Raw genomic sequence first — 144,179 nt, 5'->3', positions numbered from 1 at the left:
ATGGTAATTATGAGTGAATGTGTGTGTATGAAAAGGCCATGGTAGCTCTCAGGTATCTTATTTATTACTCCACCTTGTTTCTGAGATGGGCTTTCTCACTATAGCTGGGGCTCACCTATTGGCATGATCAGCCAGCCAGCCAGTCCCAGGGATCCCCCATCTCTGCTCTCTCAACTCTGGGACACTGATGCATGCTGCTCTATGGGAGCTCATGCTTGTACAGCAAGCAATTACCAAATAAGCCATCTTCTCTTCCCCTTAAAGGTGTCTCTTAAGGCCAGGCAGTGGTGGCGCATGCCTTAAGTCACAGCACTCAGGAGGCAAAGACAGTAGGATCTCTGTGAGTTTGAGGCCAGCCTGGTCTACAGAGTGAGTTCAAGGCAGGCTCCAAAGCTGCAGCAAAACCCTATCTCCAAAAAACAAAACCAAAAGATGTCTCTTAAGGAGTTCATTCTTTAGATATGTTCTAAACCATGGTGCTTTTTAGTAGTTTGTGCTAAGACACAGCCCACATTCTAGAAACATATTTTACCTACTTAGCTAAGGAAAACAGGACAGACACTCCCCTGCATCCCTGGGGGCTATGGTATGGGTCTGGAGGGAAGACGATGAGGATGAAAGTAGAAACAAAGAACAGTCAAAGACAGCCTGTCAATTAAATGAGCTTATACATGTAGAGATAAAACAGCAAATACTGTTCCCTGGGTATGTACATGGATGACATCTGGCAACTTAAATGGAATTAAGAAAGAGTCTAAATGAAGCCTTCTGAGAAAGTTAGACTCTATCCAACTCCATGCTGCTTTGAATTCTAGAAATCTAGTCCAATTAGTTAAGCAAAATGACCACAATTGCTCGGATGCATTCATCAGACACATACTTGGGTGAGCTTTCTGGTTGGTTCTTGTCCCCAAGTATGCAGAACGTCATCTTTATTCCTTTCCCCACCTCAACTACCATAAGCTCCAGTAGGAACAATCTGGGATTTTCAGCTTAAAGTATGTTTTTCTCTAAAAACACAGTCCAGCTTCTATAGGAGCATTTGCCAGCCCCTTATAAGGCCAGGGAGCTGGCACGGCAGCGCACGAGGAATACCCACACACTTACTTCATATCCTGCGGGAGAAGAAAAAAAAAAAAAGATGGCATGAGAAATTCTGTTTCCATTAGTTGTGGTGGTTTATTGCTTTGTCTAAAAGGCCTAATGTCAAAACTTCAGGGACGGGAGAATATCGCAACCTGGGCTTGAGCTTGGGGTTTGGATGTCTACAATGAATCCCAGAGGATGTAGATTTACATGTTAGTACCTGAGAGCGGATGCAGCCTCCACCCTGGAATGAATATGTGCTTCCAAAAGACTTGCTTCCAGAGCGTGGCGGGAGGAACAACAGAGACAGCTATGTGCCCACACACTCAGCCATCTGCTGTTCCAACCACACTCCTTCCTCCCCCCTCATTTCCTGCAAATGATTCATCTATGCCTTTTTGCCTTCTTCAAAGATAACTGTGTAGGCATTTAAGGAGGGGAAAGTCATTAAGAAAAGTGGAATCTGGAGTTATTAGGATGAGGTCGAGCAGATTAAACAGTCTGGAATTTCACAAAGCAAACAGTGTGGGGTGCAGACAGGATTCTTGTCTCGCTTTGTGGGTACATCCTTTCAACAGGTTCGCATCCGTTGCAAACAGGTCGCACAAGATGGCACACAAGTTGCTAAAGAAGCAAAGAGGAGATAACAACAAAAGACAGGGATTGCGAAGACTAACTGGAACCACCAGTGCACTTCAGCCACCACAGTGACAGAGTCTGACAGAGTGCCACTTACCAATCGCATCTTCACAGCTTTTTCTGGCAGGTCAAAAAAGTTGCCAGGAAAATCATGCTTTTAAAGAAAATGCTGAACAAAAGCCAGAAAAGGTGGTTATGACTATATTCCTGACACCAGAGACTAGTGAGGGCGATATGCTACCAGGTGCTTGGAAAGTATTGAACTACCCTCAATTGGAGCCAGGTGGGCCTTGGTTCAAACCCCAATTGCTTCTGGCCTCTAGGATGTCAAATTGCTAAATCTCTGGGGACCTCAGGAGTCTCTCAAGGAAACTATGGGATAAGGAAATGTACTCTTTTAGTGGAGTGAGGACAAAATAATAATAATAATAATAATAATAATAATAATAATAATAATAATAATAATGTAACATACTTATGTGGTCCCGAGACAAGGTAGAGAGGTAATGAGTGGGTGAACATGAAATCTCTCTGTTTGAAGTGCTGGGGATATTTGCCCCCTCTGTCTCTGTCTTTTTCCTTCTCTCTCTCATTTCTTGTCATTTCATTACATTTCTACTATATTCCACATCCTAAGCCTTCCAGGGTAAATGACTTAATGGAGAATGAGAGCCTCTAATGCAGTGGTTTCTCAACCTTCCTAAGGTTGAAGCCCTTTAATACAGTTCCTCATGTTGTGGTGACCCCAACTATAAAATTATTTTCGTTGCTACTTTATAACTGTAATTTTGCTGCTGTTATGAATCCTGATATAAATATCTGACATGCACCCCCTGCCACCCCAAAGGTCTAGACCCGCAAGTTGAGAAATACTGTTCTAGTGCCCTCTGAGGCAACAAGGAGAAGGTAAATGTGGGGGACTTTTCACTAGGACCACACAGGTCATGCTGACCTTATTAAGTCAGGATAGGGAAGAGAGGAGGAGACAGGAAAGTCTTGTAACCCCTCTCTCCCTGCCACAGACAGCAGCCCTGTCCTGTGTGGAAAGTGAAATGCCCAAGTAAGAGGGGCTCCTCTCAGCCTATTCCCCAAGGCCTACCTCAGCCTTGATGCAACGGGTGGAGCCTGATCCTGCCACAACTTGATGTGCCATGCTTTGTTGACTCCCATGGGAGGCCTTCCCATTCTTAACAGAGGAGTGGAGGGGTGTAGACAGGAGGTGTGTGTGGGAGAACAAGAAGAGAGGAGAGGGGAGCTGTAGTTGGTAAAATAAATGAAAAAAATTAATTACAAAAGAGAATGGCTCCTCTCACTCAGTAGAAGATATAGATACCATATCAGAATAAATTCTTCAAGTTTCTAGTGTAGTACCTCCATTTTCTCTTCTGTAAGATGGATGTTAGAACACCACCTTCATCTTGGGGTGCTGTGAAGTGAAATTTATGTATTCAGGAGGCTTAGGATAGTCACTGTTAAATTTTTTTTTTTCATTTCTTGTCAATATCTGCTACTGATGACTATTAACTGATTACAAATTTTCATCTAATAAGTGGATTTTTAATAATGATGGATCTTATCTGTCTACTCATTTCTTTCTCGTTGCCCATTTGTCGGCATTGAATTCTGTCCATGCTGGTGTTGCCCTGGACTTTACAGATGCTGAGGGCGCTTGGGCAAGAAGGAGGGAGTAACCTGGGAAACAAAACCAGTCTAGGCAAGGTATAGCATATGTCCCTAAAGAGATCTGTATAAAACATTTCAGAACATAAAAGACTTCCCAGAGAATTCCTTCCCGTAAGATAGGTGGCTCTCAAAACTGGAGCTGCAGAATTTCAGGCAAGAAAACCAGCTTGCCAAAAAAAAACAAAAAAAAAAAAAAAAAAAAAAACCCTCCAACCAAACAAAACAACAACAGCAAAGGGCTGAGAGCCTGAATTTTCACGGGTAGGATTTGGGATTTTGATATACTGTCTGGAACCTTCTGAATTCCAAAGATCAGGATCAGTCTCTGACTGGGGACATGGCTACTGCCTGCAGCTCAGGCCTATACCTATACCAGGCAGTAGCCTGTGTTCTCAAGCACAAGGAAATGTAAGCGGCCCATATTGTTCAGCATGGGCTGCTCCAGGCCCTGTCTACAGATGCTGTTCATTGCTAGCAGCAAGACCCTTTCTAAGTCCCCACTTGTGTCCTTTATTAATTTGTGTGAGTGGAAGTTTGGGGTTGTTTCGTAAGTGTGTGAAGGCCACATAACAGGAAAGGGTCATCTTCAGGAGTATCACCCAACTCCTTTGAGACAGTGTTTCAGTGGCCAGGAGTTCACCAATGAGACTAGAGCTTCCTGCCTCCCTGGTGAGGGGATTCCAAGTGTGTGCTGCCACAGCCAACATTCCTGTGTTGGTCCTGAGGCTTGAATTTAAGACTTCATGCTTGCAAGGCCAGGATTTGACCCACTGAGCTACCTTCCCAGCCCCTGTTACATTCTATAGTTAAATTTTAGCCTTGCTTCTTCCTCTATATTCTGCCTGTAGTTTCCGATGGCAGATTCTGTCTTTCCTAAACAATCCATCCTAGAGAATGGGCCCCTCCTGGAACCCTGTTCTTGTCACCCAGGTCCCAGTCAGGGCTGTTTTATTGTTTTTGCTCACCTCTTCTTTGCTCCTTTGCAGGTGGAGAACAGACTGGTGACTTCTTGTTGCAAGGCCTTGATGACAACCAAGTGGTTGAGTCCCTATTGCGGCCCAGACATCAATTCCCACACATAACCTGTTTCAGCTGCCTGTTGGGACTGCCTTGCCGAGTCTGGTTTGGCTCAGAGCAGATAAGATTCTTGGGCTGGATTCTGTGTATCACTAATGGAATACACACCATCTTAGCACCAGAAGTTGAAGCTAGCATACCCCTGGGGAACACAGGATAGCAGGACGCCATATGCTTTTCTCCACCTACCTCCTGCATTAGAGAGTAGGTTTCCAATGAGCGTTCATAATTGAGTCCAGCGAGTGGACAGTGATCAGCCCTCATCTTAGGCATCATTCTCTTCAGTACTTGAGCAGATTAGGACACCAATCATATTGCTGCCAGCCACAACTAGAAAAATAACAGAAAACAAAAGCAAAAACAAAACACTTGGGTATAAAGTCACAAGACGAAATAAATAAAGACCATTTGGAAATTTGGGAACCCACATCTTCCTTCCTTCCTTCCTTCCTTCCTTCCTTCCTTCCTTCCTTCTTTCCTTCCTTCTTTCCTTCCTTCCTTTCAGGAATTTCAGTTTAATGCCTGCCCATCCAGCTGCTTTATTAACAAAAACAGTGGCCTCTTCTGATGTTCTTTACAAAGCAGCAGAACTTAAAAAAACAAAAGGAAAAGAAAGAAATTCACAGGGAAAACTTTTCAATTTGATGTACCATATTTTGTCTTTTATTTTATTTTTTTCTTAGAAAAAATAAATCCCAACTGGAAGGTGCTTTAGAGTGAGTATGTGTATAGAAACATTTGGTGAGTCATCCCTGGCGTTGTGGGTTTATTCCGGCGCGTGGGGTTTCCAGGACAATTACATAAGTGTTAACAGATCCAGGAACTTTTGACATTTGTGGCGGCTGAATGGAGTTCTTCTCATCATTGAAAATATCCTAATTGCTGTTTCCTTAAATCAAAATGCATGAAAGTGGTGGAGCCCCCTGAATTGGCTTTGAGGCATATCTGTCTAATATGCTCTGTCGGCAAAGAAACCGGAGAAAATGTGTTTGGAAGGAAACATGGCTGACCAAGCTGCAGCAAATACAATGATCTAAATCGAAGTATGGAGTAAACGTTATCTGAGTCCATAAACTGTGGTGAGATGTTCTTTCCCGGCTGCTACCCGTGAAAACGCCCCTTACAACTCGGGTGCCACAGAACATGGCTTCTGTGGCCAGTGTACTAGCATGGTTTTGAGAACACTGGGTTCCAAAAGTTACTAGCGTATTCTAAAACTTTGTTTTATTTTTTAAAATGTCACGTAAGTGCTTGGGGATGTCGTTTAGTTGGTAGAGTGCTTGCCCACCATACTTGAAGTTCTGGGTTTGATTCCTGGCACCACATCAACCCAGTATGGCATCAACTATCTGAGGTACTAGCACTTGGGACAGAGAGGAAAGAGATCACAAGTTCAAGATCATTTTCAGCCACAGAGTGAGTTTGAGTCAGTGTGGGTTACAAAGGATCCTGCCTCAAAAATAATTTTTAAAATGAAAATAAATCAACCAAGAAATGGTGTGCTGGGCTGGAGAGATGGCTCAGAGGTTAAGAGCACTGACTGCTCTTCCAGAGGTCCTGAGTTCAATTCCCAGCAACCACATGGTGGCTCACAACCATCCCTTATGAGATTTGGTGCCCTCTTCTAATGTGCAGATATGCATGGAAGCAGAATGTTGTATACATAATAAATAAACAAAATCTTAAAAAAAAAGAAATGGTGTGCTAATTCTAGGTACGACTCAAATGCTTCTTTAAAATATTGACTTTTTTTCCCCCTTTTAGGGACCCAGTTTCCAAGTTAGATAAAATGAGAAACTACAGAAACTCCGAGAAGGTTGTCAGCTTATATTTTCTGTCTAAAAATGGGCCCCTTGAATCCAGGGTTCTAGGAAGCTCTTGTAGAGGCTGGCTCAGAGTTCGGTGCATTGCTTTGCTACTGACTTATTTTTCTGCAGATAAGATATTATAGGTCTGGGTGTTACTTCATTTATTGACTCAAAAGACAAAGTGCAAAGGACAAGCAGGCAGTGGGCTCTGACTCACAGAGGCTGCTGCTTGCTCGTGCCCTATGAGCTTCTGTTGAGGGGACAGCACAGTCCATCAAGCGCAGCTCTGCATGCCCCAGCACTGTTGAATTCTTTCCACATGACTACAGGTACTCAAATACCTTCCCTATGCAGCCAACCTGATAGCACAGAGCACTCCACAGAGATGTGGTGAGACTGTGTGAACTGTGTGGGCTGGGACCACATAGGTGAGCTTGGAAATAGGAAGATTGACTTAGTAAGTATCCTTGTGACGCACCGTCATTCTTAGAGTGTGCTTGTTGCTGCTGGAATCTTGCACACTCTCCAGGACTGTTCCCAAGAACCCACTTGAACACGCTATCTTGGGCCCTTGGAGAGAAGATGGAAAGAGTAATTTGGTGTTCCTGCCACGTTTCCTGGATAATGTTTTAGGAGGAAATGATGTATGCGTCACAAGGCTTAGAGGATGGTGATGGCAGAAGACATTCTTAGCAAATAAGAATTTGCTGTCCACACTTTTTATTATTATGGTTCTATAATATAGTTTGAAATCTGTTATGGTAATCCCTCCAGTGTTGTTGCTTTTGCTAGATTACTTTGGCAATCCAGAGTATTTTGTGGTTTCGTGTGAATTTTAGGGTGCTTTCCTTTCTATTTCTGTATAGAATATCATGAGGATTTTGATTGGAATTGCGTTTAATCTGTAAATTGACTGTAGGATGGTCATTTTCACAATATGGATTCTACCAATCCAATAGCTGTAGCCAACAGCTCTCTAATTGGTAATCAACAGCTGTTTAATTAGACTTAAGGTCTACTTAATAGGAGAAAATTCATCCTTAGTTCTGTAAACCTACCCAACTACTGTAGAGCTAATGTACCCTAAATGGGAACCTACTCCCATCACTTTCCTAAACGAATAAAATTCCTAACTGCGTTCTCAATACTTACCCTTCTATTCACAGACCAGTGAAGTTCTCACTGCTCAACAAAGAAGCTTTGTTTTGCAGCAGACAGAGATCATTACAGGAAGCCACAAATGGTAGAAATGAAGGGAACAGCTGGCCATGTGTCCAAGTCCTGTGGATGCATCTACAGTATAACTCCTACACTTAAAGCTCAAGGCAGAGGGAGAAAAAAGATTGTGTCAGAGGACAAGAAGGTCTGCTGTGAGATAATGTCCTTTCTATGCATGGCCAGGAAGTTACACTCATGGAATCTTAACAATACAATCACCTAAACAGTATCTGCACAATGACAACATGAGCTGACACACCAGTGTGGATGGGGGAAACCTCAGAAGGTCCCACATCTAGGTGAAGAGCAACAGGCAATTAATCGGCTGTTGGAACAGGCAGAATTGGTTTTCTCATAAGTCCCTTGACAGGTTATCTTATCCCATGTGGCTATCCCTAAACATGTATACATACAAGCAACACCAAATGGACACAGCAGGATACAAACATACCCACATACACATCAAAGTATATAAATATATACATAATTAAAAAGTGGTCATGGATTTGAGGCTGAATGGTAGAGGGGCATTGAAGGGGGTGCTAATGATGCAAATACAGCACTCATGTATTAAATTCTAAAAAAATTATTAAAAGCCTTCTATAAAGACAATGCTGCCCAAACCAATGCTCTCAGAATATACTGTCTAGATGAGCAGAAAGGAAGTCAATGGAAACACCTTGTTTTGCTTCCCTGAAAAATTCATCTTACATCTCACATCTGTGTCCAGTAATCACTAAAAGACCAGCCATGCCTGTTTGTTCTGACTCTGGTGTCGGCCCCAAGTGTTCCATCTCTCTAGTCAATGCATTTGCTTGAGTTTATTCTACTAACCTAACTTATGCTCCATCTCATTTCAATAATTGTACCTCACCAAGGGGATATTATCTATCTTCTCATTGTTTAGTACCAGAAATTTACTGGCAGTGTTTCTATACACTCTCAGGATGAAGCAGAAAACTTATAAATGCACAGAACTACCTTGGTGGGATGAGATGTTCCATATTCCATCCAACCATGTGTCAGCACACTGTACCCAACCAGTGCCTGCCCATCATTTCCCCATCTTCCTATCATCTCCCTTTACTGGATTGAAGGGACCAGCTCCCCTTTCAGCAGCCATAACAGCCGAACACGTGCTTGCCATAAACTTGCCTTGGTCACTTAGAGGTCAGATGCCTGCCTCGTGACAAGGAACCAATCAGAAGTTAGCTGGTGGCGCCATGCTTTACCACACTGGGTGTGCTTTACGGATAAGCACACAGCAATGACACACAACGCATAGGAACCACCCTGGGAGGGCCTATGGGCCATAACAACCAGTTGACCAATCAACACAGGGCAAGCCCTCCAAGCCTGGAGGCACACCAATCGTGAGCCTGTGCGTACCCCTAGACACTCCCCTTACGCTGTCCTATAAGATCTCTTGGGAGGCCCTAGGAGCTGTCTTTTGCGAGCCATCCGCCATGGCGGGTGGGTGAAAGACCCGAGCTAACATGGGGTTAGCTCGTTAAATTACAATAAAGCCTCATGCAGTTTGCAGCAAGCTCTCGAATCCGCCTGGTGATTGGGGTGACCGCAGTCGTGGCCTGGGACCCCGGATACTTCAGTTTTCCGGGGGTCTAATAGGATAAAGCAAGAATTTCATGCATGCCTTTAATCCCAGCACTCAGAAAGCAAAGGCAGGCGATGTCTGTGAGTTCGAAGCCAGCCTGGTCTATAGAGTGAGTTCCAGGACAGCCAGGGCTAAACAGAGAAACCTTGTTTAGAGAATAAAAAAATAAAAATAAAAATTAGAAAATGAAAAAAGTAAGTCGGGTGGCTATTTGTTGATAAAGGAGTACTGAGGGTGCCTGCGTTTAACTATCTCACCAGGCTTTGCTCAGGAAATCAAGGTGAGATGGATACTGAGTTGTCCATCAGCATATGCCCACAATATGCTGATAGTAGAAGAGGCATTTAAGCTCAGTACACAATATATTTTAACTCTTTCTAATAGCTTCTAAATATGTCATCTTCAATAGACATGAAAGTCCTTGGAAAAAGTACTAAGTATTTATAAAATGATATTTTATTCATTGTTGTATGCCCAGGCACTAATAGACACGTACAAATTACTCATCGAAGGAAAGAATCAGTCAATTGGATGCTGTGGAGTAATCCTTCTGTACACTGTGTAAATTATGCTGTGATTGGTTTAATAAAGAAGCTGACTGGCCAATAGCTGGATAGAATAAGGTCAGGAAAACCAGGCTAAGGATACTGGGAAGAAGAAGGGCAGAGTCAGAGGAGTCGCCAGTGAGACACAGAGAGGAAACAGGAGGTGTAAGATGAGAGAGAGGTAAGGCTACATGGCAGAATGGAGATTAATATAAATGGCTTAATTTAAGTTGTAAGAGCCAGGTATTTGGGAACTGGCAGGCAGGAAAGAAAAGTCTGCCTACAACTGTAAGAGAATGCTTCATTTTGGCTAGTCTCTAAGCTTTCAGAACGGACTCCTGAATCCAGAGTTCCATCTTAGTAGTCCTTCCTTCTGACCTAGAGCTACTCATCACTAGGGTCAGCAGCTGTCACTCTGCTACCCTCCAGGTGCCCATTACAGGAATGGGGAACCATGAGACAAAGCCTCTCTTTTGACTTCCATACCTCTGTCTATAGAACCTTCTCAGGCTCTCAGCATGTGTATTCTTGGTGCTTAGTAGTTCTTAAAGAACTAATATCTAACTATTATATCTGACATAATGAACGGATCATGCTTTGAAATCTGGAAGGTGTGGCATCCAATATCAGCTCATCAATTACCAGTTCTGTGACTGGATACTTATGAAAAACTCTCTGGGTCTTGGATGACTCATATGTCTGTGGAGAATCCTCCAAGTGTGAATGAAATAACATAAACAAAGAGACTTGTTAGCATGGCTGGCATGTGATGGGTGTCCTATGAATGTCAGCTCTGTCCTGAGTTGTTGCCTCATAGCTGCAGTGATAGGGATGGAAGGGGAAACCATGTGCTAGAATAGGAAACTGAAAGAGGAAATAAGAAATCCAAAGGAACATAATGAGTTGCTCTAATAAAAATCAAATTCAATTATTGGCTTTTTAGATACTGCATAGGAGAAAGTTAAAAAAAAAAACAAAAATTTTGAAGAATGTAACAAATAGGATTAAGGAAGAAATAAGCCCATATGTTTACGAAAAGAACAACAGACTTACCTATTTCTCAAGCTAAATGTGCTTCAACAACATCTCATTTTGTCATTTTAAACTCTTCCCCATGTGTGCACAAGCACACATATACATGTCAGAGAGCACCATGTCAAAGATCAACTCACAAGAGTGGCTTCTCTCCTTCCGTCATGTGGGCCCCAGGGATAAAAATCAGGTCACTGCCTAATGGCATGTGCCTTTTTTGGTGCCACCACACTGGATCTATTTTGTTTACTTTAAACAGGCCTTCAACATATTTTCTAGGCTAGCCCAGAACATAGTCCAGGTGACTTTCTGATCCTCCTGCCTCAGCCTTCTTAGTGCTGGGGTCACAGGCCTAAGCCACCATTCCAGGCAAGCATAACATTTAATTGAAAATATTTCTTTCCCAGTAGGGTTGTTTTGTTCCACCTGGGACACACTTGGGAAGAATCTTGGGTGCATTACGGCCTGATCATGTATCACCTAAGAGGCTGTCTGTGTGGAAACCGAGGAACATAGTCAATCCTGAATCTCAGAGTTGGGCAGTTGCTTCCTTGGAAAGAGCCAATCCAGCAGCTCTCCTCTGCTCCCTCAGCAACCCCACAGTGTTTTGCTTGTCCAATCTATGTATTATATAATATAATAAAACATTTAGCACAGTCAGTTCTAGTAAAAAGAATGAGCAACACATTGCTGGCATCATGTGTGTGCCTTTCCCTTCTGTCACAACAGCACAAGCTAAATCCACGGTGCTGCTGTAGACATGACTTCAGGTTCTCTCAAGTTAAGTCAAAATCTGCTGCTTTGGGGAAAACTAGAGTTAACTCCTCAAAAAGTCACGGAATTTAGGCAGAGCCTGGGGAATCCTATGGAAGATAGGAAGGATTGTAGGTCCCAGTGGTGTCAAGGGCACCACAAGAAAACCCACAAAACCAACTAACCTGGGTTCACAGGGGCTCACAGAGACTGAACCGAAAGCTAGGAAGCCTGCATGGCTCTGACCAAAGCTCTTTGCATATATGTTACGTTGTGTAGCTTCATCTTTGTGTGAGACTCCTAACAGGGAGAGCAGGGATGTCTCTCACTCTGTTGCCTGCTTTTAAAACCCATTCCTCCTACTGAGTTGCCTCATCCAGACTTCATAGAAGAGGAGGTGCCTAGTCTCACTGCAACTTGATTTATCATGGCTGGTTCATATCTATGGGAGACCTGTCTGTATCTGAAGAGAAGGAGTGGAGGAGGAGTTGATGGGGTGGGGAGAGTGGGGAAGGTAAGGGGGGAGGAACTGGAAAGAGGAGAGAGGAAACTTTGGTTGTCTGATACGAGACAGAATGTAAAAGCAAAAAACAAAGAGTCAAGGTATTGACCATGTTGGCAGCCAATGTCATCCCCTTTGCCCATCTCCCCTTCCCTGCCATTTTAACTTGTGTGTAACCCTGCTCATTTCTGGGGAGAGAGAGAGAATACACTAGTCTGGTGTGGAGATGTCCAGGCTGCTGGTTCAGAGTTTGGAAGAAAGAGAAGGAATGAGGCTGAAGTGGAGATGTTGAGCTGAGAATGGTTAGGGCTACTTCTGCCAGTCTCCCCACCACAGCCGCACATCTCTTCTTGCGAAAGAAGCTGCTGTATCACACACAACAGGATGTGTAAAGGGATTTGACTTTCTACAAGGCATCCACATTTCCTTTCACAAAAAGATCAAAGTAATTCTTCCACCACAGACATTAAAGTGTAGCTGGGTACCCAACTAAAGCTAGGCCTGTCGAATGCTCTTGACCTGGAATTCCAATGTCCGGAGAAGTGACACAGACACAGAATGGTTCAAATAATGTCACCCTAGTTGTCTCAGATCACTGGAAACTGAATGATTCCTCAAAGATGAATTCCTAGTTTTTCTTATATGTTTTTTGTTTTAAGAAAACACTCTTTAGCCGAGCATTGGTGGCACATGCCTTTAATCCCAGCACTTGGGAGGCAGAGGCAAGCAGATTATCTGTAAATTCGAAGCCAGCCTGGTCCACAGAGCGAGTTCCAGACAGAAAAGAAACCACTCTTTAACTTTTCCTTCTTTACTGTGAGCTATTCTAGATTCTTCCAATACATTTGTTTGTTTGCTTAGCATATCCTATGTCAGCTTCTGTTGCTCACATCACAGGATTCTGACCAAAATAACTCCTCACATGTTTCAGGCTCCAGCATGCAAGGGTAAAGGTTAAACTCTGGGGGTGGGAGGTGGAGTCACTGGATCAAATATTTACCAAGCCACCAAGGTCAATTTGTTTTCAAGCCATTCATCTCTCAAATGTTGGCTTTACAGTGCCCCTTCCAGAATAACAGCTATGCAAGCCTGCGGATGAAAAAAAGACCATAGAGCCAAATTTCCTGGAGTTAACTTGATCACAACCACTAGGCTCCCTAGTTCTGCCCATCAAGAGGCAATGCCAGTGGTGCTCGTCTAGGAGGCACGTTTCATTCAGTCTTAGACAATGACCTAGTGGCACAGTAATTACATGACAGGTTATGACGGGGAACAGTCACTAGAGTTAACTAACATGCATTTTGAAAAATCACTGTGTAGGGATGCTTACAAACTCAGCCCTCCTTTAGAAGCCTACACTTCGAAGATCTCTGTCCCTCCATTTGCATGGTAAATCTACCACTTCTGGTAGTGGCTACCTTAAGCAGCATTTCAAAGTCATAGTCCTTTGTATTCCTATAACTTTTTAGTATGTTTGGGGTTAGTCTAAGTTTTGGTGTGAGAAAAGAACCTGTGATCAGTAATAACCAGCCTTCTCTCTCTGGAGTTTATAAAGTAGGAGGAAGGAGAATATGAAGTACTTGGAGGATACACATGAAACATTGCCAAAGTTCTTCCTAATGTGTCCAAATGCCCCCCCTCCCGTTTCTTCCCTCCCTCCATCCTCCCTTCCTCCATCTTTCTGCCCTCCCTTCCTACTTCATCTTAGCTCTGGGTGCCAGTTGGCATTCTGTTGGGGAAGTGACATCTTCGTGTTCTTTCATTCAACAAACATTTACTAAGGACCCACTAAAGGCCACAGGCCATATCCTGTATGAGGCACACTGGTGAATTAAGCAGGTTACGTCCTTGCCTATTTGAGTTTCTATTCCATGGAGGGAGGCAGAAGCAAACAGGATGGTTACATACCTCCTTGGCCCACAGGGAGAAAATGAATCTAGAATGGTTTGGGTTTCGGATGTCTTTCCAAGTGGAAATGAGTATTTGTGTAAATTAGAAGTTGGTATATGACGTAATCTTAAACCAAGGAAATTTTAAGAATGGAAATTGCTGATTTCAAAGGAATGCAAAGGGGTAAAAAAAAGAATCTACCAGGGAGGCATTTGTTTCCACTGACTTACTTCAGTGTTTCCTTGTCCTTCTAGTTGAGGACCTTGTCATAGTACCTTGTATTTGTGGAATGTTCTATGATAATATGGAGACCCTTCTTTCAGTCATATTACTTGGTTTTGTGAGAAGTGCTGACCAGGAATTTTCCTGATGTTGCAAATCAGGGAACTAAGGTTCAAATAACTTCCTCAAGTGCAGTCAGTTATTTTAGATATAACTGCAAGCTGAGCCTTCCCTCTTTTCCTGATCAACACCATGGCCCTCACACGAACCCCTCTATCTTGTCTCCATCTTTTTCATCTCTCATAAAGTGCTTTGATGCTGTGGGCTCAGTTCATGTGGTTCATTAGTCATTATATTCTGATTGGGACATACAACAACCCTCCCCAATATCACACAGCCTAGTGAACACACATACCTGTCCTTTGCAACTATGGCTTGTCAATACTATTATTTTTCAGTCAAATATATATTTTTTAGGGGGTTGGTGTGGGTAGAGACCATTCAGAACAAACCAAATTTTCAGTGTAGTTGTTTATTCATGGGGGTTGTCACAGGAAGGAAGCCAAAGCAGACACATATATCTAATTAATCTAATTACTTTACATAAAACTATCAGAAACAGGAATATTGATACTCATTATATCAGCCTGTGGAATTTAAAGAGATTCTCCACCTTCCATGCCCATTTTCTTTCTTTTTTTCTTTTCTTTCTTTTTTTTGTTTTTTTGTTTTTGTTGTTTTGTTTTGTTTTTCAAAACAGGGTTTCTTTGTATTGTCCTGGAACTAGCTCTTGTAGATCAGGCTGGTGTCGAACTCACAGAGATCCGCCTGCCTCTGCCTCCCTAGGGCTGGGATTAAAGGCGAGCACCACCACCCGGCCATGCCCATTTTCTTGATTAATTTATCTTTATAAAACTGATCAACTTGGTGAGAACAGGGTGGAAATTACATAAATAATTACAAAAATGTTTTCTTGGCAAAAAGCTAATGTTTTTCTCACATACACTATAAAACCAGGCAGTATGTGAAAAGTTTCATGGGTTGATCTCATCTTAATTTATCTTGCCTTTTCCCATATAGTTCTATTGCTATAACCATTTATAGATGAGAAAATCATGTCCAAATGGTTAACAAGTTTGTGCCAATACAGTTAGCCAACACAGTGGTAGAGCCAGGGCCATCTAATTCTAGAATTCTCTTTTCTAGTTACTGTTGCTATTATAATGTTGTTGTTGTTAGTTCACTGGAGGCACAGACTGAGTTAGATCCCAATTCAGTCCCCTATTTAGATGACAAAGATTAGAGCCCCAGCAGGTTAGAGATCTTGGGAAGGCACCAGGCTCCATTCCCCATCACCAGAATCAGACATGCTGTCTTATCACCTAGATCATATCATATCAACTAGAAAGAGGCTAGAATAGATCTTTGGTATTTGCCTAGAAATATACAAAGGAATGTTATCCATGTCATGTTGAGTGTACTCTTGACGAGTGAGGTTATCTACTTAATCATGAGACATTTGTTTGATTTTTCTTCTTTTGTCTTTTTTTTTTTTTTTTTTTTTTTTTTTTTTTTTTGAGACAAGGTTTGTGTAGCCTTGGTTGTCCTGAACTCACTCTGTAGAACAGGTTCGCCTTGAACTCACAGAGATCCGCCTGCCTCTGCCTCTGCCTCCTGAATGTTAGGATTAAAGGCATGTGCCACCACCACCCAGATCAGAGAAGGATTCTTTTATGATTATGTATTTGTCTCAAGCTTTCATGGGAGTTATCTTTGAAAAACTCATAATCAGGGTTGTTATAATATGCTGATCATAATAGTTCAGATTTTAGTACTTTTATTTTGATTGTTTTTCTTTTTTTTTTTTTTAAATGGCTCCAAAAAAAAAAAAAAACATGCAAAATGCTAGCAATCAATTATCTCTAAAGGAAACATTTTTAGCTCCAAGAAAATTCCAGTTTCCTCCTGAATCTTAACCTGTAGGCACAAAAGCTCTCTGTCTTAGGAAAAGGCTTGGTGCCGGCTGTTTCCATAGATTAGCCCCATTGAGCTGAGGCACCTGTGCTTCTAGAAACGCAGGACATTATCAACTTTTTTTTTTCTTTTTACCATTTGTTCAGGAAGTTGTGCTTGGACTAATAGTATTTATACAGCTGGGTATGCTGACTAGGAAGGAGAAGATCAAAGTGGTTGGTGATTGCATAACATCTGAGATGGGCCCCCGATAATCAATCAAGCCTAGAGCATATGGACCTGATTACAAAACAACAGCTTATACTCCAGGGCAGGATGTTTTGTGGCAGCCAGAGCCGGCAGTAATCCACTACCGGCATTCAGGGGACCTCTTTTTTAGATCACTGTCTCTTTCCACTTCATTTTTCTGGATAGTGAGCACTCAGAGAAAGCATGACATGAGAAGCCTAGCATTGAATTTGCACCTGTGAGGATTCTGGAGTTAAAGGAATACATCCAAATGGGTGTCTGAGGTCTGTGGGACTCAGCTTCACACACACACACACACACACACACACACACACACACACACACACACACACACACAGTCCTCATAAGGTTGCTCAGACACCTCTAGAGAAGGATGCAGGGTTAACTGTCTCCTCTCCACAGGAAAGCAACAGGAAGAGCATAAAAAGACCCTCATTAAGGGAAACAGCTGTTCCTGTCCCCTTGTCTAACCTTGATTGTTCAGTTAAAATCCTGGGGCTGGAGGCAGGGGCAAGACACCAAAACAGGAAGAGTCAGATGGTTTAGACTAAAAGCAATAAAATAAAATAAAATAAAATAGAAAGAGCTCCACTTGCCAAATTTAAACACAAAAATAAAACACCAAACAAAACCCCAAGAAAGCAAAGAAGCAGTTTCAACTAAAGGATGCAAGTGCAATATGCACTCAGGGCACCCCCAACACCTTCTCCAGCTGCACTTTGAGGGTGGGAAGAGCCACTCAAACCAGGCACCCGGAGCTTGGCAAAGGTCTGTTTTCTGAATTATGTCTGGCCAGCTGTTTGAAAAAGAGTTTGCACAAAGGTAGGAGGAAATGTAGTGCCAGCATGCCTCTTCCCTGTCTAGGTTGGAATGCGGCTCTGAGAACTTTAAAAGCTGACAGCTAAATTTAATCAGGGTTAAATCACTGAAACGTAGAAGGTGTTCTTATGCAACAAATGAACAGCCACTCTGCCAGTGTTTTCTCTCCCTACAAGGTAATGAATGGTTCCGGCTCTTAGGAGCACTCCAGCCATTTGGAAATGTTATGAATTCAAGGGAGGCAGGAAATGTGAAGTCTAGTTCATTGCTAATGCTATCGTTCGGGGAATGTAGGCCTGTAGGTTGAACAGCAGGGTTCCACAGCTGGTGTGGTGCAATTAACTGAGCATGCTTTGGCTCTCAGTGCAACAAAATGCTCCATAGACCGCACCCTAGCTACATTCTATACTTTAAGACCATCATTTCTGCTAAGAAACTCCAAATGTTTTCTATAAGTGACTTTACATAAACCTTATAACTGGACCTGGATTAAACACCATCTCATGAATCTCATGATGTGTTTGCTCCATGACAGCTTGGCAATCCATCTGTGACAGCACAATAAGTTTAGAGACTATGCAGGTCTACCTCTATCTGGGGGTGGCTTTCCACATGATTTATTTTATAAATGTTAAATCAACAAAACTTAGTCATGAATGCTTGGTATGGAGTGATGAGAAGGGCACTTCACCTTTGAAGTTTCCTTCCAAGCATGACCCTTGCCTAACCCTAAGAAAAATATCCAATGAGCCCATACAGGAAAACATCCTACAAACTTCACCAGTGTTCTGCAAGTTACCCAGAATAAGGGGAGCCCGAAAAACTGTCAACCCTGAAGAGGCCTTGTAAGTCAGTGCAACAAGAAATCTGGATCCTAGAAGGACATTAGGAAAACAAAGTGTGGAAGTCTGGGTCAAGGGTGTGCTATCAATTTTGTTTCCTTAAGTCGTAGCAACTGTATGCACTCAGGTAAAATATTAATAATAGAGGAGAGTGTGCCTATGAAAACCTTTGCAGCTTCACAATATTTCTAGAAATTAAAACTACTCTAAAAACTTTAATGAGTGGGAAACATTATTTTGGCTTGTGCTTCTGCAAAACCAATCACATGAGTCCATTTCAATTTCAGCTTAGGTTAGGATAACTTCTAATTCCCAGGGTCTGCTAACCATTGGAATTTTCCAAGAGGAAAATCCAAACATGAAGATAAACTTAGTCTCAGGAAAGGAGGGGCAACACAACAAGGAGAATTTTCTTCTCATTCTTAGATATCTGGACATACATTCTACAGCTTGGGGCCTGTGGGCTGGTGTCCATCTCTCTCCATAGAGTATTGGATAGTTAAGGAATTTCAAGTTTGATTTTGTTCAGGGATTATTTTTTTTTTCTGGTTTTTTGAGATAGGGTTTCTCTGTGGTTTTGGAGGCTGACCTGGAACTAGCTCTTGTAGACCTGGTTGGTCTCGAACTCACAGAGATCCTCTGCCTCTGCCTCTGCCTCTGCCTCCCAAGTGTTGGGATTCAAGGCATGCACCACCTTCGCCTGGCTGGTTTATGTGTTTTAATAGGGTGCTCAATGGTATTTCCAGTAAAGAAACAGGCAGCTAGGATAGATAATGGCTCTGTTAGTACCCAAGCCTACTGTACTACTCAGGCCAGCTGCTTGTCATGTGACACAAGGCCAGATAATATTAGGGCAGTGACCATAAATTTGGACTCCTAAGATTATGACTTCCCGAAGTGAATCAGGAATAGTGGACCTTCTCTTCTCAAAGGTATGAGATAGAGTCAGTGTAGGAGTGGCCCATGGGGCTGGTGACAACAGGGGCCAGCCTCTGAGAGGTGACTTGTACTTTGCCTGTGGTCTTTAATAACCTGAGATGTTGCTACCAGCTATCTCAACAAGCTCTTCAGTTGTTGCCATGTGACACCATAACAAACTTTGGACTCATAAAAGTCCCGAGTTCAAGTTGTCACCTCCAAGTCTGTTATTTCCTGGTTGTGTGACCAGGGTGGAGCTAATTAATTTATCTGACCTTCAGGTTTTCCAGCAGGGACAAGAAGGCTGATCACAGCCTTGCCTTGAAGTCATTGAGAGAAGTAGCCACTGAAGATAAGTGGAATACAATAGGTCAATGCTCTTCCACGTTTCCCCTCCCTTCCTTTCTCACATAGGTGAGGCAATGGGGTCAGGCACAGCCAGCACAGCTCAGTCCCTTTCAGGAACACCCGCATGAGGCTCTCATCCTTTAGTTCATTGGTTATTATCACTGAGGTTTGCAAATTGTCTTCCCTGATGTGTGTGTGTGTGTGTGTGTAAAATCAAGAATTTAATACTCAGCCAGGTGGCAGTGGTGCACGCCTGAAATCCCAGCACTTGGGAGGCAGAGGCAGGCAGATCTCTGAGTCCAAGGCCAGCCTGGTTTATACAGCAAGTTCCAGGACAGGCTCCAAAGCTAAACAGAGAAATCCTGTCTTGAAAAACAAACAACCCCCCCCCACACACACACAAAAAAACCCTGTGTACCCGTGTGAACTTTTAGGCAGCATCTCTCATTTGCTATCTTATCTCTAATCTCTACACTTTATTAGGTGTGTATATGATGGAAGTCAGATGCATTGTGGGAAAGAACATGTGCACCAGAGGAAATGGTTATATAACATATTCTGTCAATCAAAATAGAGGACCATCAGCCAAGTGATGGTGGCTCAGACAAGTGGTGGTGGCTCATGCCTTTAATCCCAGCACTCGGGAGGCAGGGGCAGGCAGATCTCTGTGAGTTCGAGACCAGCTACAAGGTCTACAAGAGCTAGTTCCAGGATAGGCTCCAAAGCCACAGAGAAATCCTGTCTCAAAAAAACCAAAACCAAACTAAGTCCCTAGTAATTAAACTTCTCTTTCTGTTGAATCCTGTAGAAGAAAGGCCCAACAATAATTGGGATCATTGAGTATTCTTGCTTATATGGGTGACTGCCACTTTTGATGTTGTGTCTGACTTTCCTTGTTATTTTATGAATAAAGTTTCCTTGCTGCTTTTGAAAATCCACATAAGACTTACTTTCAACTCTTTGATTAAGAGGCCAAGCAACTGGAAACACCAAGCTCAGGCCCCAGTCACTGATAAGAATCCTGGAAATAGCATGATTTTGTTTATGTCAAATTGTGTCTATATATATATTAGACATTTATTGAGTGTTTCATATATGGAGGGTACAGAGAGAGCCAATGAATTAGATACTGGCCCTGAACTTCAGAGAGTGTGGCAATGTAGTGAGGTGGGTGCACATACAATATAGTTTGATTGACCTTCTAGAAGGTAGTTCCAGGCCCTGTGAGCAAATGTCCAAAAATCATTTTCACTGTGTTTGGAATATCATAAGTATCAATAACAACATGATGATGGTTGCAGCCAGCTAATTTCTGGTAGAATCATCTCATCTAAATGTGTGTTTCCATGACTCATGTTTACAGGAAAATAAAATCAAGAGAGTAACAAAAAGTTCCCATCAATTAAAAAAGTCACTGTGCCAACATATAGCAAAGACTGTCAGAGTCCCTCTAGTCCGTAAGAACAGAACAGAAACTCCTGAGGTCAGTTCTAAAGGCACAATGTCATCCCAATGTAAATGCTGTAAGGCAGAATGAGTTAGCTCTTCTGTATGGCTTGGGTCAGATAAAGCCATTTTCACATTTTCAGGTAAGAAATAAGTCAGGGTAGCTATATGTCTGTTTCTGAAAATAACCAAACAGCTGAACATACATTTTGGTCTGACTTGATATAACTTTAAGAGCCACAGGGGGCGGGGAGGGGCATGACTCTAAAATTTTCCGTAGGTAAGAGCTCTGGAATAGAATTCCTGATTTCCCTCACTGCCTTCAGCAGCCAGGACCTCAAACCTGAACAATGGTTAATGTTTAAAAAAGGTACTGTGTGTTCTGTTTAATGACCTGTTCATTTCCCCTTCCTGCTGGAGCAAGTCTCAAGTAAGAGCTCTTTCTGCGACATGAAAATACACAAGAAGTGATGCTCAGGCCACAGGAAAGTTGCTTGAAGATAAGGGAGCTGCATCTTTAAGGAAACACTCAAGTTGAGTTGGCGTGGACCTCTGTGGGCGTCGGTTTACTGTAGTTTGTGGAAATAACCCACAGCCACCACTGAGATGTGTGTCTGGATTGCAGACAGGAAATACTGCCTTAAACTGAAATGTTGGGATTTCAAAATGCTAAAGAGAGACTCTCTGGGGAGAATTTGGTCAGAGCACCACGGGCCATCAGCTTGCCCTCTCATCTGCAGTTGTGAAAAGAATTACATGGTGTAGTTAGTTGTCAAATCCAGAACACAGAATGTGTTCAGCCCTCCAGTTATCCACCTTCCTGTAATTAGCCCCATTTCTCACTAATCCCCCATAGCTCATTCTGTGAAGGCTAGTCAGTGCAGACTCTAACGTTTCCTGTAAATGATATCCTCAATCTGATTTCCACCCATCATGCTACCTCTACTTTCAGTCATTACAACTCCTAGCTCATCTTTTCCTGTGACCTTATCAGCTGTTCCTTGTCACAGCAAACTTTCAGCAGTTAGCTATCTGTCAATGACTTATTCACTATGACTGTGTGTTTACTTGTGCCTGGCATTGGGCTTGGTTCTGAGGCCATAGGTAAATGCCAGTCACTGCCCTCATGGAGGGCACAGTTCACATGGAAAAAGAATCCTAATAAAATACGGCAAGGGCAAAGGTCAAGATAGGCATGTGGAAGACAGTCATCCTCCGGGGTGTAGGACAGCTTCCTGGAAAGACTGATGCCAGAGCTGAGTTTTCTGGGAAGAGGAAACATTGAGCAGGTGAAGGGAGGTGGGGAGTGTGCAGATGGATGTGTCTCTAGCCGTGTAGGTTGGTAATAGGTGAGATGAACTGGAGCTCCATGTCACGCTGCTAAATACGGCACTTTCACTTTACAGGAACGTCTCTGAACATGGCGGTCTTTCCCTACAGTTGAGTTCAAGGAACTCTCCAGGGGTCTTTATTTTCTGTTTTCTGTCTTTTTCTCTGTGGATCTGTTCTAGTCCCTGGTGATTTTCCAGGAACATAGTCTACTATTCTGAGAAGTGGTTTGCATGTTCACGGACCATCTCCTGCCACATTGCCCACCATTGCCCTCAAGATCCTAAGTGGCCCTGGGAAGATGTGTCATGGTTTCAGCTTGAGCTTATAATCAGCTGGGGGGGGGGGAGGCAAAGGCCTCATGCGGGTCTGACTCAATACAGGCACATGTGTCTGAGTGGAAAAACCATGCGAACCTCACACAGATACTCCACCAGTCCCCACAATCTTTCTACCATTCTTGACTTTAAGCCTTTGTTATGATGACTTACATTTTGAATTTAACACCCCACTTATTGATATATTTTATTAATATGTCATTGAGCAATAAAAAGTATACCAAGTAAGTATAGACAGGAGGTAATCATTTTTTATTAAGATTTGAAAATTGATGTGGTAGATACATTTTATTGGTCTGGCTCTGAACACCAACATGACCAAGCAACACTGGGTGAGTCTCTCTCTTCCTCGATTCATTTGGCTTTATAGATGAGGAGGCTTTGGCTTTAAAGATGAGGAGGCTTTGTAGCTGACAGACAGTGTGGTTTGAGAGTGTGAGCCCACCCATCTGAGTCCTTCTGCTTCACAGAGAGAAGGTTGGGCTCCTGAAATGAATGCTGGATCATGTGTGCACCTTCCCTGGCCTCCTGTTTCCTGGCACCTAAGTAAACAGACTCGGGTACATCCCACTGCTTCCCAATTACCATCGTTCATGCTCAGTTAAGTTCCCAGTGTCGTCCCCCAAGGCCTAGGGTCATAGGTGGAATGAGCAAAGAGGTAGAAAAACAGGGTATATTCAAGCAAAACAAAAAGACAGAAAACAGCACTGGGCAAATTGTATAGACTCAGCTGCCCCAAAACCATCACTTCAAGGTTATAACTTTAAACACACACATACACACACACACACACGCACACGCACACGCACACGCACACGCACACACGAAAAGAAAAGCATCATTTTCTGCTTCATCTGTTCCTTAAAGACAGAGAAGGTGGGACCTGTCTTTGGAAAGAAGGAAGCGGAGAGCCTAGTTGGGGATTTTGGTCACTGAGTCCAGTGCTTTAGAACTCAAATAGCAAGCATGGAAACTTTGTTTCTTATAAGCCAAGGAGAAACCTAAACAAAACTGTACTGTGAGAAGCAAACTATTGACCTGCTTTAAACGCCCCAATTCCAGTTTCCAAACCTTGGTGGTGTCTTAATGAGCAAATACCCCATGATGAGACAGTTGAATAAAAGCCACTTAAGCCTAAAGCTGCATCACTGAAGACTGAGAAGACAAGCAGTGATTTCATATCCTTAGCAACCAGGCCAAACAATCCATTTCAGCATCTTAGAAGATGTATGTGAGCACTTTGAGAAAGTTACATGTCCGTGCTGTCTAGACAGTTATTATATAACTCGCCCAAGGCATTTCCTTGTTCATGTTTCCCTGCCTGGAAGGCTCAGGAGGACTCACTGAAGACCAAAACCTTGGCCGCCATGCCAGTCCTCCCCACCCCCCCACCCCCAGTGAGGACTGCTCTGAGTAGGTGTTCAATTCCTGCTTGTTTCTGTACAGTCAGTGGGCTGCTTCATTCTTTCCCAGCCTTTCCCCACTCCCAGTCATGTGCATGAGATATCAGGAACTCCTAAAATGCTTCTCCAGACTTCAGTGGCCTTTTCAAAAGAGATAGAAACAGAGAAAAGAGGGTTGTTCCTTAGCACGTGTTGAGATAATTACAGGACAGTGTCTGAATTTCTCAACCAGAGGAGCATCACTAGGGAGAGTACCTTCCAAATGCCTTTTGAAATGCAGCTGTGGATAAACCCAAGTTCAAAGCAATTATCCGGCCAAGGATGTATTTTACAGATAACCTTAAGGTTTTGTTGAAAACACTTCTTTAATCTGTTGCAAAAATACCAGCACTCTTGCAGGGACTTTATTGATAACTGTCAAACACTAAAGAGGGGAAGTTTGGAAAGATTTGGAATTCTGTGGATAGATGAATCCTGCAGACAGAAACAGTGTGTCCAAAATTACCCAGTCTTCCCATTCACAAGTAAAAGAAATTAAAAGCACTGGATTACAACCTGCCCAGGTCACAAGGCCAGTTAGAGGTTAAATAGGATGGATGAACCTGCTTCCAAACTACAGTCTGAGAAATCTACTTTTTAAAAGAGTATAGTGAAATGCCTACTACATCCTTAGTGTGCTGGAGAAACTAAGACGAGCATGATGGGGCCCCTACTGTAAGGAGCATACATTCAAAGAAGGAATGAGAAACAAACATCTATTTGTGTAAAAATTTAAACTGATGGACCCAGATCCAAGACCATGGGAGAGAGTGAGATACTCACTCTGAGTCCAAAATTTAAACAGACACTGGTAAGTCTGTTCAAGACTCTAAAGAAATAGTATCAGCCTTGCTGAATTTTTTTCTTTTGACTCAGGCTCCCCTTGGCTCAGAAAGATAATGCTGAGCAAGATGGTGGCACATGCCTTTAATCCCAGCACTTGAGAGGCAAAGGCTGGCAGATCTCTGTGAGTTCGAGGCCAGCCTGGTCTACAGAGGAGTGCCAGGATAGGCTCCAAAGCTACAAGGAATAAAAAAAAGGGTAAATGTTTGGGGATGAAGAAGGACTGAGTGAGTGGAATGGGGCTGATACACGACTTAAAGCTAATTGGCTAATTGTTTTTCTAGTTCTAACTCTATAAGGGATTCTTCTCTCTCTCTCTCTCTCTCTCTCTCTCTCTTTCATTTTTGGTGGTGGTTAAATGCATATACTGAAAGTGTAAAATCCAATGTGAAGTTCCACTGCTCCAGAATGGGTATTCTAATTATATGGGTGTTTATTTGAGCTGTGTAGATTTCAGGGATGTTTATTTGCAATTTTTATAAGGTTTATTATAACACTATGTTGAGGTTTGATGTTTCTGTTCCCCAAATTCCAAACCTTTAGAAAAGGCCTTAACTTTTCGAGGACTAAGGAAGCCAGCTTGGGGACAGGAGGAAAAGTTGTCTCTCATGTGTGCCCAACAGAGGTGCAAAGGGTTACAAGCTTTGACTGCAGAGTGCCTCCGGGTGGCACTGCCTTGATCTTTGTCAACATCTCATAGGTCTTTGTGGTCTTTCTGGCTGGGAAAAAATGAGGTTCTCAAGTTTAAGAAATGTTTAAAATATTACAGTGGAAATACATAAAGCCCATGTGAAACACCACCAGGTTCCAAGTGACAAGCTAGAACAGCTGAGGCCATCACTGGAAGAGCCGTCGGATGCTCACTCCTTCGTGAGTGCAGTGATTACTTCAGGGCCTGTTTTCTTCCCAAACATCCTCTCCAGAGCTGTCAACATATTCATCTGACCTGTTTGGTAGTTTTATTTGAACAAATGGCGTATATAACATCCTACCTCCTGATTGTGCCCGTCCCCTTGGTCCATCACAGGAAGGTACACAAAGGACAATTCTAAAATCTTGTTATCTTGAATTTGACAAATGCCTAACTATGGGGAAGAAGGGTAGAGGCAGAGGGAGAAAATATCTTACAAACGATTGCTAAAATTCAATTCATTCAGCTAACCCTGTCTGGAGGCTGCTCATTGCCACCCCCCACCCCCACGCCCATGTACTGCAGAGCCAACTTATGAAGTATCTATACTCCAGCAAATAGCCTTTGTCCACAGTTGGCTAATTCACACATCCAAATTCAAAGCAAAGCACTAGGCTTGCTTAATTTTGGCAAGTTTGCATTCAGGAAGTTTTCTCTAGTAAGTGTGTCCAGTTATTTACTGGCCAGGAGAGGGGTTTTTATTTGTTTGTTTGTTTTTGTTATTGTTGTTTTTGATTTTGATTTTGAGACAGGTTTTCTCTGTGTAACCCTGGCTATCCTGGAACTTGCTCTGTAGACCATGCTGTCCTGGGACTTGTTTTCTAGACCTGGCTGGCCTGTGCCTCCTGAGTGCTGCGATTAAAGGTTTGGGCCACTACCACCCAGCAAATTCCTACCATGGTTAAGGAGCAAGATGTGTCTATATTCAGACAAGTAGATAAGGTGACAGGGAAATTCAGGAAAGTGATGAAAGTCAAGACCGCTATCAAAAGGGGCAAAATATCACTGTCAAAGACTGTTAGCAAGATACAACATGGTATTTTTGAAAGGCCATTTGAATGGGTGTGTGTGGATGAACGTGCAAAGTCTAAATGATAACACATCAAAAGAACTGAAAGTATGTTTTACAATTCCATATAGACCGACTTCTCCAAAGCTGTGTAAATGTAAATGGCATGTAAATGGCAGCCTAAATGAACTTTGGGCTGTGAAGTTCAGAAGCATCCGTATGATATTAAAGCCAAGATCCTGGGCTGGGAATATATGGTAATTAGAAGTCATTCCTTAGATGGAAGATATTGGAGACAATGAATGAAGACAACTCTTTCCCAGAGTGTTGCTAACAAAAAGGATGAATTTTTAAGGAAGGGAAAAAATAAGAATTGTTTGAAGGTTAATGAAAATGCTCCACAGGAAAGAAGTGAAAACTGCTAATAAAGGAGACACAAAGGAGATCTAGCAGAGCACTGTAATTGGATGGGCCAAGAGACTGGAGTCAGAGCTAAAGAGAAGGCAGCTCTCCAGCCTCCAGGGAGTTGAGATAGGGACATGGCTACAGAGAGTGGAAAGTGGGTAGAAGCAGCGAGGGGTTGTGGAAACTTTCAGTAACATCTATTTTCTCACGGAAATAGGAAGCAATGGTATCAGCTGAGAGTGGGAAGCCTGGAAAAGCAGAAGGAACTACCTAAGGAAATGTGATATGGCATCCAGAAATACGAAGTAAGGAAACAGATATTACACAAGGAAACAAGAAAGAAAAATACGTATAGACTTTCACTTGGCATCGCTGCATCTGGGATTTTTTTTTCTTAAGGAAACAATCAAGAATCTTTGTCAAGTTGTTCACTGATAGGAGTTTCCATAGGAGGATAGGTTTGGAACAATGGGCTCTAGCAATGTATTGATTAATCAGTGTGGCTCTCCACCATATGCAGTGATCATATTAACATTAAAAAGCTGTGGTCATGGGCCTATAGTCCTAGCCACTCAGGAGGCTGAGGCGGGAAGATGACAAATTCAAAGCTTGTCTGAGGACAGAGTGAGGTCAAGATTAGCAAGGGTGGGCTGGAAAGATGGCTCAGAGGTTAAGAGCACTGACTGTTCTTCCAGAGGTCCTGAGTTCAATTCCCAGCAACCATATGGTGGCTCACAACCATCTGTAATGAGATCTGGTACCCTCTTCTGGTGTGCATATATACATGGAAGCAGAATGTTGTATACATAATAAATAAAATCTTAAAAAAAAAAAGACTAGCAAGGGCACAAGATCTGTCTCAAAAAATAAAAAGGAGATGGGGGATGAAACAACAGTAGAGCACTTGCTTGGTACACAGGTCTCTGGGTTTGTCTTCAGTATAAAACAAAAGAAGGAAAAACTGACCATGTATTTAGAAGAAAGAGCAACTTTTACATCTACCTGGTAAGTGCCTCTGTAGGTAGAGCTTCTCTGTGTCCTGGCAGTCAACTCTGTCCCACCAGCTGGCTCCCAAATAACCACAGGCAGACTTAGTGTTACATTATATAAATGCTCGGCCAATAGCTTAGGCTTGTTTTAAGCTAGCTCTTATAACTTAACCCACTTCTATTAATCTATGTGTTGTCCTGTGGCTTAATTACCTCATGTATTACTTCCCATCCTGCTCACTGTGCATCTCATGATGTCTCCTCAAGACTCCTCAGACTCTGAACTTCTTCTTCCCAGTGTCCTTAGTCTGGTTTTCCTGACTAACCTTATCCTGTCCAGCTACTGGCTAGTCAGCTTCTTTATTAAACCAATCACGGTATAATTTACACAGTGTACAGAAGGATTATTCCATAGCATGTCTCCGTGTTTAAATTTGTTCATCTTTCTTAGCATGGATGACAGAATACTCATTGTTTTTGGTGACTTTATTTTTCTCTGATAAACACAATGGAAATGTATAATGAAACAATAAAAATCTTCTGTTTCTGTTCCATGTCTGTTGTAGGATAATCCTTTTGTACTCTGTGAAGATGTATCTTTGCCAAGACACCTTCTGATCATTTTAATAAGGAGCTAAATGGCTAATAGCTAGGCAGGAGAGGATACTTACAGAACTAGGCAGAACTTCTGGAAAGAGATAGGAACTCTGAGAAGGAGAGAGGTGGGATTTGCCAGTGAGACATAAAAGAAATGAAAGGTAAGATGTAGCAAGCTTTCTTTTTGGACTACCTTTGGACTGCCAACCCACAACTAATGACCCAGAGACTTATTAATTACGAAAGCTTGGCTTTAGCTTAGGCTTTTCCCCAACTAGATCTTATAACTTAATTAACCCATACTTTTAAAAATCTACATTCTGCCACATGACTCCATTACCTCTTCTTAGTATGGCACATCTGACTTGCCCCAAGTCTGCTGGCAAAATCTGGTGCTTAAATTCCTCCTTCCATTCTCTCTCTCTCTCTCTCTCTCTCTCTCTCTCTCTCTCTCTCTCTCTCACACACACACACACACACACACACACACACACACACACACGCACACACACACACCAGAAGTCCCACCTATTGTCTCCTCATTAGCTTTGGCCATTTAGCTATTTATTAAACCAATTAAAAGACACCTTAGGCAGAGAAGCAGAGGCACACATCTTCACAGTGTAAACAAATATTCCTCAACAGTAATGAGCCACCTAAATTAATATAAACGGGCTAATTTAAGTTATAAGACTAGTTGGAAACAAGCCTAAGCTAAGGCCAAGCTTTCATACTTAATAAGAAGTGTCTGAACCAGGCAGTGGTGGTGCACACCTGTAATCCCAGCACTCAAGAGGCAGAGACAGGTGGATCTCTGTGAGTTCGAGACCAGCCTGATCTACTGAGCGAGTTCCAGGATAGGCTCCAAAGCTACAATGAAAACCTGTCTACAAACAAACAAACAAACAAACAAGTATCTAATCGATTTAAGAAGCCAAGATTTTGATAAATAGAAATGAATATATATTGGTAATATTGAAGGGAGCAGACAGAGGCACCTTGACCTAAATACTGCCATTTTGACTTCAAACTCCATTTTACCTGTAGGGTGAAATAAAGTTCAGTTTCCCAAGCCCTAGGGGACCTGGGAAATTTCCAATGGCTGATCAACCTCCTCCCTAAGCCATAGAAATACTCATTATTCATCTTTAGTTCTCTAGAAACATTATGGCTGTTCCTAACCACAGAAGGAACAAATGAATCTGATTGGTTGGACTGAAAGGCTTGCATCGTATGTCAGTTGACAATGATGAAACATTCAAGGAAGCCCTCAATCTCTAAATACTGATTGGTGAAAATTGTAACTGTAATGTGGCAACAGGGATAGGCTCCAAAGCTACACATAGAAACCCTGTCTTGAAAAACCAAAAAAAAAAAAAAAAAAAAAAAAAAAACACTTCTCAGGGCTGTCAGTTGTCTCCTTCTTCGAGGTGCATAATGGGCTAAGTATAACACTACAAAGAACTCTTAAAAGGTATCCCTAGATTTAGAGAAATAATTTATATAATCACTATTGTTAATTTTCTGCCTGAAATACTAAATTATTAATTGGAATGGGTTAAGAGGTGTGTGTGTAAAATATTCTGGTTTGTGCATTCAAGAGAGGAGACTGAAGGGTGTGGTGGTGTATCCTTTAACAGGAGGCAGTCAGGTAGATCTCTGTGAGTTCGAGGCCAGCCTGGTCTACAGAGAGATCCTGTCTCAAAACAACAAAAAACAAAACAGAAGGAGACTGAAATGTTATCTCAGCTTTCTAGCTTACTTACTTTTTATTTTTCACATGTCATATGCTGTTTTTGTCATCTTTAGAAAAAAAATAAAATATTTCATATCCATCTCCTGTGTTTTGGCATTAACTCTATAACATATAAGGTGACCAAATAAAAATCTACTTTTACATTCAATTATTTAGCATATGGAATGTACTTACAGTAGCCAATGCCTAAGAGCATCAGCAAAGAGAATGTTAGAAGTAATGTTTTGGCCGGGTGTTGGTGGCACACGCCTTTAATCCCAGCACTCAGGAGGCAGAGGTAGGCGGATCTCAGTGAGTTTGAGGCCAGCCTGGTCTCCAGAGCGAGTGCCAGGATAGGCTCCAAAGCTACACAGAGAAAGCCTGTCTCAAAAAAACAAAAACAAACAAACAAAAAACAAAAACAAAAGCAAAAAGGGCGGGGGGAGAAGTAATGCTTTGTCGGGGCAAGAGGGAACCCGGATCCCTTTCATGTTCAAAGTTATGAACTGGCTGAGCCAAACATTCCATGCCCACTCAGGTCTGGTAGCTCTTAAGCCTGGGTCATTGGACTCTATGAAGCTTTCTTTTTGGATCCAACTCAGATATTCCCTGTAAATCCCATGGTGAATGTGTGATGAGGCCTGAATCTCACCTGGCTTATGCTGGTATGGACAGGCATAACTAGGGGCCAGGTTCAAGTGCTCTATAGTCACGAATGCCTGGGCCTGGCTTTTGCTGACAGGTGTTTCAGGTTTGTTTATTTCTCTGAGGCTTAACTTGGATTGTGGCATGCAATTACTTTGAATCAAATCACACCTACTGGTTTGTTGGAGGAAACTACCAAAATTTACTGGAAAGAATATCATACCTTTCCGTTGGCCAGTCACTCCATGTAAAAACAATATGGTAGGCACTGTGTCCATAGTTTATTAAGTAGATGTAAAACCAGGGGTGGTAGTATATGCTTATAATCCCAGCACACAGGAGGCAGAGGTAGAAGATTAAGAGTTACATAGAAAATCTGAAGCCTGCCTTAGTAACATGAGACCCTGCCTTCAAAGAACAAAAGCAAGCCGGGCAATGGTGGCACTACTTAATCCCAGCACTTGGGAGGAGGCAGAGGCAGGCAGATCTCTAAATTTGAGGCCAGCCTGGTTCCAAGACAGCTAGAGCTACACAGAAAACCCCTGTCTCAGGCTGGAGAGATGGCTCAGGGATTAAGAGAACTGCCTGTTCTTCCAGAGGTCCTGAGTGCAATTCCCAGCAACCACATGGTGGCTCCCAACCATCTGTCATGTAGTCTGGTGCCATCTTCTGGACATGTAGGGATACATGAAGGCAGAACACTGTATACATAATAAATAAATAAATCTTTAAAAGAAAAAGAAAACCTTGTCTCAGAGAAACAACCACAAACCATAAAACATTAAACAATTCTCCAAAACCACCACCACAACAAAAAGATAAATAAGGGAAGTGGATAATATAACATCACAAAGAATTTTGCTTTTATTGATCTATCGTTCATAACTTAAATTTTAAATGTGTATCACTTCTGACATGACTTTAGACAACTCTCAACTATCTCTCTTTTAAATGATTTGGTTCCCTAGGCCCAGCTCTATGGCTCCTGGTGCAGCCTCTTCCTCAGGGAGGGGTCTTGGCTCTGCAGGAGGCCATGGCTTGGAAACAGCTTCCCCAGAGCTGACAGTTCCAGCACCACACTTGTATATGATCTCCTCTCAGCTACTGTATGTTTGGATTACACTGGACGCATTTGGAAGTTGACACTCATGTAGGATTAGGATTAGGTATAGCTACAGTAAGCAGGGTGGATCAATGGATTTGTGGATAGGCAGTATAAATATGACCTAGAGGAAACTCATGGTTTGAGATTACACAATCACATTGTATAATTAGTTTAACAGCAAACTTGGTACTTCCTGAAAGTGTCAGTCATAATACATCCTTTTCCATTAGGAGAGAAAAAATAAATCGTGTTTTTCTTCCCACACCTAATCAAGGAAATTATTAAGATGAGGAAATATGGTTACTTCGGTACTGTACTTTCTTGGGTGTATTATTTTTTTCTTGTTCTTGTACAGGGCTGGAGCAAGGACAACTGTTATACTTGAAGTGGTGACATTCAACCTCCGCTCTACTGTGTCAAGAATATCTGCTTGGTTTTGATTCAAGAGCAAGGTGAATGCAATCAAAATTGGGACAAATTGACCTTGCATGTTCCCTGATATGACATTCTGAAGAAACATGACATGGCTTTTGCCTCATACCTGGCTAAATGCATGTATCAATCACAGGGACATATCACACAGACTTAAATCCTGCAAAATATTGAGTCAAACTTTGGAAAATACAGAGGTCATGAAAATAAAGCACGACTGCAGAGTCAGTGCAGATTAGTGACATCACAAGAAAATGTCACACACAGTCTCAGATTGCATCTCAGAAACAGAAGGAAACCCTAGTTTTCTGTGCATACCAGAATGTGTATGTGAATGGAATGGGTGTTTTACATTGTGGCCTTAGATAACAGTACTATACAAGTGCCGACTTCCTGTTTTCATTGACTTGCTTTTGGCCTCTAACTCACTTTGTAGTTGAGGAACCTTGAACACTCAAGCTCCTACCTCCATCTCCCAATTGCTGGGATTAGAGGTGTGTGTCACCACACCTGGTTTATATGCCGCTGGCGCTCTACCAGCTGAGCCACATCCAGTCCTAACTTCTTGCTTTTACAACTGAACTGTGGTTATGTAGATGTCCTTATTAGAAATTCCCATTGAAAGTTCCAGTGGCCGGATGCACCATGTCTCTCGTTTTCAATTGTCTCAGGAAGATGATGACTGACAGATCTTTGATGGGGATCAATCAAAGCTGACAAAACTTTAGCAGTGGGAGAGTTTGGGTAAAAAGTAAATTACAATTCTTTGTGTATTTTGCCGGGCAGTGGTGGCACACGCCTTTAGTCCCAACACTTGGGAGACAGAGGCAGGCGATCTCTGTGAGTTCCAGACCAGCCTGGTCTACAAGAGCTAGTTCCAGGACAGCCTCCAAAGCCACAGAGAAACTCTGTCTCAAAAAACAAAACAAAACACCAAAACATCAAAAAAACCAACACACACGCACACAAAAACCAATCCTTTGTATATTTTTCATCTTTTCTGTTTAAAAATAGAAAGTAAAGTAAGTGGGGCTTTTTTGTTGTTTTTTGTTTGTTTTTTGAGACATAGTTTCTCTGTGTAGCCCTGAATGCCCTAGAAATTTTTGTAGACTAGGCTGGCCTCAAACTCAGAGATCTGCTTGCCTCTGCCTCCTGAGTGCTGGGACCAAAGGCATGCACCACTGTGCCTGGCCTACCTAGTTCATCTTAAACACAATTAGGTGACTTAATCATTGCTGTCAAGAGATTGCTCACAATGTTCATAAAAGCCTCTGCAAATCTCTCCATAGACACAGACACGCTTAAAAGTGTAGCTGAGTAGATATATGGTAACACCTGAATCTCAGACAAGGGCATGTGTCATAGCCATCTGCAGATCTTGCTGAGCCGGATTATGGCTCTGGAGGAATGGTGGTGTGTGTGCCCGCATAGTAAGCCGCCCTCAGAGCTCAGGAGTGGATCTGGGAAAAGGGAAATTCTGCTTCTTGTTTTCTTTCCACTCTAAGGTATAAAGCTTGGAGACAATCCATTATGGCATTCCAAACTCTGGTCTTCAAAATACTCATATATTTCATGAAAACAAAAACAGAGAAACTCCTGTGGGTCCTAGATTAAAGAAGCCTATGTAATGGTTCACATAGGGTTCCTGGTGGGGAATTTATAAATCCACGTATGTTTGGAGCCAGCAAGATGTCTCAGAGGGTAAGGGATGTTTTACCACCAAGCCCAGTGAGCTGGCCTGGATCCCCAGAACTCACATTGTGGGGAAACAGTACAGACTTGCAAGTGGTCCTGAACCTGTGTGCTGAGACCCATATGCATACTTAATCTACAGAAGGTAACTTTTCCAGCTGAGAGGATAGACACCAACTGACTGCAAAATCAAAAGCGTCTCCCTTCACAGCCAGACAGACCCGGAACACATCTGGATGACATTCAGAGTCTGGAAGACACAATCACCTCATAGAGGGAAGTGTCGTTGTCCCACTGGCTTGGACTCATCTGGACTCATTCCAGTGAGTACAGGGTACCACTCGTGTGCACTTACTTTTACAATGGGGCAAGTGGGTGGGATGGCCATTGGAATGTCCTCAGAATCGGGAAGTGGAATGAGTGGAGCTCTGTGCGGTTTTCTATCTCTGGTGACCTGGTCTAAGGCAAGGAAGGAGTCCCCTGTGTATAATACCTTCCTCTTTGGGATGGAGGACAGAGAACACAGACAGGTGCTCCATCATGTGGGGCGATGAGAGGTCAAGAAGACAAGCAAGGGGATATGGCTTAGCGATAAAGCAATTGTGAGGCATCTGGGGGTCCCCAGATTCCACTCCAGTACAACACACAAGGGAAAAAAACAAAAGAGACAAGAAAACCCAACACATACTGAGCAGACGTCCCCTTGCCCTTCCCTCCACTGGGCAGGCGTCCCCTGCCCTTCCCTCCATTTTCTCTTACTTAATGCTTTCACACACTTGGATTTTCCTCTTTCTCTAGCCCCACCCAGGTTTCCTGTAAGCCCTGGCTTTGGCGGACACTACTCAATGTTGACCTACATTCAGGACACTTCTGAAAGGGACAAAGTTTGCTCACAGCTCCCTCCCTGGAGCTTGAATTCCAAAGGTTATTTTCTTTCAAGCCATAATCTTAACCTTTCGCCTCATAATTTTGAAGGAAAATCCTTCTCAGGACAGATCCCCGCAAAGTGCTAAGACCCGAACAATGCATCATTATGACACTGGCATCCATTTCCAAGTGCCACTGGCCAATTTAAACATTTGTAACTTTGTGTGGGTCAGACAGGCTGTAATCACATTGGAGCTTTCAGGTTGATCTCATTTGAACAGTAAGCAGAAGATAATTCAAGTCAAATGTTCTCTTTTTCCCTGTGAAACAGCCAATATTAATATCACAAGTACAGTGCTTTCACAAAATTGGATGGTCTTCAACATAGGCCATTTCTCTTTCTTGGCCCAAAGTAGATGAGAGGTCCTAGAGCTCAGAGTCTCAGGAGGTCCCAGGCTTGGGAACTGCTGTCTAATTGTATATCACCACCCCCTACCGTGTGTGCCGTGTGTGTGTGTGTGTGTGTGTGTGTGTGTGTGTGTGTGTGTGTGTGTGTGTGTATGTGTGCACGTGCGCATGTGCTCAAGTGTGTTGGAGCCTGTGGAGGCCAGAGTTAACTCACTTCGGATATCATTCCTAAGGGCCATCTAATCATGTATGGTGTTTGTTGAGGTAGGGTCAATCTCTGGTCTACAGATTATCCATTAGACTAGCCTGGTTGGCCAGCAAACACCACAAATACCTTCTGTCTACCTTCCTCCCCAGTGCTGGAAATGCAGGAGCTTGTGACCATGCCTAGTTGTTTTTCTTTGGTTTGTTTTTTAAATATGGGTTCTGGAGGTTGAACTCAGGTCCTTGGGCTTGTATAGCAAGCACGTTTACAGAGTGAGCCATTTCTCACATCCTCTGTCCCCTTATGCACACCTTTTTAACGTTAACATTACCAACACCTAAATTTAAAACATTACTGATAACTGGTACTCATTACCAAGCTAGAAATGAATTGAATTTGAAACTTTCCAGGTCACTTTTGAGTCCCAGTGGTCCCTTAAAGCTCATCTCTGGACAAAGCTTGTTAAAAATTTTCAGACCAGGTGACCTGAATATTTGGTCACTGTAAACAATTCAGTTCCCACATTTGGTCTTGGTTTTAGGTTCAGGTAGTTCAGCCTAGACCATAACTCTTTACTTTAATCACCTGCTTCCATCACTCCCCTGGGTTGACATACTTGAGCTCTTGCAAATAAGTCAAAAGCATCCTTAATCCTTCAGCTACTAGAGTTGAAGAGTTGTCCCCGTCTTGCTGTCTCTTGTTCTACAGCTCTGCATCATGTAGCCCAGCTTTGTGAGGCGACATCTGCCGTCTTCACCCCTTGCACCTGCTAGTCTCCCCCACTGCACATTTCTAAAGTTCTGTCTTACCTCTGCATCGGCACCAAAGAAGATCAAAAGGTAACCTACACTGAGTGGCATGGTCTCCAGCAGAGTGCACATAATTGCAACACATCCCTTCCCATCTTGGGAATGATAGATGGAATAAAGACTCTTCTAGGGTGGTCGGTGGCATGGAAGCCAGGGATTGTTGGATCAAACTTGTGAAAACAAGGGGGATGAATATCCGAATGTCAGTGGATGGAATGTGATACTGATTTTTCTCACTAGCCTTCTCCATTGGAGCAGATAATCAAAAGTCTAGCTCTCATCCCAAGTTACTGAGGAAGTACCGGGAGAAGTAGAAGGTAATGTGTTTGAATTTATTGCCAGAAAAAAACCAAAATGCTCAATACATATAAGATATATATATTCATACATACATATTCAACACACACACATACACACACACATACACACACACACACACACACACACACACACACACACACACACACACACACACTGAGCTGCAGATAATTGAAAACCTCACAGGACTTAATCCATTAGGATAATCTTTAAAGTAATGAAAGGCAGGGCTTTGTTTTTGTTTTTCTACCACAGTCTAAAATCTGGAATTCTCCTCTAGAACTCTGCTTAGTATGCTACAACTATGTTTAAAAACAAGGGCCTTGAACCACTAGAAGACTTTCCCTCACCCCTCCTTAGTCTGACAAGGGCACATAGGCAATCTGAGGCCCAGGGGAGCCGGGGAAGTGGTATCTTGGAAATGGAAGTGGATTGTCAGGACCAGGTAAAGTGACAAGTTTCACTGTGTTTAGGATTTTTCACTACATAAAGCTTTATTACAGTTGGGCGGTGGTGGCACATGCCTTTAGTCCCAGCACTCGGGAGGCAGAGGCAGGTTGCATCCCTGTGAATTCGAGACCAGCCTGGTCTACAACATCCAAGACAGCCTTCAAAGCCACAGAGAAACCATGTCTTGAAAAAACAGAAAAAAAAAAAAAAAGCTTTGTTATTAAAATGAATGGAAAGCTAGGGGTGATGGTGGTGGAGTGCACCTTTAACCACAGCACTCTCAAGGCAGTGACAGGTGGATCTCAGAGTTCAAAGCCAGCCTCCGCTACAGAGTCAGAGTGAGTTCCAGCACAGCCATAGTGACAGAGAAACCCTGTCTCTTGGAGGGTGGGCAGTCTTCTACTTCAGCCTCCGGAGTGCCGACATTACAGGCATGTGCCACTATACCAGCTTAATATGAAATTATTGAGGTTAGGAAAAATACAGGAAAAACTTCTCATGTTGGTACCCAGAGATGCTTCTCATACATCGTTTTAACTGTTCTAATCCCATTGCAAGGAAGAGATGGCTTTTCTTTTTCTTTCTACTTCACATGTGATTATTGAAGACTGATGTTTGAGATCTACAAACTACAGATGGCAGCAGAGAGCAGTGGGCAGAGCTGGAGAACAGCTGCTTGAGAACGAGGGACGGGGCTTTTGGCTTGGGTACTGGCACTAGTCCATTGTGGGTTTTCATCTCCTTAAAACGACGAAGAGGCAAACCTCGCTGGTTCTGTATTCTCCCATCTGGGAAACCATGAAATGAAGTCACACTATCTGGATTCAGACCAAACCTGTAGGCGTGGTCACACAGACGGCTAGGTGAGTCGGAAGTTGCTGCCTGTGACACAGACTACCTAATATTAACAAAGCTCTATGCAAAATGAGACACATTACACCAGGCCTCCCAAGTCTCAACAGAAGCTGGAGATTTAGCTTTCAATGTAAAACAAAACAAAACAACAACAAACAAAACACACACAAAAAAACAGGGCTGAGGTGCCTATTTAACATGTCAAAGCAGACCTGGCTGCCAGGTTCTCCCAGCATCTCTTAGTTCCTACCCGGTACAGGTATGGATTGCAACATACCCTGAACTCTCCAGCCCAGGGGCTGGGCTGCCCTTCCCCCAGAGGCTCTTCCCTATAGAAACCAGACATTTTGGTCACTGCACCCCCTTCTTGTACCACTGGCTGCTGCTCCTGGTTCCCCTTTCTCCCAGAGATGGAAGATCTCTGTGAGTTCGAGGCCAGGCCAGGCTCCAAAGCTACACAGAGAAACTCTGTCTCAACAACCCCCCCCCCAAAAAAAAAAGGTTGAGCTTAGTGAGGAATGTAGGGAGGGGGGTTAAGAAGGTTGAGCTTGGTAGGGGATGTAGGGAGGAGGGTTGAGAAGGTTGCTTGTGAGACTTGCTGTTATATTAACTGCTGCACCAGCACCAGCACCACGGGAAGATGTTTAATGGTCAATACACACAGTTCAGGGGTTTCACATTTCTAGCTTTTTACTTTGGCACAGTAATTCCTTCCCTTGCTGGACCCACAAGGCCCTTTGGGAGTGAGCTGGGCTTTGATATGCTCTTGGAAAAGTGGCTGGCACTAGAAACAACAGTCAGGCCCTCCACTCCTTTCATACGTTCTTGTTCACATCTGGATCCCCATCAAATCCGGCCTCTTTTGCCTTAATTGCTGTTTGAGCTGAAAATGAACACGATGTAAGTCTCAGACAGGTGCTGCCTTGCAGGAGAATGCCACCTGGAGCGGCTGAAGCTGCCCTTCCTCGTCACTCTCCCCTCTTCACACCAAAAACAAGCCTCCAGACTCTGGCTCAATGGAAGTGGTGCAGAAAGGGGATTTAATAACTTTGAACTTTCTGTGTGATTTCTGCCTTTGACACAGTCATTATTAGAGAGTTCTGAAGGAGCAAAGGCCCCCTGCCACACTAGGTTTCTAAATGATTCATCTCAGAGACCTTGATATTCAATCCAGGTGTAGGAATAAACAGCACAGCCCTCCGGCTCTATCCTGGGGCTTGGGAAAGCTTCTGTGAAATTCTATAGCAAAGGCCCGGGCACTTCCCCGACTTTCTCTTTGTTCTCCTAACTTTTTATCTCTGAAAAGCAAAGGGATTTCCTCCAGGGATTAAGTAGAGGAAACAACCTGAGGTAGGATAGTGTTTCATTAGAACTAATTCAGGCAAAAGTATCCCGAAGCCACCTCAGCAAAAAGTCCTTCCCCGAAACTTTGGACTGCTCCCCGAAATCCAGCATCTAGTGGCACAAACATGTCATGCTGATGATCCACTCAGGATCCCAGCAGGAGGGTCCTGGGCAAACAGAATGAAGCAGAAGACTGTCTTACCAGAAAATACGCTTTTTTCCTTCATATCTTTTTCTACAAAACTTGCAACATGTACTATTTTGTGGACACTAAGCTATTTTTGAAGTAATTTTAAAAGCAGTAGATGTCTTGTTATATGTTTTTGCTTTAAAGAGATGGAGGGAGGAGACCATTTTTTTTCCCTGCCTTCACTCTCCCCTCCCTCTCTTCCTCCTTTTCCTCAGCCCCAGTTTCTGATGAATTTTCAGTGAGAGCTCATGTGTGTAAGTGGAGGAAGACGGTGAGTGGTTTGCAGAATTTTGCAGAGGCTTCTCAAGCTGCCTTCTGCTCTACTTAGGTTTTATCGAAAGCCTGAAGTCTGCAGAAGGATGAAGTGTGACAACGTGTCAAAGAGGGTTGAGGCCCTGGGTTCAATCCTCGGGTCCAAGGGAGGGGAGGGAGGGAAGGAGGGAGGGAGGAGGGAGGAGGGAGGGAGGGAGGAGAGGGAGGGAGGGAGGGCTGGCATCAGGGAGGGAGGGAGAGAGATGCCATGGATTGGCAGCCTGGCTCATCCATCTTCTGCCAGCCTGAGTCTAGATGAAAGGTACACACTTAGCCACCGTGCAAAGCCACTAACAGTTCCCGAAACAGTGACATAAAATACATTTCTGTTAGACTTGTTTCTCAGATTTTACAGTCCAACTTGTCACCATGCATTGTAATGGCAGGTCTTAAAAGGTTACCACATTTTAAATTCCTCCTGAAGAGAACCAAGTGTTTTCTCTTGTGATCCATGATTAATGGTAAAATTTTCAAGAAGCCAATTATTCTACTTCAGCTTTCCTGTGCTGCTTTCTCACTTGTGGCTACACCACATTTAGGACAGACATTTGGTTCATACTTTGCTGGCTTTGCACACACCCCACCTAATTTGATCTGTAAACATTTCTATTTTCATTTCACTCTTTAGCATATTTTGGGGCTTAAATATTATTTGCTATGACATGTTTACGTTTTCACATTTTCTGTATTATTAAACATTTCATTCTTTTTTTAAAAAAAGATTTTATTTATTTATTATGTATACAACATTCTGCTTCCATGTATATCTGCACACCAGAAGAGGGCACCAGATCTCATAACAGATGGTTGTGAGCCACCATGTGGTTGCTGGGAATTGAACTCAGGACCTCTGGAAGAGCAGTCAATGCTCTTAACCTTTGAGCCATCTCTCCAGCGCCCAACATTTCACTCTTAAAAACTTTATTTACTCTTAGAATGTCGGACACATAGGATATTGACTAAAACTTTACATCACGTGGTTCAGAACACAAATGGCCAATCTTTGTTTCCTTGGATAAAAGGCAAATTAGCTTACACAGAAATGGCTTTGCATAATTGCATATTATGTATATGAACTAAACTCCACTTTTAAAGATATTGGTAGTCCTAATTATGCTACAAATTATATTTCTATCCATTTTTTATTCAATGTAATTTTGTTTTCGAAGCTCCAAGTTTGTCAAAGATCAATTTATCTTATTGCCTAGTTATAGAATGCATTTTATTTTGTAAAAATCTCAAATCAGGACTTGATATTTGAAACAGGGCTCTCACTATGCAGCCTTGGTTGGCCTCTGGCTCAGAGATCTGCTTGCTTCTGCTTTTTGAGTGCTGGGATTAAAGGCGTGGGCTACCACACAGGCTAGGGTGTCTGCTTTTAATAGGAACATTTTTGAGACTGGATCCCAAGGAAAATACAAATGATCAACCTGTATAATATAAAGTCATATGCACATACACTCCCCACACCACATCCCTGAGTTGACCCCTGTTCTCTTGGCAAACCATTAACCTATTTTCCTAGTAAGCCCGGGCTGTAATTGTTACCTGGCTGAGTCATAGCTGGAGGACAACCCAGAAATCACACTATGTTTCTAGAGTTCAATGTTCACTGTTCATTCATAAATCCTTTGGAGTGTGAAATCTAAAATCTTTGACCTGCTAACATAGGATGGGTAAGCCATTTGGGAAAATAAGCATACTACCTGCTGGTGCTGCACAAACCCTTAAAAATCTAATGTAGAGCCAACTAGTTTTTATTAAATTTGCTCATGGGTCAATTATGACTATGTGTTCAAAACCTCTAAATATTTGAGTCACCGTTTCCTTTCGATGGTAGTTCTAGAGACAGATAGATGGCTTATTCTTCCAGTCCCCTTGCATGTGTGAAATTCCTCCCACCCAGGGAAGAAATGTGAGGTGAGTGTCTGGGCAGGATTATCTTCACAGAAAAAGCAGTGAGCAAATACTTTTTTTTTTTTTTTTTTTTTTTGCAAGTAGCCCAAGGGCCTGGAAGAAGAGTTCCGGGCATATCTTCTCACTGACACGTGATTCACATCCAGCTCCCTCCTCCACTTCCCGGGCTGGCCAAGCCGTTAGTTAGGATAATCATGGCATTAGTATTCGCAGGCTGGGTTCCTTTGGAGTTATTCAATGGCCAGCATTTGGCCAGCACCCTAAGGTTTTCTTTGTATGAAAGGCTAATTTCTTTTATGTATGTATTCTTTTTTGTTGAATTTTTAAAAATGAAACATTAAATAGTATTAAATATCACACTTTCATTCCCCACCTCTTTAATATTAGTCTGTGTCCCTTTCAGTGACAAAGGGAATCATATTACTTATGAATGGAGCTCAGTGACACGATGGGCAAATGGCAATAATGACTAACAATTACTAAACACTTTCTGTGACAGCTACTGTGCTTATCACTTCTCAAAGAATGCACATACTTATTTTCACCTTCCAAAGATAAGGAAACTAAGCCTTGTGGATATTTCCCTACAGGCACACTAACAGAGAATGGCCCAAGTTGAATCTGGCTTCAAAGACAGCAGGTGACTACTGAGTTATGGAACAAACAGTGGGGCATGATAATGCCCACTCATTCTCAAATACATAGACATTAAAAAAATTGCTTTCATGTGTATTGGTGTTTGCCTACATGAGGGAATCCTGAAACAGGAGTTACAGACAGCTGTGGGTGCTGGGAATCAAACCCCGGTCCTCTGCAAGAACAGCTAGTGCTCTTAACGGCTGAGTCATCTCTCCAGCCCCACATTTAAATTTTTTAAATAAATTATTTATTTTTATGTGCACTGGTGTTGTCCTGCATGTATGTCTGTGTGAGGGTGTCAGATCCCCTGGAATTGGAGTTATAGACAGTTGTGAGCTGTCATGTGGGTGATGGGAGTTGAACCTGGGACCTCTGAAAGACTAGCCAGTACTCTTAACCACTGAGCCATCTCTCCAGATCCCACATTTAAAAAATTACCAGAGGCTATTCCAGTTCACTCACTCTACTTTAAACTGCTTTTGGCTCCAAGAGAAGACTGCATTTTGAAAATACCCAAAATGAAAACACTCGTTTATTCAACAGCCCTTTGTTGAGCCACTACTATGAACCAAGTGACAATGTTAAAGATGAAAATGCCTGCCTTTTGGGGCTGGAGAGATGGATCAGAGGTTAAGAGCACTGGCTGCTCTTCCAGAACACCTGGGTTCAATTCCCAGCACCCACATGACAGCTTACAAGTGTCTGTAACTCCAAGATCTGACACCCTCACACAGACATACATGCAGGCCAAATACTGATGCACATAAAATAAAAATAAATCTGACACACTCACACAGACATACATGCAGGCCAAATACTGATGCATATAAAATAAAAATAAATTATATATAAAAAAGAAAATACCTGCCTTTTGAGAAAGTCAAATCAGAGTGGAGAAGGCAGAGCTGCCGGCCACACTGCAGCCTATGTCACAGGGCAGACATGGAGAGAATGCCAGAGAAGCACAAGAGAAAGTAAATCTTGTGAAACACAATCCATATAAGGTTTCTGTGGGTATACAGGTGCCTGAAGAGGCTGTCCAGTTTTCTGGAGTAAGATTAGAGGAGGTTGGGAGCCACATGACATGGGTGCTGGGAACCAAACTGGGATCCTTCAGAAGAGCAGGAAGTGCTTAACTGCAAAGCCATCTTTTTTTTTTTTTTTTAAAGATTTTATTTATTCATTATGAATACAACTTTCTGCTTCCGTGTATATCTGCACACCAGAAGAGGGCACCAGATCTCATAACAGATGGTTGTGAGCCACCATGTGGTTGCTGGGAATTGAACTCAGGACCTCTGGAAGAGCAGTCAGTGCTCTTAACCTCTGAGCCATCTCTCCAGCCGCAAAGCCATCTTTTAACTCCCCTGTGAGGTGTTTGTTTTGTTTTTTAAAAGGTGAGCATGGGTTTCCAGGCAAAGAAGAATTGGGTGGGGTGACAGCAGGCTCAGCCTAGGTGGGGTGAGAACAGATGGTGAAAAGTTAGGCAGGGCTAAGATGCACAGCATGGAGCAAGAGGTAGAGGATGTGGAGAAAGAGGCCAACTGAAATTGCAGAAAGGGAAAGGATGGGAGGATGGGTACCGGATGGATCTTTGTGTGTGTGTGTGTGTGTGTGTGTGTGTGTGAGAGAGAGAGAGAGAGAGAGAGAGAGAGAGAGAGAGAGAGAGACACCATCAGGAAGTGGAGATGTCTTATCCCATAAGAGGAATCTCTTCTCCCAGAATCCTGTTCCATAGATTTTACCAAGTTTAGTAACCCAACTTCTTAATCTTTTTTTGTTTTGCTCTGTGTTTTGAGATAGAGCTTCAGGGCTTCCTTGTGAAGTCCAGACTGGTCTGGAACCTGCAACTTTCCTGTCTCAGCCTCCTGGCTGCTGGCATTCCAGGCCCGTATCATCTAAACAATTTCCTTCTGTACAGTTTGAAAAGAGAACAAAAACTACATTTCAAAATTAAAATTAGAGATTTGGGAGTGAGATGCAAACTAATCTCTGGCACGTTGAAGTAACAAGTGAGAGACCATTAGACTGCACTGCCTCAGCCTCCATCTAATGGCCTCAGTAAACAACTCAGCACAATCATACCCCGGAGCTTTAGCCAATCACAAACCACCTTTAGTGGCACTCTAACCTTGCAGATGTTTTCCCTTGTGCGGCCTGGTGAAACTCAAATGTTTCATTGTTTGGCGAGGCCTGACTCTTGAGTTACAATTCACCCAAACAATTAATACCAAGGGATGGGAGTATGAGACTATGTGGAATATATACTGGAGAGGTAGAAGCAGGAGGATTAGGACTTCAAGACCAGTCTGGACTACAGGAGACCCTGTCTCAAAACAAAACCATAATTGAGACAGACATGGTCTCAATTATGGAGCTCTGGCTGTCCTGGAACTTGCTATGTAGACAGAGCTTGCCTCAAACTCACATATCTACCTGTCTCTGCCTCACAATGACTGAGATTAAAGGCATGCACCACAACGCCCAGCAAAAAACCTCAATAGGCATCACCAAATGTCATCCCCCAATCACCACATTCCTTTCCTAGTTGCCACCATCTCAATAAAGTGACCACCTTTTCTTTCATGGCTTAGATCCAACACTTGGAGTCCTCCTAGTTCCTTTGCCTCAGACACACCGTTCATCCCTTCAGCAAGTCTTTTCAGAGTATACAAAACACCCAGTCACTTCTCCATCTCCTGAATAATCAAGCCGCTGTCATCTCTTGCCTAGGTCACTCCAGGGTGCCCATCACTTGTCTCCCTCCTATTGTTGCTTCTCACCATTGAACATCTGGCTAGAGTGGTTCTAAAGAGGCCTGGACCAACAAAGCATGTGTCTCACCCAGGCATGGTGGCACAGACCTATCTGAGTGTTCACCAGGCCAAGGCAGGAGGCCAGCTGGGTTCCTGAGAGAGACTGTCTAAAAAGCAATTGCAACAGAGTGTGGTTCCCATTTCACAAATAGTAAGGCTCAAATCTTAACTGCACATTATCTGCCCAACCCCAACCCTCTGTGTCATCTTCATTAACTCCCCTCTGGCAGTAGGGCGTCCTTATCTCTCTTGATTGAAATGCTTTGCCTTGAGGGAGTTCTCCAAACATTCAGCTTCTGTTCACTTGCAGACTCCCACGAAGAAGTAGGAGCCCTCCCAGTACTTCCTGTCCCTAGACAGGGCTTCCTCCAGGATACTTACTGTTATCTGACCCATCTATCTCTCCTGCATACCTGTCTTCCAGGCAGGGATTCTGCCTGCCATTTCCTGATAACTCCGGAGCTGAGAACAATGCCCAGACCTTAGAGGGCCTGCCACTTCACAAGCGTTTTGGGAAGTATGAAAACAGCTACTGAGTTGTAGGTTTCTTCCTCCTCTTCTCATGCAATGGCTCCTGAGCAGAATGCCTGAGCAGCCCATTGCCAAGAATCTAAATTTTAAGTGAGTGTGTGGGAGACCCCAGAGTCTGTGGGATATCTGGAATCAAGGAACCAACTTGTCACATTGTTTGATACCATCCGCTTTCTCCTTAAAAACCTCTTCAACCAGCCGGGCGTTGGTGGCACACGCCTTTAATCCCAACAGAGGCAGGTGGATCTCTGTGAGTTCAAGGCCTGCCTGGTCTCCAGAGCGAGTGCTCCCAGGACAGGCTCCAAACCTACAAAGAGAAACCCTGTCTCGAAAACAAAAACAAAAACAAAAACAAAACAAAACAAAACAAAACAAAAACCCTCTTCAACCAAATGCGTGTTAGCGCTCTAGGAGGAACTATTCCAGTTAGCAAGGGCAGTATGCTGGTGCTGAAGGCCAAGGAGATTCCTTAAGAGCTAGAAAAAAGAGTAGGGGATCATAACATGACACTCTTGAAAAGGTGTTTTTGTTCTCATCGTCCCGTCACCTTTTATCAAGGTTCTTTGATGATAAGGAAAATGTGTGGTCACCTGAGGTGGCCAGAAGCAGCTGAAGCTGGATCAGTGATCCCTAAATGGGGGCCACAGGCCACCAACAATCACCTTCACTTGTTACAGACACGGGGCACTGGGCCCCTTCTGGTACTGGTGAGTCACAAGATCACTTTTTTAAAAAAAGAAATTATTTTTTTAAAAGAGAAGTGTCTATTGTTGGAAGCACAAAAAAAAAAGAGTAAACAAAAGTTGGTATTACAGTTCATTTTTTATGTAGTCTTCTCAATGAAGGTATAAAAATACAGGGCCATTTAATTTTGTGAGCTTGTAAAAAAATGTCTAGACAATCACACAGGACAGAAAAGGCATTTACAGTATACAGTGACATAGAAGGTAAAACCAGCTCCTAGGTACACAACTGAAACTACTTAGAGAAAGATTTCTCAGGTCTGCTTCATTTTCAGTTCACAGAGAGCATTTGCCCGGGTCACACAGATGTGTGTGGTCTTTGTTCTCCATGCCCAAAGCTAGCTACATTGAATTTGCTTCTTTTTCTACTTTGATTTTTATTTTAAGACAAAGAAATATTCTTAATTTGCATGCAAGATCTTTTAGAACTCACTTTCATGTCAAGTCACAATTCATTAAAATAAAACAGAAGATGCAATTTTTTGAATAAAAATACTTATTCAGCCACCAGCACCGTCCTAAGCAATAATATGCGTGATTTATATGTACCTACATGAGTATATATTTTTCATCATTTTGGCTTTTTAGCACACTGAAATCACACAAACATAATCTCTGTGAACTTTGATCACAAAGTTCAGTATGTCGTAGACCACTTAGTGTGTGCGCCTGTAACTTGGGCCTCATGTGGTTTTCACTCCCAGCAAGCAAGGAAGACCCCTGCTCTGCTACGTGTGCACTGCTGCTAGTTAAGCTCACTCTTGCTGTGGAAAGTCTCTGCGAGCACCTGGTGAAGGCATTCCTAAGAACACTTTTTCTGGCCTGAAAGAAATATCAGCCAGCTCAGCAACCAATTCACTCCATGTAAGATACTCTTTGAACGAAGTGAATTATTTCACATGAAGGGTGTGCTCACCTAAGAAATACATTATCTTCAGGAATTGCCTAGACGTGGTCAATCTGAAATGACTTAACAATGAAATCTAGAGGTCTGTCTACTTTCCTGGTGGGGCTTTGCACTTTCAATAAAAACTGACATTTCAAATCATATGGGGGGTGGGGGAATTTAAATGCTTGTAACTTTTATTACTGCAATTATTACTGGGAGGAGCTTAAATTGATTCTTGACATTGATTTATGTGTTTAAGTTAGTTCTTAAAAATGACTTCAACCTTTTGTTCTATTGCTCACCCTCTGAAGAAGCTGTGTAATTAGTGCATGGTCGGGGGTGGACGGTCTTTGCTACCTGCCTGAACATGTGAATACATCTTCATTTATTGGCCTGTGGTCACACACTCTCTTGGTCAACTTCTCTGTTGGATGACATTGAAAAGCTTTTGCTGATTCTCAAGGCAGCCTTTCAGCTTATCTTCTGTCAAAGTCAGTCGCTGCTCCAAAATTGAAACGGTCTGGAGGAAAAGAGAAGGATGTGGTGTCAGGGCTGATAACCTGCTGCTTTAGAGGGGTGCCTGGAGAGCCACAGCAGATCTTGTTGGACCTGAATATCAATCCATCTGGCCGCAGCCTGGCTAAAAAATGGGCTCCCAACTTGACTTATAGGGCTGTTGATCGACACATTATCAAGTACTGAAGAAGTTAGAAGAAAAAAAGAACAAAACAAACAAAACAGCTGCTGCATATGGAAGACCAGTTCTCTGGGGGAATATCCTTCCATCTGAGCTCCTGTCTTCTAGGAGATCGGGAAGTCTTTAAGGTTAAGGATGAAGCTATAAACAACACAGGCAAGCTACAGATTCCTGGCTCAGGTACTACTGACATGTCACCACTGGCCATCTTGTCACAGTCCATTCTTCAGAGAACTATCCCTCCTTACAGCAGTACAGACAAATGGAAGTGAGATTACTATAAAAACACCACGATGGCCAGCAGTTCCCTCCTCTAGGTAAGGAAACTAGCATTGTCGTTGGAGGACTAAAGAGCAAATGTCTAAGCGATGCTGGTGCTGGGCACAAAGAACTTGGCGGAGCCTAGCTCTCCAAATTCCTTCAGTCTAATTGCATGTTTTCACAACAATATAGTCATAGGCAGATGTAAAATTTGGGGACAATAACTGTGATATTGTCCAGTCTCTTATAGCTTCTTAAAAGAAAAGAAAAGAAAACAAAACAAAACCAAAATACCAAAACCAACAGCGGGTGTGGTAGTGCACACCTGTAGTCTTTAGTCCCAGCACTTGGGAGGCAGAAGCAGGCCGATCTATGTGAGTTCTAGGTCAGCCTGGTCTACAGAGCTAGTTCCAAGACAGCCAGGGCTACACATAGAAACTCTGTCTTGCAAAAACAAAAACAAAACAAAAAACAAGCAAGTAAAACCAAACAATCCAACAGTCCCCTTTTTATTATAAACTAATATAGACCAGGAAGCCACACAAAATGTACAAGTGTTATTTATATTTCCCATAAGAGACCAGTTGTCACAATTTCACCCTTACCTTTTTATACCAGCCTTTATTTATGCTGACCTTTATAACTTTCTTACATTTCCTGATGGTTGTAATTTCCAAATGTGGACTCCCAGGAACCGCAACTTCACATTCCCATTTTCAAGTCTTGGCATGTTACTTTTAACCTGCAACTTCACACCCCTGCCTTTCTTTTCTTTACAGTCAACCATTAGCAGGCTCAGGCCATTTGCCCGTGGCATTTATAATAGTCTATACATCGGGACTACACAGTTAGGATACTGTTCAGCCTACGAGCATCCTCTGCAGATCCCATGACTAGCAGCAGGATCCTAACCCTCAGTCTGACCTGAGCCATTGGTGATTTATTTTTTCACAAGAGGGCACATTGGTAATGCTGGGTGTATCCCCTTCAGTGATGGTTCAGTGACTAATCAATGGGCAAATGGAAATGATGATTTATCATTAACATTTTTTCTTAATTGGTATAGTTTATAAATACGAGTTCCTAAAAGATTTCTAGCAGTCCAGTGGTAGATTCAGAGCCAGTGTTGAGAAGTGAGGAGATTCTATACAGGAGGTATTTGAGATTGAAATATTTATTCTGGGCAAGAAACTGACGTTGCTCTCTCTCATACATTTACCCCTTGCTCTGTATGACTCATGGCAGTGTGTACACTGACCAATACTGTACACAGCAAAGATTAAGTGTACACAGTGAGGAGGACAACAGATGTCTCCAAAGGACACAATCAGCTGACAGGCCAGAGACACTATGGTCATTTCCTTTTCAACACAAGACTTCCCGTACATTAGGTCTATACCTCCTAAGAGCTGGGAGATTTTTAGAACAATATTCAAGGTCCATCCTTCTTCTTCTTCTTCTTCTTCTTCTTCTTCTTCTTCTTCTTCTTCTTCTTCTTCTTCTTCTTCTTTTTGGTTTTTCGAGACAGGGTTTCTCTGTATAGCTTTGGAGCATATCCTGGCACTTGCTCTGGAGACCAGGTTGGCCTTGAACTCACAGAGATCTAACTGCCTCTGCCTCCCGAGTGCTGGGATTAAAGGTGTGTGCCACCAATGCCCGGCCCATCATACTTATTATTTGCTATGGTAAAGGCCTCAAGACTGGCTAAGATTCTAAAATGGGCAGACAAACTATCTCCTGGGGAAGAAACTCTCTGGAGAGAGACATTACACACTCAGCTGGTAGAGGATTTTCCGTGAAAAACTATAAACTTTGGTAATATTTTATACTACAAAGGAGTGTTTGCTTACCATAAATTTTTCTTATGCTATTTGATATTTCTTATCAAAGTGACTAATATAAATATATTACATCACAAATTCAAAGGATAAAACACTGCTTAAACCAAGTAACATTTATAGCACAAAGTACTGTGCTATTTGCATAGATGACATAGGATGCCAGAGAGAGCCCAGGGTGTTCACACACACACACACACACACACACACACACACACACACACACACACACGAGAGAGAGAGAGAGAGAGAGAGAGAGAGAGAGAGAGAGAGAGCACTTCTGAGATACTTTGTACAAATTTGCTCAGAATAGCGTAGCCCTAAGTGTCTTGCTAATGACTATTTGAGTTTGCCTTGCCAGTAAGAACTGCCCCTGCACTACTAGCCTCACATCCTGCTATGCCCAGGCCTGCTCTACACATCTTACCCTAAGGCAGAAGGTCAGCCTACCTGTGTTAAAACATTGAGCTGTTCCATGATATGCTCTAGGGCGTCAGTCACAGCGAGCGGTATACTTCTGTGGCTTTCAAAGGGGAGGTCACTGAAGTCTTCTTCTTTCTTCTTCACAGTTGTTGATGAGCACTCTGGTATTAAGGAAGGGTTCAAGAAATACGAAGAAATGTCTTCACCTTTCTCAGGAGCAGCTCGGCTAGTGGAATCCGTTGCCTTGAAATGCCATGGAAAAGGCAGGAGCAATTAGTCAAACTTAAATAATACACACACACACACACACACACACACACACACACACACACACACACACGCATATATAAATAAATATACATCTAACAGTTCCAGATTACAGTGAATCATTTATCATCATCATCTTTTTTTTAAAGATTTTATTTATTTATTATGTATAAAACATTCTGCTTCCATGTATATCTGCACACCAGAAGAGGGCACCAGATCTCATAATGGATGGTTGTGAGCCACCATGTGGTTGCTGGGAATTGAACTCAGGACGTCTGGAAGAGCAGTCAGTGCTCTTAACTTCTGAGCCATCTCTCCAGCCCATTTATCTTCTTCTTTACATAACAGAATACATAAATGACAATTACAATGGAAAAACAAAGCTAACAATAAATAGAGAAAATTTACAATGTTTCTTCATCTTCTGTGAAACACTTCCTATATGCCTATCTGATCATTTAAAAATATTTTACCATTTAAAAAGATTGCTGAAGCCGGGCAGTGGTGGTGCGCACTTTAATCCCAGCACTCGGGAGGCAGAAGTAGTCGGATCTCTGTGAGGTCAAGGCCAGCCTGGTGTACAGAGTGAGTTCCAGGACAGGCTCCAAAACAATACAGAGAAAAAAAAAAGTTGTGGAAATAAACAGTGGTGACAGAATGTTGTGAGTTTTGTGAATAAATCTCCTGTATACTGAAAAGTGATAAAAAGTTACTTCTTTGTTACATATATCTCACTAAATAAAAATCCTCCAATTAAATAACAGCAAACTGCTAGAATATAAACTTGAGAAACTAATTTCATTTAGAATAGCATCAAAAACTAAAATATTTAGGGACAAATTTAGCAAACTGCAAGCCACCACTAAATGGATTTAAAACTCCAACCCAATGGAAAGATCTATGCTTATAGATCTGAAAACGAACATCATTAAGATGGCAAATGCCTATAATCCCAGCACCGGGAAGGCTGAGGCAGGAGGATCACAAGTTCTACTACAGCCTGGACTATCTATATATTGAGATTCTGTGGTAAAAGACAGCAGTACCCCCAACACTGATGAAGACACTCCAAGTAATCCTTACCAAACTGCCAGTCATGTTTTGTCTTTGTTTTTCCTCTGTGTGACAGACCTAACTGTCCTGGAACTTGATCTGTAGACCAGGTTGGCCTCAAACTCAAAAAGATCCACCTGCCTCTGTTCCTGAGTGCTGGGATTAAAGGTGTGCACCACTACCACCTGGCTCCAGCTGCTTTCTTCTACAGAAAGTTTAAGGTGACCATAAAATTCACCCAGAAGTGCAAAGAACCCACACAGCTAAAATAACATGAGAAAAAAGCCAGACAACACACTCCAAGCTGCAAATGGTACACATTCTTGCAAATGCCCACACACATCAAAATAAATAATTAAAAAATTAGTCATAGTAGCATAACTTTGTGAACTTATTAAATACTAGTGAAATGCATGTGTCAAAAAAGTCAATTTTTTTGTTTTTTCGAGACAGGGTTTCTCTGTGTAGCTTTGGAGCCTATCCTGGCACTCACTCTGGAGACCAGGTTGGCCTTACACTCACAGAGATCTGCCTGCCTCTGCCTCCCGAGGGCTGGAATTAAAGGTGTGCGCTACCAACGCCCGGCGAGTCAATTTTATAGTATATAAATTGCCTCATAAAATACATGCCTCAGAGTTTTTGTTTTTCCCAATCTTAAATTCCTGGTTATTTCTAGGGGTCAGGGGTTCTTGGCAGAGGTTTCTCCAGGTATTTCTGTTGACAAGGTGATGCGTGGATCTTGCTGCTGGTGTCACCCTCTCAATGACCCCACAGGTAGACTCAGCTAGCTTCCAAGGCTGAGTCCTTTCTGACCTGCAAAGTGTACTCTCAGTTTTCAAAAGAAGGAAACAGACACTGAGAAGCTAAACAGCCTTCCCAAGGAAATACATGTTGGAAAGAACCAAGGTTAAGTCTAAAAGATGCTGAAGCTCTCCACACGAAAAACGTTGGGACAAGGCCACTGCTTTCCACAACACTCACTATCGTTTTTTTAGGAAGGTGAAACTTTCGGATTTCTCTCTCATACAAATACAACAATTCACTGTCCAAATAATGAAAATAAACAAAAAAATTTATTATCAGCTAAGGTAAGGCCAAGAGCTCTGGGTACACTAAGGTCCCAACTTAATTACTATAACAGTTCAGTGAACTTGGGCTATTCTATCAGGGTGGTTATTAATAGGAAAACAGAGGGGTAAATGACTTAGGAACACAGAAAGTCAAAGCAATAAAGGAACTCCACTAGAGTCTTAGTAGTAATTTTCTTGTTTGGAGAAAGGAAACAAATATTACCATCATAGAATGTATGAGCATGACAAGAAAAGGAAGCATACAGGCTGGAAGAAAAAAAAAAAAAAACCAATCAATCCCCACGCTAAACATCAGTCAACTGATATCTGTCTTTCCATCAAAGGACCAAAACCTACATATATTAGCTGATTTGTCCCTACAAACCAATCCTGCCTTTGCTTCCTGTCTGTAGGGGAGAAAGATGAGATGTGCACACCATAAATTATGTTACCATAAAATTGAAAAGAAACCATATTTAAAATGCTGTGCTGGCAAAATGTCACCAAATGAATCTATCGTACCTTATCTTCCCAAACATTCCTGGTAATGTTTGTTGTAAATACTTACAGGGCTCTACATCATACCAAACATCTGCCAGTGACAAACATGCACTGGACAGGATGCTTGCTCTTGAGGACTCTGTTGTGGTTGGAGAACTACAGACATGGCTGGAGCTAAGGGAACAGAAAACACAGGAGCCAGAAGACCTTAGGACTGAGGAGAGAACATAGCTATGGAAGGTTCACAAGGAAGTGGTCACACTGCATACCCTCTACTGCTGATACAACAGTGGGGACAGTAAACAAGATCTTCCTGCAGTGGGCAAAGGGCTGCAGCAAGGAGCATGTCACACATGGTACTTCTGTGGTGATGTCTACAATTTTCCAGGGAACCACTTTACTGAAGAAGACACCAAGGGAGTCTCCATTCTAAGTTTTCCTTTGGAGAAATCTACAGTCTCTGTAAAACAAACAACTGGGCAAACAATGCAACCTAGAAAAGGCCCAGAGGGAACTGGAGGAGCTCAAAGATTCTCTGTGGGTTAAAAGGTCCCATTTTCACTTAACAAAAAATAGAGGAAAAGAATAAAGCTGCTTGATATGGACAACTCTGAAAGTCACATTCTATAGACAATGTCCATCAATTCTCTAAATGTCATGGTTCACTTTGTATGTATGTATGGTATGTATGTATGTATGTATGTATGTATGTATGTATGTATTTTCAAGCCAGGGTTTCTCTGTGTAGCTTTGTAGACCAGGCTGGCCTCGAACTCACAAAGATCCACCTGCCTCTGTCTCCTGAGCACTGGAATTAAAGGTGTGCGACATCACCACCTGGCTCGTTCACTTTTCTGGATAAGGTATTATCGTTTACATTAGATGATACAAATTTTAAAAATTTAATTTATGAACATTTTATTTATGTGTATGTGTATGTGTATTTGTTTGTGTGTGCAGAAGTCTACAGAGGCCAGAAGATTTCAGATCCCCCAGAACTGAAATTATAGATGGTTGTGAATCCAGGTTCTCTGCATGATCAGTAACTGTTGAGCCATCCTTCCAGCCCAAAAATATACATTAATCTTAAATGTCCTGAAGTGGGCATCAGGAGTCCTCTTCAACAGTCTTTTCCTTACACAGTGGGGTGGGAAATCTCATTTGAACCCAGAGTTTACTGTTACAGAAATTCTGACTGGTCAGCTTGTTCTAGGATCACCTGTCTCTGTGTTCTAAGTGCTGGAATTACACAGGTGGGTCATCACACCCACCTGGCACTTATGTGGATTTTGGGGATCCAAACTCTGGTCTTGCTTACGCAGCAGCAAGCACTTTAATTCTGCAGCCATCTCCCTTGCCTTGATGGGAACTATTAAGCATAAGGAAAGAAAGCATGGATAATACTGGTACAGGTGCACCAATTCATTAAATAGGCAAGGTAGACATTAGCAGACTTCCCCTGGGGCTTTGAGGAAGGAATTTTAAGTGAGACCAGCCAACCTGCTATGGAGCCAAGCAAATTCAGACACTTCGGTGTTGGAAAAGTAGGTAGGGAAACAATGAAAGCAGCTGGAGTTTTTTGTGGGTTAGCACAACAGAGGGTCAAGAGTATGGATATAAAGGGACCTAGCAAACTAAGCTGTCCAAATACAGACACAGACAAAGGGGACCAGCCATGAAAAAAAAAAAGGCGGGAAGCTAGAATCTCTTGGAGGGTGGAGGGGCTTATGAATCATCTAATGGGAGAAGGTGAAGTGGTGGTCACAGTGGGAGGCACTTGTGCAGAGCTTACCAGCACCAAGGACTTGGCCTGTCATTGAGTTCCTCTGAGAACCTAACAAAGGCAGGATGACTATCCTTTAAAGGGGAATGACTCCAACTCTATATTTGGATCTTTTCCTAAGATCAAAGCCATGTTGACAGGAGGGGCCGGGAAGAGAGAAAAAGAGCACTCGTCTCCCCTGTTCAATTAGCCACAGGGGGACCATAGAGAATTCATACTCAATCTCTAACATTCTCAAACCCTAGACTGCTTATTTTGAACAAGAAATCACATGATTTATATTTTTTTGTGTCTATACAGGGCACTACATAATCTTGGGAAGAACGACCCATCTGATCAAGTCTTATCGAATTCAATTATTTCCAGCATAAAAATTACAAAAGGTTATATGAATTTTCCCCTTCCAAAATTAAGTTTAATAAGGTCAGAATATCTTATTTCTCTCTCTCCTCTCTTTCTCTCTCAAGCAAATCATCTAACCAAAATAAAAAAAAAAAAAAAAAAACCCAAAAAACAAACTCAACCATGCTGGATAATTTTGAATGTCCAACTTCATAGGGTCTAGAATCACTTAGAAGTTAGCTTCTGGGCAACACTGTAAGGGATTATCTAGATTAGGCCAATTGATGTGAGAAGCCCCATCCACCGTGGGTGGCAGCATTCCATGGGCTGGAGTCCTAGACTGAACAAAAAGGAGAAAGTGAGTTGACCTCAAGTGCTTACAACTTGGGTGCTCTCTTCTTCTTCTTGTTCTTCTTCTTCTTCTTTTTCTTCTCCTTCTAATAATTTATTTTTATTTTATATGAATTGGTGTTTTGTCTTCTCTGTGAGGGTGTTGGATCCCCTGGAACTGGAGTCACAGACAATTGTTGAAAGACCCCCCTCACAGGGTGGGACCCTGGGGGGGACCACTCAGGAATTCGGCGACCCCAATCACCAGGCAGAGGCAAGAACTTGATGCAAACCGCAAGAGACTTTATTGCAGTTGTTTAACGAGCTAACCCCATTAACTTGGGCCTTTTATCCATCCATCCACCATGGCGGATGGCTGGGGGAAAAAATCCCGAGAAACTCGGGGACAAAGATCTTATAGGACAGCATAAGGAGAGTGTCTAGGGGTAGGCACAGGCTCAGGATGGTGTGCCTCCAGGCTTGGAGAGTTTGCCCTGTGTCGATTGATCAACTGGTTGTTATGGCCTATAGGCCCTCCCAGGGTGGTTGCTATGCTCTGCACGTCATTGCTGTGCACTTGTCAGTAAAGCACACCCAGAGCCTTAAAGCATAGCACCACCAGCTAACTTCTGATTGGTTCCTTGCCACGAGGCAGGCATCTGACCTCCTAGTGACCAAGGCAAGGTAAGGCAAGCATGTGTTGGACTGTTATGGCTGCCAAAATGGGGAGCATTGTGAGCTGGGTGCTGGGAATTGAACCCTGGTCCTCTGGAAGAACAGTCAGTGCTCTTAACCTCTGAGCTATCTCTCCAGCCCATGCTCTCTCTTCTGAATCAACCCTAAACTAGCAGGGCTGCGGGCTGCAGATAGATGCTTTCTCAATATTCCCTGCAATGGGACGAGCACCTTTACACGCCTTCCACCATGACTGCCTACCATGATAAACTGTACTCAAACTCAAAGACAAAATAGACTCCTCTTTCCTTAAGTTGCTTTTGTCAAATCTTTTGTTGAGACAACAAAACAACTAATAAAATATACCAAAAAAAGATCAACCAAACAGCCAAATAAATACATATACAAAACCAGAAAAACACGAAAGCTTTAGGTATAAAGTTTTATAGAGGATTTGAAAAACACATCCCTTATGAAGTTGTCAGCTAGGATATCTGAATGATTTTAGTCCTTTGTGTTAGACCCCCGGAAAACTCAAGTATCCGGGGTCCCAGGCCACGACTGCGGTCACCCCAATCACCAGGCGGATTCGAGAGCTTGCTGCAAACTGCACAAGGCTTTATTGTAATTTAACGAGCTAACCCCATGTTAGCTCGGGTCTTTCACCCACCCGCCAAGGCGGATGGCTAGCAAAAGACAGCTTGAACCCACTGCATACCGATCTTGTAGGACAGCGTAAGGGGAGTGTCTAGGGGTACGCACAGGCTCACGATTGGTGTGCCTCCAGGCTTGGAGGGCTTGCCCTGTGTTGATTGGTCAACTGGTTGTTATTGTCCATAGGCCCTCCCAGGGTGGTTGCTATGCTTTGTGCATCATTGCTGTGCGCTTGTCCCTAAAGCACACCCCCCCCCAGTCGTAAAGCATAGCACCACCAGCTAACTTCTGATTGGTTCCTTGTCATGAGGCAGGCATCTGACTTTCTAGTGTCTAGGACAAGGTCACAGAAGCACGTGTTCGGCCGTTATGGCTGCCAAAAGGGAAGCTGGTCCCTTCATTTGGAAACAGTTGAGGACACAAATCCAGTATTGCCATTGTTTCTAGTCATTATTTTTACTTCTATGGAAATGGAACTATTTTGAAGACATGAATGGGTACTAGTACAAATGAGATTTATATAAAAATATCCCTGTACCACACTCACACCACAAGGACATTTGCTCAAATATGTTCATAGCAACATTATTCATAATAGTCAAAACTTGTAAACAACCTAGATGTCCCTCAACCAAAGAATGGATAAAGAAAATGTGGTACATTTACACAGTGGAATATTACTCATGGTGGGGTGGGGAATGACATCTTGAGATTTGCAGGCAAATGGACAAAACTAGAAAAAAACATCCTGAGTGAGGTAACCCAGACACAGAAAGACAAATATAATATGTACTCACTCATAAGTGGATACCAGGCATAAAGCAAAAGATACCCAACCTACAATCTATAACCCCAGAGAAGCTAGAACCCTTTTCCAGAAACAGAAGGCAGAAGATGCAGAAATAAACAACTAACCATTGGGATGAACTCCTGGAGTACAGTCCAAATGAGGGAGGAGTAATAATATGAACAAAGGAGTCAAGACCACAGAATCAGCTGACCCGAGCTAATGAGAGATCACAGTCTGACAACTTCGGAACCTGCATAAGATTGAACTAGACTCCTTTAATGTAGGTGATAATGATGTGGCTGGTGCAATATTTGAGGCCACTGGCAGTGGGTTCAAGATCTAACTCTAATGCACAAACTGACTTAGTGGAGCCCATTCATTCTATATGCAGAGAGATACCTTGCTCAGACTAGACTCAGGGGTGTGAGGGGTGGGTAGGTGTCTTGGTCCTGCATCAACTAGATGATGGAACAGACTTATTAGACTTCCTAGGGGAAGCCTTACCCTCTCCAAGGAGCAGATGGGAGGTGGTGGTGGTGGGGAGGTGGGAGGAAAGGATGGGGTTGGAAAGTAAAAAATAAATTAATAATAAAAAAGAAATGTGAAGTGAATCCTCATAAGAAAAAAAAATAACCCTGTACTTTTACTTATCACTATGTGATTCAGGAAACACAGACTCTATTACCAGTTCCTCAATGGAAGATCTGTTTTCTAATGCCCCACCAGGACTTGGAAACCTGTGCCACAGCAGACAATACTTAACGACTTAAGCCCTGAATATAACATCTGGGAATTGGGAAAGAGGCAGTGATTGAAACAGAATCAGTGCTCTCTTTTCCGAATTAACATCGGACTACAAGGGCTGCAGATGTGTGCTTTCTCAATATTCCGGGGGTAACATGACACCAACAAAGCTTCCTTGCCAGTTCAAAGGAACAATAGATGACCATTACTTTTTATTATTAAACTTCAAAGGGCACTCAGAGTAAGAAAGTTACACTTAATCTCTCTTTTACCTAGAATGTCACAAGAATATGAAACATGAGCTGCAGAGATGGCTCAGAGGTTAAGAGCACTGGCTGCTCTTCCAGAGGTCCTGAGTTCAATTCCCAGCAACCACATGGTGGCTCACAGCCATCGATAATGAGATCTGGTGCCCTCTTCTGGCATGCAGGCATACATGAAGGCAGAATGTTGTATACATAATAAATAAATCTTAAAAAAAGAATATGAACATAAGTTTCATATATATCATATACATAATATATACTATATCCCACCACCCAAGTCAAGGCCCCAAACCACCTGTAACTCCAGCTCCAGGGGATCTGATACCCTCTTTTGTCTTTTGCTGGCACCTGTATACACACACATATTTAATTAAAATATAAATCTTTAAATTGATATTATTTTCACAAAGAAATTTTATATTAAACTAAGTTATATGCTAGAAAAAAATGGTGGGGGTGGGGAGGCAGGGATGCTGGTGGGGCTAGGGAAGCCACAGCTGGTTTAATTGCATTCCTATCATATCTTAGAAAACTGATCTGTTCATCCTTGAGAATGAAAGCAAATAGTAGTGCCCACTGTAGCATTAACATTCCTCCACGCAACATACTTGTTCTGTAGCAGGTAGCGGTTGATTTCTTTTTCAAGTTCCAGCTATGCTTTTAAAACCCAATGGAAATCATATGGAATAACGAACACCACTCTCTCAGCACAGAAACCAATGTGTACCTTCTCTGACTGTGTCCTTTCCCCCTTATATTACTATATCATCCTGTCTATCAATCTAACTCAGTCCCCTTTGTCACTCACAAAGACATTCCTACTAGAACATAACATAGTATCCTATAATGTAGGGATTTCTATTTGTTTTGGTACTTTCTATTAGTTATCATGTTAGACTGCAGTGGTGAATACAACTCTATCACTGTCTGTCTTAGCTATGTTTTATTGCTATGACAAAATGACCAAGGTGACTTACAGAAGGAAGGGTGTTTGGGGGACTTACAGTTCCAGAGGGACAAGGGCCAATTTGTCATGGCAGAAAGCATTACAACAGGCATGGTACTGAAGTGTCAGCTGAGAACCCACATCTCAATCTACAAATGGGATCCACAAGCAAAGAATGCAAATGGAATTTATCTTTGGAAATTTCAAAGCCTGTCCCCATTCACACACCTCTTCCAACAACAAAGAAAGCCACACCTACTCATTCTTCCCAAACAGTTCTACCAACTGGGGACCAAGTTTTCAAACATAGGAGGTTTCATTCATTCATATCACCACCTGCCCAACAGAGTTCCAGCAACTAAGGCAAGCCCATAGTGTTTCCCTTCTAATAATTGTTAACCACTAACAAATGCTAGGGTGGGCTTTCTTGTAAATGTCTCCTGTGTGCAGATGAGATGTCTCTAGAGTAGAACAGTTGTCAGTCTTAGCAGATGCTGTTCAATGTGGTGGAATTAACTTGCTCTTCCAGTTTGTCATCTACAAAGACATTTAATTATTTCATGTATAAAATTCTGCCTAATATAGGCAGGAATCCATGTCCTGGCCTTAATATCACTGTGTATTTCTTTGGTTACTGGTAAGTTGAGTATATTAATAAATGCTATAAATGTGCCAATTTGTTCTTTTGCCACATTTAAAAAATATTTTTATGTTTTCAAAAATGAAAATATAATTACATCATTTTCTCTATTCTGTTTGTTTCTTCCCTTTAACTTTTTCCATGTACCTGCCTTCCCCTTGCTCTTAAATTCATACTTCTATGCCTTAATTGTTGTTACACACACACAAACACACACACACACACACCCCAATATATAAATACAACTTGCTCAGTCTGTGTAAAGTTACTTGTATGTATATGATTTTCAGCCCTGACCACTTGGTGTTGGGACAGCCAACTGGTAGGCTCTCTGCAGAGCAGACCATGTCCTTAGTTACCTACAAGTCTTCGTCTAGGGTTGAGGTCCCATTTCATTTCCCCCTTCCATGTTAACATGTCTACTGGGGTCATCCTTGTGCAGGTCATGTTTAGACAGCCATGCTGGTGAGACTTCATTGGTGTAGCTTCTCTAGCATTTTTAGAAGTGGAAATCTCAAAGCAAATTTCCTGTCCCTCTGGGTGTTACAATCTTTCTGCCCTCTCTTCTGCTATGATCCATCAGCCTTAAGGTAGCAGTTGTGTTGTAGATTTCTCAGCTAAGTCTTGGCATCACACAATAGGTCACTTGTTCTCTGCATTTTCATTGGCTGTGGTTTTCTATAATGGTCTCTGACTGTTGCAAAGAGACATTTCATTGCCAAGGGACTTTGCCAAGTTTTAATTGGTTTATTTCTATCTTTTCCAATGTAGATGTAAGAGCTCTCTATACTCATCCTCTGTTCTTTATGTATATGATGCACTTATTACTCTGGTTTGTTTTCATTTTTATCCTATGAGTGTTTGCTTTTGCAGTGTTTATCAAGTTTGTTTTTAAATTTTTTTCCCCTGAGGAACAAACTTGCCTCAAATTTGTGATCCTCCTGTTATGATTGTCAAGAGCCCATGTTGTGATTCCAGGCATGGACATCACACTTGGTACCAAGTTTTTGTTTTTGTTTTTGTTTTTTTTTTTTTGGTTTGTTTTTTGAGACAGGGTTTCTCTGTGGCTTTGGAGGCTGTCCTGGAACTAGCTCTTGTAGACCAGGCTGGTCTCAAACTCACAGAGATCCACCTGCCTCTGCCTCCTGAGTGCTGGGACTAAAGGCGTGCGCTTGGTTATTCTTACAAGACATCATTTGCTGTTTCTCAAAACTTCTTGTGCCAAAGTTAGCAGAAATGAGTTGTTGTATGTTAAGTCATGAGGTAATTCTTAAAAGCCACACAGAGCAATTAATATAGCCATTCAGCCGCCAGGAAGATTGTTTCCCTGTTGTAAGGACAAGATGCATGTTTGGTCCCCACAGTCCTCTCCAGACAGGGTTTGTAATAACACAGTAACCTGCCCAATCTCTGGGCTCCAATATGTTTTGGTTCTTAACACCAAGCAGGATGGTCTCTCATTTTTAACTCCTGCTATGGATGCTTAGGCCAATGCTTCTCAAACTCTAATATACACAAGTCTCAGAGCTCTCAGTAAAAGGTGTGAGCTCATCTGGTTAAATCTGGGGTGAGACCTGACACTGCTTCTGCTAAGATATCACATGGTACTCAGGCCAACCATCCAGTGGTCAGTGTGGAGGAAACAAGGCTTTAATTCTCAGCTCCACTGCCTCTCAGGAGGTCACCTGATGCTCCAGATTCACCTTCCTGTTGGCTCATGCCACATTTCCACGGTAGCTCTCGCTCACCACTGTGATCCAGTCCCCAACCCCCACTGACCTAGTGTCTAGCTCGTTTGTGTCTTGGAAGATGAATACCATCCACTGAATCAGTCCCTGACTTAGGCTGAGTCACCTTCCTCCACGATGCTGACACCACAGGTTCATTGCCCTAAACTCAACAACCACAGAACTCCAGTTCATCTTTGGTTAACACTCAAGGTATTTTCTAATTCTGATGATATTCACTTATTTGGGGTTTACAGAGCAACGGCCTATTTGATTTGTTATGTACTGACATCTCATTTGCTACATACTGACTTTTCTATTCTCACAGGCTAGTTGGCACTAGTACAGTGGACTAGTACTCCAGCCAGGCACAGGAGAAGCAGAAAAACAAGCAAACAAAAAACAAACAAAACAACAACAACAACAACAACAAAAAACAAACCGCTAGTCACTACTGTCAGATCCAAATCTACACCTTAGTGAGAAGGATGGCTCAGAGGAGGGCAGAGGCAAGAGGAAGAGATACACGTTGAATATATCCTTATTTTTTGTCATTTAAAAAAAAAAGATTGCTGGGCCGGGCAGTGGTGGTGAACGACTTTAATCCCAGCACTTGGGAGGCAGAGGCAGGTGGATCGCTGTGAGTTTGAGACCAGCCTGGTCTACAAGAGCTAGTTCCAGGACAGCCTCCAAAGCCACGGAGAAACCCTGTCTCGAAAAAACAAAAATAAATAAATAAATAGTTTAAGCCAGGTGTGGTGGTGCATTCATTTAATCCCAGCATTTACAAGGCAGAGACGGGTGGATCACTGTGAGTTCAAGGCCAGCCTGTTTTACCTCAAAATAGCAACAACGAACATCCATACAAATAAAAAAGAAGCTGATTTAAATAAAAAAAAACATTGCTTAAATTCTTACAAAATTCATTTTCCCTCACATTTAGAAAAAGGGCCAGCTAAAATGCTGTAGGAAAATTGTATGTTAGTAGCCGAGTAGAAAGACGAGAGCTTCTCCATAAAATAAGTTGCAAGAGGGGGATAAAATACAAGAGCTTACGTGTACAAAGCACACAACAGGAAGAAGCAATAACACTGCTGCCAAGAGAACTGCCTGCAAAGAAGTGCTAAAGCAAAGCTAAAAATAAACAAGCATATTCGCAAACATGTGCATAGTTTGGATGTAAAGCCCAGAACTGTCATTTCTTTTGACTAATAAATTAATAATGACAATTGTCACATTTAGTATCAGAAAGGAACAGCTCTTGACAATTAAATATATCATTGCATTATCTGAGAAAAGAAGTAATTAATTAATTAAATATATCAATGCATTACCTGAGAAAACACTACTGGTCTCTAAATCAGAAGTTTTAAATACATTGCCACTACAATGGGTTATGGTTTACTTTAAAATTAATATTAAAATAATTTCATATAGCCTAACAATTTGATAAACTTGTTGACAAGTTCAATTAAAAATAAATTTGGACTGGGGTTGGAGAGATGACTCAATGGTTCAGTTCACAGCAACCACATGGTGGCTCACAACCATTTATAGTTCCAAAAGATCTGTTGCCTTCTTCTGGCTGCCACAGGTACCAGGCACAAACATACATGAAGATGAAACACTCCTACGCATTAAAAAAAATTGTAAAAAACATTTTAAGACAAAATCTTATATATTCCAATTCTATCTTTCTATCTATCCATCATCTATCTATCTATCTATCTATCTATCTATCTATCTATCTATCTATCTATCTATTGAGGCAGTGTAGCTCTGCTTGTCTAGAGCTAGCTTGTAGACCAGGCAGGTCCTGAACTCAGAGATCTGCCTGCCTCTGCCTCATAAATTCAGGGATTAAGGGCAGGTGTCACCACTGTCTGGTGAATTTAATTTAATTGTGTATCAGTGAGATTTTTCCCCCCCTGGATGGGGTGAGGGGAATGCTCCTGACACATTAAGTGCCCAAAGTGTAAGACAGAACACCAGATGTAAATGATTACTAGAAAAGTAAAGAACAAAATAAAATTTAAAGTACTGTCAATAGGGACCAGCAAGATGGTTCAGTAAAGGCACTGCTGCCAAGCCTAAATAGCTGACTTTGATTCTCAGACCCATAGTGTGGAGGACAGAACCAACAGACTCCTATAAACTGTCCTCTGGCTTTCACACATGGTCACTGTGGATTGTGTTCACTCCAACACACACACACACACACACACACACACACACACACACACACACACACTCGGCTTAGGGTCAGGGTTAGGGTTAGCATAGCATTAATATCAGTATGTAATGAACTGTACAAACATACACAGTTTTTTCTGGAAGCACAAATCTGGAAGATTATATTTTTTAGACAGATTCTTCTTCAGCTGACATTCCAAAGCACATAACTGTCTTTGTTTTATCTTAATGATGAATTCACAGTTCCACTAAAAATAAGGAGTTATTTTAATTACATATGACCTCAAAATTTTATAAATTACTATCCCCCATGCATACTTCCAATTTTGGAGTATCATTTAGTCAACATTAGCAAGTGCCTGATGCTAGATGACATTTAATAACCAGAATTACTAATCCAGCCTTATTTTTTACCAGACTACAGTGAAGAAACACAAACTTGGTTACAGAATGAGAGGAAGGAAACTAAAACTATGATTCTTAGTGACAAGGAAGGTGGCTGAGGTCTTAACCGTTTGGGGAGTAAGGGTGGAAGTCTAGACCAGGGCTTGCTTGTCCTCCACATCTCCTAGCTGTGTAACTCTGGGCAAACTGCCCGACCTCTTGAAGACAGATTTGTACAATGAGAGAATCTATGTGGATGCTTATGTAGGGAGGTAAAATAATAGCAGTACATGAAAAATGGTGGATATTTTTATGGAAACCACAGGAATGTGCTGAGAACACACATGAATCTGATACAGTAAAGCTATTAAATACTCATCTGTAATACTACATTCCTAGATGAGTGACACAAGCTACTCAAATTGGCAATTATTCTCAAATTATCTCCTAAGCCGAATGCTAAGCCAAGAAGCGCCCTGGTGAGGTGTTTTCTGGGAACTGGAGAATAATCATTAAGTTTATATAGGTAAAAATTGGAAAGGACATTTTAAAGCTACACCAATTAAGGCATTGCAGAAGATGAAACAGGGAAATAAGAAGGTATTAAAGAGAAAATATGTTTAGTGAATATAATTCAAATAAGCAAATAAGAAAAAAGTAGACTGACATGTTTTAAATTATCAATCTGCATCTGATAACTAAATTACTATAATTAAAATTTAAAAATTTGTTGTTAAAAATAAAACTTTAAAAAGAATAGCTAGACAGGGATTTTTGTAGAGAATTGAAACAAATCATAAAGATAAAACAATCATTTCCCAAATGTCAATACAGTTGTCAAGAGTCAAGACAAAAATGATAAATGAGGAAAGCATGTTTGTAGCTTCCAGCAAAAGGTCAGTCTTCTGAATTAAAATGACTTAGAGATCAATTTTTAAATGAACAAAACAATAGAAAAATGAGAAAAAAATACAAAAAGGCAGCCTGAGAAGCATGGAAGAACAGTAAACTACACAAAATCTCTGAAACATGGAATTAACTTGGTAATAATTCCTGTTTGAAATTAACTTGGTAATACTTCCTGTTTATCACAATAACCAGAAATAAAGACATGGCTAGAAAGATGGCTGATCAGGTAAAGGCACTTGTCACCCAGCCTGACAATCTGAATGTGTGTGAGCCCCAGAAGGCACAGGATGGAAAAAAGAACTCTCCTTCACTGTTATCCTTTGTCTCCATATGCACACATACAAGTTTTGTCCTCCCATAAACCAGTTAGTTGTGAGACTGTATCTCCTGGGAATGTCAGAAACTACACCCACAAAGTCTCGCCAATGTGACTGCCCAAATGTGAGAGGAACAAGGACAACACCAATGGACATGTCGGAGTGGACTGGGACAAGGCCCCAAGGCCTCACGCCCACACAAAGAACTTCTGGCGACTGAGGCATGCTGAGAGTGGGAGAGGTGGTTTTCCCCAGGGAAGAGCTCACCAACTAGGTGTCCAGTACCAAAGGTTAGCCCTGAAAACAAACGCACAAGTAACATACAGACCGAGCAGGTAATATTTAGGAATATAAATGTACATACATACATGTGATAACAATCAGTAAAAGAAGAGGGGGTATTCCAGAGGGTTTGGAGGGAGGGAAACTCACCAAAACAAAACAAAAAAACCTGCTGTTTGTAGAAGCATATGCTACACAGAATTTTGGTTTTCTCTTAACTGCTGAACCATCTCTCCAACCTCCAGAAAATTCTACTGAGAGCAAATACTTGTACACATATTTTAGAGTGAAATTAATGTTCTGAAACTCCTCTTAAAAGTTCCTGTCCTTGCCGGACGGTGGTGCACATGCCTTTAGTTCCAGCACTCAGGAGGCAGAGGCAGGTGGATCTCTGTGAGTTAGAGGCCAGCCTGGTCTACAAGAGCTAGTTTCAGGACAGCCTCCAAAGCCACAGAGAAACCCTGTCTCAAACAAACAAACAAACAAAAAAACAAAAAACAAACAAACAAAAAAGAAAAGAAAAGAAAGTTCCTGTCCTCTGGTCCAACAGAGCCTCATACGGTACGGAGTATATTTCTTGGTACCACATTCATCCTTGGAACTGTTCTGTGAGGCAGCCTGGCACTTCTGCAACTCACAGTATCCAATGACAGTCGATTCCCCTTAGGCTTTGCAAATGGAAACCATGAGATGGGGAACCCAGGTCAGAGGAGTAGAGACTTGTTCTTCCTTGCCTGAACTTCCTGTCAACCTCTTCCTAGCACCAATTCTTATTGACCCTGGGTATTTTCAGTGCCAGTTGGCCAACATCACTGAAGGTCCAAGTACCTCCAGTGTTTGTCCCCTAGCTCCCAAACCTGGAGGACAAGGCCTCTTCTTCAAGATTTTGGATTCTAATGACCCCATCTTCCTGGGTGAACAATGTCTGCTTCTGGCAAGATAAAGCATCTATTTGTTGTATGAGGGTAAACATATGTCTTCTAATTTTTTTAAATTAGCATTTATTCTTTATAGAATATAAAAACTGCTGTTTGTGCCGGGCGTTAGTGGCGCACGCCTTCAATCCCAGCACTCGAGAGGCAGAGGCAGGCGGATCTCTGTGAGTTCGAGGCCAGCCTGGTCTCCAGAGCGAGTGCCAGGATAGGCTTCAAAGCTACACAGAGAAACCCTGTCTCGAAAAACCAAAAAAACAAAAACAAAAACAAAAAAACACAACAAACAAAACAAAGCAAAAAAACTGCTGTTTGTAGAAGCATATGCTACACAGTAATTAAAAGCATATATTCTAAAGTCAAGTAGAAGTAAAATAAAAATCCAGCTTCATTATTTGCTGAATAGATGGACTGGGGCAAGTTCCACAGCTGAGGTTAGAATATGATGTATAGAAGGCATAGAGAAGGAATTTTGTTGAATAGCTAAATACACGTTTCCCGGTTACAAAATTAAAACTATATATGTATGTATGTATGTATGTATGTATGTATATATATACACACACACACACACACACACACACACATATGTATATATACATTCAAAACTATAAACTCTTTTCATATGATGTCTGGAGGATTTTTACTTGTGACATAGAAAGATATAATTTTTGTTCCTTAAACTTTATTTTAAAAGTTTCAAACTAGAGAATTATTGCTATAAAAACAGTAACAGAACAACAGCAATAATAACAATTTGGATTATCTAATTTTGTTACAACTGTCATCTAGTTATAAACCTACACTGGCAAATCCGCCCCGCCCCCCAAAATCTCCTGACAAGTTGGTGGCATTGGGCCCTTCCCCTGCACTAGGCCAATCTACATTCTAAGGAAAAGACCTTCCCTAACATAACCATGGCACTCACTATTACGAAAGGCAGTAAACAACATTGGTATTCTCAACTAAAATTAAGTTTACATTGAATTTCTGTCAATTTTTAACCCCTTGGTGGTAGGGTTGAACCTAGTCCTCAGCTAAGACAGGCCATTGTCAGTCAGATATGTAGCAGTGTTCTGTAGAAAGATCTGTCTACCTGGCTAGGATCAACTAGAGATTGACATTAGACACAGAACAGTCAGATAAAATTCCATCTGCTGACACATTATCCTTTATCTAACAAGTATCTTTTAAAGGACATCTGTTTTATGTTCATTTCTTGCTGCTGTTGTTATAAACAGTGCTGGGGTAAGCGTTCCTTTATAGAGATCATTCTTTAGGGTGACTATGTTTCATTCAGGGTCTAGCTGAACAGCATAAGCTCAAACAGCAAAAATTTAATACAAGGAGCTCCTTAGAGAGGCCTGGAAGTTTTGTAAAGACTAGAGAGAGCGAGGAAGTAAGACAAGATATAGTAAATACACTGATAACAACCTTTTAAAGATTGGAGAACACAGAAAGAGACTGGATTGTTACATACTACACACTCAGAGGACCCTTGTGAACTAAAACACTTTGTTCCTAAGAAGGGAAGAGGAGTGTTCATTAAAAAGACATTTTGGAGAGGAAGAGGAAATGCCTGACATTCCTTCCTTCTCCATCTCCTCTTCAACCTAAAACAAACAGTAAAGAATTTTGCCACCATAAACACAAAAACTCACCAAAAATTTGCAGTGATTTGGGAAAAAATTTAAAGGTGCATGTAAAAACGGAGTCTTATCATTATATCAAGTGAAGGAAAATAAAATACTCTAGGAATTAGGAAAAATGAAATCAAACTACTCTGAAATATGTTAAACGTAAAAGTCAAATGAAGTAAGTCAGAAGTTTAAGTATTGGGACTGATTAGTTTGTTCAGCAACATGGTTTGTTATCTGTGCTTAGGGATGTTCTGGGTATGAGATCTTCTATGATGTCTGACTGTCCCAAGAGTGGAAGGGAACTGGCAAGAGACAGAACTAAGGGAGGACTGGTGCTAGCCTGAATAGCTAAGATTATGAGTTTGTGAGTCTCTTGGAAACCCCAAGATTTCATAGCCTGTAATTTCAAAAAGAACCAAGTAATGACTGAAGAGTGTACTTTAGCAAACTCACTGCTTCCACTATGTAACTCATTGTCAAGGAAGGATCAGGACCGGCTCACTTCACTATCTGAGAGCGCCCAGGAACTCAGCCCTTGATGGGCACAGTGCACGGGAGGGGTAAAAGTAAGGTCACTTAATGCCACAGATGGCCTTGCATTCCTCTGGGTGACAGCCAGGAGAAGAGCATTTTCAGAGCGCTACCCCAAGTCATTAATCTCCTGTGTGAAAGCTCTCTGCTGCTCTTGCATTCCTCAGGGTGCATGTCCTCTCATCTCAGAGGATGTTGCTCTTCCACAGGAAGAGGAAGGAACCAGTTGTCACTGGATGCGTGGGCTGAGAGCTGCGGGCATTTTCCGCATGCCTTCGCCTCAGCTGTGGGAACTGGGGATGCAGCTTGGATTCCCAGGCGGAGGGGAGCTGGTGGTGTCACTGGGACACAGTCATGGTTTAGAAACACAGGACCTCAGGAAGTTAGAGGCAGAACTAAGATCTGCAGCGTCAACTCCTCCAGTGCCCAGAAATGTGCTAGTTTCTAAAGGGATTTGCAACACTTCCTTACTAGGTTAGGCAGCCAATAGCATATTATAAAGAATCCTTTTGTACAGTTTCCTGTTATAATAAGAATACACATAACATAGAAAAAGAAACCACTATTATCATCAGGAGTAAAGAAACAGAAAAGTATTACCTAACCAGGACAATTTATGTAAATTTGATTTGTATACAATTTTTGGTAAACTCATTAAATCTTTCCCCATGACTTTGAAACAAAGTAGCTCAAATTAGCATATTTTTGGGGGGTATACCTGAATAAAATAACCTGGACTTATTGCCATGATTTTACTGAAGGACAGATTAATATAGGTGGAAAAAATGGTACCTGGCCTGCACCATTTCCTTCACAGAAAGATGAATTAAGACTAAGACATTGAGAGCTCATCAGGAAAACAAGGTACCATGTTCCTTTACCACACCAAACATTGCTGTTGTTGGTGCTTTGAAATCAATCTTCAGTACATAAGGGAAAGGCCAGTTTTGCACTGAAAATGTTAGTAGTTTCTTTAACATGTGGCTGTGGTGTGCTTTAAGAGCAAGGGTAGTTCTAACTATCTGGCAAGTTTCCCCACCTCTGGTTCTTCTATTTTAAAGATTGGATCTGAGGAGCTGGAAGACCTGTTTTTCCTCATTTACTTTTGTTAAGTATACACTTTCTATTTCTTCAATGCCTTTGACAATTTAATTATTTCACATATTTCAATTTTATAAAGAGGACTAATTTAAAGATATTTCTTAAATCTTTAAAAAATTCCTCTTTTATCCCTACCAAGCACCCTAGAATCTAGCATTCAACATCATTGTATAACTTTAATGCATTTGTTATTGGATGAAATAAAGACGCAGGTCCTTTAATGAAAGAAAGTTACATGGAGGGAGGCAGCAGCTAAGAGTCCAGCCTGGGTCCCACAGTCACCTGTGTATGTCCTTCCAAACCCTCAGGGAAGGAGCAGGACACAGACAATGCAGGGCCACTGAGATGGTGCTAAAAACACACAAACCTGCTTGCTTACCATAAGCCACTAGAACATCTACTTTTAGAAATCATATATGCTAAACTTAGGAATCCAATGCAGCCTTATAACCTGTTGCAAAGTTTACAAACCTTAAAAAGAACCTGACCTACTTCAAATTGAGGAGGTGCTTGTGGGTAAACCCAGGAAAGTTAGTCCTGGGAGAGGAGAGGAGAAGGAGGTTAGTGCACCATGACTTACAGGGTGCACCTGCATTTTTAAAAAAGATTAATTTATTTGTCTTTACCAGTATGGATATTTAGTCTGCATGTATGTCTGTAAAGAAGAAGTGCTGGATGCCCTGAACCTGGAGTTAAGATAGTTGTTTGCTGCCATGTGAGTGCTAGGAATTGAACCTGGGTCCTCTGGAAGAGCCAGTGCTCTTAAGCCATGTCTCCAGGCTGCACGTGCAATTTAAGCTGTCAAAGTTATACATTTTAGTTTAGAGACATTTAAATTTGCAGACACTGTGTTCTTTTAAATAAGTCCTTCCAAATCTTTGCTTACATAAGCAGTTAGGAACTGGAATAACTCTGAACTAGTTACACAATGTTGTCTGGTAACCAGGATGTACTGTTGCCACAACATCTATGGAAATATTCTGTGTGCAAGTCTACTCTCCCTGTGTCCACATATGTGTCAACACAGCACTGTTTTCTAGGTAGTATGTACCATCTGGTTCATGCAAGTGGGCAACTTTTCTCTTGCCTTGGATAGACTGATGTCACAATCTTTGCAAAGAAGAAATATGACTCTAAATGACATTTAGCTGCTGTGTACTTCCCTAAGTCACAGATACGGCAGAGAAATCTCCTTTCTCTGATTCTAGAATTCAAGACAAGAAAACCACAATTATTTTTTCTATTCATGGCTCTTTGTCAAAATGAGGCTGAGCCAGAAGATATGCCCAGCTGCCCTGAGATTATTCAGGGCTACACCTTACTGTCCCCTGGGAGAGGAGATAGGGAATCCCACAGCTGACATTCAATCTGTCAGGAAATCCTCTTGGCTCAACCTTCAAAATGTCTTCAGAGCCCTGCCATCTGTCACCACATCCCTGGAGCCTGCCTGTGTCAAGCCACCACTACCCAAGGCGGTTTCCTCAGTTTTCTAGTTACTGTCCTTGTTCCCATTGCTGCTGCAGCACTTCCCTCCTCAGAGGGCACCTGCCATGTGACGGGTCTCTCTCTCTTATCTTTTTTTCTCTGTGCGTTTCTCTGTGCAGCAGCGTTAGTTGTCCTGGAACTCATTTTGAACACCAGGCTGGCCTTGAACTCAAGAGATCTGACTGCCTCTGTCTCCCCAGTGCTTGGGATTAAAGGAGTGTGCCACCACCACACCCATCGTAACTGGTGTCTTGACCACACTCCTGCATCCTCTTGCTATTGTTCAATACCTTCAAAGCTTTTCCTCACTTTTGTGGTTTTTTGATCCACTTCCTAAAAACTTAGTCTGACTTGCTGTTTCCCTGATTAGGATGAAGGATGGAGCTTTTCTGGACAGGTTCTAATTGATTGTTTTCTTCTCATTTCTTTAACACTGAGAATGGAGAGCAATGCAAAGTAGCTCCTTGATAAATATTTACGAGGGACATGGATGTATATGAGTAGGCATCCTTCTAGGATTCTGTCACATCTGCCATCTGTTGGGTAAGGCCACGTAAAGGACCCAAATTAGCCAGGTGTGAAGGGAAAAGGCCGAGCAAGGTAAGATGACCACAAGTTTAAGATCACCAAGAACTACAAAGTCACACCTCAGGAAGGGAGGCAAGGAAGTGTGTGTGTGTGTGTGTGTGTGTGTGTGTGTGTGTGTGTGTGTGTGTGTGTGTGTGTGTGTGTGAATGCATGGTGTGCATGTCAGAGAGGAGAGAGAGAGACATCTAGAAGTAGACTGCTGTGCATTTTATTATCATGGCGCACATTTTCAAAAATTTTAAAGGAATATACTAAACTTTGCTTTGCTTACCTGAAATATTCCAGTAAATTAAAAAAAAAAAATCCTACCCATCTTTGCTCAGGCTAAGGGCTGATTACTCCTGGAAAAGTCCTCTATTGTCGTCTCCAGATGTCTATGAATCTCTTCTGGGACACTGCCCTTACCAACATGTCCTTGAAAAGTCCCTATACTTGACATCAAGAACCCTGAGGCTGACATTTGTTCCCTCCACTTTAGCTTGTTTTCATCTTAGGAAGGCTGGGGCCGCTGAGCTGCCTCAAGGTAGCACCTCGCAGTGCCTCTCTAGGCTAGGCAGCTTGTCTTTGTTTTGGTGAATGGCTTACAACACTGCAGGGTGGCTTTTTGCTTTTCCAACAATGTAACTAACTTCTCAGTTTATTATAAATAATTAATTTGACCTGAATTGCTGTTCCCAACTCTAAAGAAAGGCATACACATTACATTTACACTATGCATCATGGCTGGGATAAAGATAAAGGACAAAGACAGTGTCTCAGCTCTTTGAGAAGAATTCAGTGTTTTGGCAATCAGAAGAACAGCTCTAAGAGTGCTAACCGAATTTTGTTGAATTAAGACTAATTCACCTGACGTTTCTCCCCCCCACCCCCACCCCGTGTGTGTGCCTGTAGGTGGAAGCATTTGGGTAAATGTGGAAACCAGAGGTCAAATTCAGGTGCCATTCTCGGGAGCCATCCACTGTATCTTTTCATTTGTTTGTTTGTTTTTTGTTTTTTGAGACAGGGTTTCTCTGTGTAGTTTTGGAGCCTATCCTGGCACTCACTCTGGAGACCAGGCTGGCCTCGAACTCACAGAGATCCGCCTGCCTCTGCCTCTCGAGTGCTGGGATTGAAGGCGTGAGCCACCAACGCCTGGCTCCACTATGTCTTTTGAGAAGACAAACTGGACTGGAAATTCCCAACTAGGAGAGATCATGTGGTCAGGGAGCCCCGAGGACCCGCACATTTGGCCTCTCCTCTGCGTTGGATTACTGGCTCTCACCTCCATGCCCAGTTTATACAAGGATTTGGGGAATGCAGCCCCGCCTGCTTACATGGCCTACACTTTACAGACGGTGCTATCTCTTTAGTCCCAACAAATGTGTTCAATATTATTCCTATTTGACAACAGCGGTGAAGATGATCTAGGACACCTGTGTAGCTACGTCATAGATGGCAAATGCTAAATGCCTATGTACAATCTTTTATTTAATTTTTTTTTTTTATTTTTGAGACAGGGTTTCTCTGTGTAATTCTGGCTGTTCTAGAGCGCACTCTGTAGACCAGGCTAGCCCCAAACTCACAGAGCTGCACCTGCCTAAGCGTCCTGAGGGCTGGGATTAAAGGCATGCACCACCACCACCCAGACTTTTTTTTCCTTAGTACAATCTTGTCTGTGCTAGGGACTGAATCCAGAAGTTTACATGTGCTAGCCAAACCTCAATGGCTGAGCCATATTCGAGCCATCCTTAACTCAGTTTGATGGCAGAACCTTGGTCTAGGTTTATGAAAATACTAAGAGTCAAACCAGGATCCTAAAGAAATGATTCTTTAAAGAGCCAGAAAACTATATAGTAAGCCACTTGTTATAATTGAAATAAAGATTAAGGCATTTGAGAAGATCAACATTTTAAAACCACGTCTATATGATAGCCAGCACCAATCTTTTGCTGGTCTTTTGTGTGTGTGTGTGTGGTGGGGGGGGTCAGGGAAGGATACAACCAAGCTTTAAAAATACAGATTGGTTAACATCTTATTTTGATCCCTAAACATATCAAAATTTCTACCAGGCATTAGAGACAGAAGTATAAACCACAAAGATACCAACAGTTACACTGTATGCCTTCTCTACAGGAAGACACTGGAGAATAGCTAAGTCTCACTTTAGTGTGCCTTCCATGTGCTAGGTGAGTTCCTATGACACACATCCACAGCCCTTCATCTTCTGACACAGTCTTTTTATATAACTCATGGTGGTCTAAGACTCAAAACCCTCCTCCTCTGACTCCCAATCCTAAGATTAGAGATGTGTGCCACAGGGCTTGGCATCACTACTTTTCAAATCAATCACCTGGAATGTTTCTTGTAAAGTGAAGTCACTGATGTTAGTCCAGCTTTGTTGTAAAAGGGCAGTTTCACATAATTCAGGCTAATGCTCCCTTCTTGTGAATAATAATGTAGTATTCAATCTTGTTTGTGTTGTCCATCTTGCCATGTTTGTTACTCAGCACTCCTTTTCAAAGTCTCACAGATACCATGTAAACTAGTTGATTTTGGTATATCTGGGTTACTACCAAGGGATAGACACCCTTTTGCCCTAGCTGGTAATAGGCCCATCTTTCACAACAAACTTGAGAATGCTTAGAGTCCTCAAGGCATGAGTCTTTGCAAAGTTTAAAGGGTGCTGGCAGGGAACCTGTGTCTCAATAAGTAGAATAAAAATTTTTAACGATCTGAGATAGTTTCTAGGACAGGAACACTAAATTTTATTCTGCTGGATATGTCACAAGGAGGAAGCCCATGCTACAACCTACCTACCTACCTATCTTCCTACCTACCTACCTACCTACCACAAAACACTCAACTCACTGGTATGTATAAGGTCAATGGCATATGTTGTAACAAAATTCACTGAAGACTTAACTATAGGGAAAACATAGTGGCAAGTTTTAGACAGCTCATTAATGCTTAATTTGACAAGTCATTCATTCACGTAGAAGTGCTGATGTGTTATATACCCAAGCACTTTAAGTGCACAGACCAGCTTCAACAGCTTTCCCTCTGGTAATGAGCTCCTGGTTGTCACCATGTGGTTCTTGTTACCACAACTCATGAGAAGATGTCTTCTGCTGGGCATCTTCCTAAGTGGAGTGCTTCCTGGTCCAGGTGGAACTCCTCTGCAGTTGATACTATTATGGGCATCTACTCTAGTCAATCAATCAGGTTGTGTTTCTTTAAAATTTCACCTACAATATGGAACTACATGGCCAGCTCAGCAGCAGTGTTGTCTGCTCTTCCCATTCTCATAGCAAGGCTTGCGCAATCAGCAGGGTGACCGGTGATTTGTGTAGAAGAGTGAGCAGACTCAGAAGGTAAAAGGCTCAAGCTAATTCTGAAGCCTGAAGACACCCACTATGTAGAATATCAGATAATTTTTATAAGCAAAACTGCAAGTATTAGGGATACTTTATTTCTGGGTAATCCAACAAGAGACTAACAAAACAAAGGGGAGGAACTGCCGTCCTTAGAGCTTCTAAAAGCAAATCTGGAAGGCAAGCATCTCTGGAAGATGACAGAGTAGGCTGTCTGCAATGTGACAGCAGTGTAATACCCCAGGGGCAGGATCGGGGAGCAGGAGGAGCAGGGAAGCAGGGACTCAGACTGAATTTAAGAGAAAAGCTGTTCTGGAAATGGTTGCTGCTCCCTCTCGTGGCTGTCTAGAAACTTATGACTTGTGCAAAGCCTTCTAATGCTGAAATGTTAGGTTCCCCAACCCACGTTTTATCCCCACCTCACATACTTTTTAAGGAAATAGATGGTAATAAACAATTTAACACGGCTAAAGTTAAAGAAAAAGTACTTACTGAGGTAGAATCAAAAGAAAAGACATCTACAACAGTGGGAGAAGAGCTCTTCAAATCCATTACCTCAAGTTTTGGATTTATCTGTGTGCACACATAAAATAAAAATAAATTAATGTGCTTATCTTCTATCACAAAAAATCCAAAGATGACATTCTTAATATATTCTAGAAATAATATATTCATTGACAAGCACACAAATATTGGCAAAATATGAATTCACTAAACCTACTAGTGGGCATGATATTGACTATGTTGAACATAAGCCAGAAATAGTTATTTTCACATTATAAAAGCAATGTAATTCACCTACCGAGGAATATTAAAGTAGAAAGACCCACCTCAAGAGATGCAGAAAAAAATCCTAGCCAGTTCATTAAATAAAAAAGGAAAAAGAAATAAAATGTTAAGATGTAAGAAGCATAGGAAGGAATAAACTTCCATTCAAAAATGGGTAATTACCTATTGAGAAATAAACAGAATCTACTTTTGTGTCCTCAGCCCTGCTAGGAGGACTGAAGACCACTGCTAGCACACGACCCAAATGGATTAAAATACAGACAGATCAAAAGATAGCATGTGTAATACTATAAAACCAAAGAAAATTCACCAGGAATTCAGGGGAAAGCCTAAAACTTCTGTTGATATTAAAGAAGTCTCAAGTAAACAGAGAGCTGTACGGTAGATAGTTCAGAAGCAAGGTGCACTACAGATGGGAAATAAACACAGTAGGACACTTTGGCTACACTAGTTAACAGACAAGGATGACCGGCAGTTCTAAACACTGGCTACGTACATGGATCCATGGTAGGAAGGGTAGGCAGGAAATAAATAGAACCCAAACATGATGTTCAAACTGTAGAATATTCCAGAATAAACAAGTAAGATCTTTATTGTAACCAGAGGCAGAGAATGACACCCGAAAAAGTGTAAAAGCAAATTACAAAGGGTAGAAGCATCGGTGATCACACCTGATGTGGGAGATCATAATGAATATCATCAAATTAACACTTAGAAATGGAACAGAGGAGATATTATGATATCTAATATAAAAGGAGCAAATATCTAAAAAAATCTATACAAAAAGCTTATACATGGAAATGTAGAAAACAGAAAGACCATGGAAAACAATCTAAACAATCTACAGCAGTGAACACCTAAGGGCTAATGAGTATATGAAGAGGCTCTCAGCAGCATTATGCATGAGAAAAGTGAAAATTAAAACCACACCACTGGAAAAACTAGAGTGCTCGATATGGCAGCAGTGACCAGCGCTTTGTGACAGCACAAACCATGCACCACACTGTGGGGAATGACTGCAATGCCAAGTCACTGAAATACTCACAGCAGTGAAATGCAAGCAGAACAGAGCTCTGTCCAACATACAAATGTGTCAGTTCTGCATTAGCATCTTACTAAAATGTGAAGGAAGGTCTATAGTACACTGAAATGCTTAACATATCTGAAAGCACAGGTGACACTCAGCGTTGTGGTCTTCATGTTTGTGCTGATTTTTGCCTCTGACATCTGTCATCAGTATTAAGGGTGAGAGTGAATGTAACAGGTATAAATAACACTTAAAAACTTAATAGCTTTGCTATAATCATGGTTGTTCTAGAGCACTGTCAGATTCATTCTAATAACCAGAATGGTTGTTACAAAAAGAAATTACAACTATGGGAAAGAAATCTTAATGGAAAAAAAAAAAAAGGATCTCATTGAGGTACTTCTGCTTCATGTGCCCTGGGCCATGTTTGTTTTCTTGGTACTCATTAGTACATGTATTTTTTCCCAGATCTCTTTCCCCGAGTTGCTGTTATAGAGTACTCTGCTGTGGGCAGAAGCATTTATACAAATTAAAGCAGATCTGGAATCTGGCGTGGCTAAATGCAACTATAAAATAGGAACATTCATAGCTGCAAAAACCATCATAAGTAGAGGACTTTTTAATTTTTGTTTTGTTTTTGGTGTTAGAAAATTTAATTACAAATAAAAAATCTGGTGGTGGGGGGAACAAATGTGTTAGTTCACATTATACACACATCTCAAGGTTTTCATGTGAACCGAGAAGGCTGCTTACAGAAAAATACTCAGTACAATTCACTGTACCCGAAGGTTCCTGCCATTCAAGGCGGAACAATATTTAATTATAGACTTGGAAATATGTATGCAGTAAAATTATAGAGAAAAGGAAATGGTTTTCTGGATTGATGGCTACCTCTGAGAGAAGTTGTTTCTAAATTCAAAGGCCCCAAAATATCCCACATAAAATCCAGTCACTCTCAATACAAAGAAGTGAACCAAGGACAGTAACGGCTGGCAGAACTTAGAGCAAACCTACCAGCATTCAGAACACTTAAGGCCCAGAAGAAAACCTGATTTCCATCTCAGTGACAGAGGACATTTATGAAAGACATACAGCTTAATAGAACTTCTCCACACAAAATAAAAACAAAAGGAACTTTAGAAAACAAGCCTGAGGGGCTGGAGACATGGCTCAGTGGTTAAGAGCACTGGCTGATCTTCCAGTGGACCCAGGTTCAATTCTCAGCTCCCATGTGACAACTCACAACTTTTAAACTCCAAGATCTGATACCCTCACACAGACATACATGCAGGCAAAACACCAATGCACATAAAAAAAAAAAAAAAAAGTCAGAGAGACAGGGTGAGATAAAGAGCCTCCCAGTACCATGGCAGAACATAGGAAAGGTACAAATGAGTACGAGCACAAGGTAGGAGAAAAGATAGAGACTGACAAAGGCCAAATTAAAGAGTGAAGAAATCTGGGAAAACCTTGAGGCTGGAGTCTAAGTGCTTTAGAGAGACCCACCTGGGAGAGACAGACACTACTCTATCTGTAGGCTGAGCCCTGGCAAGAATAGCTGGGTGTTAGTGGTATACACCTTTGATCAAATCCCAGCACTTGGGATGCAGACAAAGGTAGATCTCAGTGAGTTCAAGGCCAGCCTGGTCTACAGAGTGAGTTCCAGAACAGCTAGGGCTACATAGAGAAACCCTGTCTCGAAAAACAAACAAAACAACAAAAAAGAGCAGAATGACTTTTAAAGTAAGCAGGCTTGATGGGCACAGCTGCAGTTACAATTACTACATTTTATTTACATATGTGTGTACCAGCGTATGCACACTTACACATGTGTGCACACCGTGGCACATGTGTAAGAGGCTTAAGGACAATTTGTGAGATTTAGTTCTTTGCTTCCATCATATGGATCCCAGTGACTGGACTCAGGGTGGCAGTCTGGGCTGTAGGCCCTACCTGCTGAGCCAGTTTGCTGGCCTGGTTTTGTTCCGGGGACTAATCTCACCATGGCTGTGCACCACAAGCTGGCCCCAAACTCCTGTTTCTCCCAGGTGTTGTGATTATAGACATGTGTGCACCATGCTCAGTCCTCTCGCTGTAGTTTTAGGGATGTTAGATACATCTTCTAATTATCCAGCCCACTTTGTTAGAGTGGAGGTGCAACTGGAAACCACAGTACAGCAGGGTTACATTTGAATGCAAGAAAGATGGAGGAAGACTGGCTCAGTTGACCAACACCTCTTCTTCCTTCCAGCTCTTCCTCAGCAGAAAACAAACTCCTCACACCTGGCTGACTTCATTCCTTTTAATTTTAGGCAAACTAGCCAGAGACATTTTACTCTTTTCTCTACTGCCACCTAGCGTAGAGATAAAAATGGTCAACAAGTTAGTTTCCTCCTCTGAAATAGAAAATGCCTAGAAAATTTAAGTCACAAGGAAAGAGGAGGCACCTCCCATTAAAAAAAAAAAAAAAAAAAAAAAAAAATGTAACTACTAGTACTTTACTACGTGGTAGCAAAAATTTCTGCCATATAAAATTAAGTTGCCTTGAAATGGGTGGGATTGAGAGGCTGGCTTCTCATTGGCTGAACAGGGGGAACAACTGACATCTATAAATGAGAAGGTTGTGTAGAGTCTTGAAGCTCCCTCCACACCTATTCTGAGGGTCTACGTCACCCAGGAGTCCAAGAGCATCAGCACCTGTGCTAACGCAGTCTGTAACGTTTCCCTAGACTGCACATTGCTGCAGGGCAAAGAATGGGTCCTAAAGCTAGGACCTCCAGCACAGAGATGCTCAGTGTCTGCTGACAGGGCCAGATTTGAACTTCTATTAAACCAAAGCACTGCAACAGATGGGTAAAGATGCATAATGAGCCATGGTGCCAGGGTTGCAAAGCCAGCACTGCCAGCTGCTAGCCTCAACGCTGACTCTCTTCAGCTCTCATGTAGACAAAAACGTTACTGACTTCCAGTATTTTATTTGTTGCAATATGAGATAATTTATGTAAAGACATGGAAAAGCACTATATAGGCATTAGGTATTCTTTTTCTTTTTTAATTTTATGTGCATGTATATCTGGATAAGGGTGCCAGATCCCCTGGAACAAGAGTTACAGTTATGAACTGTCATGTGGGTGATGGGAATCGAACCCAGGTCCTCTGGAAGAGTGGTTAGTGCTTTTAACCTCTCAGCTAAGTCTCCAGCCCCCAGGCTTTAGGTATTCTTCTTATTATTATTGTTATCATTTAAGCTCCTCAGGATATTTACTGAGGTCAAAACAGTATAAGCATGTACTTCAGCTAGAATTAAAATACAGAATTGGTAGATAGGCAACCTTATTTTCATCCTCAATGGTAATATTCCTAACCTTATTAGGGTAAAAATCTGACCTAACCTTATTAAGCAGACTAAGGTAAAAACCTTATCTAAGATTTGAAGATCACAACAGAATTTAACAATGAATCATGATTGGGCTATCAAAAAATATTATGTTAAATAAAAGGAAATGTCCTGTCCTGCCAAGTAACGTGTTGAATTTCATATGCAATTTATAGATAATGGTGATATTCAAGTGGCCATTGTGAAATTGAAAGCAATCAAGATCATTATTTGATTACTAATTTTGACATAAGTCTTATGCCTTTCTAATGTTCCGCCAGCCAAGTCTAGAATAACTTACCTGATCCCCTAGTTTCACATGGGTATGTCCCTTAGAAAGCTTTCTGGATTTTCCATTAAATACGAAAAAGGGGAGAAGACTACAAAGGACAGTTATGCAAATGTAATATTTCCATCACCCTTTGAGAGCAAAGTTGTTTTGTTTGTTTTCCTGGGGCAGATGTCTCTCATGGTAGTTGACCAGGTTGCCATGAATTACTAATGTGAATGGGCTAGGTAAAGAACCCGTGTAAAACCTATTTTCCCAACACTGTTCTCATGTTAATTTTAATTAGAGTGGGGTCACTGCAGCACCACGTATGTCAGTGGGCCAGAGGAGGGGGGCAAAAAAGGGGTGCCCACACAGCACATGAGGGTTGTCCACACAGCAAGGCTTCTATGCTCCATGCCTTCTTTCACATGGCTTCCTCTGGTGTCTTCTCAGAGCAATTTGGTTGTCACTCTTCTGCCCATGTAAGGATTAGTAATTTACACATGGGAGACTCTGCAGGGTCCCCTACCTTCATACAAATGGAGCCGCTAAAGCTGGCATGCAAAGCCCTTTGCAAAGGCCACACTTCATGCAGAAGGTTAAGAAAATGTATTAAAATATAAATTATAGGGGGTTGGTACTGCTCCAGACTCAAAAAAACAAAACAAAACAAAACAAACAAACAAAACACTCATGCATACTGCAAGAAGAAATTACTTCAATCCTTTTTTTTTTTTAACCAATCCCTGTTCTCCAAGGAAGCATGCTTTTTTTTAAATTTATTTTTTTATTACAAGCAAACTTCTTTTATATGTCAATCCAGTTCCCTCTCCCTCCCCTCCTCCCCTATTCCTCCTCCCCACCCCCCCACACCCCCACACCCCATCCCAACTCCTTTCTGCTCCCTAGGGAGGGTGAGGCATTCCATGGGGGATCTTCAAAGTCTGTCATATCATTTGGAGCAGGGCCTAGATCCTCCCCGTGCGTCTAGGCTGAAAGAGTATCCCTCTATGTGGAGAGGGCTCCCAAAGTCCATTCGTATACTAGGGATAAATACTGACCAGAGGCCCCATAGATTGCCCAGACCTCCAAACTGACATCCTCGATCAGGGGGTCTGGAACAGTCCTATGCTGGTTTCCCAGCTATCAGTCTGGAGTCCATGAGCAAACCTTTGTTCAGGTCAGCTGTCCCTGTGGGTTTCTCCAGTCTGGTCCTGACCCCTTTGCTCATCACTCCTCCCTCTCTGCAACTGGATTCCAGAGTTCAGCTCAGTGTTTAGCTGTGGGTGTCTGCATCTGTTTCCATCAGCTACTGGATAAAGGCTCTAGGATGGCATATAAGGTAGTCATCAATCTCATTATCGGAGAAGGGCATCCAGTTATGCCAGTGCCGTTTGTTGAAGATGCTTTCTTTTTTTCCATTGTATAATTTTAGCTTCTTTGTCAAAAATCAGATGTTCGTAGGTGTGTGGGTTAATATCAGGGTTTTCAATTTGATTCCATTGGTCTACCTATCTATTTTTGTGCCAATACCAAGCTGTTTTCAGGACTATAGCTGTATAGTAGAGCTACTTCAATACTTTTTGTTAAAAAATAATTTTATATTTTCTTTAAGTTCTGAACACTCAGAATGTTTTCAGCTGTAAAGCATTTCAGAAGTAATGTTAAGTGCACCTTCCTAAAGCTTTGAAAGAAACTTTAACTCAGAGAATTAATTATTTTAAAACATAGTTTATCATTATTGAGCAAAGCAATTTTCTCTTGATCTATGCTACATTTATGTGAAAGTTTTAGTTTTAAATTAAACAGGGATCTATATCTATTAATTTGCAAACTTTAAAAATAACTTGATAGTTGGGTGTGGTGGTATACATCTTTAATCCCAGCACTCAGGAGGCAGAGGTAGGTGGATCTCTGTGAGTTTGAAGACAGTCTGGTCTACAGAGTGAGTTCTAGGACAGCCAGGACTGTCTCAAAACCTGTTTTTGAAACCCTGTCTCAAAAAAACAAAAACCAACAAAACAAAAGAAAAACACACCCCAAACCCTGCCACCCAGTTATTGTTATAACACTAAAAATATACTTTCTAAAAAATACTATATTTTGCCTTATTGTGGACTTATTTTTAAAAACAAGATGATTAGCTGTTTATTCAAAGAATCCATTTACTTCTCTGGCACAGCATTGGAAAGTGTTTTACAAAAGTCAGTCATACTAGACAGTTAACTCAAACAGCTATGACACCTCCAGGTGATTTACACTGGGTACCCACAGCCAACTTCCTCTGGGCCACATAAAATGTTGACACATTCTCTGCATGATGTGCTGTGCAACTGGCCTCTAGTTCCACAATGAAAAGACAGCTTTTAATAGGCATATAAGTGCACATGTGGAAAGCCACCAAGTGTCTTTGCACAGTCTGGGTCATCCTGACCAACTCACACAAGGAGCCTGGCTGGTTTCAGGGCTCTCAATTAAAGAGTCAGAATAAACTGCTCAGTCAACCTGTTGACATTTTAAAGTGTAGCAGCTCTCTTACATAGACCAGGGCTGAGAGCAAACCACAGAGTAAACAGCTTGTTTTTGTCTGGGACTGGAGAGCATGATGCCAGGGAACTACCACTCAGCTGGGAACATGTAGCTCTACTACACGTCACTTGGGTGGGATTTCTTTATCCTGATGAAGCTGGGCCAAGCCATAGAAATGCTAAAGTAAAGGCCAAGGGCCAACAAACTAGCTTTAGTAACACAAGAAAAGGGTACTCAAGGAAAAATGTATGTATTTCCATATTTATTTTATGTTCTATGTGATCACAGAAGGCCAACCAACACACCTAACAACTGTAACGACTGAGGCAAAAGAGATGGCTCAGTGGGTAGGAGCACTGGCTGCTCTTCCAGAGGACCTAGGTTTGATTCTGAACACCTACATAGCAGCTCTCAACCATGTGTAACTCCAGTTCTAGGGAATCTGACACCCTCTTCTGGCTTCTAAGGGCACTGCATGTATATGGCACGCACGCACGCGCACACGCAGGCAAAACCCCCATACACATGAAATATGAATAAATAATTCTTTTGAAAAATTATATTCTTTTGTTCAAAGAATGAAAGGAAAAATGAGGGCTAGGAATGTAGCTCTGCGGTGGATCATTTGTATCATGTGAGTGGCCTTGAATTGGATCCCCAGCATCAAACACACAGATACCATACACACAAGATTGCATGCACATGTGCCAAGTGCACACACACGTGAGCCCATAATGATGACAAAGTATGAACATGCAATAAAGCCCAGTGATTAATACTCAGAATATTGTTCAAAAGGATGCAAATTACAGAGAAGAATTGAAAAATTAACACTGCCAATAAAAAATAACAGCAGAAATCCCCAAATACAGCTGGATTAGATAAAATTTAAGATGGAGTCTCCTAGGTGTTATGGTGAGAGTGTGGAAGTCCCAGCACTTGGGGATAAGGAGTTTCAGGCCAGTCTAAACTAGTGTTGAGACCCCTATTCCAAAACAAGCAAAGAAGGAAGGACACCCAGGGCATCGGTGTGCATGCTTCAAGTGAGAGTAGTAGAAAGGTCTGAGCGCAACCAAGGGGAATGAAACCAGATCTAAAGATGTGAATGAGGGCCGGGCGTTGGTGGCGCACACCTTTAATCCCAGCACTCGGGAGGCAGAGGCAGGCAGATCTCTGTGAGTTCGAGGCCAGCCTGGTCTCCAGAGTGAGTGCCAAAGCTACACAGAGAAACCCTATCTCAAAAAACAAAAAAACAACGACAAAAAAAAAAAAAAGATGTGACTGAGGTGCCTGGGGAGTGACTTGGGTGACTGCATCCTGCATTCAGATAAAGTCTCAGTGCTCAGTCAAGTGTGCTGGTGGTAGAAGCCTGTGATCAGCACCTGGGAAGGCACAGTGGCAGACAGATTAGGAATGCAAAGTTATCCTCCACTATGAAGTGAGTTCAAGGCCACTCTAAGCGACACCAGACCTTATCTCAAAAGCAAGACAACAAAAAAAATATAAAAAAGCAAAATAAATACTTGAAAATCAAAGCTTTGTAATGACAAAAAAAGCAAACTCAAATGAACAGAGAAATAGTGATTTCTGATATTAGCTCTTGCCGCAGAAACAGAAAGAACCGCAAAAGATCCTCTAATAAGCCTAATGCGAGCTAAGATTTCAACAAAAATGGATTTTTCTTTGAAGTGAGAAAACTTACACTGATGGGCTGAAATAGGGGAATACGTTGCCTTCCATTTAACAAATAATTATTGTGGCTCATGCCTGTAATCCTGATGCTTGGGAAACTGAGGCAGAAGGATTCTTGTTGAGTTCAAGGCCAGTATAGTATTTAAGTGAGAATCCAACAAACCACTCCTGGAAAGATCAATTATTACAAAAAATTTATTCATTTAGGAGGTGTATTTGTGTGTGTTTAAGTCAGAGGACAACTTGTGGCAATCAGTTCTCTCTCTCTTTCTTTCTTTCTTTCTTTCTTTCTTTCTTTCTTTTTTTTTTTTTTTTTTTTCCGAGACAGGGTTTCTCTGTGGCTTTGGAGGCTGTCCTGGAACTAGCTCTTGTCTCGAACTCACAGAGATCCGCCTGCCTCTGCCTCCCGAGGGCTGGGATTTAAGGCGTGTGCCACCAACACCCGGCTCAGTTCTCTCTTTCTAACATATGGTATCTGGGGAATGAACTCAGATCATGTTAGGCTTAGTGTGGCAAGTACCTTTACCCATGAGCCTTCTTGCAGGTCTGTAAAGGTAAACAAAAACATGTACATAGTATGTATGTAGGGGCCTCTCTGTGTGTGTGTGTGTGTGTGTGTGTGTGTGTGTGTGTCTGTGTGTGTGTGTGTGTGTCTGTGTGTCTGTGTGTCTGTGTGTCTGTGTGTGTATACAAGCCAGCAGTAAAATGGTGTCAATCGTTAATATGGCCTCAATTATATTTGTTAGTTTGTTTGGCTATAAAAAGTTCCTGGAAACCTGTTTCATTAGTTGTTATAAAAAATACTTGTCTTTCAGCTCATCAAACCACCTCTCCCAAAGTGACTGTTAAGGAAGCAAGTCAGACTCTGCAGCCTTATATTTAATTTCCCATTTCTACTACTGCCAACATAATTTTTAGCTTTATTTCTGAGCCATCCAGAAGTGAATCCAAGAGCTATTCACATTACTACACACCACTGTACAGCTCTGGTTTTATTTTAGTAGTGAAAACAGACTTTTTCTGAGCTCTGCCGTTTTGGGGTTTTCTATAAATCAGTACAATTTTAAGCACCAGGTTCAAGTCCAATACCAGCCCTACAAAGATGGTAAAATGTAGGGCAAATGCACATGGCATACTCACCTCAATAATCTCCTTTTTCTCTTGGTGGGGATGCGGTGATCGTGGGTAGATGTCAAGAAGGTGTGGTGAGGACTCAAAATGCAATCTTTTGAGGTTTCTTTTATTAGGATCTTTACACTGCAATTGATTAAAGTGAGTCCTCCATAACAAGACCTACAGAGAGTCAACGGTGTTGGTAGTTATTGGCCAGCATATGAAATCAAAAGGTCAAACATCCAAAGCTGCTCTAAACAGTCAGAATAATGTCTATGTGTAGAGATACACATGTCTGTCACTGCTCTTCAACATTTTAGGCATGGCAAGGAGATTTAGCATTCTGAATTGCCTTCATGCTCGACTTAAAACTTCTACTTTGAGCTGGGTGTGTGTGTGTGTGAGGGGGGAATGCACTTGGGAGGCAGAGGCAGGAGGATCATTGAGGGTTTGAGGACAGCCTAGCCTTTATTGTGAGTTCCAGGCCAGTGGACAGTGACATACAGTGAGACCCTGTCTCAAAAATACTACCCAGATCCAAACCTAAACCAAACCAAACCAAACCAAATTCTTACTTAGGTAACATTTTATAAACTGAAAACATTTCTCTCTGCTCCTCACCAAAAGCCCCACACCATGCTTTTGACTTGACCATTCATTTTGTTCAATAACCCGGCTATGAATGACTTTTGGTCACCTCATGTAAATGTAGATTTGCCTCATCATGATTTCAACTTATAATCCACAGGCTGCTCAATATTTGAAGAAATAACAAGTACAGACAAAATCTTAGGCAGTAACTTAGGTTCATGGACACTGAAACTGGGCATTCAGTGTCAACTGAATGTATTATTAAGTATAAAATACAGCAAGAGAAAATACTTGTGGAATTCTTAAAATTATTCAGCTATGTGACAACAAACCTGATGCTAAGTTAACATAAAAACCCACTGGTCATCATCTCAATATGCACAGGCTTGCTAGTGATGAGCATCCTAAAGACATCAAAGATCTCTTTATGTAAATCGGATCCTTCTATCCAAATCAATGATGTACAAACCTGAGCATCTGCACCTCCTGATGCGAACAGTTCTCCGTCCTTTGAAAATGTAACAGCAAAGACAGGACCCTAAGAGACAAAGGAAAAATGTAACAGTAAACACAGGACCCTAAGAGACAAAGGAAAATGTAACAGTAAACACAGGACCATAAGAGATAAAGGAAAATATAACAGTAAAGAGAGGACCCTAAAAGATAAAGGGAAGTAAAGAGAAGAGGATTGAGAGCTGTTTTCTCCTGGCCAACAGGACTGAGTGCCACTTCTCTGTTCTATATTGTCACACAGTGCCTAGTGTCTGATGGACACATCCAGCAGTTAACAATGAATGGTGGCCAAGTACAGATAAAGAACCACCCAAGCATGTCAGGACACATGTAAGTGATAATACGCAAAAGAAGGAATGGCTTGCACATGCATAAACTGGTAAGAATTTCTGTTAAGCTTTGTTCTGACTTTCTGGTTTGTATTTAACCAATTACTAATAAAAACACAGGCCATTTCTTGACCATAATAGGCTCCACTGGGTGCCCTCTTATGAAGCAGGCTACAGGGAGCCACTTCCAGTTTAAGAGCAGGACATGGGAGGAGAGCTGTGAGGAGTAAAAGTCAGCAGTACAACCACAAATTTGAACAGCACAGAACAGGTGGAGGCCAGTGGGGTGGTTACTGAAATTATCTACGGAGAGATAATAAGCACTTAAAATTGAACAGTTCCTGTGAAGTTGTACATCTGTAGTTTGCATGAGGTCAGTCCATCAAGATTGGAGGAATTATTTCTCACCTCAAAATATTAACACTTGTTTATTTTTTAACACACACTTAAACTAATATGCAAAGTTTTGGAGAAAACATTTTGCTTTATTCACATATGCCCTGAGTTATGTATCAAATGTGAAGTGCCCCCCCCCCATAGGTTTCTATGCTTGAACACTTCATGTCCAGCTGGTGGTGCTGTCTGGAAATATGGCGTCTTCAGGAGGTGAAAGCGCATCCATCACTATGGGCATGCCTTGTAGTTGTATCACCTGGTCCTACTTCATGCTCTCTCTCTCTCTCTCTGCTTCCAGACCAGCAATGCAATGTGATAGGCTGACCTCATGCCCCTGCTGCCAGGGTAGACTGTACCCCTTCTGGAAGTGGAATGGAACAAGCCCTCTCTCTCTCCAGCTGCTTGTCAGGGGTTCTTAGTGCAGCAATAGGAAAGTAACTACGGCACCCTAGGTTGTACCTCTACCTCTAGATGAAAATGTTATCTGGGTGCAAAGAGTTTTTCTCCTAAATGCTGTTCTATCTTTTTCCTAATTATGTAGTGTTACTTAGTCATTGTTATAGGTTGTATTTATTTTCCCTAAATGCATGCATCTCCATGGGACTGAGCTGGTTCTGCTTTGTATTAACCCTGTTGTAGAACAAAAGAACAGAGCAGGAAGTCAGGCCAGACACATCAGACAGGAAGAAGCTTTCTCTTCTAGACCACAAAGCCCATTCTATTTTGAGATACTGAAGAGCTAATATTCACCTAAAAGAACATACCCGGTGCATAAGGCAGAAAACAAAAAAATTTGTTCTAAAAAGTTTACACGTTTGAATATTTATCCATAAGACTTACAGATTCCCAGCACTCAGAAGGCAGAGGCAGGAGGATCTCTGTGAATTCAAAGAGCTAGTTCCAGGACAGCCTCCAAAGCCACAGAGAAACCCTGCCTCGAAAAACAAAAAACAAAACAAAAAAAGACTTACAGACTTAAAGACTATCAACATTTTGTAAACCAATGGAGAAATAAGACAAAAGAATAAGGACTACCAGAGCCTAAACATCAGCTTTCTCTCCAGTAAGTTTGTTAAAAGCAGACTATTGCTTATCTGGAAGGCAAGTGGGTGTTCTAGAAACAATATTCACAATGAGCCAGGTGTGATGGCCTAGTTACAGGTGACACTGGATGAAGACAAGTCTTTGCAGAAGAATTATCTGAGAAGAACAGCAGGGACAGGCTCCCAGTCCAGGGCAGGGAGCAGAAGGTGTTAGGTTCTGATAGTCAATTTCTCCTAAACGCACCAATTAGATTAGAAAAGGAGGGACAGAGAGAGAAGTGAGAAGCTCAGTGTCAGAGCTAGTGGACTAGCATCTTCTATATAATATCTAGTGTGTGTGTGTGTGTGTGTGTGTGTGTGTGTGTGTGTGTGTGTGTGTGTGTATTACTCCATTTAAGCAGTACAGCCTGTGATACACACTGACAGAGAAGTAGTATTTACTAACGAATGGATAAAGCCACTCATTTTGAAAAGTTGCAATAAATATTATTACTGTTTGGTGGGTTTTTGAAGACAACAAATATTTTTAAGAGTTGCTTCTATAGATTAAAAAGTTAGAAGTATGCCAGGCAGTGGTGGCATACATCTTTAATCCCAGCACTTGGGAGGCAGAGGCAGGTAGATCTTTGTGAGTTCAAGCCCAGCTTGGTCTACAGAGCAAGTTCCCGGACAGCCAGGGCTACACAGAGAAACACTGTCTCAAAAACAAAACAAAACAAAACAAAACAACAACAAAACGAAACGCAAACCCAAACCACACCAAAAAACTCCAAAACTTGAAAGTAAAAAAATCAAATTCTAGGGGCTAGAGAGATGGCTCAGCGGTCAAGAGCACTGACTGCTCTTCCAGAGGTCAATTCCCAGCAACCACATGTTGGCTCACAACCATCCGTTATGAGATCTGGTACCCTCTTCTGGTGTGCAGATATACATGGAAGCAGAATGTTGTATACATAATAAATAAATAAAATCTTTAAAAAAGGAGTAGCAGCAAACGTACATTACTACCAATAATAATAATAATAATAATTATAATAATTATAATAATAATAAAAATCATCTTAGTGTTGATACCGTATGTCCTTGGAGTGTGTATATGAGTCTTCCTTCTAGGAGATCCAGAATCCTAAGTGTTCCATCAGAAGAGGCTGTGACCATGCTGTTACCCAAAGGATGGAATGATAAACAGTTCACACCGCAGCTGTTAACTAATTTGTAGAAAATAAACACAAAAATTCAGGAAACAGTAGTTTCTCTATGATGTCTTTAACATCATAACTGTAATTTGATATAATTAGCTTCTTTATGACCCTGTTAATTTTTTTCAGAGAGTGATTCTTAATTTCAGAGCATTTCTGTTGCTTTGTTAGCAGCATTACTGTGAAAACAATCAGCCAGAGGCAGCATCTCAGTCACAGAAAAATCATAGCTCATCGAATAGAGTTAAGTATCCTGGTATCATGTGACCTGAAGCTTCCAGTTAATGAGACAGAGTCACTTCAGAAAGGAGAGTGCATCACATGTGCACACAGCTGTATTACCAAAATAACTAATAGCTGACTATTGTCAGCTCATAGAAGCTCTCTAATTCAGCCTCAAATTAAATGTAAAGAGCAATTGGGGTTTGGGATTAAGAAATGGCGAGTGTGAAGTTGTGAGGGACAGCCCAGAGCTTAAGTATGAGAATTCATGTCTGGACACATCCTTCCACTAGGAGGCAGTATAATACGATAATCAAAAAAGCACGTTTTCTATACACTATGTTGTCCCAAAGTCTTAAGTTTATTTCCATCCATTTTCTTACCCTTAGAACAAAAGAAGTAATGATGCCTACTAGGAATAGTGTCAGGCTTTGCTTTTGCCTGCTGCTTAAAAATTATGGAATAAACATGTGGCAGGTATTATTTCCATGCACAACAATGATGTGCATTTAGTACACGGCTAATAGCAACCAAGACCATCCCCTCTCTTTCTGCTTTAGTACACCGACACAGAAGGAAGCTGTTTCCTCCAAGTCAGTTATTCCCATTCCTTCGGGATTACATCACCTGCTGACTCTCACACAGTGCAGACAACCAGAGCTTGAAAACTACCATAGTAACTTCATTTTTTACAGTCAGTTTTAAAGTCCCTTTTAAAAGATGGATGGGATGGGGGACATGACACCAGACCCCTTTATCTATTCCTTTTCCCAATGTGGCACCCTGAGTATATCTCACTCTGCTTTTCAGTATTCTTCACCTCTTTAATTGGCATCCTGGAGATACATGGCCAAGCCGAGCTTTTAGGAGTTTCCAGGGCCAACACTTCTGCCCTAAAAGCTCTGGTTATACAGCTCTGTCAAGTTGAACCACGACAAAGACACCTTTTTGGCATCAGCCACTCAAGCAAGGGCAGCCTGGAGTCGCTTTTATTCCAGGAACTTTTCTTATCTCTCACTTGGTTTTCTGCTTGGATTTGGTGAGGTGGAGAAGGGAATGGTTGGCTTCTTCATGCTCTGAGTACTGACCTTTAAGCTCTCCCAATCCATGCACCTTAGTCCCGCCCTCCTTTTCTCCTCCCTGTCAGTTTGGAGGCTCTTTTGAGCTGTCTGGGTTCCTTCTGAACTAGTTTGAATCTCTGCAGTCCCTTGTCTTCTGAGCCACTATGGAGTCTTTAAACCATTTGGGGATCCACTATGATAGGGATGGCTAAGTTCTATAATTCTGTGTTAGTAACAAGTAGGGAGTGGATATAAAATATATCAAGAAATAGCAATGTTTGGGATATCTTTTTGTAGTTTGTATAAGCATGGAATATGAAGTTTGTGCTATCCTGCACCCCTCAGGGAGTATTCTCACTTGTTCTTTGTAGCTTTTGGTGGCTCATCTAAGATTGCACCGTGAATCATATAAACTTTTTTGTGTGCCATATCATTTTTACTCTATTAGAGTCTATAATAATTGGCTTAATGAAAACTGGATGGCTATAGCAACCGTCCAGTTAGAAACTGATTGAAGAGAAGAAACAAATGCTCCCTGTGGCCCGCTCTGGGTGACTAGCGTCCTGATGGGGTGTCAGGCCACATGCTGTACTGAGGTCTCGAAGGGAACCACAAAGTAAATTCTGTGTTTGGAAGGATCCCAACAGTTCAACTAAGAGGTGCTCATTTGAACTACTCCTTGGTGTCCGGGATTTCTGAGACATGTCAGAGGGGCTAGCCATCCCACTATAAGAAGGAATCACTATTAAACATTACATCTTACTGTCCCCAAACTCTTGCTTAGTATCTGTACTTGCTTCGGCTTCCAAGATGAGCCTCTAGTCAAAAGACTAAGAAAACAGGGACAAAAAAGAAATAAATAGGGGCTGGAGAGATGGCTCAGAGCTTAAGAGCACTGACTACTCTTCCAGAGGTCCTGAGTTCAATTCCCAGCAACCAAATGGTGGCTCACAACCATTTGTTATGAGATCTGGTGCCCTCTTCTGGTGTGCAGATATACATGGAAGCAGAATGTTGTATACATAATAAATAAATAAAAAAAAATAAAAAAGGCCACACACCAAAATTGCCATTCTTGGCATGTCTAATTTGAATGTATAAAAGAGAATGTTTCGGGGTAATTTTTAGGCTACATAAATCTACAGTAGTTGTTGCCTTGTCCTGTCTCCCACCTTACCCACCCACTCCCATTCCTCTACTTTGACGCTACCATTTTGTTTTGTTATTTTGAAAGGAAAAAAAAGTAGCTTTTCAAGATCTTAGGTTTTGCTAAAAAAAAAAAAAAAAAAAACCTGACATGTAAGCATTTAAGAGTTAAAAGTAGATGTTGGAATAGAAGGAAGAGGGTGAAAGGTCATTTTAAAACCAAACTGTTGATGCCTGCTTAGATAAGGCTTGAAGGGTGAATTTTAATTCAGTTTCGTAAGCAGGTAAACTTTAATTTGTCATTCTGTCATAAACCCAATTTGAATCCATCTCTCATTTGTAGTATATTTGAGCTATTAACAAATATGTTATTATAAAATGCCAGTGTATAGAGAAGGAGATTAAGATTGCTTTCTCCTGAATTTTTTTTTTTTGTTTTTTTGTTTTGTTTTGTTTTGTTTTTCAAGACAGGGTTTCTCTGTGTAGCTTTGGAGCCTATTCTGGCACTCGCTCTGGAGACCAGGCTGGCCTCGAACTCACAGAGATCCACCTGCCTCTGCCTCCCGAGTGCTGGTATTAAAGGCGTGTGCCACCAACGCCCGGCCTCTCCTGAAATTTTTGCTGAAAGTTTATTTAGAATTAAATTTGTAATGAATACATGGAATTCTATATCCAGGAAATACAAACACATTCATATAGATGAAAAACCTATTTAAAGGCATGTAATTTATTTTATTAAGAAATAATTTTTGAGCTGGGTGTTGGTGGCACATGCCTTTAGTCCCAGCACTCTGGAGGCAGAGGCAGGCAGATATCTGTGAGTTTGAGGCCCACCTGGTCTACAAGAGCTAGTTCCAGGACAGCCTCCAAAGCCACAGAGAAACCCTGTCTCGGGGGAAAAAAAACAAAAAAACAAAAACAAAAAACCCAAACCCAAAACAAACAAAACAACAACAAAAAAGTAGCCTGTTTTTGCTAAATTATACCATTCTTTCAGTGGACACAAATTTAAATGTATTTCTGAGAATAGAATTAGGACAGGTTGATGGTCATAATGCTGACAATTGTAATACTGAATGCTATGAGATTATTTTGCCAATTGTTTGGCTTCCTTTTTTATAAAGAGATTTATTTTAAAATTGTATGTGTAAATGCTATGTTTACATGTATGTAGGTACACTGTGTGTATGCCTGGCACCCACTGAGGCCAGAGGAGGACACTAGATCCCTTGAAACTGGAGTTTGGGGCAGCTGTGAGATGCCATGTGGCTGTTGGAAAGGGAGCCCAGGTCTTTTACAAGATCAGCAAGTGCTCTTACCCACTGAGCCATGGGTCCAGTGTCCATTTCTCAACTTCTTGTAGTATTCTAAATATGAGTGTTCTAAGACTCTTGGTTTGCTCAGTTTTGATCCTTGTCCAAAGTACTTAGATTCAAACTCAGGGGAAATGACCCTAGTGTGCAGTTATTTTTGAATCCCATGTCTTTCAATATTTGCTCTTGTTAGTAGTGACTTCTATTTTCCTTGTAAATTTTTTTGACCATTGTCTGCTAATATTCTGTATAAATACATCTTAAATGATCTAAGCATTATCAAGATGCCAGGCTATCACCGACAGGACAGACAGAATTAAATTAAGAATGAATTCCAGCCTGAGGGTCTCTTATGCTTCTTATTTACTTGAATTTGGCTCCAAAGGGGAAGGGTGGCATTTAGGGAGTCTTCTGACACTGGCTCCGTGTCATATTTCATCTCTCTTCCCCTACCTGACATGAGATCAGATCAGGTCAATGGGGACAGCTCTTATCCCAGTGACTAGGGACAGTTAAGATGAAATCACTAGATGATTAGTCAGCCATGCCTTCAGAGAAAATTGTTCCTACATAATGGGGGACATCTTCGAAGTCAAAATAAAGTCCCGATAGGCATGGTGGTACATACTTATAGTTCCAGTACTTAGGAGGGCAAAATAGGAGGTTCATGATTAGGGCCAGCCTAGACTACATAGGAAGACCCTATCTTAAAGTGAACAACTAAAATTAAGTTACTTGTGTGAGTCCTTCCAAAAGCAACTAAGCCAAGGGAGTATAAGGAAGCTATTCTTAAGCATGGTTGCCTGACATCAACTCCCTTCCACTAGAGTCCATTCTTAGTAGTCTATACTCAGAGGGATTAGCTAGGAAGATGTCTTCCTATAGATTTTATTTAATTGGATCTATTTTGGCTTTGGATGCTAGCACTCTATTTCCTATTGGGATTTCCACTTTTAGACTTAAACATCTGGCTCATTTCACATGGATGCCCAGTCATTACAGCCTGTTCTCTTCTCAGGCACTAGTTTATTACTGAGCCAAGAAAACCTACAAAGCCAGACTGGCCAGACACACTAATTCCCTCAAGATTGAGCAATATTTAAACACAAGGGGAAACTGAAATGGGAGCATAGAAGCTGCTTTTCCTAAATGTCAACTCATTTGGGCCACAAGCAACTGAAAGCCTGGAATCTTGGCCCTCATTTTGTATCTGTCAGTCTCCTTAACTATGGCTACAAAGACATACACAAATACATATATGTTGGAGAATCTTATTTTTAGGTGTGTGACTTCTGTTTATGCTGCATTTGTTTAACTGTGAAGCTGTGTTACTGTCCCTGTCTAAAACACCTGGTGGTCCTAATAAAGGGCTGAACGGTCAATTTCGAGGGAGGAGCAAGGATAGGCAGGGCTGGCAGGCAGAGAGGATAAATAGAAGGAGAAAGGAGGAAGAGGGGGAGCAGGAGAACAAGGAGAGAAGGATGTCAGGGGTCAGCCACCCAGCCACCCAGTCACCCAGCCATCCAGCTACACAGCAATCCACAGAGTAATATTTACAGAAGTTAAGAAAACAGGAAAAGCCCAGGGACAAAAGGTAGACAGGATAATTACCATTAAGAAAATCTGGCTACAAACAAGCCAAGCTAATGCCAAGTATTCATAAGTAAGAATAGGCCTCCGTATGTGATTCATTTGGGAGCTGGATAGTGGGCCCCCCAAAGAGAAAAAAACATTACACAACACATACATGTCCTAAACATGTAGTCACCTTGGATCCCTGGGAAAACAACCTCTCAGAACAGACTCATCTCCCAGGTGAGGACAATTATCCATGAGCCTCACAATGGGACAGAAAGGAAATGAATGTAGGAAGCAGATTTATCCCACTCAGCAATCGGATTAGAAGGGCTTTCTCTGCCCTTTATAGACTCATACATGGACGCCCTGGTCAGGACTGCTTCCCTCTGCATACCTCCTTGTATCCTGCCTCCCTTCTTGCTCTGCCTAAGTTGGAAGCTCATGCCACTACTCCAAGACAGACTTGGGGGTTGACTGATCCTTTATCTGTTTCCCTTCCCAACATGGTCACACTGAATACATTTTCTCTCTCTGCTTTTCATTAAAATAAATAAACATTTATTAAACAATAAATAAACATAAAATAAAATAAACATTGTTTGTACCTCTCTTCTTCGTCTTGTTTCTTCTGTTGATGGGAATTAACTACTCTGCTGTAGCCAGTTCAAGTGCAGCCTCTGACCCCCCATGTAGAGCTCTAAAGCCAACCACAGGCCTTTCCTGTAGCAGCCATTGGATAGTGAGACTTCTTTCTGGTTGGGGGAACCATTACCTTGATAGTGCTGGAGTAATTTGTTCACTCTTATATCCCAGATTTTCACAGTGTGATCAGAACCTGCTGAAGCTATGCATGTACCATTAGGGCTAAAGTCCACAAAATTTGCAAATCTAGGAAGAAAGAATAGGATGGCTTGACATTTCAATTTCTTTCCCTTCATTTTAAAGTTTGAATTGTTTATAATAGGGTTATCTCCTTAGCAAGCAGATACATAGAACCATACAAAGAGAATGAACTTACCCTACAGAATCTGAGAAGTTATTAACACACTGCTTACTTGCAGTATCCCAAATTTTAATAGTTTTATCCTCGCTGCATGACACGATTAATCTTCCATCGGGCGAGAATCTAGAAAAAGGAAAATTTTCCATGTGAGCAATTCTGGATCATCGACACCACACATCTCCACACCACACACAAGTCAGGCTAAACAGACTGGATAGCAGAGGCCACTGTCACCACACTACATGGACTACACTACATGGACTACTTTGCAAACAATATCTTTGCAACAACTTATCACCATGACAAACAATGAAGACCCTTGAAAGACCAAACGTGTCACATAGACTAACCAAGTTCCTTTTTTGTTTATATTAAATAATTAATTCAGTTTTGTGGCTCTCCTGGAGGTTTTTGACTCCAACCTGGTAGTGAAGCTTTCTGAAAAAAAAAAAAAAAAAAAAAAAAAAAAAAAAAAGCCCTTTGGCTTCCTGGGCTTGGACTCAGAAGTCACTCAGAACAGCAGCTTTGTTCTGCTCTAGCTGACCACCCCAGTGTGTGTGTGTGTGTGTGTGTGTGTGTGTGTGTGTGTGTGTGTGTGTGTGTGTGAGAGAGAGAGAGAGAGAGAGAGAGAGAGAGAGATCTTGTCTACTGCTCCTATACTGTTTCCCACATTTATTCTTTATTTGTAACAGTAATTGACCTTTAAAGTCAGAAAAGGTGAAAACCAAACAGAAAATGAAGTGAGGTTTAGATAGGGAACTACAACAGCTTTCTTACTAGTATTTCAGCAGCAGCTCAGAAAGGACAAACTTAGCTCACAGACCAGTGATTGCGAGTGCATTTATGTGTAGTTTTACTCCAGTCCTAAGTCCAGATTTCTGTTGAATTTTCAGTCTGGGTGTGGAATATAATTAAATGTTTTATTTTGTTTTCTCTGCACTCCTAACTCTTTTTCTTTTATCTATATATAAAAATTTATATGTAATATTTTAAATTTAATGTTCATTGGTGTTTTGCCTACATGTATGTCTGAGTGAGAATTCCCAAAGTCCTAGAACTGGAGTTACACACAGGTGTGAGCCTTCTTGTGGGTACTGAGAATTGAACCCAGGTTCTCTGGAAGAGAAGTCAGGGCTCTTAACTGATGAGCCTTCTCTCCAGCCCCCTAATTTATTCTTAGGAGAGACCTTAATATTTTACTAATTTTCCTCTAGAAAATACACAAGAAATATCCAAATATGGGGAACAATATTATAGAAATATTTCAAATAGAAAGCCTTATCTGCATGGACTCGGGAAAAAAAACTGACTCATTTATCTTTCTAGAACTAAAATTTTCACAATAAATATACACTAAGCAGGAATCAATTCAAATTGTCCTTTTCTCCTCCTCCTGTGAGACAAGATCTCTCTCTCTCTCTCTCTCTCTCTCTATATATATATATATATATATATATATATATATTCCTGATTGCCCTGGAATTCACGCTGGCCTTGAACTCACAGAGAGCCTCCTGTCTCTGTCTCCAGAATGCTGCAATGAATGGTGTGCGCCACCACACTCAGCTATCATATTTCTTAATAAGCCTTATTTTTGAAAAATTGCTTAATATGAAAATCTTACATAACAAAAGACATGAAGTTATTCCAAACATATTGAGGAAGTAATGCTAAATCATCTAATCAACTGGAATGATCCAATTGCAAATAATCCTATTATTATTATTGTTGTTGTTGTTATTGTTGTTTTAATTGTGGTGGGGGATCAAAATCTGAGCTTTGAGTACGGTAAGCAGGGACTCTTCCACTGAGCTATATATTTTGATGACATTACTAATCAAACCCACCACCATCATCACCCTTATCCATTTTTATTGAGCCCATATATCATAAAATGGTATACTCTAGTACACTTCACCTATAGAAACTAACTTAATATTCAAAACAATCATATAAAATAGGTACTATTGATTGTCTCCATATGCAGATGAGTAAACTCAGACACACAAAGGAATGTAAAGGTTTGTATGAGAATTTTTCCTATTTCAAATTTCAAAAATCAAATATACAGTGTATTTGATCACTTGGTCCCCAATTGGTGGTGCTGTTTCGGGATGTTTATTAGGTGTGGCCTTATTGGGGGAAGTAAACCAATGAATGTAGGCTTTGAGACTTCAAAGACTCATGCCATTTCCCAATGTACTTTTCTGGCTTGGCTTGTTCAAGATGTGAGCTCTCCACTTGCTGCTCCAGTTGCCATAACTATCACCTACTACCATGGCCTTCCTGACATCATGGACTCTTAACACTCTGTATCTGTAAGTCCAAACAAACTCTTTCTTCTTTTTTAAAGATTTTTTTTTTTTTTTGGCTTTTCCAGACAGGGTTTCTTTGTGGCTTTGGAGGCTGTCCTGGAACTGGCTGTTGTAGACCAGGCTCATCTCGAGCTCAGAGATCTGCCTGCCTCTGCCTCCTGAGTGATGGGATTAAAGGCATGTGCCACCAACGCCAGCTTTTTAAAAGATTTTATTTATTCTGTATACAGTATTCTGCCTGCATATATACCTGCATGCCAGAATAGGGTACCAGATCTCATTATAGATGGTTGTGAGCCACCATGTGGTTGCTGGGAATTGAACTCAGGTCCTCTAGAAGAGCAATCAGTGCTCTAAGCTCTGAGTTGTCTTTCCAGCCCCAAATTCTTTCTTCTATAAGTGGCCTTGGTCACAGTGTTATATCACAGCACCAGAAAAGTAACTAATATAGAATGTAGTACCAGGATTGGGGTGTCATTGTTCACAACTTGAGCACATCGTTTATTGGAGGAATATTAAAAGAGTATGGAACTTTGTACTAGAAATGTGTTTGAATCTGTAAGCGCAGCTTAAAGGGTCATCCCAGTAGGAGCTTTGAAGATACCAGTACTGTGGTGCCCAGCTCCAGAGGTTTCAGAAGGGAACAAACTATTAACAGTTAGCCTAAAGACTGTTCCTGTAATATTTGGTCAGAGAATGTGCCTTCTTTCTGCTGTAGTCCTAAGAATTCATCTGAGGCTAAAGTAAAAAGTAATGGACTACTTTCTTTGGTGGAAGCAGTATAATATTGATATCTGTGGCATGGCTATTATTAATAACTGTTATGCAGGTCTATAGTGAAAAATAGCAAATGAAGAAGAAAGAAATACAAAATATACAATGTAAAGAGAAAAAGAACACCAGAAAACTAATGTTTCAGTGAAGACTTGTTCTGAAATCCATAAGGAAGTAAGCACCAGTAAGTAGAGGCCAGATCTGCATTGAAATAAAGGGAAGGGTGACCTCAGGGAAAGACCCCCCTCTCCCAGTATTTCCTCACTATGCTCACTTCTCCTTTTTGGAATGGCAATGTGTTCTGTGCCATTACATGTTGGAAATACACAATTTGCTTTTTGATTTTATAAAAGGTTACAATCAAGAAATTGCTTTATGATACTTTGCTTTAGGATATGTCCCCAAACCTATAGGCACCAGGGAGTACAATGTGGCTTTCTGAATGTGAATTTCCCCATGGGCTCATGTATTTGAATGGGTACATGTTGGCGGTTCTGTTTGGGGGAAGGGTGTTTAGGAGGTGTGGCCTTGCTGGAGGCAAGCTTTGAGAGTTTAAAGACTTGTGCCATTTCCAGTTGGCTCTCTCTACTTTGTGCTTTTTCTAGATGTGAGCTCTCCAGCTTCCTTGCAGTCTCTGCTACAACAGACTCAAACATCCTGCAGCTGTAAGCCCAAATATACTCTCCCATGAATTGCCCTTGTCACAGTGTTGTATCACAGCAATAGAAAAATAACCAATACAAGAAAGGGGTCTAGATTTGATCCAGGCTGTTCTTTCCACAGTCAAAATTCTGAACCATTGTGTGTAACTCTCTGGCAAAAGGTAAGTTTCTTCTAATGTCCAGCTTATGCAAAAACACTGAAAGTTTTGGATGTCGTCTAGTGTGTGTGTGTGTGTGTGTGTGTGTGTGTGTGTGTGTGTGTGTGTATTAGAGAGAGAGAAAGGAAAGAGGGAGAAAAGAAAGGATGGAGGGAAGGGTAGGGAAGAGAGAGAGAGTGTGTGAGCATGTATACATATACCAGAGGTTTACTTCAGAATGGTCTCTTATGGGGACTTGGGCTCCCCAATTAGGCAGGCTGGCTGGCTAATGAACTCCAGGGATCCCCCTGGCTCCTCCTATTCAATGATGGTATTACAAATACACATGTGGCTTTTACATGAGTGTTGGGAATCAAACTCAAGTCCTAACACTTGTCTATCAAGCGCTTCCTGGCCCCACCCAAAAGTTTTAAAATGGAAGGAAAGCATGAGGCAGTGCTCCTGTGATATAGATGATCCTAGGAGAAGAACTGGAAGGCGGGGATTTGGTTTAGACTTGATCAAAGCACATTATATGCATATAGGAAATTTCAAACAATAAAAACGAATAAAAGAAAAACTATACACACTGCTACTGGTTGCTATTAGCAGTTTTGTAAAACAAGCATGGTCTCTGTGGTGTGTCTCAAGGAGGACGATTATTCATGGAATACCGAGCATCTGCCAGCTTCCAGCACTGGGCTGCTCTCGGCAGCAGGAATGTAGTTAGAAGTGAGGTAAGAGTTCTCTCTCATGAAGCTTTCACTAATGTTACAATTATAGATATTGTTCTCAGGATATTTTAACAAAAAACAAACAAACCACAAAACCTGTCCTCCACAAACTCCAGGGAAGAAACGAGGTTTAAAGAAACTTGTCAGTAAGAAAAAGCAGGTTCTCTTTAGTAGTGAAAGCCTACCCTAAGCAGGAGGCTCAGGCCTGGGAGTAACTACTTGGTAAGAACGGCTGTGGACCTCAGGTCAGTGAAAGGGCAGGAAGGGGAACGGGATGGGGACAGGGGACTAAAGGTAAGAAGGGCTGTACACCTCAGGTCAGCGGAAAGGGCAGGAAGAGGCTGGGAAGCAGCTGCGGGGGGTGGGGGGGGGAAGGGTCTCTCCCCTCACTTTAATTCCTACATGTCCCTCTCCTTTGAGTGGTTGAAAGTGGGCATGTTGTTTTGTACCCCCTCCTCCTCTTTGATTTTTAATTACAGACATCAAAATTAAGTTAGCATCCAAAAGACAGGTTTCTATTTGTCCTGACTTTCATGAGGAAAAGTTAGACTTTTATTGTTAATGTTCAAACACCATCTAGCAGGACTGTTATTTTTTTAAATGCTAGGAGTACCTAAAGTTTATACTGAGGATTAAAGATTTTCATTCTCAATTCAGTTCCACCCAAGCACCTTTGAAGACTCCAGGAATTAGTCAGTGGTGACTAATGGGCTCTCTGAACAACACTTGACAAGTCCAACCAAAATTACTGTTGAATCCCTTAATGATCACTGACACACCAAGAGAATGAAGACATTTTAAAACTTTTTTTTTTCAAGAAAAACTGGTTTACAGCTCTTTGAGAGAGGCCCAAATTAAATAACAAAAGCTCTCTAACGTGGAAACTATATAAAGTTGTATGTCCACTTCATATGCAAGGAGTTTTTCCCTCTGAACTATTTTTTCTTTCCTATTTAGGTGGGTGTTGTAATTTAAAAAGCAGCACAAGAGAAGCAGATGCCATGTGACAGAGCTTACATGGAGGGGCTTTTTACTAGGAAAAGATGATGGGAAAGGGAAGGGGGGAGACCGGCCACTGGAGACAAGGAGCAGCAGAAGAGAGGCAGGGAGCAGGGAGACAGTGAGACAGGCAGAGAAGTCAAGAGAGAGGGAGAGGAAGAGGGAAAGAAGAGAGAAAGGAGGAGAGAGAGAGAAACAGAAGGAGGGGGGAGAGGAAGAGAGAGAGGGAAAAAAGGAGAAGAGGGAGAGACAGAGAGTGATGGGAGGTGGGCAGGGTCCTTTTAAAGGGGAACACAGTGAATATGCACAGGCCATGCTCTTAGTGGCTACAGCTGAGGACACATGCTGTCAGAACTCCAAGGGCAGGCCAGTACAGATGCCTGAATACTAACAGTGAAGACGGAGAATCAATGCTAGGCAAATGCTTGATCACTGAGCTATAGCCATAGCCCTCCTTTGACTGTTTCTGATTATTCAATATATTTTCTATAAAAACACTGTCTTAGCATTTAGAGCTCTGAGATCAAACAGTGTGGCAGTACTTGTTCTTGTTTGGTACACAGTATGTCCTTAGCAGCAGCAGGAGGAGGAAGTCACTCAAAATAATGAAATGCCCTGGACAAGCCTGGTTCTGGGGAGAATCTTACTCCCACCCTCCCTCCCCCCCAGCCATGTAACCCTGTGAAATTCACTACCATGTGGGACACAGTTTTCTCTCGGTGTAGTGGGAATTTAGACTACAGACAGATTTAAATCTCTCCTATATGCATCGCAAACAAGCAGTCTCTGACTTTTCTCTGATAGGGTTTGTGCTTACATCCCAAGGGTGAAGGTCGGGGCAATGAAGAAAACATTTATATTTCCTTAACTGATAAGAAGAGAAGCCATGTTGACTATATTAGTAGAATTCATTCCTGCAACTGCTGAGAAACAAAAATCAAGTGAAGATGATAAAAGGGGAGTGAATGTGGCATCAAACAGTAATTAATTTTTAGGTCATTTACCACTTACATGCCTGATTTCTCTCCTGGGGATCTGTAGCTGTAACACAGCTGTCATCAGGGCATCCCCTCTAGAGCAGCCTGATGGTGCCTCCTACACTGAACTCCAGTCTCTGAGCATCATTTCCTTCCTTTCATTATCTGCCCTCTCCTTAGGAAATAGTTTCTCTATGTAGAAACTGCGTTCTCAAGGCTGATAGCTAGCACTCGTTCATGTCTTCAACTTTCCCTCCAGTGTCACAGTCTTCTCCATTGGCACCTGGCACTTTGCTCTCTCATAGTCCACAGCAACACAAGTGAACTTGCAATCTTAAATTAAATGCTTTGTAGCTTTTCACTGGCTGTGGACACAAGTCTGAGTCCTACCTGCTGATTGGAGGCCCTCCAGGACTAGCCTGTGGCCTCATCTGCATTCCTGGCCTCTTCCTAGCATTGTATCCATCTTCTCAAAGGGGCTTGCTCTTCCTCACAAGCTGCAATGATGCTACTCCTAACTTTTTACTTCATTTAGAACAGCAAATGGGGCCAGGGAACCAGGGAGGTGATCTTCAGACCTCCACTCCTCATCTAATGCACTGGTTTCATCCCCAGAGCTGTAGCAGACTACTAGCTGTGGCCTCTCCTCCATCTCTATCCCTATTCCCAGGAAACTAAATAGATCCTGGTGGCACACTTGCTCTTCTCACTCCAGTGGAACCCTCCAGGCCTTCCCATCTAGCCCATCTCCACCCCTAAGTATCAGTTCCCACCACTAGGAAATACATTCTACTCAGAACCACCAATGACCACACCTGCCATTCCATTCCAGGCAACTCACAGCTACCACACTCTCCCCTAAGAACCAGAAAGGACAACAGAAACCAAGGAACTGAACACTCACCCAATAAAGAGAAGACCAGATATCAGCACCTAGAATTACAACCATCACAAACCCAGACTCTTAGATACTAGTGTAAAAACACAATCAAAACAGCCAGGAAAATAGGTCTCCACTAAACTCCAGCAGTTCTACTACTAAAAAAATGCAATTTGGCTGAAGCACAAGAAAAATACCTTAAAATAGCCTTTATGAATATATTAGAGGTCCACAAACAGTAGATGAAGAAATCCACTAGAGAAATATAGGAGCCTGTAAACAAAGAGTGACAAGAAGAAATCAATCCAAAACTTGCAAGTGGAAATAGAATCAATAAAGAAAACTCAAACTGAGGGAAAACTGAAAGTGAAAAATTTAGAAACTTGAACAGGAGCCTCAGAGGCAAGCCTCACTAACAGAATACAAGAAATGGAAGAAAAAATTTCATTAACTAAAGACAAGATAGAAGAAACAGATACCTCAGTCAATGAAATTGTTAAATCTAAAAAAAAGGGCACAAAATATCCAGGAAATCTGGGACACTATGAAAAGACCAAATCTGCAAACAATAGGAACAGAGGGAGGAAAAGAAATCTAGGTCAAAGGCCCAGAAAGTATTTTCAACAAAACCATAGACGAAAATTTCCCTAACCTAAAGAAGAAGATGCCTATTAAGGTAAAAGAAGCATACAGAACACCAAATAGGCTAGACCAGAACATGAAGTCCACTTGGCACAAAATAAACAAAACACTAAATGTATAAGAAAAAGGAAGAATATTAAAAGCTGAAAGGGGAAAAGACCAAATTACATATAAAGGCATATTACATATTAGAACAATGCCTGACTTTTCAGTGGAGATTCTAAAAGCCAGAAGGGCCTGGACGGATGTTCTATAAACTCTAAGGGATCGCAGATGCCAGCCCAGACTACTATTACCAGCAAACTTTTTTTATCATAATTGATGGAGAAAGAAAGACTTTCCATGATTAAAGCACATTGAAGTAGTATCTATCTACAAATTCAGCCCTATAGAAAGTAATAGAAGGGGGCTGGAGAGATGGCTCAGCAGTTAAGACTACTGGCTGCTCTTCCAGAGGTCCTGAGTTCAATTCCCAGCAACCACATGGTGGTTCACAGCCAACTGTCAAGATCTCTTGTGATCTGCAGGCATACTTGAAGGCAGAACACTGTATACATAATAAATAACTAAATCTTAAAAAAAGAAAATAATAGAAGGAAATTTTCAACCTGAAGAGGCTAACCATGACCAAGAAAACACAAGGAATAAATAATATCAGAACAGTAAATGACAAAAATCAGTAGCCCCTCTATAAACAAATGACTAACAGATTGCCAAAGAAATCAGGGAAACACCACCTTTCAAAATAGCTTCAAATAATATAAAAAATTTAGGGTAAGTCTAACCAAGCAAGAGAAAGACTTATATGATAAAAACTGCAAGTCTTTGAAGAAAGAAATTGAAGAAGATATCAGAAGATGGAAAGAGCTCTCATCGATAGGATTAATATATTAAATATGGCAATCTGAATAGAAGCAATATACACATTCAATGCAATTCCCATCAAATTTCCAAAATAATTCTTCACAGAAATTGAAAGGACAATTTTCAGCTTCAAATGGAAACACACACACACACACACACACACACACACACACACACACACACACACACACACACTCAGGATAGCTAAACACCCCTGAGTGATAAAGAACTTTTGGAGGTATCACCATCCCTAGCCTCAAATTGGACTGCAGAGATATAGTAATAAAAATAACATAGTATTAGTACAAAAACAGACACATTGATCAATGGAATAGAATTGAAGACCCAGGAATAAGCCCTGGTTTTTGATAAAGAAACCAGAAAGACAAAATGGAAAAAGTCTCCATCTTCAACAAATCATTAGATAGCTGCGTGCAAGATAGATACTCACTCAGCACAAAACTCGACATGGGTCAAAGACCTTAACATAAAATCAGATACAATGAGCCTGACAGAAGAGAAAGTGGGGAATAGCATTGACCTCACTGGCCCAGGAAAAGACTTTCTGAATGGAACATCATTAGCACAGGTGCTAAATCAACAGTGAGTGGGACTTCATGGACCTGAGAAGCTACTGAATGGTAAAGGACACTGCCATTGGACAATAGGGCAACCTACAGAACCAGAAATCATATCAGATAAAGAGCTAATATCCAAAACAAATAGAGAGTTCAAAACAAAACTGGATATCAAGAAAACAACCCAATTAAAAACATGGGGTTCAAGATCTAAACAGAAAGTTCTCAATGGCTGAGAAACACACAAATGTTCAACATCTTTAGTCAGCATGGCAATGCAAATCAGAACTGCATTAAGAAATGAAGAAAAATTTCACCAAGATATTGTACAAATGCTGGAATTAGCAGACAAGGCCTGTAAAACAATTATTAGAAATACTTTTATTTTTTTTTCAAAGTCAGGGTTCCACTCAGATGGCTTTTTCCTCTCCCCCCTTTTATTTATCCCTTTCCCATTTTTATTCAGCCCAAGACCTCAGACCATAGAATGACACCATGGTCAGGATGGGTCTTCTCCCTTAATTAATTCTCTCTGAAAAGCCTTCAGATTCATACATACTCCAAGGCATAGGCCTTAAATGGTCTAGATATTTGTTATAAAGTCCACTCAAGTTGACAACTAAAATTAGCAGTCACTACCCTCCCAAGAATGGGAACACACTCATTTCTTGTCTTGGACAGAAGTAGTCCAGGCTTTCCAGATGTTGGCTTTCAGGACCAATTCCAGAGGTCACCCCATCAGGTTTTCAAGTGTCTACCCCAGAATGAAAGTTACATCATTGTCTTTCCTGGTTGCACTTGGACTGTGTCATGTTACCAGAATTTCAGGGGCTTCAGCCTTCAGACTACTGGTTGTGGGATGTCTTGGCTGCTGAAGTCACATAAGCCACCTTCCTAATATATCTCCTTTCATGTATCAATACATATATCCCATTGGTTTTATCTATCCAGAGAACCCTAATATAAAGACCACAGCAACTGATACTTCAAAAACTGTGATTATATACTTCTGCAAAAACATTCTTTATAAATGTGAAACAGAAAGCCAGGGAAGTTATGACCAGGAAAATGGCAATATAGGACATGATAAATGACATTTTTCAAGCTCAAGAAATGATAGCAAATGGAAACATATCTATACAAACAAGTAAATTCTGCTAGAACTGGAAAATATGGACACAAAATATAAAAATTTTTCTTATTGTCTTTCAGATAAAACTGGAAGTTTAACAGTCTGGGCTTTTATGATGCGTACAAGTTAAAGCTGTCAAGAAGTGGGTAATGGGGATATACTTCTTAAGTTCTGACATTTTGTTTACAATGTTCTAAGATAAATGTTATATGTTATTGATCGTGTTAAGGAAGCATAATCAACTTCTAGATGTTACCATTGAGCACAAAAATAACAGATTAACTCCAAAAAGTCAGTAAAGGAGGATAAAATGGAAACCAATATACAACTGAAAAGGAGAATAGGAAATAAGCGTGTGGGACAACAATACAGCAAGACACTGTGGGAATCACAAGACCGCCCACAGGAATTTACATGGACTGTAACTGCCGCTAAAGAGATTCCAGTGGTGGAAGCAGGACAAGCATGAATGTAAGGCCAGCCTAGCTATATATATATATGGAGAGCCCGTCTCAAAAAAAAACAAATCAGAAACACAAAATTGCAGGTATGACAACTTAGAAATAAAATTACCTTTGATGGTCAAATAGATAAAGTGTATTAAATAGATACTACCTTAATAGCATTCCTCCAAATTATATGTAAATACACATAATGACTTTTGGACCTCACATAAAAGTGAACCCAGTATAGCTCCAAGAGGAAGAAAGGAACACAAGAGCAATTGATGGTTGATATTTATTGATACCCCACTAAATGAGGAAAGTAACTCAGTTGTATTCATTTTATGGGACAGTGGACTGTGGCCCAGAAAGGTTAAGCTATGTGCCCCGATCACATGGTTACTAGTGAGCCTGTCAACTGTATTCATTTTATGGGACAGTGGACTGCAGCCCAGAAAGGTTAAGTTACACTCCCAGGATCACATGCTTATGAGTGAGCCCATTATTGTAACTGTGTTGCCATTCTGCTCTGACCAGACAATGGTACTGCATCACTGAGGGCGGAATTCTACTTCAACAGACAGAAGATGCCCAGCAACAGCAAGAGGCAAAGAGCCACAGCAGCCAGCATGTCTGCACCCTGGCTACAGGGCCACCCGAGCAGCAAAGCTGACAGAGCTGTGCCCTCGGCAAGGATGGGTATGAGGCTCACTGTCTGAATGAAAAAGCTATTCCTGGAGATTTTCCCAACAAACCCTTCTTGCTTTAGTCTGGGTTTTATTTTTTATTTTTATTTTTTGTGGTTTTGTTTGTTTTATTTTGTTCTGAAATTAAATAACAGTTTCATATAGTCCTGTTCTCCTTGTAAAGTAACACTCAGGATGGTAGTCCCCCTTTCAGCCAACCAAAACACATGGCCCAGTCACGGCTGCAGTTTTAATCAAATAAGAGCAAAAGGTGACATTCCCAAGTACTAAAACTTGAGCAAGGAACACAAAGGCCCCAAAGGGGCTGGGCAGGGCTCTGTTTGGCACAGCACCATTTTCACTAGTGTACCCCCTACCCCTTAACCAAATTAGGACCTGTAAACTTTGTGCTGCTCTTGACCAGCTGTGTCTGGCAGTCTCAAGGGCTGGGTGTTAAAGGAAACAAGCAAAGGCCAGGTGCTGGTTTACAGTTCTACCAGCTAAATTAAGGTCTCAGGTTGGGGGAGGAGCTCTATCTAGATTACCTCTATAACTCAGACCCACAACTGACTACCATGTAAGTAGGCGGGGCTCTTAAGGCAAAAGAGGCTGCCTCCAGGGCTCCAATCCTCTGCTGTATACTAAAATGTTGAGAAAATAATTTTGACCTTGAGTCAGCGCCTCTGAGATGCTACAGAAAACCAGAGTTAAGTCCTTACCCCTCATACCTTCTGTACCGGGGGCTCAGTTAGTACAGTCTTCTTTCCCCACTGCTTACTGCCCTGGGCATAGACCCTGAGTAGGAGGGCCCTGAAGATCACAGCCACTCCCAGTCCCTCCACCACAGCAACAGTGTGGTCATAGAGGAGGCAGGAGAGAAGGATGGCAATAGCCTGGCGCAGAGTCATGATGATGGTGAAGACAGCGGCTCCAAATTGTCCAATGGTGTAGAAGATGAAGAGCTGACCAAAGGCAGAGCAGGTGGAGAGGAGTGGGGCATGGAGTGCAAACTCACTGTGCCATCCCATGAAGCCGACTCCCTCCAGTAGGGCCCCCTGCTCCAGTAGTAAGCCTACTGTGAAAAGACAGGAGAATAAATTGACCCCAAATATCATCTGCACTGATGACATCTTATAGGCAAACAGGGCATACTGCCAGTTTGTGGTGAAGCTGGCAAAAGCAATATAGCCTGCCAGTAGAATGAAGCCTGAGAGTGTGGTGGCTGGAGAGCATTGGGGCTCTGGTCCACTACACAGCAGAAACATGCTAACTCCAATTGAGATAAGGCCGGCAGTCAGGTATTCCCAGTGTGCATAGCTTCATCTAGACACCAGTTTTTCCATCATCATGAGAGGAATCACCTTGGAGGCTTGGCCAGCACCTGGGTAGGGAAACTGACAAACTTAAGCGCTCCATATTGGTACCCCCTGCTAAGCACGTTTGACAGACTGGCAAAAGAGTACCGGTACATGGGTGCCCCATGACGGGGTTGTTTGCGTAGGACACAGTAGAGACCTGCCATGACCAGTGCCAGCACACGGTTCATTAGCAACAGGAACTGTGGAGTCCGTGAAATGCTCGCCTGGTGATGTGGTGTGGCCCCATAACGGCCAGTCATGACTCTTTCCTGCAGTTCACCCCAAGTCAGATAGGACACCTGGAGCTTCAGGACCTGCCAAGAGGTACTATCTGCTGTCTCTGTCCGGGAAGCCAGTGGAACCTCATCAGAAGCCTTAGGCTTATTGCCAAACACACAGGCCTTCACCAGGGGAAAGCAGAGACCCCTGCGTGTCTCCATGTAGTTCTTCCATCTTAAGTATTGCACGAGGAGGTAGCCAGGTACCATAAAACTGGCATAGCCAGCAACATTCAAGAAAAAGTGGAAGAACCACAGCTGTGTCCAGGACTGCAGAGGGGCTTCGGGTGACTCTCCACCTGCTCCCAAAGATGGGAGCATGGTGAGCACCACCACTGCCCACCATCAGCTCCTGACAGCGCCACATGGATCTGCAGCTGGAAGACTCCACCCCACCTCCCAAGTCCGGGGGTCTCGGTCTAGTCTGGGTTTTATAAGCAGCCTTCTGTATATTATTTGGACTTTGCTGTCCCAGTTAAGCAGGCCCTCACCGAGGCACGTGAGAGGTCTAGGCCCTCTGGCTGCTAGTGCTATCTTAAGTACCAACACTGGCTTCTGTTCAGATTTGCTAACTGTTTAAGCATGACTCAGTTCCTGCTGAGCTCTCCCCCTTGACAGTGACTGCAGAGAGGACTTTAAACCCTACATAGACCTTTCCAGTCCTCTTTAGGACACTCTCATCAGGAAGAAGACATACTGAGCAGTCTGAGACTCAGTGGTCACCTTGCTATTCTTCTTAACTTTTCTGTCCTAATTGTGTAAGATGAGCCAAGATTAAAATGCAGATATAAAAAGAATCTGTAAGAGTGCTGGGAGCATATACATGGAGAGCTGCCAAGAAGTGAAATGCATTAACTTTCACCAAAGTATTTATCAAGGAATACTCCTCAGGGTGGACAGGTTTCCACAATTTCATGAGTCTGTCCAGCAGCACAGAAACAAGCCATCTTTAAAAGTCCCCCAGAACCGCAGATACCAGCAAGACAAACGTATGCCGTCACAGTCGGGTTTGTGAGTGAACACCCTGCCAGTGGGAATAAGACCCAACCAAAAGGTACAAGGGACAGGGGGAGGGCTGCATAAATACCACGGTTAGCATGCATATATAATATTCCTGATTTTATATGAAAGGCTCACAAAAATGACCTAGCCCCGAAGAAAGCCCTGGATACTGCCATCAAAGTTATCTGAGAGTAGCATCTGCCTACCCTGAATTCATCCCATCCCATTTCTGTGTAATTATTCCTAGCTCTCCTTAGCCCATAGAGACAGTGATTCTCATACTGCATGGGACTGTCTCAAATGTCCACTTTCCAGCTACCCATGTCACTAGCTCCTCTGCTCTGTCAGGTCTTAGGTCACACTAGTAGATGTGACTTCTGCAACCTGTGTGTGCATGTGCATGTTAATAGAGTTGTTATTTGTCTTGTCTCCCCTTGGCAGAAGGGGCTCTACCAGCACAGGAGGGACTTCCCAGTTTCTGTTTCTGTCATACCCACAGAACTTAGAACAGGACTGGGGAAGAGAGTACAGCATGAAGACATGCTTCTAACTCAAAGTCTACCAGGGAAGGAGCCCATGTTAACAGATCTCCTAGCACTGTGACATCTATAGGCTCAGGCTGGGACAGTGAGGAACCCTGTTGGAGGAAGCAGAGCAGTGTTAGAGCGTAAGGCTGAAAGCCCTGCCTGAAAAGCAGAAGGTGCAGAAACTCACAACACACAGCTGTGCTCCAGAGGAGCCAGCAACAGCTGTGGGGAGGCAAATGAGTGCTGAAATGGAGAAAGAGAAACAGGCTGTCACAGAAGGAAAAACTCATGTGCCTCGGTAAAGAGTCACTCAGAGGTCAAAGCTGGGAAACAGCACGGGTCAAATTTGCTTTTTACAGAAGCAGTAACAGGTATAAAGGTGTGAGTGTGTGTGTGTGTGTGTGTGTGTGTGTGTGTGTGTGTGTGTGTGACACAGAAGATTCTGTAACAAGGAGACCATTTAAAAGATGACCTTAAAAACCGGGTGTGGTGGTATATGCCTTTTATTCCAGCACTCAGGAGGCAGAGGCAGGTGGAGCTCTGTGAGTTGAGACCAGCCTGGTCTGCGGAGTGAGTTCCAGGACAGGCTCCAAAGTTACACAGAGAAACTCTGTCTCAAAAACCCCAAAGGGGTGGGGAGAGGTTGATGACCTTAAAAGTTCCCACTTAGGTCAACCCTAAGGCAGTAGGGTTGGGGTATGGAGGCAAAACAGGTACTCTGACTAGAAACTTCTTCTTTTTCAGTGTCATCTAGAGATGCATCTCATATGCACAAGAACAAAAGCAAAGGGACTCTCCTCTCCCTCTTTTTCTCCTTCTCACCCTTCTTTCAGGGCTGGCTGTATGCAGAAAGCCAAGCATGGGATTAGAGACCATGACCCCTTTCTGCATCTCACAGTCCTCTCTCCTTTGAATCAGCATTATTTGTAAGTCAGTTCTCTGTCCATGGTATCTCTCAACAACTACAGACCTCAACCTAAAAAGGAGGAAAGGCCATTGCAGTGCGACAGGAGATGCTGTGTTGCCACTGGTGACGCTGTCCCCATGGCACACAGAGTGAGAAAGGCTCAGCACTGCTACACAGGCAGCAGGAAGCTTGGCCTTCCACCATGGTCCTCTTCCCCCTGGAAATGGGAACAGCATTCTTACATGTTTCTTCTGAGTTTTCCCATAACTGACAGTGCCTGGGAGGAGAAAGCTGGTCCAATGGCAATACTCAATCCCATGCACCATGAACTTCTATTTCCCCTTCTGCAACAGTCTATAAAGATATGTCATTAGTGCAGCTGAGGGCAGGGCTACAATGTGGTACAGGTAAGCATATAAATGTGGACGATCTTATCCCACCACACTACCTGTGTTCTAACCACGTCTGAGTAATAATGCTCCCACGGGCACACAAGGTTCCTCAGGCCAGGTGCCTTTCTCCTGGTTTCCTCCTTCTGCCCTCTTCTCTTTCCAGCTCTGGACCTGAAGTGTTTCTTCTCTTGACTTTTCATCACATAAATCTAGTTCAATACCCCATTTACACCTCCCAAATTCTTTCATTTATCATTTTCCTGTAAATCACAATGTTTTATAATAATTTAGTTTCTTGAACTCAAAGATATTTTTAAGAGTTTTGTTTTGTTTTGTTATTTTTGGTCTCATATTGCTTTGTTTGGGCATTTTTTTTTAACCTTACTCGTCTTTTGCTTGTATATTATGGTTCTGGTTTTGTGCTTTCATAAGTTCTAGGTGTGTGGTTTTTCTTTGTTTTGTTTTACTTATGTATTTAAGTAGCCCTGGCTGTCCTGGAACTCTCTCTGTAGACCAGGTTGGCCTTGAATTCACAGAGATCCACTTGTTATTGCCTCTAAGTGCTGGGATTAAAGGCATGTGCCACCACACCTGGCTTGCTTTGTTTTATTCTTGGTTTGTTTGTTTGTTTTCATTTTATTTGGCTGCTTGTTTTCTTAAGAGAGAGAAAAAAGGCATGGAATTGGATGGGCAGGGAGTTGGGGAAACTGTAATTTAGAATATAGTGTATGAGCATGCACATGGCAGCTCACATAATTTCCAGGGGATCCAACACCCTCTTCAGCCTCCACAGGCAATGCTATAAGTGATACGCTTATACACATGTAAACAAAACATTCATACACATAAAATAAAAAAATAACTTTAGCTGGGCGGTGGTAGCTCAAGCCTTTAATCCCAGCACTTGGAAGAGGAGCCAGAGGCAGGTGGATCTCTGTTTGTTCTAGGCCAATATATATTTTTTATTTTGTTCTTTTATTAAATACAGATTTTTAAATACAATATAATCTGAATACAGTTTCCCTTCCCTCTACTCCTTGCAGTTCCTCTCCACTTCCTCTCCTATCCAGATCCACTCCCTTTTTGCCACTCATTAGAAAAGAACAGGCTTCTAATAGAGAACAACAAAAGGAAAATATAAAACAAAACCCATTATATTGAAGTTGGACAAGCCAAGCCAACAAAAGAAATAGGAGAGCCCCAAGAGAAGGCACAAGAATCAGAGACCCACTTTTTTATGCATTAGTCCCATAAAAACACTAAACTAAAAATTATAGTATATATTCAGAGGGCCGTGTGTAGACCTGTGCAGGCCTTGTTCTCCTGGTGTCCTTCATCTCCTCAGTCTTCTTGCTCCTTTTGCCTCCTCTACTGTGGGGGTTCATGAGCTATGAAGGGAGGGGTTTGAATGTCACACAATCACCTTACAGAGAAACTAATTAGCACCATGTCCAGTAATGGTGAGGATGAAGTCAAAGACTTATGTAGTGACTCCTGTGTAGGCACCGCTATTACAAATGCTACCCACATATTTACGTATTAAAATATCCTAATCCACTCTTACCATCATCCCATCACAAGTAAGAAAACAAGAGACAGTAGGAAGTAAAGTGACTCCCCCACAGACCACACAACTGAAGACTGGCAGGTCTGGGGTTTCAGCCCATATATTACTTGGGTTCGGATTGGATGTTCTTAACCACACAGGTGTGGAGGAAGAAATGACACTGAGGTGGCTGCAGCCAAGAAGTAACTGAGCTCTTTTGAACAAAACATGATTCACTAAAATATCTTTTTATTATTATTTAAAAAGATATAACTTCATATCTTTTTATTCCTGTTAGGCTCCTTGCCATAGATTATAATCAGTACCTCTTGAGTAATAACATCCCATCGAGACCATAGCAACTATGAAGAGCGTGAGCTATTAGGTCACATAGACATCCAGAATCAACTCTAACCTACTCTAACGTACTCCACCCCACTCTAACCTACGTGGCACCACAAGGACCACAGTTTTCCAATGAACATTGGAAATGAGCATTTCTATGAGATGGCTCCTCTGTCCCCAGGCTAGAACATGGGGTATGATATGAGTCTACTCCTGGCCAAAGCAGCCATTTCCACCAGGTACTTGACTTGGCCTGAGAAACTATCATTTCTCACCACTAGGTGAGGGGATGGGCATAGGACTCTACTTGGGCCTAACTTCCAGTCTTTTTCGAACAGAAATAAGGAGGCAAGAGGCTTTTCCTGGGCACCCTCAAAGCTATGAGGATTTCAGCCTGGAGCTAGCAGTAGCCGCAGTACCAGTGTGTTCAAAATAACAAAGCTAGCATGTAGAGGTCTAGAATCATCCCTGGTTCTATAGTGATATTTTGTTTGTAATCTAACAAATAAAACTTGCCTGAAGATCAGAGTGCAGAGCTAAGCCACTAATTAGCCACACACCTAGTTAAGAACTAAGCCACTAGTTACACACACACACACACACACACACAAAGTCATTAGGTAATCACACACCTAAGCCACCAGTTAGCCATAGAGGACAAGCAGTGGTGACCACACCTTTAATCCCAGCATTCAGGAAGACAGAGGCAGATGGATCTCTGTGAGTTCAAGGCCACCCTGGGCTACTTGACAGTGAATCAGTCTAAAACAGAAACAGAGCTCACACCTTTGATCCCGGCACTTTTGGATGGCACACCTTTAATTGCAGTACTATAGGAATATCAGGCAGGAGCTCAGTGCAGTGCAGTCTGGGGTTTGATGGAGAGCATTGTAGTCTGCTGTCACTCTGAGGACAGGATCGCACCCCCAACTTTGGTCTGAGCCTTGGTAGAAATAAGAATTCTCTACTGGCTGGCTGCTTTGCTTCTCCGATCTTCAGCTTGAACTCCAACATCTGTCCTCTGAGTTTTTATTACTTGTACTACATGGTTCTGTTTATGCCCTGCTCAATGCAATGTTACTAAACAGACCAGGTAATTAACCCCTGTAAGGGAAGACAAGAGAGTGCAGCTGGGTTTCTGAGACTCTATTAAATGAGTCTTAGCTTCAACTCTCTGGAATTTACTTTCTTCATCTCCCAAATGGGAAAGCAAACCATGCCTTCCTTTCCAGGCAGCAAAACCAATCCTGCCTCATGTTGCTTGGCCCCCCGGAACCTCGGGAAAGCCTCCGTGAGCCCTTCACTCTTGCATCTTTTATTTCTTGTATCTTTTCATTTTGGTACCATGCTGACAACACTGACAATGTGGTTGCTGGCTGGAGATGTAATGCATCCCTCCCCATCACCCTGAACCAAAGCTGTAGTGGCCACTGTGTGCCTAGCTGGTTGCTTTCCATCAGGTAACCCCTTCATCCAGTTTCCTCAGTTCAGGTTCTCTACCCAAATGAATTTTCATTTTTACAAGCTGCAGCCTTCAGTGGGTAGGGTTGTGCCCTCAGGACACCTTTCCTATTTTCCCTGGATAGGAGTGAGTTTTCTCTTTAACAGTGCTCATCTTTCTCTCAATTATAGATGCTTTGTCTATGTGCTCCTCGACTGCAACTTTGAACTTTCTCACACGCCTTTCCTCACCAAACTTGACACTTGTCCTATCTTGTGGCTCTCTTGATGCAGATCTGAGAAGGAACAGGGAGCAATGGCCATCATACCTTGAATGCTATACCGTCTTGACATTTCTCTCATAAACAAATTAGCCATTACTTTTGAATTCGGTTTCATTCAAGTTCTCAGGACATGGGCAGGGTGCTGCCAGATTTGCCATTAATACAAATGGTCTGTAGCCCAGTCCTCAATAGAGTCCTGTTTCACTCTGAACCCCACCTTCATCCTGGTCTCTCCCACCAGAAGATTTGCTTATCAGGCTGTTCTCATCCAAAGTTTCAAACTCTTCCACATTCCCCCTCCAAATTGTTTACAAAGACTTAAGAACCACATGGACAGAATTATTGCAGCAGCCACCCATTTCTGGCTCCCAAGTTTCTATGTTGCTTTTCCTCACTGCTTTGACAAAAAGCAAGTTAGGAAAGGGAGGGTTTCTTATGGCTCACAGTTAAAACATACACTCCATTGTGGCAGAGAAGTCATGATGGCAGGAGCAGGAAACAGCTGGTCACACTGCATCTGTACTTAAGAAGCTGAGAGATATGAATGTTGTGTTCAGCTAGCATCCTCCTTTTTCATCAGGTGCCCACAGAACAGTAATGCCTATAGTTAGAGTGGGTTTCTCAGTCTAGAAACTCTTTCATCACTATCTCAGAGGCGACTGGAGACCTCTCGAGCTGCTAATAGTTAGCACCACACAGCACACTGCCTACCCCATTACTAAGCTGGAGAAAGGAACATATTCCACTGGTGCTTTCTCTCATCCAGGGCCTTGATCTCAGCCTTCTCCTACTTCCACTATCTGCTTCTTGCTTTTCTCAAACAACCACCAGGCTCTCACCTCCTTTGACAAATCTCTTTCCTCCTTTCCTCCCTTAGGTCTTTGCTTAAAGACAGACTTCTCTGTAAGGCAACCCCTGAACACCATTCAGACCTGCTGTCATCTCTCTCTCTCTCTCTCTCTCTCTCTCTCTCTTATTTAAAAATAAGATATATATATATATATATCTTATTTTTAAATTGCCTGAGTCTAGAGTGTAAGCTCCATGAAACAAGGGATTTTTGACTACTTTATTTATAAGTGATGCCAGCACACAGCAGTCACAGAATAAATATAGGAGCGAATGACCAAGCATGAGCCCAATCCCTTTTCTGGGGGATGAGGGATCAGATACAGTCTAGAGCAGGACAGACCCTGTCTGAAGATGTGTCTGCACTTACTTGGCACAGCGTACCCAGTGTGTGTGTCGGTACAGGGAGTAGAGGAAGCGCTGGCGGTACATGTTCCATATTTTAATTGATTTGTCTTCAGAAGCCGTAGCCAGAAGTTGGCCATCAGCTGAAAAGTCCACACTTCGAACTGGAGCCGTGTGTGCTTTAAATTCAGAGGACTTCCCTTTCCTGTAAATAAAGTTCAATAGAGATATGTTACTTAATTTAGTCACCACACTGAGTTGGAAACTTCCAAGTAGTGTCATGCTTACAAAACCTTACAAAAGTGTGTGAAGGCCATGTCCTGTGATGTACTGGCTTGGTTCATGGAAGCCACAGCTCATATCTAACAGGAATAAGGCTGGTCAACCCTGCCCCTGAAATGCATTGCTGCTTCTGTCTTAATGGGAAAACACTGTTTTGAACCAGTCTCTACATTGCACTTTGTGTTACTTTAGAAACAGCAGTCTACAGTTTAAAGAAATTTCAGCCTTGAAGAGCTAAGGTTGATTAAGGTTGGTAGTGCCAGGGAAAGGTTTGAAACACACCACATGGAGTTCTGTGAGATAACAGTCCCGATGGAAGAGGAAGGGATCTTCCATGCTATATGCCTTCATTCACAGGGTCTCTTGATAATCTGCCTTTCCCCTACTCCTGAGCCTATACCAACCAGTACCAATTACCGAGGCTCCAGTGTGTATCTACTGCCTAGCTGACCTCATGGCCTCAATCTTACACTCATGAACAACAGAAGTGCTTTAAAACTTCACAGACACACCTACTCTTAACTGGGGAAGGAGAAAGGATAATAGAGCAATGGAGAATACAATATGAGGTGTTGGAGGAGAGGAAAAGCTTTTAAAAATAGATGAGGAATGGTAACTCTGGAGAAGCCCTTACACACGTGAGTGTGCACTCTCCTTTTCTCAAGCAGCTCTCCTACTAACACGTGCTAAGTTAAAAAATCTTTCTTTAAAAAATAAAACAAACAAACAACAACAAAAACCCCTCAGCTCCTCCTCATTTAAAAGAAAAATCAGCAGGCTAAGTGGTATTGACTGCTAAAGTGAATGCTGGGAAAATCTGTGTCAGTAGCTAGTTGGCAGGGCACAGTCACTCTGCACTATAACCAGGACTTAAGTCATTTTTTTGCATTTAGAAAATCATTTCCTATAGTACATGGGGAGACTGCCACAATGCTTGAAAACGACAAGGCACCAGAATTCGGCCAGAGACATCTGTCTGAGATTCTCAAATCTTGATGCTCACACGACTTCTAAACACCTGTAGCTCACCCTGTATTTGCTACCTTGGGATTGGAGCAAGCAGCATGTCTCAAGGACAGAAGGCCGACAAGTCATATGCAACTTCTCCACGTACTACATCCACAAACCCTGAAGTTACCACTTCTTCCCTATTCTCTGGATAACCCTCCTCTTTCTACCCCAGTTCTGCTTGCCTTTAGGAGCTTCTATCCTCAGTACCCTTCACCTAGATTAGTGGAGAAGCCTCTTAATCGGCTTCCCCGCTCTAATGTTGTGCCCCTACCCACCCCCAGTCACCTACATATTGTGCTTATCGCTTGTTGAAAGGTAATACAAGCATGCAAATCCTAGTGTAAACGTGTTCCTGGCTCCCTTAACATAAAGTACAACACCCTAAGCTCCCTGGCAGGATATCCTGCCACGGAGCTGAACTTTGTACCCAGAGTGGTCAGACAGCTTCTAACACACCTGTGCCTCTGAATCCCCACTCTTAGGAAGTCCATTGCCCATCTGTAGACCCCTGACCCAACCACACTGGCCCTGATCTGCTGCAAGGGATTGAATTATTACAGTATATCCTGACTTTAAAAACTAAACTCGTTTCTCTCCTATTAACCAGTGTTCTGAGGTCAGGGATGACCTTATGCATCTCTGTGAGACCATCATTTCACACATGTCAGTTACACAGAATTCACTAACCACCTACTGAGGACAGGGATGACCTTACACATCTCTGTGACACCACCATTTAACACATGTCAGGTACACAGAGAGGGTTCAACCTACAGAATTTCACTGGGAAGAATCAACGCTTTAAAGCTTCATAGATTAAGTCTGGCTTGCCCAGCCAGAGGTCTGTGGGGGCAAATGTGACTTTATCCTTAATTTCTATCATCAGGCAGAGGATAATACATAAGGAATAACTGATAGTAGCAGTGAACATGCAGGAGAGAATATTCAAGGACTACTTCAGTCAGTTTCCAAGGTGAATTCTTGTGGAAAGAATCAGGAGACAACAAAGACTTGTCATCCCATGTGACCAGGAAGCCTCAATCAGTCAGTCAGTCAGTATCATTAAACTAGTCCCTGAACTTCAGTCTACACCCCACCCACAAGTCTGTGCTACTACACAGGTATCTTTCTGAGCTAGGCTGGCCTGTCCTGGGCCCCGATGCAAAGGAAACTCAGCAGACACCAAAGCAGCAGAGTTCATGCACTCTTTGCTGGGCTGGTGCCTTGCTGCTCTCTTCTTTCCAATCCAGTCTGATTTTGTGACTTACTCTGTCTAGCACAAGGGACACTGTGCATTTGAGGGCCTAGTCTTGAAGATGTCCAGCAGCTTTTGCTTTTACAATCCTGGAGCTCAGATGTCACTGCAGGGAAGTCTAGGCTATTCTGCTGGATGAGAAGGCTCAAGGAAGACTGAGCACACACTTTCAGATCGGCCACCAGCTCAGGAGGCTGTGTGGTGACCTCAGTCAACACCTAATGGGGAGAAAAACATCCCAACCACCCACAACATGAAGAGAACTGGTAGTTTTTAGATTAAGTTATGCAGTAAGGGGGATTTTAAGCAGTGATGAGAAACTAATCACTGATATATAAATTCCCCATTGCCACGATTCATCATTGCCCTGGCCCCACTGTGACATTATTTAGAAAGAGAAACCAATGTCCAGAAATATAATCACTATGTAAATATCCATACCAAGTTAATGATTCAATGCGATTTTAGTGCACCCACCCCACCCGGAACACTCTGTTTCTCCAATCAGTAATAGAAAACAGGCCGCAACTCTTTAAACAATGAATTAGTCCTAAATTTCCACAGTGAAGGCTTTTAATGTGTGCTTCTCCGCCTGAGCCCCAAACTCACCTTTTCCATCTCCAAGTTTCCCCTTCAGTCCGAGCACATTTTCATGTCAATCCTCTTTAAGAGTTTTCACTTCTGTCAGCATAATATTCAGACTTTTCAGAACAGAATTTCCCTTGGGTGGTGGCAGAATAAAGTACCTAGTGGCAGGCCATCACTCACAAGCTTGCTTCCTCTCTAAGTGCCTGAACCCATTTAGTTACAGGCTACAAATCAATCCTGCACCATGGAGTCAAGTGAAATGCTGATGCTCCCATCCTCTGCTACAGGACAGAGGAAAGTGACAGTATATACAGGAGCCATTCAAAAGTACTCTAGGGAAAGGAGGGGTAGATATATGATACGAGGATGGCTGGCTGTGGGCAGGTATGATGGGGAAACTGTGCTATCCATTCTTTATGGATGTTTGAAATTTTACATACTTAAAATTTAAAGCTCAAAAAGACATCCTACTTTAAAGCTTTTTACAATAGCCTGAACAGTGTCTCACAGAAGATCTGTTATCAGAGAATGTGACTTCAGCAAAGGCAATGATATATTGGCTTCTCAAAGCAGGGTTTCTCTGTGTATCCTGGGCTGTCCTGGTACTTACTCTCTACACTAGGCTGGCCTTGAACTCAGAGATCTGCTTGCCTCTTCCACCCAAGGGCTGGGATTAAAGGCATGTGCCAGTACCACCAGGCAATGATTTATATTTTTGTCTAATATTTTTTAAATGAGAAAATTATAGAGCTCCAAAATGAATGGTAACAACAAGGGACAGGACAGTCTAAGCACAGGGCATCAACAGGGTTCCAAGCACCCCTAAAAACCCATGAATGGGCACAAGGAGGCTAATAAATGTTGATCTATGCCATTGTTTTTCTTTTGGATTTACACAGAGATTGCTAGCCATCTCCCAAAGATTCAGACATACTGTACATATCTCCAGGTTAGAAATGGTTTTTCAAAAGAAGAACATAATTTCGAGTTGAATGACATAGTTTAAAATGAGGGCCCCAGTGAGTACAGGTCACTAAGGAGTTGACGCATCCCCAGGCCTCAGTAGCCTCTAACAGTACCAACCCAAAACTTGTCAAGTGTTTGTTCTTCTCACCTATCAGGAACCCAGAGCCTAACAGTTCTGTCTCGTGAAGCAGAGGCTAGCAAGTTTCCTTGTGGAGAAAACTGCACGCTGGTCACGACGTCCTTGTGGCCCACATATCTGTAAGCTCTAGTGTGTGGCTTCAAACTCCATAACATGAGAAAGGTGTCCCAAGAAGCAGTGGCTGTCAAGAAAGAGAAGAACAAATAAACCAGGGTTAAGACAGGAATGCACACGTGCCTCAACAATAACAACCTGTAACAGAGAAGTCGGAGATTGTAGGGCTGACTAGGCAATGGCAATAGTAGTTTATTATTTAAAACTATTTTCATTTTATTATAAATAGTCAACCTTAGTAGAGCCCTGCTTCCCAGCAGGGGTACTAGCCCCAGGATCCAAGGAGAGTGCAGGAACTACTTGCTACAAGAAGGAAGCACGAGGTAGAAGAGTACATTAGGCTGAGTCACTCTGTCTGCCCAGGTGACTGGTCTTCCGTGGGTGACTGGAAGTTCCTTAACCTCAGTTTTGGGGTAATCAGTCTTTTCACAGGGACAGATGAGCTACTTCAAAAAACTATGTGGAAGTGAGTTCACTCAGAAGCCATAACAGCATAAATAGCACTAATACACTCTTTGCCTAATCCTACCTGTTGTTAATATTTTGTCTGTATGTCCTTGGTGCTTCTCTTTGTACATGAACATGTGTGTATGCAGAAACAATTTTTTTCCTGAACTATGTGCAATGCGTTGTATAAATCACGCCATATTCATTGCTAAACGTTTTCATGAATGTTCCCTAGGAATACCGTTATTCTCCCACATACCCACAGTACAGGTAAGCTTGAGAAATTCATCACCCATCAAAGGCATTCTAACTTTGTCAACTGATTCAGAAACACTTTTAAAGAATGGGTGAGATTACCTTCCAAATCTGTTTCTCAGCTGTAATTTTCTGACATTTGATGATTAATAAAAAGAACTGTATGCCAGACATTAGCTTAAAAATCTTTAAGTAAAGGAAACATGAATGTGCTCAATAATGGAAACAAATTCCCTGACAAAGAATGAACAGTAACTCTTAGCAGAGGTGAATTTAACTCACGCCTACAGAACAAGTTCTATTATACACACATCCCAGAACAGCCCCAATAATAGGAATCAGGTCACTGGGAATCACTACATACATACAGAAGGCTTAAGGGAAAATGGCAACTTTGTGAATTTAAAGTATAGTAAGCATCACTGACAGGCAGAAATTGGGCCCAGCTTTATACAATTATGGAAGTCTCCTAAGTTCTCCAGCCTATGCATTATCCACACTTACAGTCCAGTGACTTTCTAGGCTTTAAGCCATAAAGACATTTTTGTTCAGACATTTTATTCAATGTCTTTCCTTAAAAAAAAAAAAAAGGAAGGGGGAAAAGAGTGCAAAAAAGCTGATGTTCTACCATAGATCATCCAAGCTCCAAACATCGGTATTAGGGTCTGTTTACTGGGGACTAGTGCTGACAAACCGGGAAAACAATTGGTTACATATGCACTATACTTAGGATCCAATTTTCATTCTGTGTATTATGCTGCAAATAGGATATGCAACAGCAAGTAAGACATAACCTGTTCCCTCTAAGAAAGATCACACAGAGGGACATCTTATAGTAAGACATCGTTAGCGCCATCATACATGTAAGCAGCATCTTAACATATCATTTACTCATGCCAGACACCATGATGAGAGGGTCTATTCTGGGGAAGGTGGATGAAGTGATCTAGCTAAGATGGCAGAAAGAGCACTCAGAGTAGAAGGAATGCCACTTTGTCTTGGCCAAAAGGCCTCGAAGCAATTTTGTTGTCATTTTTAGACAGGGTTTTACTTTATAACCCAGACTGCCCTCAAACATGCAATCTTCCTGCCTCAGCTTTCAAAGAATTGGGAATACAGGCATGAGCACTGTGCTTAGCATAAGAAAATCCATGTGCAAAGCCAGAGACTGTGCTAGAAAACAGGGGACAGGCTAGACAGCTCTCCCTCACAGGGCACAGACTTAGGTCAAGGAGGTACAGTGATCAGTACAGTTTACTTCAAGTGCAGTAGAAAGCCACTGGGTTTTGAAAAGAGGCACCCCCATGCTCTGGGTGGGAAAACTGTCACTGACACTGGAGAAGATGTTTGGTTTTTTTTCCCCCAAAAGAAATGTCATTAAAATGGTAAAACAATAAGCTTTTAGACAACATAGAATAGCTTTATGCTCTGGAGGTAAGCCGAGTTTGCTTAAACAAGATACATAAACTGCTAATCATATAAAGAAAGAGAAAGACATTTGTGCTATAGTAAAATGAAAACATTTTCCTCCCTTGGGGGGAAAAATCACTGTAAGCAGGGTGTGTCAGCATATGCCTTTAATCCCAGTGCCTGGAAGAAGAAGCAGGAAGGTCTCTGTGAACTCAAGGCCAGCCTGGCGTACACAGTGTTTCAGGCCAGTCAAGGCTGCACAGTGAGGCCTGTGTCTCTTAAAAATGGAAAGAAAGAAAGAAAAAGAAAGAAAGAAAGAAAGAAAGAAAGAAAGAAAGAAAGAAAGGAAGAAAGAAAGAGAAGGAACACCATTATGCTGTGAGCATGGTGGAATACATCTGCAACTCCAGGACTCAGCAGGCTGAAGCAGAAAGAGCATGTACAGGTTAGAGGCCAGCCTAGGCTACAGTAAATTCCAGGTCAGACTGAGCTACTCTGGGGATATCCTATCTCGACTAACCCCCTCCCCCACCCCCACAGCTAATCAAGGGAAAAAGTAAGCTATATATTGGGAGAAGATTATGTTTCCATGTACGTATGAATGAATACCCCAATAGTTAACAAAGTGTGCTTAGAATCTACAAATATATAAATCAGTAGAAAATGCATACAATCTAGCAAGAACAGGCAAAGGGTTACCAGATGGCTCTTTTATACACCACAAGTCAGTAAATAAGAAAAGGTGCTCAATCTGTTAGTCATCTGGAAGCCAGTGTCACCACACCCTAATCCAAATGCTTACAGTGAAAGAGACCCTGACTCTCTGGGGACGTGGGCTGACCAGGGCTCTCCCAGCATGCCGGTTGGTATCATCACTTTGGAAATTGTTTGAATGTATCTATCTGAAGTGGAACATACACTTATCTGACTCAGCAGCTACACTCCAACCTACATAGCAAACAGAACTCATGGACATTTCACAGAAGACAAGCCAGTATTTGTAGCAGTACTGTTCAAAGTACCCCATGCTAGAAACTCATTACCCATCAACACGAAGTAGATAGAGTCATGCTGTAGTCTTCCTGTATGACAGACACAAATTAATTATGAATGTATGAAATATCACATAGAGGACAGGGAGCTTTTAGAAGAGCACACAGCCAAGTTTGCTTAAATGAGACGTTAAAATTCCCCACCATAAAGACAAGGACTTGCCGGCATTGGTGGTGCATGCCTTTAATCCTAGCACTTGGGAGGTAGAGGCAGGCAAATCTCTGTGAGTTCAAGGCCAGCCAGGTATACAGAGCGAATTCCAGGACAGGCTCCAAAGCAATACAGAGAAACCTTGTCTTGGGGGGGGGGGGGTAGACAAAGACTTGAATGACACTATAAGGAACTTCAGCCAGACCCACATGGCTGAGGTTTGGTCACCAGTTTGTGGTATTATTAGGAGGTGATGGATTTTGAGAGGCGGGGTCTAGTGGGAGGGGTGAGGCTATGGTTCCCAGTCACCAAGAGGGGAGCAACTTCCTCTACCATGCGCTCCTGCTGTGACATAATGCCTTACCATAGGCCCAAAAGTGAAAGAGGTAACTTGGCCACCAACTGAAATCTCCAACTAGAAGCACAAATACTCCTTTCCTCCTTGAATTGCTACTCACAAGTATTTGTCACAGTAATTCAAAGCTGACTAAGGCCTTACTGGTGGTGACTCAGCATCTTGCTCTGGGGTTGGTTTAACAAGCGTATCTATCACACAGGAAACAGGGAGAGGAAGTATAAGAAAGAAGTCAATTCCAGGATTACAATAGTGCACTTTGGAGGGGATGGTGATCTTACTAGGTCTGAGGCTGTGGGAACTGGAGGGGTAGAAACTATGGGGTTTGTTAATGGACTTGATGAAGAGAAGCACAAGGATCCCGACTGCCAGGAACCCAGGAAAATCTAAAGGTCATTTAATGAGATGGGAAAGACCAGGATAGAAGGGGCTCTGGAACAGAAGGTTCTCAACCTTCCTGATGCTTCGATCCTTTAATACAGTTCCTCATGTTGTGGTGACCTCCAACCATAAAGTTGTTTTCATTGCTTCTTCATAACTGTAACTTTGCCCTTATAAATCATAATGTAAATATTTTGGGGTCTTGACCCACAGGTTGAGAACTACTGGTCTAGTGGCAGAAAACTAAGAGTTTGCTCTGAGATGCTAATGAGACACAAGCGTGAACATCAGTTAGGGAGTACGTACCTGCATGGAGCCCAAGATGTTTAACTTCAGTGTGATGGCTAAAAGATTCAGTGTAGAGTCAGAATTAAGAGACGCCTACCAGTTATGACACACCAGAAATAGAGGTGCCCCAGTTAGGTGAAGCTTGGTATACTTTGTTTTCTCTTACATCTCAGAAAAACTACTAATATAGTATTGTTATTATTTTTAAATGGGGTTGGAGAGATGGTTCAGCCACCAAGAGCAGTGGCTGCTCTTTCAGAGGATTGGGATTCAATTCCCAGCACCCACATGGCAGCTCACAACTGTCTGTCAACTCCAGCTTCAGAGGATCTGATGCCTTCACACATGCTTACATGCAGGCAAAACACCAATGCAAATAAAATAAAAATAATTAATAGAGCATTAAAAAAAAGTGAGCAAGCAAGCAAACAGAGCATGGTGGCACATGCCTTTTCTCCCAGCACTAGGGAGGTAGAGGTAGGCAGATCTCTACGAGCTCGAGGTCAGCCTGGTCTACATAACAACTTCCAGGACAGCCAGGGCTGTTACACAGAAAAACCTTGTCTTGAAAAAAACAAACAGCAACAACAAAGTAAAGATATTCATACTAATATGTAAACCAGCATTGAATCTTTTGCCTGAATTCCCCTCTTCCTTTGTTGTTTTTCTTTTCTTTCTTTTTCTTTCCTTCTTTCTTTCTTTCTCTTCTCTCTCTCTCCTTTCTTCCTTTCTTTTTTTGAGGCAGGGTATCAGGTAGCCCAAACTGGACACAAACTTGTCATGAGCCAATGATGACCTTGAATTCCAGATCCTCCTCCATCCCAACTGTTCTGAAGTATTGGGATTACGGATGTGTGTAACCTCACCCAACCCTTAATCTTCTTTCTTAGTTAAGAACTGCTCCAGTAAACTACAGTATTACTATTAAAACAAATAGTATTCGAGTATGGATGTCACTGTTGGACCATGTAACCTTAGAATTTGCTTTCCTACATTTCTATGGAACCACACCCTATGTAAACATTACCACAGAATTTAAAATGTCAAAGCTTACAGCATTCATCATTCTACTGCTCTATTTTAAGATAAAATGCCAAAGGGAGGATTTTAAGAAAAATGTTAGCTAGTAAATCTACCGATCTAAGAAAAACTTACTTAGATATATGCATATATATTATATATACATTATATAAAATACATTGTCAAAATGGCAATCCATTGTCAGAAGAAATCCTTGTTAGGACACAGAACAAAGTCTGTTGTCCTAGTTAGGCTTCTCTAGTCCTGTGATTTAAACACTAACCAAAACCTGCTTAGAGAAGAAAAGGTTTCTTTTGTCCATCTCTGAGGGAAGTCAGGCTCAAGCAGAAACCTGGAGGCCGAAACTGAAGCAGAGATCATGGTGCAATGCTGCTTAGTGGCTTGCTCAACCTGGTTTCTTACTGTACCCAGGACCACCTGCCCAGTAGTGGCACTAACTGCACACCCTCCCATATCAGTCAACAATCAAGAAAATGTCCCACAGAGATGCCCACAGACCAACTTTGATGGAGGCAATTCTACAATTGAAGTTCTCTCTTGCCAGGTGACCCTAGTTTGTGCCAAGTTGACAAAACTGAGCACACTCTGCTGTCTCCAGCTCTACCTTGACTCTGGAGGTGAGATCATAGAACATTCCAACCCAAAATGCTTTTCTTCATTCTGACTAGAGAGTCAGACCGAATTTCTGTTTGTCACTTGGAGGAACAGTGTCATTCTGTAGTCAACCTAAGTTCTCTTCATCACTGATTTTACAAAAACTTAACTGCATTACTTACAGGTTTAATCTGTCAGGAGTACAGTTTTCTAGAGCTAGGTGGGGTGGCATACACTTGCAATCTTTGAATATGTGGGGCTCGGGGGTGGGACGGATGAGTTCAAGGCCAGCCAGAGGAACATCATGAATTCTGTCTCAGGAAGCCAAAACTGAAACAAAACCAAATACTATTTTCTAAAACTAAATGATGTTTTCTTCAGTTTCCCGGGTTTTAAACATTTAAACATGTGTCTTTTCAGTTGGTAAAAGCAGTACCTGTTACAGAACTTGAATACTATGAAAGGTACTTAATGAACTTCCTTCTACTCCTTAGCCCCAGGGCTCCTTTCCTGGCACATGAGCACCAGGAATTCTATGTGCTCACGGACATTGGTGTGTCTTTTCTTGTACAGTCTGTATATGGGGGACAGCATGTATCTGCTCGTCTGCACTCTGCTTCTTCCCTTTCCCTTCTGCTCACTGTATGTTGGAGCTTCTGTCTTGTTAATATACAAACTATCTTATCCTGTGTTCTCTTTTCTCATCTTGGCACATTTTAATTTTTATAATTCCAAGCCCATGGAAAAATTGCAAGACAGTATAAGAGACCAACCCCCCCCATACCTTCTTTTCCTACTGGAGATTTTACCATATCTACATGTAGCCTGTTGACACTCTCACTTTTCTCTCTATAGAAATACCTTTGAATATGTATTTTTTCTTAATCATTTGCAATGTGTAGTTGGTTGTTTTACTCTTTTGCTCATCCACTACCCAGCTCCCAGATAAACCTACATGGAGTCTTATTATTAGTTCTAAATGCCTGGCCTTGGCTTAGCTTGTTATTAAGCAGCTTTTCTTAAATTATCCCATCTACCTTTTGCCTCTGGGCTTTTATCTTTCTATATTTCTGTACACGTTTCTTTCATGGCTGGCTGTGTGGCTGAGTGGTGGCTCCTTGCATTCTCTTCTCCTTGTTCTTGCTCCTCTTCCCCTTTTTTCTCTTCTTTTTATTCTCTCTCTCTACCAGTTCCACCTATCCTTTCTCCTGCCTTGCTACTGGCCATTCAATTCTTTATTAGACCAATCGGGTGTTTTAGACAGGCAAAGTTACACAGCTTTACAGATTTAAACAAATGAATGCAACACATCTTTGCATCATTAAACAGATGTTCCACAGCATAAACGAATGTAACACTAATACTCCACAACAGCAATGAAGCTAGAACTTAAAGTCACTTATTGCTAAGTGCTTTGTCCCTACTGAACTCATGCTGCAGTTTGGTCCCAAGGTAACAGTGTTCACAGGTAGTGGTGCTTTGAGAGGGAGTCCTATGGACTCTGCCCTCCAAATGGAATAACCTGCTCTGTTGGTGTTTCTTGGCTGTCAATCAAAGCTTTAGGACAATACCCCCATAGACAGACACTCTTTTGAGGCTGTGCTCAAAAAACGTCTCAAGAAGGCAGCCTTTCCAGTCTGTATCTGGAGCAGCTCAGTCAGTGGGACAAGCTGCTTCTGTTCCACTCCTCTGCTATTCTTCAGGGAGAGTGTGGCTAGGGAGAAAGCCAAGGTGCAGGCTCACCTCGTGTGCTGATCATTCTACAAAGGCCAGGGCTTTGCACTCTACATCTGTGCCTGAAAAAGGTGCACTGTGTGTTGAATCTTGTTTTACAATTATTTTCAGATCCCAGTTACTGTTATAACTGAAGGGAGAAACCTATATGCATCCTATTCTTCAAATTATTTAATGAAATTACTAAATTTAGGTTGGTTGTAATCTTGTTGCTTTTTTATATGATGCTGCTATGTAAATGGCATGATTTTCATATAAGCATATCAAATTATAAGTCTGTAGAACAGTTACTGCTGGGTCTAAGTCAGAGGACAAACACTAGAATCTGCTAAAAAGGTTCACATTCATATTTATTGTTAAAAGTGTGTGTGTGTGTGTGAGAGAGAGAGGGGGGGTATGTGGGCACATGTGTCACAGTGTATGTGTGGATGTCAGAGAACAACTCGTGGAGTCAGTTATTGTCTTCCACTTTTATGTGGGTCATAGGAATGGAACTCAGGTTATCAGGTTTACAGGACAAGCACCTTTGCTTGCTGAGTTATCTCACTAGCCCCATATCTATTTTTATAAATTTGAATTATACGTTCTCTCAGGTCTTTTCATTTTATAGCCTGGTAATTCAATCACCTTCCCATCTGAAGTCTTGACTGATACAGTTACTTCAGAAGTCTTTCTATCCTCTCTTCTTCGGTCCTTTCCTACTACAAGTTTGCAGGTTCACACTCTGTACCTGCTCCTGCATTTCCAGCGTCACAGTGGCCTTTGGGCCACAAAAGAAAGCAATGGACTGCTTTCCTTAGGGAAAAATAAATAAGGAAATCTAGAGAACTCAATGACAAGGTATTCTCTATCAATCATTAAGAAAAAAAAAAGGTAATCCTTAGGCATACACACTTATAAACCCAAATGGAAGAGGGTTGCACAATAAAATCACAGTATTCTAACTGGAGCCACAAAATGTAAACAATTTAATATTCTCAGAATCTGTTTTTATTTCTAAGCACTGAACCACAGTTCAATTAAGTAATGGCCCCAATTTAAAATTTCTCTGCCCTGGATGAGAGAGAAAAAAGTATCTCGTGTCTAAAGTATCTGTGGTGCTTTATAAAAAACCTTCCACTAAAGATAACCTGGAGTTGGAGACAGGCATGGGAGAAAGACGGGCATAACATATGCATCCCACCATGCCCCACTCTTGCCTTCCTCCAGATATGACTAGAATTAAGCCTTAAGTCTCGGTGCTCATCAATCATGGTGTGAACTTACACTTCCAGAGTGCTTTGCATATCCCTTAGCTAAAGCCCTGTACTATGCTTGATCTCTTTCCCAAATGTGGTCTGTGGGTGTGAGAAGCATGGATACGTGATCTCTCTTAGAGCCAGAAACCTCCTCAGACACTTCAATCTTGATCTGACTGCTCGGGGTTACCAAGTCCTCTGAAACCTTTTAAAGCCACCATCCTTTTTCCTTCCCAGTTCAGCCTCTTCAGGTCACGGCTGACGCCTAGCATAATTAGTTTATTCAAGAGTACGGCCTCAGGCTGGTGAGCTGGCATGGTCGGTAAAGTGTGCTTACCTTGCCAACATTAAAACTTAAGTTCAACCCCCAGAAGCCATATTGAAAAAAATGACATATACCTGTAATCCCTGGGCTGGCGATGTTATTAGCCAGCTAGACAAATCAATATGCCAGCCAGCAAATGAATAAGTTTCAAGTTCAGTGAGAGATCCTGTCTCAAAGCAATAAAGATGGAAAAAGACTGAGAATCAATGCCTGGCATCAACCTCTGGCCTCACACATGCACCTACACACAATGGGACCAGTAAGTACGTATACCACACAGGCACAATGCACATCACAGACAAAAATCTAACAAGGTAGAAGTGGCACCTGGGAATGGCACTTGAGGCTGTTCTCTGGCCTCCACAAACAAGTGTGCTTATGAGTGCCCCCTCCCAACAAATAGTTTCTGACCTATACAACACGTGAGGTACAGTGTGTGTGGGGTGGGATTATGTTAGTGTTAAAAGAGGGAAGATCTGTAAGAGGGGCATCCAAGTGGAGAATGGACAAAGAAATCACATGCACATAGGCAAAATATAGTTTTTAAAATATTTTTTCCTTTTATTAAAAATAGATTCTTGTCAGGTGATAGTGATGCACATCTTTAGTTCCGGCACTCGGCAGGCAGAGGCAGGCAGAGGCAGAGGCAGAGGCAGGGGCAGAGGAAGGCAGAGGAGGGCAGAGGCGGGCAGAGGCGGGCAGAGGAGGGCAGAGGCGGGCAGGCGGGCAGAGGCGGGCAGAGGAAGGCAGAGGGGCAGAGGAAGGCAGAGGCGGGCAGAGGAGGGCAGAGGCGGGGCAGAGGAGGGCAGAGGCGGGGCAGAGGAAGGCAGAGGCGGGCAAGGGCAGAGGAAGGCAGAGGCGGGCAGAGGAAGGCAGAGGCGGGCAGAGGAAGGCAGAGGCGGGGCAGAGGAAGGCAGAGCGGGGCAGAGGAAGGCAGAGGCGGGGCAGAGGAAGGCAGAGGCGGGCAGAGGAAGGCAGAGAGCAGAGGCGGGCAGAGGAAGGCAGAGGCGGGCAGAGGAAGGCAGATCTCTGTCAAGCCCAGCCTGATCTACAGAGAAGAGTTCCAGGACTTCCCGGGCTACACAGAGAAACCTTGCCTTGAAAAACCAAAATAAACAAATAAATGAAAGAAAATAGATTCTTTTCTCATACAATATATCCTGATTACAGTTTCCCCTCGCACTATTCCTTCCAGTCCCCCCCACACACCCCAAAATCTGGATCCATTCCCTTTAAATGTATTTTTTAAATCACTTGCCCATGTGTTAAAAGGGGAATGGGTCACAACTGCACGCTGCTGTGCAGACATATGTGTGACATGGGTGACCATGGGTTTATAGTGAGGGGGAGGGGTATCTAGGAACTGTCACTGTCTCAAATATTATCTCAGAAATTGCAGCATGACTGGATTTTGCCTGTAGAATGGGAGGGGGTGAATGTGGGAGTGGTGTGTTGTAAGCTGCACAGTAAGACACGTTTGTGAGGCGCAGGCAGAGGAGAAGGGGGCAGGCAGAGGAGTCTTGAGCTGAAAGTACCAAGAAATTCACAGGACAGAAAACAATTCCTCATGACAGGTTTAGAACATGGAATTAGGAAGCAGACCATCAGGGTCTGCTACTGCCGAAGTCCAGAGTGTGTCCACAAATGGAACTGCTGAAGTGGTAAGGGAGACACTGTCTGGAGGCCCCTCTCTCATTCTATGCTTGCTCGCTGACTCCTCCTCCAGCAGTGTCCTCCACCATAGACTTGGCCTTCTGTTATCCTACACAATGGCACTCTTCCAGCCTTTCCGATTCCTTGTCTATCTCTTCTGATCTAAAGCCTAGAGCTAGGAAGGACTCCGGCACAGGCCATTTGCCCCCATTCTTTTGCTTCTTCCCTGTGACCAGATCCCTTCCTGTGACCTTAAATGTCCTCTATGTACTTATACTCTCTAATGTTTCCTAGCAAACCCTCACTCTAGTTTGAGGATTACTGACCTCACCACGCTCACCAACACTTTACGGATGGCATTTGCCTAACAGCTCTTGAGGACTTCTTTATTATCTGTTGTTTCCACAGTAGCCACGATGATAAGTTCCAAGCATAAATCAGATCTTAAACCTGTAGACTAAAACCCTAAACAGGCTTCCGTTTCCTGTGGCTGCTGTAACAAATTACCACAAACTTAAAACAACACAAGTTTATCCTTCACAGTTCTGGAGGCCAGGGGTCAAGGTGTTGACAGAAAAATAGTCCCTCCAAAGGCCCTGGAGAGTCCCATTCCCTCTCCAGAGCTCCGTGCTTCCTCAGATGTGACTGCCTCAATGTGGTCTGCCTCTGGCCCCTGACTTCCTATGGCCTCCCCTTATCTGTTTTTCCCTTGTTTGTTTGGTTTGGGGGTTTGGGTCTCTCTATGTAGCCCAGGCTAATCTAAACTTTGAATAATCCTGCCTTGGCTCACCTAATGCTAGGGATTACAGGCGTGTGCCACCAAGCCTGGCTGGCTACTCTGGGCTTTTCATTTGAGCCTGCCTTTCCCCTCCGAATGCCAGGCGGGCCTCACTGTCACAGCAGGCCTTACTCCACCTTGCCAGTACTGAATGACAAGCATGAGCTACTATGCATTTTTCGTTTAAGGGTATTTGTCACAGAATTTACCACTCACATGATCTCACCTCAAGGTCATAAATTATGATTATAAAAATCGTTTTGCCCATATAAAGAAAGACACATTGTAGGTCCCAGGGACTAAAACTTAGGCAAACCTTCTGTATGCTCACCAGCCACCATTCCCCTGGCTCTGCTCCAAGTCCTACCTAAACTCATCTCTCCCCATCTTCCTGAGCAGCAGGCTCTTCTTCCTTTACTCCCATTTCCTACTTCTCTAAGACCACCTTTGGCCTTTTGTGCACTGCTCCTTTCCTGCTGTCCACCTAGCTGACTCTTTAGGGCTTCAGTTAAATATTACTTCTGGGGACAATTGTACCTTTACCTCTTGCTCCATTGTCACCCCCAAACATGTTGTTGCTTTTCCTCAGCACTGACTGTTCCTTTGTTCATCAAGGCAGAGTTAGTTACACCAGGACTTGTGGGTTTCCTTGCGCATATTTGCCTTTCCCACTGGACTATCAACTCTATACCATTTTAGGAAACGCATCTGTTTTGTTCTCTTGTGCATACATATTTAGAGCACAAGATAGCATGAATGAATGGAGTATAATGTCAACAGCCCCACCCTCCCCCCTTTCAAGAGGGTTCAAGAACAGCAAATAAAGGGCTCAGGATACTCAGGATACACCTCTTACTGTGCCCCGCCAAGCCTGGGCAAGCCATAAAACTGAGCAAATGGAAAAAGCATATCTGATTATTATTAGCAAATTCTAAGGATTTTCCTGGCCACCTATTCAGCTTGGATGAGTAAGGTATTCATTCTGTATTTTGTACTCCCCATCTCCTGACCAGAGGGATGGACTGTAGTTTCTCAGAGTTGTTAGTAGAAACTGATAAAGACTGACTTTCACCTTTGACCTAACACTAAGCTGGAGAATTAACATATGTATTACAAAAAAAAAAAAAAAAAAAAAAAAAAAAACCTCTTCCTTGGGATGCCTGGAATTCCCCAGCCTCTCTTCTTCTCTACAAGTCACTTTTAAGTTGAAATATGATTCACATATCATAACCCTTTGCTACACGATTCAGTATTTTGCACCAAGTGGAATCACCTGTTACTCATTCCAGACTATTCTCAACACATTCTACGCTTCCCTCCAACCAAGAAAAGAAAAAGCCTCCCTGAGCAACCATGGTCTACCCCTCCCTCTCAAGAGCCCGGGTAACCACGGACATACTGCATACAATCTGTCCAGTTAAACACCGAAACACGTCATGATTTACAAAGAGTTGCTTAGAGAACGAGCACCTGCATTTACCGAAACCTTTTGTATGTAAAAGCAAAAAATGCTTACTGTATCTAGTACATGCCCTTAAATGTAGCCCCAATACATCTGATAAGGGGAGGGTATATAAACACTTTCAGGACAACACAGCTCACTGGGAAGGATATTGGGTATTCACTAGTAATCTCTTTTAAGAGGTAGATCAGGAGAACTAGAAGTTTAAGGCTATCCTTGGCTACACAGCAAGTCTGAGGACAGTTGAGGATTCATGCGACCCTGTCTCAAAAGAAAAAAATCACTCATGCTACTGGCGGAAAGGAACTTCACTTATGGACAGGGAAAAGTGTGAGATTGCGGTACAGGAGACAAGTGTTTTCTTTTCAGCCCAATATTTTGAAAGGAAGGGTGTTCCATGTGGCCAGGGAACCACTTGCTTCCTGTACAGTGGACAGGATGGGTCCAGAGATACTCATCATTTGAGTTGGCTCATATGTAACTAATGCATAATAGTGCTGACACCACTTCTACATCCTAACTGGTTAATGGCATCTAACCTGACTTTCTAGATACCCTAGTGAACTTTCTAGTAAGGAAAATAGTCACATGCTCATGTAACTATCACAACATCATCATAAATGTGTACACAGGAACATTAATTCTATAGGCTAAGATCAGCAGAATCAGTTTGAAAAAAAACAATTAGGCATACATTTTATTGCATGTCTTAATCAACATTACAAATACCACTAACAAAAAGAAAGTGTCACTGCTCAAAATACAGAAAATTGAACCTCAGTTTTGTGCTCATTCAAAAATATTAAAATAGCAATTCAGAAAGCCAAGTCAAATCTAAATTTTACTCGTTAAAACCGAGACACTAAATGCCTGGAATATTTTAATCTGCTAACATCAACACACATACAAGAGCCTACTGTTGGCTGAGTAAACACAATTTCCCTTACAAACAGGGTATTTAAAGTTAGAAAGTCTGATGACTATATCATCATTTTTTAACAAAAACTACTGCTAAGCTGCTTATGTAGATAATCTATTAGCAGGACTGGTCAGTAAACGACAAAATGGAAACTCCTTGCTTATCAAATACTTCCATAACTTTTAATTTAAGCATGAAGATTTGCTTGAAAGATCAACTCCCAAGTGTCCACGGCAAATAGAGAGAACTTGAGTAACAATAAATTGGAAATAAGAAGTGAAAGAATATTTTGCATATTTCATTATGGTGTACCTTTGGAATGAAATTAGAATATACCTACATATAAAAACACAACTCCAGTTTCCTTTGTTATAAATTATGGATATAAATAAACCACCAGGCTAAAGAGTCATAGCCACCAATACAGAGAAAAAGGCAAACACAGAATTAAATAGTTTTAAAAGCCTTTTCTCTGTTTCTACAGGGGCATCAAGCTACTAAATAAAAGTCATTTCAATAGTCACTTTCAGATTGCATCCATTTTCATTCTGTCACATGATAGGGGACTAACAAGAACAAAAAGGCAAAAAGAAAAAAACTTGGAAAAAAATGTTTTCAAGAGGACATGGGCAAGGCAAGAGTGCATTCAGGGGAATTTCCTTTTTAATGAGTATTTTTATATATTTTCCTTGAATAAAATCAGGGTCAAGCACTGTCCACAGAATTTAGACAAATCTTGGATAAATTTTAAGGTTGCTGAATAACTTACAGAAAAGTGGCAACAGATTTTTATTCTAAGAGTCAATGAGAACAAAGCAGTCACAAGTACACACAAGCTTTAATGTTTTGAAATGGTCACCCTAAACAATTCACTTAAATTCCGGGCTTACAAAGTTCCCTCTCTCTATGCAAGCTGTCAAGTGAACACTGAAAACAATTTCCTTATGAATCCCGAGGACTAGTTTCTTTATGGAATATGCGTTTTTCATATCACAGTCAAGAAGCTTCAACTCACTCCCAAATTTAGCTTATGATTTCTGAATAAAATGTTAGTAGGAAACCAGTAGAAATGTCTTAAAACATATTTAGTTCTGAAATAACTTAGTTTGGGAAATATTTATATACCTAGTCAGAGAATTCCTTTGAAAGCTTAAAACTTTTTTAAAAAATAATCTATTTAACTTTATTTTATGTGCATGAAGGTATCAGATTCCCTGGACCTCGGAGTTACAAACAGCTGTGAGCTGCCATATGGGTGCTGGGAAGAAGAACCAGTGCACTTAACCCCTGAGCCATCTCTCCAGCCCGAAAGCTTAAAACTTAAAAAAAACAACAAAAAAAAACACAATCAGTTCAACAATCATTAAATAAAATGACTATAAAAGTAACTATAATAACATCCATTGAGAACCACACCACTTCAGGTGAGCTTGGCTCATGGGAAGTTAAAAGCCGCTTTTCCATCTTCGAAACTGAACATGGCTCAGTGGTTCAGTACTCCCTACGTTAAAAGTAAAGACACAAAAGTGTTCCTAAAAATCACCATGGGTGAGGATCGGTCAGGATGATGTATCATTGAACTTTCAGATTGAAAGGGACCCTCCTCAAGAGCCAATCCAGCTATTCAGATAAAGAAACTGAGGCCCAAGCAAGATAAATGACTCAGCCCAGGTCATCCGACCACCAAGCCATTTGTTCACCCACTGTGAGAGTTGCCAGGCTGCCAGGTGCTGGCAATGAGCTTGAAGGCAGCAATCAACAAATACCAAGACAGTCTTTTTTTCCCTTGCAATCTTAAGCTAAACCCTCCAAATTTCCAGGTAAGCAAGAACTCATGGGGGAGTTAAACACTCTCTACAGAACTGGGTCCACTTTCAGTTTCCCACATTACGGTAAACACATTTGGGGTTAGCTTCAGAGAGGCCTCAATTGTGTTTACTTGAAGTGATTAAGCATTAACAAAGGGAGGCACGGAATTCTGAATGAGTGCCATTCTAGTACATTCACATAAGGAAGTGCGATCAGAAAATGCCCTATAATCACAAGTTCACAGAGTGGACAGCTTGCAGAGTGCTGTGAGGTATGGATACAGGTCAGTCAGTCCAATAAACGGGAATGTCTCACCATTTCGTTTTGGCACGAGTCTAGGTTTCTGAGATATTCTGTCCAAAAAGGACCTCCAAACTTGCATTCAGACCAATACCCTCTTCCAATGAAATAGAAATATCCACACCAGGCCTTTTACTCAAGGTCAAATTTCCTCAACTTCTATTTGATCAAAGACAAATTAGTTTTTAAAAACCACAAATTTAATGGGCTGCTTAAAAGAAATTCAAATCCCACATGATCAAAATAGTAACAGCTCTAATTACGCATTCACAAGTTTTGATAAAAAAATTAAAGGACATGCAATGAATTAACCCATTAGCATGAATCATATCCCATTTTGCCTGAACTTTTACATTCCTTAATACTAAGTCTTGCCCTTGAGTGTGTGTCTCGTGGTGCTGTGGATCAGACACAGAGTCTTCTTGCTCACTCAGCTGAGCTATACACACAGCCCCCCCCCCCTTCACAGTTAAGTGTTGTGTGCATCTCAATTCACAGCAGCTTCCTTAAAGAGAAGTAGGGGTGCCCACATCAACAAAGCTTTTAAATAAAGCAACCCACGAGGAAAGAAGGAAGGCACTTTGAAATCCCGAGCAACAGTGCTCCGTGCTCCCAGTTTCAGATCGATATCCCCAAATGAACCATGGCTCTCCAGTGTCCTCACAGCCAGCCACTGGGTGACTTCTGGGAAAAATACAATCATCACCGGGCACTTGGAATTTCCAGAAGGTACTGTCCACTCCCCAAAAGAAAATGCTCTTCTGCTCATCTATTTCTCAAATCTCCAGATCTGATTTTTATCATGGGCATCACATGTTTTCATCTGTACACTGGGTCGGCCTTCAGATGTCCGAAAAGCACTAAGACACAGTCCAGTGTGAGGGTGGAAAATTGTTCCATCTTCTTTAAACAGCCAAATGATGTTTACTGGAGCAGGGAGACCATCTTTGGGACAGTTTTGCATCCCTACGTGATGTTTTTGTTCAGGAACCTCTGCACATAATTCAGTCACAGAATTAAATCTGATTTCTTTGTTTGAAGTATATTCAAAGAATTGGTTGCCTCCTTGACCGTGACATCCAAACAAGGAAAGGTTGGCACCTGTGGGGTTGTTATCAGGGGCATTATAGTCTAAGCACTCGGAAGAGATGCCCATGCTTCGAATAGCACCATGCCAGCCAGGTCTATCCTCAGGGACATGTAAGTTGGAAAACACGTTTTCCAAATACCAGTGGAAGCTCTTGCATTTCAGCCGTTCCCTCAGTAACTTTCTTTCAGAAATATCACCATAAACCTCTTTCCGAGCTGGAGGGTTTCGGTTGTAGAAATGGTCTTTGTATTCATCCATCCATACTTCAGCAGCCCTGGCAGTATTCTGCAGGAAATTGGGGCGAGCATACGGTGCCCGCTTGGGGAACACGTGGCCCACATGAGAACATGGGTGGATCTCCAGTTTGCCACCACACTGCCAAACCCTGAAAGACAGCTCAAGATTTTCGCCTCCCCATACTTCCATCCCAGTGTCGTAGGTTCCCAGGTACTGAAAATACTTCTTGCTGACAGCAAACAGTCCTCCTGCCATAGTGGGTGACCTGATGGGGTCAATTCTTGATGTTCGCCTGTCCCTTTCATGTTTGGGGACAGAATGCCACTGGAATGTTAAACGCCAGTCAAACCCACCAATCATGGGCTCCCCAGTCTGCATGTAGAATTCAAAAGTGTTCCAATCAATAGTATCAATGACAGGGCATACAATTGCTGTTTCATCTCTACTAATCCTTTCCAAAAGTGGTTCCAACCAACCAGTGTTACACTCACAGTGGCAATCCAGAAACGTGAGGACATCCCCAGTGGCAAAAGTGGCCCCAATTAGGCGGGCCCGGACCAGCCCCTCTCTCTTATTGGTTCTAATCAAGCGAACTCTTTCGAGATTGCTGATGTAAGTTTCAAGTTGTGTCTTCAAATAAAGTCTGTCACTCAAGTCATCGACCAAGATGATCTCCTTCAAGAGCACTGCAGGAGAAGTTTCTAAAACACTGTGAATGGTTCGAAGCAGAGTGGACCAGGCTTCATTATAGAAGGCGATGATAACGGAGGTGGTGGGAAGCGACCTGTAGTGGAACTTCTTCGATTTACACTCAGGCATTCTTTTATCCTCTATGTGGCGGTGCAGGGAGATCCTATCACTGACATAAATATTAATGGCATATCTCTCAATGAGTTCTTCTTGCTGCTTCAATTCACCCTCGTTGAGCTGGAGTCTGCTCGCTTTCCCCCATTCTCCAAGAGCTTGGGAATCTGCAGGGGGCTTTATATAAAGAGGCTGGGACAAATCCTCTCCCCTTGTCTCAAGGTCTGAGAGCCGCCTTGGCCCCAGCTCCCTGGCATGGCCGGCTCCTAGGGAGGCATACAAACTGGAGACTGAGAGCTCCACCAGAATATAAGCCAGTGTTAAAAGCGCCAGCAGTAGGCAGCTCTTGCCTGCCCAGGTCCACCTCACGGCCATCTGGATCCTCAAGGGTCGTGGGTAGACACGGCCACCCAGCCAGCACTCGGGAGAAGTGTTGCGGATCCTGCAGCTTGAGTTCCCGGCTCAGGTAGGGGCGAACTTCCAACCAGGTCCCCCCTCCTTTCATGTAGGCACTCAGCTCTTTCCCGAACACCAGAGTTTCCCGGGGGTCACTTGAGACCCCTCGCTGCTCCTTCGCCTCCGGTGCAGCTCAACTAGTCGGTCCCCACTTCCTCCTGCTCCTCTCAGAACTTTTCACAAACTCTCCAGCCAATACTCCACCCTCCCCAGGCCGATCACAAACCCCTCCCCTTCCCACTCACTCCTCCTGGCGGTTAGTTCACGAAAGTTGTCAGTCAGGGCCAGACCGACGACGTCGGTACTGAGCAGAGACCCGGGAACCTGTAGTGGCCCTGTGCGGCCCCCATCGCGCCTGGCTCCCTCAGCCAGGGACCAAGGAGAAGGAAAGAAAGGCTTTCAGCTACGTGATCTCTGGTAACTGTCACAAAAAGAAAAACAAACGAACAAACAAATAAACAAACGCCAAACTTACCAAGTTGTTTGCAGTTGGGGTTGAAGTCCACGGAGGTGATCGCAGCTTTGTGGCCTTTAAAATAACGTTCCAGAATCGGGTCCTCCTAGGATGGAAAGTTGTCGAGTTTGAAAGCAGGTGCAGAATTCGAACTCTCGGGATCAGAGGTCAACGTTGCCTGTCTCCCGAGATCGAAGAGAACCCCGGCTCATCGGTGGGCAGCGTGGGAGGAGGGGGCATCACCTCCGGGGCGACAGGCTCCGGGAACTGCCCCTGCCCCCGCCGGGGGAGCCCCCGGGGGAGCCCCCAGCTCAGGATCCCGAGCGAGCAGCCCAGGGACCCGCCCCGGCTCGCCCTCCCGGCGGCTCGGCGCCGGCGCATGGCGCAGACTCCCGCGCCCTTTAAACCTCTCAGGTGATTCTGACGCACGCAAGGCGCGGAAACAGGCCGGGGGTCCCGGCGCTCAGCGCCCCCGGCGCCTGGGCACGGCGCTCGGGCTGCTAGGAGCCGAGCGATCGACCGAGCTCCCAGACCCGGGCTGCTCGCACCTGCTGCCTCCGTGCCCCCCCCACCCCCGGGCCCCGCCGCCCTGGGGTCGGCTCGGACAGCGGCGGGGACCTTACCCGGGCGGAGGCCATGCGGGTAGCGGGTAGTGGGCAGCTCCGGGGTCCACGGGAGCCACGGGGGGGCGGGGACGAGGGGGGACCCTGCGGCGCCCGGAACCGTCAGCTCCGAGCGCCGGCGCCTCCCGGTCACTACAACAACGGCGGTCCAATCAAAGCCCGCGCTCCAGGCGTGGCCAGACGAGCCCCGAGACGCCGCCCGCGCGGCAGACGGCTGACGGCCTGGCGGGAGCGCGCCCGCGCAGGGTCCCGCGCTCGCACACAGCGAGACTCGGAGGTTGCGGACCCCCGGGTTGGTGCCGGGAAGCCTAGGGGATAGCCGGGGGAGAAATGTGACCCGTGGGGGCGAGGCGGATGTGAGCCTGTGATCGATGCCATCAGAGTTCTATTACACCTTAAAGAGACCGCGCGCCCAAAGCACACCGGAGCGGGAACTTTGATGTTCAGGCAAGCTAGTGACTGTGATAGTGCCTTCAGAGAAGCCGAGTTCCCGGCGGAAGACATGGTTTTGTTTAACTACAGTTTTGGTATAGATGCAAATGCTGGCGGCATTGCGTTCAGTGTTCTCCCCGTTATTTGCTGTCTGTTCTATTCTCATCTGCTACTTGCAGAAGTCGTACGCTTTAAAGTTACGAGACCACATGCTTATTATAACGGTTTCCACGGTAGGCTTTCTTACACGTTGTATCATTTGTGCTTCGGCAGCATGAGGTTGTTAAAGCTACAAAATGTTGTCGATGGCAATTTTAAGAAGGGAAGCCACATCTAGGTAGTTCTTCAAAGCCTTTGACACCAAATGACAACAAACCCTGCCCCGAAGCATTTAAAGGACTCATCTGAAAATTATATATGAAACAAAAATTCTTGGCAACAAAATGTCATGATAACTGGTAAGATACATGTTCTATGTAAATGGAAAATGTCTTAATTACAGGGTCTTTAACTGGCTGTATTGTGATTGCATTTAGTCTTAACCACTATGTAGCAATTAAGTAGGTAGAGGATGACTGCAGTATGGTATTAGTTTAACACACAGGTGGGTGGTTGTTAAATATATCTTTTGTATGCTTGACCCCAAGGACTACAAAACGGGGGCGGGGGTAGACTCCAAAATATTTTCCCTGCCCTCAAGAACTTGTCATTTTCCAGCTGGGAACTGAAGACTGCTTGCCTGGCATGAACTAAACCCTTGAGTCTATCCCCAGCACCCCACCAACCAATCCTGGCACGGGGGAGTTAGAGGCAGGAGTAGCTGAAGTCCAAGGTTATCCTTGGCTACATTGTAAGTTTGGTGCCAGCCTGAGATATATGGACTCTGTTAACCAATAACAAAAGCAAACAACAAGAATCCCTCAGTATTGTATCTTGAGGAGTCTCCTATTTTAGTATTATTTAATGCTGATTAGGGTTGCTGGGGAGCACTCTGTTGTCAAAGATGCTGATCCAGTATTTATGGGGCAGGACCTAGAGCACTACCCATATAACAAACTCCTTGGGTGGTTGCTATGGTATATCTGTGGTAGATATCCCACATCTACTTATTGAGTTCCTTTTGTATCAGTCATCTATTGCCGTAATAATGCTGTATAACAACTATAACAGTCAGTGGCATACAAAAGTGAAATGTTATTTAGTTCAATTAGTAGGCAAGACATATTTTAAATGATGAGATAGGCCCTAAGGTATACCCTGCTACTGTTACTTTACTAAATGTTGATGCTGTCAATTTGCCTTTTAAGCATTTATAT

General features: G+C 42.3%; 2 protein-coding genes and 1 pseudogene across 3 annotated transcripts; all 3 read right to left on the bottom strand.

Moving 5' to 3' along the window:
• Nucleotides 1–46,382: 46,382 nt before the first annotated feature.
• On the bottom strand, nucleotides 46,383–142,587 carry Poc1b (POC1 centriolar protein B). 2 transcript variants are annotated; one of them, XM_027394138.2, is made up of 12 exons: nucleotides 142,432–142,587; nucleotides 141,830–141,914; nucleotides 122,471–122,642; nucleotides 118,246–118,425; nucleotides 97,140–97,247; nucleotides 96,894–97,009; nucleotides 90,677–90,810; nucleotides 87,791–87,859; nucleotides 86,758–86,910; nucleotides 76,426–76,506; nucleotides 50,458–50,673; nucleotides 46,383–47,731 (listed from the first exon to the last, which is right to left on the bottom strand). In XM_027394138.2, exons 1-12 carry the CDS (start codon nucleotides 142,444–142,446, stop codon nucleotides 47,627–47,629), a joined length of 1,434 nt encoding a protein of 477 aa, XP_027249939.1. In that variant the 5' UTR covers nucleotides 142,447–142,587; the 3' UTR covers nucleotides 46,383–47,626. The 2 variants fall into 2 exon arrangements, with proteins under 2 accessions (XP_027249939.1, XP_027249940.1); XM_027394139.2 differs by lacking the exon at nucleotides 76,426–76,506.
• LOC103159452 lies at nucleotides 109,670–113,968 on the bottom strand (annotated as a pseudogene).
• LOC100765247 (polypeptide N-acetylgalactosaminyltransferase 4) lies at nucleotides 136,421–141,552 on the bottom strand. Its single transcript, XM_027394137.2, has one exon. The coding sequence runs from the start codon at nucleotides 141,271–141,273 to the stop codon at nucleotides 139,537–139,539; it is 1,737 nt and encodes a 578-aa protein (XP_027249938.1). The 5' UTR covers nucleotides 141,274–141,552; the 3' UTR covers nucleotides 136,421–139,536.
• Nucleotides 142,588–144,179: the final 1,592 nt, after the last annotated feature.

The sequence above is a fragment of the Cricetulus griseus genome, assembly GCF_003668045.3.
Source record: "Cricetulus griseus strain 17A/GY chromosome 1 unlocalized genomic scaffold, alternate assembly CriGri-PICRH-1.0 chr1_0, whole genome shotgun sequence".
Lineage (NCBI taxonomy): Eukaryota > Metazoa > Chordata > Mammalia > Rodentia > Cricetidae > Cricetulus > Cricetulus griseus.
This window is presented reverse-complemented; position numbering and strand designations above follow the sequence as displayed.

Coding starts and splice junctions, on each gene's coding strand:
- LOC100765247 (XM_027394137.2), bottom strand. CDS start 141,273: ATGGCCGTGAGGTGGACCTGGGCAGGCAAGAGCTGCCTACTGCTGGCG.
- Poc1b (XM_027394138.2), bottom strand. Junction 118,426..122,470: donor AGGCTCTGGGTTCCTGATAG/GTGAGAAGAACA, acceptor CTTTATTTACAG/GAAAGGGAAGTCCTCTGAAT. Junction 47,732..50,457: donor AGCTCAATGTTTTAACACAG/GTAGGCTGACCT, acceptor CTTTTCCTCCAG/ACCGTTTCAATTTTGGAGCA.